Source organism: Anas acuta, chromosome 12 (assembly GCF_963932015.1).
Source record: "Anas acuta chromosome 12, bAnaAcu1.1, whole genome shotgun sequence".
NCBI classification, from domain to species: domain Eukaryota; kingdom Metazoa; phylum Chordata; class Aves; order Anseriformes; family Anatidae; genus Anas; species Anas acuta.
Window position 1 is genome coordinate 8,354,699 of NC_088990.1, and position 136,970 is coordinate 8,491,668.

At 50.8% G+C, this 136,970-nt stretch overlaps 8 protein-coding genes across 12 annotated transcripts in view; 4 read left to right on the plus strand and 4 right to left on the minus strand.

The window, feature by feature from the left end:
* Window positions 1-15,889: 15,889 nt before the first annotated feature.
* RHCG (Rh family C glycoprotein) lies at window positions 15,890-24,197 on the minus strand. Its single transcript, XM_068696057.1, has 10 exons — window positions 23,751-24,197; window positions 20,285-20,471; window positions 19,897-20,047; window positions 19,619-19,766; window positions 19,053-19,219; window positions 18,243-18,380; window positions 17,751-17,887; window positions 17,067-17,191; window positions 16,254-16,327; window positions 15,890-16,148 (listed from the first exon to the last, which is right to left on the minus strand). Exons 1-10 carry the CDS (start codon window positions 23,959-23,961, stop codon window positions 16,083-16,085), a joined length of 1,404 nt encoding a protein of 467 aa, XP_068552158.1. The 5' UTR covers window positions 23,962-24,197; the 3' UTR covers window positions 15,890-16,082.
* Window positions 24,198-27,579: 3,382 nt separating this feature from the next.
* TICRR (TOPBP1 interacting checkpoint and replication regulator) lies at window positions 27,580-44,894 on the plus strand. Its single transcript, XM_068696399.1, has 22 exons — window positions 27,580-28,539; window positions 29,872-30,157; window positions 30,702-30,943; window positions 31,192-31,435; window positions 31,881-32,013; window positions 32,785-32,927; window positions 33,644-33,856; window positions 34,391-34,539; window positions 35,032-35,126; window positions 35,512-35,605; window positions 35,779-35,858; window positions 36,160-36,402; window positions 36,996-37,092; window positions 37,263-37,332; window positions 38,052-38,192; window positions 38,691-38,781; window positions 39,247-39,308; window positions 40,136-40,291; window positions 40,999-41,156; window positions 41,340-43,626; window positions 44,012-44,122; window positions 44,462-44,894. The coding sequence occupies exons 1-22, from the start codon at window positions 27,880-27,882 to the stop codon at window positions 44,578-44,580; spliced, it is 5,874 nt and encodes a 1,957-aa protein (XP_068552500.1). The 5' UTR covers window positions 27,580-27,879; the 3' UTR covers window positions 44,581-44,894.
* An 833-nt stretch (window positions 44,895-45,727) lies between these two features.
* On the minus strand, window positions 45,728-54,830 carry KIF7 (kinesin family member 7). The gene is made up of 18 exons (XM_068696400.1): window positions 54,479-54,830; window positions 53,818-54,018; window positions 53,266-53,683; window positions 51,952-52,483; window positions 51,474-51,611; window positions 51,108-51,335; window positions 50,534-50,730; window positions 50,183-50,292; window positions 49,770-49,904; window positions 49,194-49,396; window positions 48,898-49,095; window positions 48,521-48,646; window positions 47,914-48,090; window positions 47,431-47,646; window positions 47,035-47,241; window positions 46,726-46,924; window positions 46,494-46,643; window positions 45,728-46,405 (listed from the first exon to the last, which is right to left on the minus strand). Exons 1-18 carry the CDS (start codon window positions 54,780-54,782, stop codon window positions 46,059-46,061), a joined length of 4,086 nt encoding a protein of 1,361 aa, XP_068552501.1. The 5' UTR covers window positions 54,783-54,830; the 3' UTR covers window positions 45,728-46,058.
* Window positions 54,831-56,033: 1,203 nt separating this feature from the next.
* Window positions 56,034-59,029, plus strand: LOC137862989 (ras-related and estrogen-regulated growth inhibitor-like protein). Of its 2 annotated transcripts, XM_068695702.1 has the most exons (4): window positions 56,034-56,438; window positions 56,903-56,956; window positions 57,408-57,484; window positions 57,995-59,029. In XM_068695702.1, the coding sequence occupies exons 1-4, from the start codon at window positions 56,306-56,308 to the stop codon at window positions 58,418-58,420; spliced, it is 690 nt and encodes a 229-aa protein (XP_068551803.1). In that variant the 5' UTR covers window positions 56,034-56,305; the 3' UTR covers window positions 58,421-59,029. The 2 variants fall into 2 exon arrangements, with proteins under 2 accessions (XP_068551803.1, XP_068551804.1); XM_068695703.1 differs by lacking the exons at window positions 56,034-56,438; window positions 56,903-56,956; window positions 57,408-57,484 and adding an exon at window positions 57,520-57,751.
* Window positions 59,030-59,314: 285 nt separating this feature from the next.
* On the minus strand, window positions 59,315-66,502 carry PLIN1 (perilipin 1). 2 transcript variants are annotated; one of them, XM_068695699.1, is made up of 9 exons: window positions 66,485-66,502; window positions 64,211-64,265; window positions 63,450-63,648; window positions 63,219-63,301; window positions 62,624-62,876; window positions 62,164-62,408; window positions 61,524-61,676; window positions 60,713-60,946; window positions 59,315-60,269 (listed from the first exon to the last, which is right to left on the minus strand). In XM_068695699.1, exons 2-9 carry the CDS (start codon window positions 64,253-64,255, stop codon window positions 59,895-59,897), a joined length of 1,587 nt encoding a protein of 528 aa, XP_068551800.1. In that variant the 5' UTR covers window positions 64,256-64,265; window positions 66,485-66,502; the 3' UTR covers window positions 59,315-59,894. The 2 variants fall into 2 exon arrangements, with proteins under 2 accessions (XP_068551800.1, XP_068551799.1); XM_068695698.1 differs by lacking the exon at window positions 66,485-66,502 and adding an exon at window positions 64,932-65,937.
* Window positions 66,503-67,302: 800 nt separating this feature from the next.
* PEX11A (peroxisomal biogenesis factor 11 alpha) lies at window positions 67,303-72,356 on the minus strand. The gene is made up of 3 exons (XM_068695701.1): window positions 72,192-72,356; window positions 71,999-72,114; window positions 67,303-70,551 (listed from the first exon to the last, which is right to left on the minus strand). Exons 1-3 carry the CDS (start codon window positions 72,245-72,247, stop codon window positions 69,986-69,988), a joined length of 738 nt encoding a protein of 245 aa, XP_068551802.1. The 5' UTR covers window positions 72,248-72,356; the 3' UTR covers window positions 67,303-69,985.
* Window positions 72,357-72,724: 368 nt separating this feature from the next.
* Window positions 72,725-83,898, plus strand: WDR93 (WD repeat domain 93). Its single transcript, XM_068696266.1, has 15 exons — window positions 72,725-73,091; window positions 73,706-73,901; window positions 74,539-74,603; window positions 75,197-75,279; window positions 76,189-76,312; window positions 77,397-77,484; window positions 78,086-78,269; window positions 78,457-78,527; window positions 78,934-79,020; window positions 79,323-79,448; window positions 79,967-80,183; window positions 80,878-80,938; window positions 81,698-81,854; window positions 82,077-82,254; window positions 83,341-83,898. Exons 1-15 carry the CDS (start codon window positions 72,828-72,830, stop codon window positions 83,456-83,458), a joined length of 2,019 nt encoding a protein of 672 aa, XP_068552367.1. The 5' UTR covers window positions 72,725-72,827; the 3' UTR covers window positions 83,459-83,898.
* An 11,241-nt stretch (window positions 83,899-95,139) lies between these two features.
* Window positions 95,140-136,970, plus strand: part of MINAR1 (membrane integral NOTCH2 associated receptor 1) — a 62,619-nt gene continuing 20,788 nt past the window's right edge. Inside the window, exon 1 of one of the 3 annotated variants that reach the window (XM_068695817.1) lies at window positions 95,140-95,225. The gene's annotated coding sequence lies outside the window, so the exon portion shown is untranslated. The remainder of the gene's footprint in view (window positions 95,226-136,970) is intronic. The other 2 variants (XM_068695814.1, XM_068695816.1) reach the window with 2 other exon arrangements.

The following is a 136,970-nucleotide window of genomic DNA, read 5'->3' on the forward strand; positions in this document are numbered from 1 at the left end:
GAGGATGGGCAGAGATATCAGCGGCACACACGCGCGTCCCGGGAGAGGGCGCAGGCCGGCGGGCACCGCGCCGCAGCACGAGCGGGTGCAGGAAGGCTCTGCCTGGGGTATCTGCAGGAAAAGAAACCCCAAACCCTCTTTGGAAGCTGGGGTGCACCCCCTGAAGCCCCCACCCCACCGGGCACCGCCGGGGTGCCAGCAGCAGAAAATCTCCCCCGACCGCCGTGGGGGCTGTCGCCAGAGCTTCGGCCACCCAGCGCATCCAAAAAAAGAGATGTGGAAGAAGAGAAATGGGATCAAGGACTGGGGGGCTTGGTGCAGGGATGCTCCCCCCCTGTGGGCCCTCTCTGCTGTGCCTGTTGTCACTATGCACGGTTGCTCCAGCACTTAGGAGCAGAGGCCTGCAGGTTGTATGTATGAAACAAAAACAACCTGGGCTTGAATGAGAGAGGAAAACCTATTTCTGGAACACCTCCAGGTTCAAGCCAGGGCACCAGGCAGGTGTTTCTAGGGAGGGATTGGGCTTGACACGGATTGCAGGGATAGGCAGGGTTTAAACGGTTGGTGCTGAAGTTTTGGGAGGGATGGACTTGGGTCTGGGCTCCTCTTGAGATCCCTGGGTGAGGAGGGGGCGCGGGAAGGCTGCGGCTGCCTGCAAAGCCTGCCCCTACAAGCTGCATCCTTCTTTCCCCAAATGTGCATTTCTAGACCTCAGAAAATGTGAGGAAGAGAGGGGATGAGGAGCAGGCCCTCCCCAGGCATTAACCAAGGCCGTGGCTGTGTGACTTTGCCCCAGGACTTCCCAGATGTCAGCCACCTCCCGGAAAAACCATCAGGGCAGAAAGGGGAAATAAAACCCTGTGCGAGCAGTGCAGGACAAGCCCCCAGTTTGCCGTGTTCCTGCTATCTCTGAAGGCTCGTCTGACCCCCTTTCGGGGACTCCTGCTATGAACCCCAAATACAAAGCAAACACCATGTGGGGGCCCTCATTTCTCCTGCAGACCAGGGCACCCCCAGCCCCTGTTTCCACAGCAGCAGGAGCAATGGATGCAGACCCCTGTGGGACCCCCTGGACACCCCATCACAGCCCCTGGTCATGGTGAGAGGGGGGGCACCAGGAGCAAGAGGTGTCCCAGCCCTTCCCTGGGGTGACCACGCCAATCCCACACCCTCCCTTGTCCCATCGGGCTGTCTTTGGGCTCGTGGCCCCCCTCCGCCCCCGAGCTCAGCGCCCCTTTCTGCTGTTAACACCCTCTGGCTCTCCGCACACCTGCAGACAATCGGGTCCCCAGCCACCTCCACCTTCCCCCCGCCTCAAAAGCTCCCCTCAGCTGTCTTTAAGCCGTATCTGAAATATGCGGTATGTAGGAGGAGAAATTCAGTCTGACAGCAGTTTAAAACACTGCACTACTTGGCAGATTTAAATGCTATTTTAAATATAAGCTATGACACAACGGACAAAAATAGCATTGAAAATACCCTGTCATGTTCCATATTGCGAGGAGTAGAGAAGCAGACCAGGCTAGAAAGGAGCAGAGAAAGAGGCCAGATGGAGAGGAGAGGTTATTTTGTTTGTTTTAAAGAAACGGGATAAATGTATTTTGTATGTGACTGGGTAAATGTGTTTTATGGAGCATGGAGCCAAAAAAATAAAAAATAAATAAACCTTCGCATGAAAATCTACGTGTGGTGTTCCATGTGGGATCTGCCAAGCAGGTTTGCTGGTAAATAATTGGGGCGAGGATGTATTTATTACAGGGCTGTGTTGGTAATACCCAACACCAGCAGCCGCCGGGCTGCTATCGGATTGCACTTGGTCACCTCTGAGCCTTTTCTCCCTCTTTATTTACCCACGATTTAATAGGAATTTGATCTGCCCAGGAAAAAAGGCACCCTGAAATAGCTGGAAGTGAGTTAACTTGCAGCCCAGCAGCCGGGCACTGTGGGGCATGGGGCTGTCCCCCCTGGTGCTCCCCCAAATGCAGGCAGGGAGGTGAGCCCTGGCCATCTCCTGGGGTCAGGATCCTGCTCACACGAGGGGAAGGACGGAGGCAAGGAGCAGGGAGCTGATTTATCACCCTGCTAGGCCGGGGGTGCTGCCGTGGGGCTGCTGCATGTCTGCGTGGCTCTTGCCCAGTGTGGGTGCAAAATGGCCCGGCCACCTGGGCCCCCAGGGCATGGAGCTGCAGGAGGAGGCTTCTCCTTCAGTGCCCCTTCCAAACCAAAATGCTGTCCTTCTCTCCCAGCACCTTATCGCCATGCATGCAGAATTACAGGGCGGGAGGTGTAACATCCGCCCCTCTTTGGTCTTCTGCTGGAGGGGCAGAGTTTGGCCAAGCGAAAGCCCCTGGTGCGGTCGCTCCATCCCCAGGGCCAAAGCAGAGGCAGGGCAGGGCCGGCACCCTCCGAAAATCAGCCTGCAGGAGGGGCTTTTTGGGGCAGCACGGCGTGGCTCAGCCTCAGGAACAGCATCGCTGCTCCCAGCACCAGGCAGGGAGCGAGAGGGAAGAAAGCTGGCTAAGCTCCCAGAGCATTACCGTGACCTTCACCAGCTCAAGGCTAAGGCAACTGTCAGGGAAGGGCAGCCACGCCGCTGCATCTTAATAAAGATTTCGGAGACCTCCCAGTCGCCTCAGAAGCCCCCTGGAGCTGGGATTTGGCCCTGGGGCTCCCCAGGCCTCAGCACGACGGCCAGGGCACCGCAGCCACGCGGGTGGAAAGGGCAGCAGAGGTGCTGAGCGGGGATGGGACGTGTCACCGTGCCCTGCGTGGCCACCCTGCTGCCAAAAATGTCCCCCCCAGTGCACTGTGAGCCCTGAGCACGCGGCGTTGATGGTGCCCAGGCGTGGGGCAGGTAGTAAAGGGGCTGGGAGCTGCGTGCCGGAGCGGTGGCCGGTGGCATCGCCATCCTGCCTCCTCCTGCCGCCCTGCCCAGCTGCAGCGACAGCTCCGCTCCCTCCCTCGCTCTTTGTTAAGCGCTGAATTCATCTGACAACTCAAAGAGGGGAGAGACCTCGCGGCCGCAGCGGCCGCAGCGGTTCCCCGGCTCCCCCTCTGCCCTCATTTGCAATGCTTGAGTGGGGATTTCTCTATTTACTAAGCTAACAATGTGGGTTCCCAGGGCCGGGGCTGATGATGACATCCCGGCGCTGGTGGGTGGTGGGGCCGGGGGGGGATTGCATAATGCCGAGGCAGGCGTGGGAAACCCAAGCATCTGCGAGAAAAGTCGCTGCCAGCCGCTTTGAGCGGGGCTCAAAGGGCTCCCGGGGACCCGGTGCCGAGGGCCTGGCGTGGGAGAGGCTGGGGGCTGCCGCCCCGCGCCCCGGCCCCGCTGCCACCGCCACCACCGGCTCCGTCCCCGGAAGGGTTAAGGCGGGCGGCGGGGTCTGCTCATTACAGGGCGAAGGGGGGAGATGGCACTTGCAAATCCCTCAATTACCCGGGCCAGAAGGCTGCTCAGGAAGAGCTTTATTAACGGTCGCCGTCTTCATTAACCGCTTCTCCACAGCTGCCTAATTACGGTCCGCCATTAGACTTGGCGGGGTCTCCCCCAGCACCGCCCTGACCCCCCGGCCCCCTGATTAACCTTAATTACCCCTCCTTGGCCGGGCGCTCACCTGAGCGGGGCCGAGGCCGGGGCGCCGGGGGCTGCCTAATTGCGGGCGTCCCCCCAGCGGGGGCGCGGGGAGGGGGCCGGAGGCGGCCGCCCGCCCGCTGCACGCCAGATGTTCGCGGCTGAAAAGCGGAGGGCTGCCCTCGCACTGAGCTAAGAGGCGGCAATGAGATCGCTAGCAGGGCATTGAGGGAGGCGGTGAAAGGGTTTCCCACCTGAGCCGATTGGGGCCGAGCGGGGTTTGCCGGCGAGGGAAGGCCGGGGACGAGGGACGCGGGGCTGGTGGTTGTCCCCGCTCGGCATTGGGACATCGTGGGGCCTCCTCCTCGCTCCTCTCCTCCAGGGAGCAGGGTTTGGGGATGTCACCCGGGTCTGAAGGGACATCCAGCCCTGGAGGTGGCCTTATGGTGTGTGCCCACGTTATGTATTTCAGGCTGTCCCTTGCTGCAAGGCCACAGGCACGGCGGAGGTCGCAGCAGGGTGAGCCCTGTGCCCTGCAGCTCTCCCACCCATGGGTGCAGCCACCCCCTCCCCGGAGGAGCCCTGAGCACCCCAGCCGAACCTCAGCACACCCCAATCCTCTCGTGGTGGCCTGTTCACCATCCCCATGCCCGGGTGGCTCCTGGGGACCCGGCGTGACCTGGTGCAGCGATGCTGCTCGTGGCCACCAAACCAGCAGGGACGGCACTGGGGGAGCCCAGGAGGGTGGGGATGGCTCACCCCGAGGGTCCCACGCCCCCCATTGCCCCTGCCCGCTGGGGCCTCCTCCCCGAGGAGCCACCACAAAGCTGCTGCCATCGCTTTTCTTCTCTCCCTCGCCGAACGTGGTGAAGCTCGGCTCCTTGGATGCAGGGAAAATGGAGCCTCTTTCTCCATCTCCCGCGTGCCCCCACCACCTTCTTCTGCCACCCCCCCCCCCCCCCCCCCAGCCCCCAACACACACCTCCCTTTTGGGAGCAAAAAAAAAAAAAAAATAGATAATAAAGTTCTTATTTCCACCACATTTGCCATTTCCTGGTCTAAGTAAAGAGTGTCATAAGAGTGACAAGCTAAAAGCCACTGATTACTGTGGATTCATGGCATTTATTCTCCTCGTGAAAAGAGCAAACATCAGAAATAATGTGGTCCGGCCTGCCTCAGAGCCTAACCCTGCAATTAATCAGCATTCATGTGCAGAAGGTGCACGAGCATCTGATATGCAGAGAGGGAGTAATTAAAGGCAGATGCAATCTCTGCTTCCCGCGGGCCTGGGGAGGGCAGCGCAGCCCCCGCCCGGTGCAGCGCCCCAAACTCGTCCCCCTCTCCCCTGCTGCTCCTGCTCACCCCTCCGCTGCCTCGGCCGGAGGCTTTGGGGACGAGCTCTCCTCCCTTGCAGGAGCAGGAGCAGAGCCCCCCAGCCCACGCCGTGTCCGTGGCAGCGCTGCGTGCAGCTCTCCAGCCGAGTGCTGCCTCCCTGCTCCCTCCCATCTTTTACAAATGACGTGGCCATGGCCCGAAACCCCCGAGGGGCGCGGGGCCGCTGGCCTAGCAAAGCGAGCGGGAGGATTTGGGGAAGCCGGTATTTAGCTGAGCTTCCGATGCCTTGAACCCTGACACGGCTCGGTGACACCGTGAGGAGGGGGTGAGGTCCCCGGGGATTGCTCCGGGCTGGGGCTTGCCCGGGACTATCAGTGGCCTCCTCCCGCCGGGGTCTGCACCGCTGCTCCCGCTGATCCTGTCGAGACCTTTAATCCGTGGGGGATCAGCAAATTAATCCACTAAAGCATGAAGGGCCTGAGCTGTGTTTAATCGCTCCCTTTTGTGTCAGGGGACGGCTAAATGACCATACAAGAGAAAAACCCACAGAAGGGTCAGAGGGGAGGCGGTGGGCGATTAACCCCCGTCACCTCCCCGCCGGCTGCGGCGCGGGGCGAGCCGGGACTGACCCCGTGCGCAGCCCGCTCCCCGTGTCCCCGGGATGCTGGCGGTGGGTGCCCCGTGCTCCGCAGCCCCCAGCGGCACGGCCACGAGCTGCCCAGCCCCGGGTGAGACGAGCTGCGAGAGGTCTCAGCCCAGCTCCCAGCGGACCAGCTCTTATCACGCCAATTACCCCGCAACGCGCCCTCAGGGAGCTATTTCGGCCGAGGGGTCAGCGGCAGCGGTGACGGGGGCCGCATCCTCCCCGTGCCCCCGGGGAGGAGGAGCTGCGGCGAGCAGAAGCCCTGCTGGATCGTGCCAGCGCGTGGTTGAGCGCAGCAAACGCTCACAGCCAGCACCCTTCAAAAATATCGCTCGGGGAACAAGTGACACCGCCTCCCCCTCGGCGTCCTCGCATCCCAACGCCCTCGCCCCAGCAGGGGCGGCCACGCCAGCCTGGGCGCTGCACCCCCCTTCCCCACCGGTCCTCCTCCCCCCCACCCCCCCAACCCCAATTCGCTTCAAAAGGAGAATAACCTGCAATATATATATATTTTTTTTTCCTTTCTGGAAACTAATGGACTCCTTAAATAGCAAAAATTGCACCCTGTAATTAAGATCTTGCTTTTTAAATGATTAATCATTCTAACCCCTTCCAGCGGCATCCCACTTACTGCTGCTCTCATATTGAAATGCAGATCTGAGAGGGAGGGAGCCGAGCAGGTCTGCGGAGAGGAGCAATTAAATCTTCCAGCTGTCGCTGGCCCACCCCGTCCTCCTGCTTTTCGGGAAGCCCTGGGTGTTGTCCATGGGGCTCACTTGGCGCCCCACTCCGCATCCCCCCCTGCTTTTGGCCCTTTGCTCTCTTCTCCCCACGTCCACCCCTTCTTTTTCCGTTGTCTCCTGCTTGCTGGGCTGAGTGGTGCTTCCCCAGCCCAAGGCCTGGCCTTTTTTTCCTGTGGAAATTCTGGTGGTTCCCCCAAAATCCACCCGTCCTCCTCTTCCCAGGTGAATGGGGAAGGAGGACATCAGGGCCATGGAGAACTGGTGACGCCTGCACCAGGGTTTGCAGGTCCCCAGGTCTCACCTCCTGCCCTTCTCTTGGTCTCCCTCTGACCAGCACCTGGTCATAAAAAAATAAAATCCCACAAAAACCACTCAGGAATATGGGCCACCCCCCTGCGTGGGCTTCCCTGCAGCCCTGGCGCATCGCCTCCCTCATCCACGCTTCGCTGGGACAAGCCATGTTTTTTTTGTGAGCAAACTGCTCAGCTGTGCAGAAACCATGACCAAAAGAAGCTCGAATCCCCCCTGCAGGTTCTCCTCAGGCTGGAGTGAGCCCTTCAGGGGGTTTCTGTGAGCACGCAGGTGGTTTTTCAGCCCCGTTGTGGTGGATATATGAGTTATGACAGTCAACCATGTTTCTTGGCCTGCTGTCCCCTCTGCACCAGGCTGCCACCAGCCACAGGGGAAGGACCTGGGGTGTGCATTTTGGTTGTAATGTTCTCCAGCAAATCCCCCTTCCTGTCCTCCCCTCAAGCCGTGGTATCTGAAGGGGAGAGGAGAGGGTGTGGAAGGCAGTGCCGTGGTGAGGCCTAGTGTGGGTACAGCCCTGCGCCCTCGTCCTCCTGCCGTGGAGGTATCCCAGAGGGACCAGGTCCCTCGCTGCCTGGGCACCTTTCTCCACACAGATCTCTTTTTGTGGTCACCAGGATGGCTTGTAAGGGTGTGAGCAGCACTGATCTGGGGCTTCCTTCCCCACAGCTGGAGCTTGGAGGCCTTGTCACCACGACAAGATGGGGATCAGAGCAGCAGAACACACGGCAGGCGGTGTGGAGCCGTGACTGCCCTCCCACCGGCCGCTCTGGGTGCCCCAAATCACCCCCTGATCCCCCAAATCACCCACTGATCCCGAGGGATTTGAAGGCATTCAATGCCCACTTTGCTGGTATTCCGGCCTTGGTCCTGCTGGGAAAAACCTTAAGCGGCCTGGCATGGAAATACCCCTTACAGCCCCTGCAGGAGAGTGGGGAAAATCCACCAAGCTCCCTATTTACGGGTCCCCGCTCCTCCGCACGGCCCCTTTCTTCCTCGCCTTTGCTTTCCCCTTTTTACTCCCTGCCCCGAGCTCCAAGGCTCAGGACCCCGTCCCATCCCCGAGCCCCCGTCATTTGCATTTTCACCAGCCTTGATTAATGCCGGGGCCTGTTTATAGAGTTACAATCTCCAAATTAGGTTGCCGAAGGCATCCCGGGCCAGCCCTGGAAAAATCTCGGTGGCTGAAAGGAGCCATAACTAAGCCTTAAGCAGACGTCTTTATTCAGCTGTAATTGACGTTTAACAGACGTCTGTAACTTCGTCTGGACTTATAAAAAAAAAAAATAAAAAAAATCAAAAAAAAAAAAAAAAAGTTCTCCCCTCTCTTTATGTTCCCCCCTTTTATCCAGCAGTCAAAAGTGTAAGAAACCACCACACAGCCCCACTCGGTCAGCGTGCAGCAGGGGCCGTGACAATAGTGGGGCTGAGACAAAGCCGCAGCCCACGCTGCACACACTGGCGCCTTGTATGTCTATTTACCTCCTAGAGTGGTTTATGCTAATTTATTGGCGAGCGGCGACCACTCCTGCATACTGATTCGCCTCCCCGTCCTCCTGAGCCGGGGGCCCTCGTCTGCAGGGGGGCAGTGGGGTGACCCCCTCCCGGCGGCGCCCCAAAAAGGATGCTGCAGCGCCCGTGGGTCCCAGCCCTGCCAAACCCCGGCTTCCATCATGTGGTGGCTCCTTATTTCGGGTTTTTGGTGACGGAAAAAATGGGGTGCTGGCCCTGTCCCCTTGTGCAGGGACCTTCCAGCTGCTCGAGCCGCAGCGAGGGGAACCAAACCTTAGGCTGGAGCCCTGGGCACAGCCAGCAATGCTATAGATAGCTGCGGAGACAGCAGGATCTTCATATAAATATCTCGCTGCTGTGTGCCTGTTCTGCTGCCATGTGTGAGCATGGGAGGGTGCTCACAAGTCAGGAAGACACTAGAAATCAGGATAAAATTATTTTCTTCTCTGCTGAGTGCTTACATTGTGTACTATTCTTTGCCGCACAATGGTTTCTTTCGGCGCTGAGACGTGGATTCTCAGGTCGGCTCTTAGAGACTGCTCCTTGAAGGCAAAATTTCCTTCCTCCCTTGAGAAGGTGTGGTGCTGGGGAAGAGCCCCTGTGCTGCCCGTGGGTGTTCCTCCAGGCAGGAGGACAGGCAGACCCCTCACAGACCGCTGCCTTCCCAGCTGAGGGTTTTACAGGGCATTTCTGCATTTCTGCTACTTGGAGTGGGAGAGTAAATCCGTCCTGTTGGTTCAGGATTCCCAGGAGCAAAGCCGAGCAAAGCCAAGATTTGGGGGCAAAGCCAGGAGAAACGACCGAGGCAAAAGAAACGAAGCCAGGAGCAATTCCTTTGATGCTGGGGACTTGCCGTATGCAGCACGGGGAGGTCCCCAATACCTGGCCACTGCTGCGAGGATGTGAAGGCTGGGGACAGCCAGGGCTGGGGCTTTGCGCCCACAGAGGGAATACTGGGTGAGGGTTTTGCAGATGGTACAGGGAGCCTGTCCAAGAGGAAGGGTGTAAGGAAGAGCAGGCCAGAAAGATGTATGAAGTACATCAGACAGCCTTCGGCCTCCTCAGGGGAAGATGAAGGGCTGTGGGCTGCAGCCCCCCGGCTCTCCCAGCCCTGACAGGCAATTCCTGGCTGCACAGCGGGGCAGGAAACCTGCCCACGCAGTGGGATGGCACACACCGCCATCCCATGCCGGAGGAGAGCCCATCTTGCCAGAAAAGTCATTTTTTTTCATCTGCTTTGTGTCGCTCAAGCTCCGGAAAGGGGCTGCGTCGCAGGCACGGATCCGGCCTTTTGTGTTCCAACCCCCAGGGCCGGGGATTTCTTTCCTTTTTGTGCTGCTCGGAGCAGCAATGACTTTCTCAGTCCTTCTGGCATCTGGTTAGGCTCACGGAGAGCTCCCCGCTCCCCCCAGCCCCCTGCCCGTGAGGCAGGGCCCTGGGAAGGTGCCAGCCCCGAGCCTGGCAGCCGCAGCCCTGCCTGCACCGCTGCGTGCAGGAGGAGGGAGATGGATGCGAGCACCATGTCTTAGGCGAGGGCACCTCATGGTGGCAGCTGCAGAAATCGCCTGGGAAGCCTTTGTTTTAGCCATTTCCCTTTTTTTTCTCGCAGGGCAGTTTGCCCTGGCTGCGGCTGGCAAGGGGGAGAGGGTGCTCAGGAGCAGCGTGAGCCTGCAGGGACCAAAAAGCTGGCCCTGGCCTGCAGATCCTCCTCCTGGCTCCTCTGCCACATGTCCCCTTCTCGAACCCGTGCGCAGAGGCACCGATGTGTGAAGCCAAGCCCGGGTCTTGCTTGGCTGCCCGTGGAGCATCCCCTGAGGCCATATCCCCACGGCCCCTTTGCACCCCAACCCAATGGGATATGGGGGCTGTGAGGGTGCATGGGGCCAGGCTGGGGACAGCCACAAGTGTGGCAGCAAACCACAGCCATTTAGGGCTGAGCCCCCCATCCTGACACCCCAAGGAGCCCTGCAGAGGCTTCTGCAATCTTCCCTTCCCCTGGGGCTCGCGGCACAGCGGGAGCATCCCTGGGGCTCGCCGGCGAGCTGTTATCTGCCAGTCAAAGGCGTGCGAGGAGAGAACCCCCCCCCCAAAAAAAAACCAAGATGTCTGGTGTGAATCTCCTGATCCCGCTAACCCGTGCAAGCGTGCAAGCAGCAGCCCCGGGTCTCGCTTAGCAACAGGGCACGGAGCAGCCCGCGGCTCGCGGGAGAAAAAAGGGCCCTTTCTTGTCGGTGAAAGATTCATCGTCGGGCTGCAAGTGGCCCCTCCCCTCTTTCAAATACTTGTCAGCGGGGAGAATACAGCTTAGATACTGGGCTGATCAGATCATGGCTAATCTGTTATTCCTGCCCGCTAAAACTGCCGGAAGACTTTCAAACAACTTCACTGGGAGCGTGTGCGGCGGGAGGGAGCGGGCGGAGGAGCCGAGCCGCAGGCAGCCCCACGCTGCAGCCCCTGGGCACCTCCTGAGCCTGGGGAGGGTCCCCTGGGGATGGGGGCGATGGGCTGGCCGAAGTGTCCCCCGCGGTGTGAAGCGGGTCCTCCTGGCTGCGTGGCTTTCTCCCCAGTCCAGCCGTTTTGGAGACATTTGTTGTTGTGGAAAGGTGTGTGCCCGGGAGCCTCGGCGATGCAGAGAGTGCCAAAAGGTGGCCAGCTCGGAGGAAGGTGCTTTCCTGGTTGTTCCCTCCCTCCAGGCTGACGTATTTGTAAAGGAAAAAAAAATAGACCAGACAAATCAAACAACTCATATTCAGTGGTTTGCAGGAATTTCACGTGGTGGCCCGCATTCTGCTCTCCCACACGCGGGGGTAAAGCAAGGGGATGCTCTTAGCAGGGGAGGAGGCAGCGCACTCACACACCCCCCCTACAAGCACTCCTGCGCCCAGCAACTGGGCCAGGATGTGCAGCCAGCCCAGGGGACAGAGGGACGTGCAGCCAGTGTCCCCCAGCTCCGCTCAGCCGTGTCCTCGCCGCTCCTTTTCTCCGTGCTCATTAGCTCAAGCCACTGTCATGCCAGGGCCCCGAAGTCCCAGCCAGCAGCCCGGCTGGAGCGGGGAAGGACAGCGGGAAGGCAATGCCTTTGGCTGGGAATTGAGAACCAAAGCACTTTGGCCAAAGACATGGATTTTGCAATCTTTTATTTAAAAAGTAGAATTTTAAAATTATAATTACAATCACACGCTGCTCTGCCTCTCCCTAAACGCTCTGTGTGCCCACACGTCTTGCTGATGCGTCTTGCCCTGCTCCCTACATCTCTTGCTGCCTTGCTCTGCTGCACAGCCCTGCCAGCCCAGAACTACGCCTGGATTTAGCCCAAATCTGCTTCTTTTGGGCTCTGCACTAACCGTGGTTATTGTGCAGAACCTGCCATGGAAACGGACCCTCGGTGGGACAGCTCTACGTGAGACAGAAAGGAAAACTCCCCTGAAGTGGCCAGAGCTCATGGGAGCCCATGGGAGGGGGACGGGGTGCTCAGCGAGCCTGGGGACAGGGTCACACCCCAGCAAGCTCCTCTTAGTCAGGAATAATTAATTACCTTCTCGAGGATCTTAGCTTCAGCCCTTCCCTGCTCATGCACCAGCCCAGGAGAGGAGGGAGGGAGGAGACGGCAGCGAAGAGGGTAGAGAATTAATTGGACATTGTGTTGGGAATCGCCTCCTGGTTGCTGTCAATCTTGGGAGTGAACAGCCTCTTGTCTCACTCAATAGGAACTTTATATGCTCCTTTAATCCTTCAGTCCGTATTGTCAGGGCTTCCCCCCTCCTCCTGTCTCTCCTTCCCACCGCAGGACTTTTGATGACCCCAGCTGTCTGAGGCAATACAAAGAAGCCCCTTAACTAACACCCTGTGATCTATACAGGCAATAAAGAGGCTCCCCTTGACAAGGATTTGCGGGCAGAATATATGCAAATGCTGGGATGTGGGTGGGTGGGGAGGTGTGTCGCAGAAGCCACTGCGTGCTTTGGCACGGCTCCCGGCCCTGGGACGGGGTGAAGGGGAGATGTGGTGCAGGTGAGGGAAGGTGGCACTCAGGAGACCCCCAGGCTGCAGGTGGAGGCATGCAGAGGGGACACCCAGTGCCACTTTGCTCCCTGCTGTCCCAGGCAGGGTGGGGATGGATGCTGTGGGGCAGCGAGGAGATGGGGAGTCCTGCACGCGGCTGTTACAGCAGCATCTCTCCAGCTTTTGGATGCTTGCATCCAAGCAGCGTGGGTTCCTCCTGCAGCGTGGGCTCCTCTCTTTGTCACCCTTTCCTCCCTGTCCCTGCAGGCTCAGGACACCTGGCAGTGGCAGCAGGCAGCTCAGTGTGTGCGTGACCAGGCTCCTTGCCTGCTCACAAGGACATCCGTGCAGGCAGCATCCCCCCGACCACGGATGGGTGGTGCCACCTCTCCTCCCCTTTGTTCACCACCTCTCCTCGCACGCCTGGAGTTTTTCCTCTCTTTCCCAAGCCAGAAGGCTGAATCCCCTGGCACGGCAGCCCCGTGGTGAGGAATGAAACCCAAGGAGCACCAACACCACGTCTTCACGTCCACAAGCACGTGGAGGCCAGAAGTCCTCGTCGAGCTCCACGGCCGGGGCATGGGGTGTCCCCGGCAGCCCGGGGACACGGGGCCGGGTGCGGGCACCGCGTGCTGCTCCTCGAGAGGCCACGGCCACCTCCTGAAGTCAGGAGGCCATGCTCCTTCCCACATTAGCACATGAATGGGGCTGGGGGGGGGGGGAGGCGGGAAGGGGGGCAAGCCCCCACTGTCCACTCAAGCAAACAATTTGGCTAGCAAATTGACATAATTACAAGGGACAGAGAGAAAAGAAAGGCGAGCCCCCTCCCCTGCGCTCCAGAGGGCCCGACCCCTGCCGAGTTACTTAGACCCTTTGTGAGACTCAATGCTAGGTACTGATTAGGGAACGTATGCCCTTTTCAAGGGCCCTAAGTGATTGGCTGCCTTAATCTGATTACAATTTACAGCACTCCTGAAGAAGGGGCTGGAGAGCCTTTCACACAGGCGTGGACGCGCCAGGTCTGCCACGCACGCACTCGCACCAGCACAAAGGTGCGCAGAGGTGCAGAGCCGTGCCGCGGCCGGGCGGCTGGCACGCGTCCCTGCGGGCGTGAGGAGGGGCACACGCGCGTGCAACGCACCCGCAGATGTGCCAATGCCACCGGGCACACGGCGGGTGTGCTGCTGTGGCATTCAGGGAGCCCGGTTGTATGTTTGGAAAGGGTTTGGGTGTGTGCATGTGAAGCAACACCCGCATGGCTGCAGCGTGTGCACAGGGACAGGGGGCTTGGCACACGCTGGCACCCCAAAACTGGGACAGCCACCGAGGCTTTGGGCGTGCAGGGAGCCCACGCCAGCCCCAATCTGGGGTTACACCACACAGCTAACCCCGCACTGGCACACCCACGGGCACAGACACAAGCTCGTGCCCCCGTGCCACAGATGGGGATCCTGTGCAGGGGTGCAGGGGTCCCCGCCAGTCCGTGCGGCCATTCTCCAAAATCTCTGCAGCAGCTTGCAGGAGCGGGAGTGTGATCTAAGCCCACCACCTGCCTATTAAAAGCAGGATTAAATGGTGCTGTTCCCCCCTCCCCACCCCCTTCCCGCTCTCTCTAACATCATCCCCTTGGGGAAACCACCATCTTTACATGAGATTTTCTTTCTTTTTTTTTTTTCTTCTTTTTTTTTTAACCTCTTTTCTGCTTCGTGCTCCATAGCTCCCAGGGGATTAGCAGCCAGGCTGGCCCTTCCAGCCTACTTGAAGGCGGGTTGTTTCAGCCAGCCCCCCCATGGGAACCTGCCCCAGGACAGCTTTGGTCAATGCCTCCGGTGCTTCCCAGCCAATTTGTACCACCTAATCCCTGAGGGTATCAACAGCTCCTTTCTCACACATCCTCCTGCCTGCCAGAGCAGGCCAATCCTCTGCTCCCCGTTGAGAAACCCTCCGTCCACTGCTGGGGCCGTGACCGCACTTCAAACACGCTGGCCCGACCCCAGCATTGTTTGTCAGGGAATTAAAACTGCAAGGCCGGCCCCAGAGAGTGATTTAGGTACTGAGACCAGACTGAGCCCTGCGAGAGCACAAGCAATAAAACGCTTCACTGCCCAGGAGTCTGGGCAATTCAGGTGTCTTCCCACGAGGAGGAGGCAGAGCCCAGAGGACAGGGAGTGGGGTTGGGGCTCCTTCTGCCCGCACGTGCATGTGGAGCGGGACCATCTCCTGCTGCTCACAGACCTGTCCTGATGGAGATGTGTGCTGGCAGCCTTGTTAAAACAATAAGGGCTGCTCAGTTTTTTTTTTTTGGTTACTGAGCTCCATGGCTCTTTGCAGGCTGCTGGGAAGAGAGACCAGAGGCTGTAGGAGCTGGATGCAACCTCCCCACAGTGGGACACTGCCTCCCCACCCTGCATGGGGCTGGCATGGCTGGACACATGGCTAATGGCCAAAGCCCCTCTTTTTCCCATCCCTGTACTGGTTCGGGTTGGAGGGGGCTAACTTGGGTGAGCCACCTGGACAATCCAGGGCAGGAGCAAAATTGTCCTGGCCAAAGCCTCTTGAGTTACAGCCAGCAATGTCAGTGCCTGGCATGAGATGGGGGGATCTGCTATTTAGGGATGCTGAACTGGTAAATTGAGGGACACCCCAAGCTCATCCCAAGGGGAGAACTAGCCCAGGAACCAGGAATGCTGCATTTTAACAGCGATTTAGCTGAATTTCCCCTTAGACAACAAAGCCCTTTCCCTGAGTCCCACGCCACTGCTGTGCTCAAGACAATTACTGCGGAGGATTTTAGGCCTTTTCTTTTTTTTTGCTGCTCCTTTTATCAACAGCAAGGTTGTCTCAGGCCAAGCAGAGACAACCCTGGTTCAGAACAGAGCATCTCCTGCGCCTGGCTGTCCCCGTCCCCTCGCCATGGCGGGGGAACACAGTGTTTCGGCGCCTCCTCCTCTGTCACAATGTTTTTCAGCTCCACCAAGCAAAGTGTCCAATTAGAGCAGAGCCTCTTGCTTCCATCTTTGCCGACATTTAATTAACATGCTGCTGCTGGCAGCCGCTGACAAATTCCAGAAACATGTTGTAAAGGGTTTTTGTCTTTACCCAGCATGGAAAATGAGGGTGTCATATCCCAAGGGGATGTGAATAGCTACTTTTGACTCCCCCCCTCAGGTGTGAGAATTACAGCTAGATGCGGTGAAGAGACCTATCAGCCCTCCCACCTCCTTTTTTTATTTTTTTTCCCCCTTTTTTTCTCCTGCTCCTCACACATCACCCTGGAAAACACACAGGTTTTAGGCCTGATTTTCACTCCTGTCTCCCTATAACTCTGGCTGAAGCCTGATAGCCTTGCTGGCTGGCTGGAAGTGGGGTTAAGAGATGGGGTTGTGCTCTCTGCCTTTGGGTTCTTCCCACTAGAATAGCACAGTGAAGTGGGAGGAATGGTTTGATGAAAATGGAAGAAATGGATGAAACTGAAAAGGAGGAAAGGGCCTTCACAGCCATTCAGTACAAGCAAACAAGGCCCCCAAAGAGCCGATGGAGGCCTCAGCTGAGTGATCAAGAGGAGATGGCAGTGGGAAGCACACAAATATGTTGCCAGGCTCGAAAGCAGGCTTTGGGCAGCAGTGTGAGCACAGGGACAGCCCCTGCACCCCAGCACCATGTCCCCAAAAGCACCAGCCTGTGCTCCCCACAGACCTTCAGCCTTTGCCAAGGACAACCTGGCTGCCGTGCCTCTGCCTTTTATCAAGGAGATACACTATGAGAGAGCCATTAGAACAACACGTGCTTATTTTATTCACAGGAACTAATTACAAAACTGAACCAGCGGGGCAGGGTTGCCGGGGACAGGGCGATTTCTCCAGCCACCTGCTGTCTCCACAGGGGCAGGGTGGCGACCGCCATCTTCCTGCCGCCGGGGTATCCCCGCCACCCTGCTGAGGTGGCAGCCCCAAAAGCCGGCGGCTCATGGCGAGGCAGGCTTGTCAGGGTTGTGCATGTGGTACACGTCGCTCTCCTCGTCCTCAGGCACCTGCGGAGCCATGCAGCCCCCTCAGCTCCGCCGCAGGCCCTCATGCGACGGGCGGCAGCGCCATCTTGTGCCTCCCAGCCCACCCGCCACCACCCCAGGCCTCACCTCCCAGTAGATATCATCCTCGAAGCAGTTCTCATCCGCCGCGTCGCCCCAAATGGGCAGCTTCAGGATGGCCCCTGCAAGAAGCCGGGGAAGATGGTGGGATGGTCAAGGGGCACCCTGAGCGCGTCCCTGGGACGCATCGCTCAGGGCTATCCCCGCCGATCAGGGCTGATTTTGGGGCGCTGCCTTGCTCGTGCAAAAAGATGCCCAAGTGATGGTGGAATTTGTGTGGGAAAGGGGTGCTCCCCAGTTCCTGGCTCTGAACCCCGGTGCATAGCCCCGATGTTGGGCCCTGACCCTGCTGCTCATGGCCCTGGGTGATGCTAGAAGAAACCGCACTGGTCAGGAGATGGGGAAGAAAATGGGATTTCTGCTGCGCTCCCGCTGCCCACGGAGTGGCAGCAAGGATATGTTGGATGGAGACAAGGTCCAGGTGGCCAGAGTCCATCTTTCCTAGCAGCAGAGGGAATGAGCCAAGCCCTGATGTGGTGCTCAGTGCTATACCAACACAACCTCCCACTCCATCCCCCTGAGAGGAGATGAGGCTGTGGTCTGACCCACATCACAGTGAAACCCCCATTCCTCTATTTGACCTTGCTGGGATACAGTCTTCCCTCTTCACTGCCCAGTATGAGCTTTTGGGGTAGTCCTGTCCACAAGGAGTCAATGTGAGCAAGCCTGGGGCTGCCCTTTCTGCACAGCGGGTGCAACCCTTGCAACACAAGTAGGAAGGACTCGTCCAGCCAAGGGAGTCTCCATTTCAGTTACAGGATGGACCCAACCCTCACCTCTCCGTGTTCTCCTCCTGCTTACCTACAAGGGCCCCCCCAGCGAAAGCCATCAGCAGAGACACGAAAATGCCAGCTGCCTGGAACCCTCCTTGGACACTGGGTGTCCGCGTCTTGTAGCTGCCAGTGAAGTCAAATGCCTTGATAAACCTGCAGAGGATGGAAATGGTGAGGATTGCTTCTGGCAGAGATCTACCCTGGTGGAGAAAGGTTGTGCAGAGCCAAGGTAGAGGAGCTTTGTTGCCCTTCTCCCTTGAGGGCTCCTCCCTAGCCCCATCCCTCTTTGACAATGGACCAGGAGAGTGTTGCAATGACACAAAACACTGTTCACTTCCTTCTGTTCTGCCCCCCGGCAAAACTTTACCTAGGAGGAGTCCAAAATGTAAACATTTCTTTTGTTTCAGAACTTCAGCCTTACTGGAATCCCAAAACAATGCACAGGTAGAGGAAGGAACATCTCCCCACCCACTGTGCCCCAGAGTAATGCCAAGGAGTGGGGTTGATTCACTTTTTGAGGATGCCAGAAGTCAGCTACAAAAGATTAGTCTTTCATACTCGAGTAAGCCCGACATAGTCATTGCACCCCATGTTTTTGAGTGGAAAAGGGACAACTCTGGACACAGAGCAAAAGCTATTAATTGCTCCTCTCTTCCAGCCCATGAACCCTAGGTAAGATCTATTCTCATGGATGAGTTTCAAGCTTTCTTACCCTTCCTTTCCATATACATCCTCTGTGGCTGCAGCTGCAGTGATGGCTCCCACAATGCCCCCAATAAGGCCTGGCATGCCGTGGAGGTTGTGGATGCCACACGTGTCCTGGATGTGCAACCTGGACTCCAAAACAGGCTGAAGGGAAGGGAGGCAAAGAGATTAGAGACATGAGCATAGCCCTGGAAAGGATTAGTTCCTTCCACAGAGGACTGGGATAAGCAGAGAAAGAAGATTGGTATTATGTGTCCCATTCAAGAGTTAAGAGTTTGTAGACAAAGATGTGAGTGAAGATGAGGGTAAAATAAGAATTTATCCTCCAAACACTCTCCTGTTTGGAGACTGAGCCTTCCTGAGTGTTTTGAGGCAGTTAATGGAGTAAGAAGTGCATCTCCCTAAGGGACAGCGGAAAGCAGGGTCACTCAAGGGGAAGTGAATCCGTTCCTGGTCTCCTTGGCAGGACCAGGCTGCAGACCCCCAGAGCAGCACTCACCGTGAGGTAGACATACCCCACCGTGGACACGATGCCACAGATGAACCCGACAATGAGGGAGCCGTATGGGGTCAGCATCATCTCCGCGCTGGTGCCCACAGCCACACCGCCAGCCAGCGTTGCGTTCTGGATGTGGACCTGCAGAAATAACCGCCCCAGCTTGGCATCTCAGGGAGATCCCGATTGTTCAGGGAACGGTGCAAATGGTAGAGCAGGAGAAACAGCTCTGAAAGTGCTTCCATAGGAAATATCAGGGCCCACTTTCCTGCTCGTTGGTGAAAAACAAGAGGAGAAGAACAGGCAGCCTCTGTCGGTAGCACAGGCACACACAGACTCCCACTCCCCGTACCACACACGTTCTTTGCATCCACCAATCTGGGTGGGGAGTTGTGATGAGATGGAAATTGTCTCACCCATGTGTCATGCCAGCTCTGCTGTCACACAGCTGTACGCCCCCACACAGAACACGTACAAGTCAGCCCCCCAATTGCTCACAAGCTGCTGCACAGACCCCGCTCAGCTTGCTGGGGAGCGCTGCCAAACCTGGCTCTGCATCGTGCCCATCAGCAGCTCTCCTGGGAGAGCTGTGCCTGAGCTTCACCACGTGCAGGGCACCAGCCTGCAGCTCATGACCACCAGGGCTCACTTCCCACCTGCTTTTTCAGTGCACCCTTTGGCTGGAGGCTGGTTGCACCACCACGTCCCAAAACCCCAGTTCAGCAAAGGACAAGTGTCGCTCTCTTCCTGGGCCCTTGGTCAACCTCGTTATAAGTCTCCTTGGGAGCGCAGGGCTCTCGGCTCCCTGCTTACCATGTCCAGCTTGCCTTTCTTCTGCAGCATGCTGGAGAAGGCCATTGTGGTGAGGACACAGGCAGCCAGCGAGCAGTAGGTGTTGATGGCAGCGCGGTGCTGGGCATCCCCGTGCTCAGAAATGGCCGAGTTAAAACTGGGCCAGTACATCCACAGATAGAGGGTACCTGGTGGGGTGGGGAGGAGGGGGCAGAGAAGAGAAAGGGAAAAGAAAGAATACAGGAATTGAAAAAAAAAACTCTAAAGGAAGATCTTTTCATGCAGAGGGAAGTTAAATCCCTGAGTCCTGCTGCCCCAGAGCTGCGATCCCATATTGGGACCAGCACCAAGTGGGGCTGGCAGAGGAGGGGAGCCAAAGCACTGCCTTGTTTTCCCAGACACCACCTGATCTCTGGCACCGATGAGGGGAGCTGAGCAGTCCCAAGGTGCTGAGAACTGGAACAGAGTGCTTCTCAGCCCCTGGTCCTGGTTTTGCTCTGTTTTTTCCAGTGACACGAGGAGGAACCAGCTCTCTGCAGCTGAGCGGCACGCACATATCAGCGAAGCCGAGGCTGCTGCTGACTCACCGATCATGGCGAAGAGGTCAGAGTGGTACACAGAGCCCTGCTTGTCCTTGCTCTGCTCCAGGTTGGGTCTGTACAGGACACGTGTCACGGTGAGGCCAAAGTAGGCTCCGAAGGTGTGAATGGTCATGGAGCCACCTGCGTCCTTAACCTGCAGCCGAGGGAAAGCAGAGGTTCAGTTCTGGAATTGCCACTCGTACTGGAGGTGAGATGTGGTCTGCCCATCTGTTTTTCCAACCTGCATTCGGCCATGGGGAGAGGGGGACTGCCGAAAGCCTTACGTGAAGCAGGTTGAGGAGGATGTACTCATTCACCGCGAAGAGTGTGACTTGAAACAAGGTCATGACGAGGAGCTGTATGGGGCTGGTTTTGCCCAGGATGGCCCCAAAGGCAACGCACACAGAACCCACGCAGAAATCGGCATTGATTAGGCTGGAAAACGGGAAGAGAAAATGTGGTTTAGTAAGGAAATACTCTTTGTAGCTCACCCATACCCAGCTCTAGAGATCCCACCCTGAGACACGGAGGTGGTTAGGAGCCAGCTCTGGGATTCCCACTGACCTTCCTCCCAGCCTGACATACTGTCCAGGTAGGGAGCTTCCCCCAAAACTGTTTCCCATGGAACAGTACGATGGGAGGTGGCACCCCAGAGCCCGTATCTCTCCTTACTTCTCCACTCCAATGAGGATCTTCCCGTTCTGGAAAGAGTGGAACCAGCCCTGCATCAGGAGAGCCCACTGGATCCCAAAGGCAGCAAGGAGGAAATTGAAACCCACGGCTCCGAATCCGTAACGCTTGAGGAATGTCATGAGGAAGCCAAAGCCCACAAAGATCATCACGTGGACGTCCTGGAAAGCTGTGCACAGGGAAGGAATCGTCAGCTCTGAGAGGATGGCAAGGCTGCGAGTGCTGCTTGAATTTGGTGGGGGAAGAAAACACATCATGGCAGTGGGGAGGAAATTCAAGGGAAAATGTGTGTGTCTGTCCCATGTCCCCCCATTTCCAAGCCTGAATGTGTCTCAGCTTTTGGAAACTGGATTTTCGGTTAAAAGGTTCAGTCCTGAAAGCCAAAAATGTTTATTAAAAGCTGTAAGCAAGGGAAGACTGGAGACTAATGGGGCGTGCAAAGGAAAACATTTTTCTATTCAAGTTGTTTTCTTCCCCTTTAAACAAACAAACAAACAAACAAAAAATCAGCAAACATCGTGTGAAATGAACAGGGTCTGCCAAATATTGTTAAACCCACACAAATGGTCATTTTGGGTAGGTCCATACAACGTAGGGGTACTGGTGATGGCTTGGAGCAAGTGTTTAGGGAAAAACACAAGAACAGGGAGCTTACAAATACATTTTTAATTGCCACTGAAATCAGCGGCAAAATACCTCCCACCTTGTGAGATTTTGAGTGCTTAAACCAGAGAGACCCAGTTCTTCCAACAAGTGCTCATACCTGCGAACTGGAGCCCCTCAGATGCCCTTCCCCGGGGGAAACCATACCTGCGTGAGCCTCTTGAGAGAAATACTCGGTGCAATAAACCCGCTGTACTTTTTAATGCTAAACGTTTCTTTCAGATAAGCATCACTTTGCAATTAAGTGAGCTGAAACGCTGCGTAATTACGAGTTGAACCATGCAGACCCTCACACTGGAGGCCACTCCAGTGAAAAAAAAGCAGGGCACGTAAGAAGCTCAGGGCAGAAGAAATTCAGCGATTGAGGACCTGCTCTGCCCCTGATCCTCTGCTGGCCCTTTGGCATCCAGCAGCCCTGGATGTGCTCCTTGGGGATGGTGGAGCTGTAGCCACTGCCTCCACTATGGGCTGGGTGAGGACTTGGCTGTGTGCAACTGCAGAAGTCTTGGCTTCCATCCTCTGGAGCTTTACAAGATCTTGCAACTTGAGTGAAGACGAGAATTTGGACAGGCGCCAGTGGTGTATCGTCAGGTTGTGGAAACAGGTTAATTCCCTTGGTTTCAAAAATGCCCCCACCTATGATGCTACTTGTGAACGATGGAGAAGATGGGACCTGCAGCTGACCCTGCTCAGCAGAGGTCACCCCAAGCAGCCTTCTCCCCATGTCCTAAGAAGCCGTCTTTGTAACTCTGGTTTAACCGTGCAGTCACACACGCTCTCCCTCCGCAGCTATATTTATTCTCTCCATCATTTTTTTTTTCTCAAGCGTAAGCAGCACAATACACAGCTAGAATTATCCTCAGCCATTTGCATCAAATACTCCTAATTTCATCCTGTAAGCAGAAACACACGGGTCAGTTAGGGCTGCGGGCTGCAGGCCCTTGGAAAATACAGAGGATCCCTGCTGCGTTAGACCCTGCAGACAACCGGGAGGAAAAGCAGGTCTTTCTTCAAACTGCACGCAGTCTAAAGCCGTTTTCTAAACCTTGCCTTTGTTTTCCCTTGAGGAGAATGACACTTGTGTTACCCGGCAGGGCCGTGCCCTACAGGTTTTGTGACCCTTCTTTTGTGGGAGGGCAATTGGTGTCGCTCTCCAGAGGAGGTGTTTGGGCTTTGGGAATACAACCTGTGCCGAAGGATCTGCTTTCTCTTCCCTAGGGAGCAGATCATTCATTACGGAGTATCAACGCGTGACACAAAATGAGAAGACAGCGTTGTGCTGCCTGGAGTCGATGGCACCAGTGACAGGACTGCACGAACGCATCCTGCATTTGCTACTCACTTCAGGTCGTCACTGCTCGCCCACTGCGACAGCTTTGGACAGGTCCTGCGGGCAGCAGCAGTCACAGGCGTGTTAATACAAAAGACCCTTGGGTGTTTAACCATCGAGCTCTCTTCTAAACAGAGCTGCGTGGACAGATCGAAATGCTCGGGTTCTGCCCTCTTGCTGTGTTGGTCTATTGCAGAGAGAGAGGATTTCTCTGATTAGGTACTGGTGGAAAAAAAAAAAAAAAGCTGTTCTTTGGGCACATGAGCCCTTCCTCAGGTCTGGGACAGAAACAGAACTCAAAGCTAAGCTGAGCTAAGCAGCCGCTTGTAGGTTGATCAAGTTTTGGGAATCCACTCGGCCAGTTGAGGGGATACCTGGTGCTGCAGAGCGGAGGTGGGCGGTGAGGACGGTAGGGCTGCAATGCTCTGAGCTCCTACAAGCTCGTTCTTGGCCCCCCAGCCCTTCAGCCACACGGGTTTCTGAGCAGAGGCTTTCTGCAAGCAGCTCCTTTCTGAACCAGCTAATCCTCAGCAGCCACAGGTTTCTATAGCTCCTTTGATTTAGCAGGTGTTTTTTAATGGAAATGTTCTAAATAGATGCATGACTCAGGCCCGTTGCTTCCTTGGAAACAATTGCCTGCAGAAGCAGCCTGTTCCCCACGGCTCACAAAGGAGGTGACCAGCCCTGGAGACCAAAGCCAGCCCCGGGGCACTGCCTGGCCAGAAGGGCTTCAGCCACCTGGGCAATCCCCATGGCAATCGGGCACCCCGAGAGATCGGCCCCGGGAAGCTGGCAGGGTACGAGGACTCCGGCATCAAAATGGCAGCATCTAAAGGGTAATTTGCTCGTGAGGGGGAGGACGTAGGAAGGGGAGGAAGATGTCACAGGATCTCAGCAGCCGTTCCTCCGTATGTACGGGGAAGCTTGCTCTCATCCGGAGCCGAGGGAGGGGGCAGCAAGCCGAAACTTGCAGGGTGCTGGGAACACGTCAGCCCTATTTCTGGGGAAAAGACGTCATGTACTGGTGGCACAAAACCCTGCCAACAGACCCCCAGAGAACTGGAGGGCCACAAGGCTTTTCTCACACCCTTGGGTGTGCCCCAGAGCAGTGTCAGGGCAAAGCCCAGCTCTCCGTGTGGAGACACCACCTCTGAGAGGCTCTGTCCCAAGTCTGATATAATGGGGGAAGACAGAATAAGCACTTGGGAAAGGAATATCCTACTGAAACATCCCCTTTACCTTCTCCCCAAACACTTGGGGCAACAAAAACATCTTCTGGGTGGTGTGTGTGTGCTGAGCTCATTGTAACGGAGATGTTGGAGCATGGGATGTTGGGATGGGATGGGATGGGATGGGATGGGATGGGATGGGATGGGATGGGATGGGATGGGATGGGATGGGATGGGATGGGATGGTGGCCAACCAGCACTGGGACTGGGCTTCCTGAATACTCACACGGGTATCGGAAGTAGAAATCGTTCTCGATGTCGCTGGTCAGGTTCATCTGGTGCTTCTCTTCCTCCCAGTGGGCATCAGCTTCGGGGCCGAAGCGCACGAAGACGCCGAAGAGGACGATCATGGCCACCTCCCAGAGGAGGCAGACGAGCGGGAGCCGCCAGCGCATGCAGGTGTTCTTTGCCATCCCCTGGTGCCTCGGCCGCTCCATCCGCAGCTATGCCCGGCGCCCCGGCACGCTGTCAGCCCGCCGCCCCCTGCCTGCCCGTCGCGGGCCACATATATACGTCGGGGAACGCGAGGTGGGGCCCAGGGAGGTGCCTGCAGCAGGATCACATTTCAGACACGGAGACTCGCAGATGTGCTCTCTGCTCTCGCCCTCCTTCCTCCCTGGGAGGAGAGCCGGGGCTCCAGCACCTCTTCTCCCAGCAGCTCCCGGCTGCAGTGAGCCCTGCCTCCCCGGGGGACTCGTAGCCGTGGAGCTGGGTGTCCTGCCCCCTGCTCTGCCCTGCCCCACAGCCCTCCCCATCCCCTTCTCTGACCCTGCCACCCCAGCAGCCTCCCTGCCCGCACCGTGTCCCGTTGCCCTTGCCCCTCGTTCGGCTCTGTGCATGCCCTTCCCCACTGCTGAGGATGCCAGGGCAGCCTGAGTCACCGGGCACGGCTCCATGAAGGTCCGTGGGACAGTCCCAGGAGGAAGAGGAAGGTAGATGCTTCCATCCAAAGGCCAAGGTCATGCACAGGCATGCTGTGGCACTGCCAAGGCTGCCGGGTATCTGTAGGGTTACCCAGCCTGTCCTCCTGGCAAGACGAGCTGGGCTGGGGCTGCAGGAGCCGGGTGCCAGAGATGGAACCAGAGAGCTCAGCGCTGCAGCCCTCAGCTGCAGGCTAAATAAACGTCCCCTTCTCCAGCACGGGGCTTCCTTTGGTGTTACACTAAACACAACTCTTCCTTTTTCCACCGTTCTGAACCAGGTGCTGTGCCCTCAAAGAGCCAGGCAAGTCCTTCAAGAGGAGCCCAGCTCCTTCCTCTGCCTGCGGATCCCGGAGATGCCTGTCAGTCTTCCAGAGATGAAAGACTGCAGCCCAGGCAAGCTGCCCAAATTTGCTGATGGCATCTAATTGTGGCCTGCAGGCTGAGCAAGCAGCGCTGATTTCTGTGTTGATTAGGCAATAATTTGAGTTTATTATTATTTCTTGCTTGCTTTCTTCGCAAACTGACAGATGGCAGAAAAATGCTGGGGATGGTCTTGAAGAGACTGATGGCTGCACAAAATCCTTCTCCAATCCCATTTGGGCTCCAGGCAGGGCAGAGGCAGCTTTGGCAAGAAGCTGGTAAAGGCAGCTCGGGAGCGAGGAACACGTTTCTGTGGCACAGCAGCCAGTGAGAGATGCACCACGGAGGGTCACCTGGGAGCAGGGTAGCACGTAACCCGGCTGAGAAATCCTCTGGGTGTCCAACTATGGGGCAGCTGCAGCCGTAGACACCAAGAGGAGATCTCCAGCCAGAAAAAAGCCGAACCCCTGAGCAACACCCGAGCCCTAACTGCCAGAAGCTCTGTTGACAGTTGTGTGTCCTCCTGTCTGCTACGTGGCGGGACCAGTCCTCAGCCCTGCCCCGGAGCAGCTCTTGGAAACCTTGAGAAAGGAGACACGGGGGCACAAAGGAGCATTTCACAACATAAGGGGACCTGCTGGAGGCTGGTAGCCCGGCCCCAGCAGCTGTGCTCTATGTGGGGACTCCTCTTTAGCAGAAGAAAGCAAACTGCAGAACTTTCCAGCTTGGGGGCTCACTGAATTGGTGGTGTCCCCCAAAAAGCAGCACCACAGCCATGTCCCTGCAGAGCCCGGGAGGTCCCACAGGGGCTTTTCTGTGGCAGCTCTGTCCCCTGCCTCCCTCCTCAGCACGTGCAGGCAGGGCACGAGGGATAACAGCTTTTCTATCAGCCCGATAGTCTTACCTTGCTGCACCGCCTCACGCTGCCCCTTCCTTATCGCCCTGCCGATCAGCACGGCGCCCCTGCCAGCCCGGCGGAGCCTGCACGCTCTGCTGGCTGCTGTACACGGGGCTCAGCCCTCATTTGCTCTCACCCAGCCGTGCCCTGGGAGCCTCTTCCAGGAGCACAGCTCCCCAGGCAGCTTTGCAGGGCGATACTGGGATTTCCACACGCCAGGGTGAGCCACCAAATCCCCGTGAGCGTGCAGTTATCTGTAAAGCTACCCCCAGTCCCCCTGCCCAAGGTTTGCTGAGGAAATCAGCAGGGTTGTGCAGGGGCTCGGGGCAGCTCCGTTTGTCCTTCTGCTCCGGGACGTGGAACTGGGCTGGCAGCGGGCAGGTCCCGGTTGCCTTGGGAAGGCTCTGGGTGAGGGTTGTACCGGACTGGTCCCAGCTGGGTCTCTCCCAGTTCCTCACTTTTAATGAGCACTAAAAATATTTCAGAGACGCAAAAACAAAATCTGAAGCGTGCACAAATCCCTCCCTCTTGCCCGGAGGCCTCTGGGCAGCTTCGCCCAGGAGAGGAGGGCACGGGGACTCCTTGGTTCACTGCGAGCTGTCCCAGCAGATCTTATCGCTGCTCGCACAGGGGCACTGGCACCGGGCTGGTCCCAGAGGTGACCGCAGCAGGTTTGTGCTGTGCATCCTGCTCCTCGGGAGGGGGCACAACGGGACACGTCCCGCTCCACACTGGAATGACACCGGAGAACATGCCAGTGAGCAGATGGGCTTTAATATCCCAGAAGCCCCCGAACCTTCCTGCAGCTCTCGCTGTTGTCAGATTGCTGCCCAGAGACACATGGGGCAGCAATGCCCAGCCCTGCTCGCTGCTCCAAAATCAGGGCAAAGCAGCAGCAGGCAGCACCCGTAGCACTGGGCACACAGGACGGGCAGGGCACTGATGGGACACGATGTGGGGAAGCTCCGAAGCTTTCACGCAGCACAGGAGAGTCTCTGGGCATCAGCCAGCATCTCAGGTGACTTGTTGTGTGCGGGTCTTTGAGGAGTGTCCTGAAAGCAAAGCACCCGAAGCAATCCAAAACAAAGCTTTGTGCCTGGCTCAGCGGAATGAAAAACAAGGTGGCCACTGGGGCTGAACAAAGTGTTGGAATGGTGGGAGAACAAACCTTGCATTTAGGTCTGGGACTTCTCAGCCCCTATCTGAAGTGAGACCTCGCCATTAAATATTGCTCTGGGAGAAATGTCGGAAAAAGGTCAAAAGAGAGCACGACTTTTTTAAGTTCAGAATAGCACTTTTTGGATCAAAGTGCCAACCAAACATGAGCCTAACCTACAAAGGATTTTTCTAGCGGCCTTCCCTTCCCCTTCCTCCCACAAAACCATGTTTATCAGCAAGTAAATGATTGTCCAGCGAGAGCCCAGTGGCTTTATTGGAAAGAGGAAAAGTCGGTGGTGTCCTTGGGGAGCGGGCGGAGAGGACAAACCTCTCAGCGAGCAGCGCAAGCTCACAGCGAGGGAGGAGGAGGAGAGGTGTGCGGCCGTCCCCAGGGTGGTGCCGCCACACTGTCCCCGCACCCTGCACACATTTCTGGTCCCAGGCGGTCCCTGGTAGGGCCGGTTTGGGTCACACTCCGCTAGGTGCCCTCTTTGAGCTGCGCACCCCCCGCACGTGGTCCCCGCGAACTCCCGCCGGCGCGCCCCCGCCACGCTGACGCCCCCGCCCCGGCAGCCAATGAGAGGCCGCCCAGGCGCTGACGTCACCGCCGCGCCCTCCCCTCCCGCCTTTAAATTTGAAACCGGCGGCAGCCGCCAATCAGCTGGCCCCTCGCGCTTGGCCACGCCCCCTCGGGCTCCTCGCCGCCGCCAGCCAATCGGGCGCACCCAACCGCGGCCAATCAGCACCGCTCCCAGACGGAGCGCGGGCCGGCGCAGCGCGCGTGCGCGGCCACCCGCGGCGAGCCAATGGGAGGCTCCGGATGGGGAAGGCGGGCTGGCGGCGGCAGCCAATGAGGGAGCGCGAGGCTGAGGCGCGAGCAGACGAGCGCGTAATGGCGGCGGCGGCCTGAGGGGGAGAGGGGCCGCCGGGCCGGGGGGCGCAGGGAGGGGCCGGGAGGGGGCCGCGGGGCCGGGAGGAGGCCGGGAGGGGGCCCTGAGGGGGCCGCCGCCGCCGCCATGTCGGTGCCGTGCTCGCCCAGCGCCGTGTTCCTGCTGGACACCTCCAGCCCGTGCCGGCGGGCGCGGCTGCGGCGGGGCGCCCTGCGCCTCCTCAACCACCTGTGCTGCCGCTTCGGGCCGCCCCGCCTGCGCTGGGCCTTCCGCTTCTTCGACTCGCTGGGCGGCCGCGGCGGGGCCTCGCGGGGCGGAGGCTTTCGGCAGCCGGGGCCCGGCGCTTGGGCTCGCTTCGAGGAGGAGCTGGCCGAGCGCATGGGGGCCGCCCGGAGCGGCCTGCCCGGCCCCGCGCCCCGCGCCGCCCTCACGCACGGCGGGCTGAAGGAGACGCTGCTGGGCTTCCAGTGGGAGCGGCCCGAGATCGCCTCCCCCACCAAGCCCCTCCGTGCCAGCCGCAGGTCAGCGCCCGGGCCGGCGAGGGGAGAGGTCCCCGAGAACCTGGCGGCCCCCGAGGGCTTCGCCAACGCCGTGTTCCTCTTCTCGCCTTGTCCCCACTCCGGCCGGGAGCTGCGGCAGTTTGTGTCCGGCAGTGCTGCTGCTGCCCCCCTCGAGCCACCCACGGCCCAGGAGGTGGCGGAGAAACTCCTGCCCAGGGGCGTCCAGGAGCTGCTGGTGGACCAGAAGGTCACGCTGTACTGGGTGGACACCGCCGAGTGGTCACAGGTAGGGAGCAAAGGCTCTGCTGGGCCGTCTCTATACCAAGTTTCTGTACAAGAAGGAAGGGGATCCTGTTCTGTGTGGTGAGCTCTGGGTGGGAAGGAGGTCTGCAGCCACTGCCACGTAGCCCTGGTCACTAAGACGCTGACAGCTGGGATCGTAGAACTATAGAATATCCTGGGTTGGAAGGGACCCACAAGGATCATCAAATCTACCTCCTGGCACCACACAGGTCTACTCAAGAATTCAGACTGTGTGACTAAGTGCACAGTAGAAATGCTTCTTAAACACCAACAGCCAGGGTTGCTCTGTCCCAGGTGCAGGACCCGGCACTTGCTCTTGTTAAACTCGATGCGGTTGGTGATCGTCCAGGTCTCTCTGCTAGGCCTTTCCACCCTCAGCTGAGTCCACAACCCCTCCAGGTTTGGTGTCATCATCAAACTTGCTCAAAACACCTTCTAGTCCTACATCCAGATCGTTTATAAAACATTGAAGATGACTGGCCCTAAAATGGAGCCTTGAGGGACCCCACCAGTGACCATCTGCCAGCCAGATGTGGCCCCATTAACCACAACCCTTTGAGCCCTGCCTGTCAGCCAGTTGCTCACCCATCGGATGACATTTTTGTTCAGCTGTATGCTGGACATTTTGCCCAGTAGGATCCTAAGGGAAACTGTGTCAAAAGCCTTGCCGAAGTCCAAAAAGATCACATCAGCTGGTTTCCCTTGGTCGACTAGATGGGTGGTCTTATCATAAAAGGAAACCAAATTTGTCAAACAGGATGCCATCCAGACCCATGGGCTTGTCTGGATCCAGGTGGAGCAGCAAATCCTGCACACGGTCAGGGTCGGTTGGGAGTTTCATTCCCACCGTCATGGTCCTCCTGCTCAGGGCAAGCTGGGTCCTGAAGCCTAGCATCAGCGTTGGACACAGAGGCAAAGAAGGCGTTAAATGTCCCTGCTTTGCCTATGTCCTTGTCATGGAAGTTCTCCTTTTGACTGAGACATGTCAGTGATTTACTAACTCCAGGGTTTATCAATGGGCTGTCTTGTCCTTGGAGTTAGGTAGCAGTGTGGCAGTTCAGGTGTCTAGATACTAAACTCAAAAACACATCCTTGAAAATACTGGCTACGTCTTAGTTCATTTGGAGTAGTCTTTTCTCTGTTGGGTGCCCCTGGAAGTTGGCAGAGTCTATGAAAACACTTGGGAAGAACTGAGATGTTCTGTGTGTGTGCTTGTTACGCCACTTGTAAAAGTGTGCAGTCTTTATTTGTTGTTTGTCAGTGAGACAATCTCTACCCAATGTGAACTGGAGCCCCCTCTGTTACTTCATTTCAGGTGATCGAATCCCCGGATCATGTTGGCTACTGGACAATGCTTGAGCTGCTCCAGCAGATAGGAGGCACCATTCTGCCGTCTGAAACCTTAGTGCAGTGTCTGAGCCACCACAGGGTGCACCTTGGGCACGGCTTTCTTGGAGACCCGAGTTCCCCCGTGCCGCAAACACTGCCATGGACGTCGCTTCTGCCGCTGGACTCAACCTTGACCTGCTTGTTTTCGAAGCCCTCCATATTTCAAGCAGCATTCCCCAAGCAGGAAGGGACATTGTTTCTCAGCATGCCTGGTAATTTTCTTTAAAGGCATAACAAGTCTGTTAGCCAGGGTTCTTGATCAGTTTCCCTCGTGTACAACATGAGTGGGAGTTACTTTAGATTTTTAAAAGTCTATGTTTCTTATTATCATACGTGTTTTAAATCTTCAAGTGCTCTTGTTCCTCTGGTATGAGAGTGATTGGCCTATATTCCTGTTCAGAATACTCTTCCATGCTTTCCAGAAGTTTGGGTGCATGAGGAGCTCATTGCTGGTCCCGTACTACGTAGACGTGCGGCCTTCTACATGCTTTAGCTCAGTTTCTTCAGTCTGGCTAAACCAAGAAGATGCATAAAAAGGCCCTTCAAAAGAAAACTCAGCCTTAAAGCAGCACGCAGTGGGCGTTTTCTTTCTTTAGAGGTCCCTTCATGCACTTAGCTCCTTCATGAGATCTTAGTGAAGAGCTGTTCCCTGTTTAATCCTGATATTTGTTTTTCTTGCATTGAAGCTGTTTCAATCCAGATAAAAGAATCTATTACACAGTTTAGGGCTTCTGTTTTTATTTTGTCCTTGCGCAGGAGGAAAGAAGCAGGAAAAGTGTGCCGTGATTTTGGAACCTCTAGCCATGAGCCAACAACAACTGTGTTGTCCAGTTGATATCTTCCTGAAAGGCAGCTTGACGGGCTGGAACTGGATGCAGGCTGGCAGCTTTCTCACAGAGAGCTGGGTACTGCACATTTCCGAGGCTGACTGCGCAGAACATAACCGGGTGGTGTTTCATCAACTGCTGAGGAGTCTGGTGGCTGAAGAACTGCACATGGTAAATCTTTCTTTGCCTTCAACTAGTGCCTGTTTTGAAACAAGTCGTGGCAAAAAGGGTGACAGTGACGTGTTATGAAAACAATAATGCTGGTATTTGTTACGCTGCAAATTGCTCATTTGGAGCTAATTTTGGAACATTTTTTTAGAAGATCATGCATGTCTACAACCAGTTTGTAAAATGTTCATGCTCATTAAGTCTTTGTATATTTCCAGAAAATGTAAACGTGTATTATTTTTTTGATGTAGGTGGCTGAAGTGTCTCTGTCTAAGACGTGGAGCCCCTGCACTGCGGTTCTGTCCCCGCTTTCTGAGAGTGCTGCAGTTCTCACCCTCCTGCGTGCTGAGCAGACCACAGAAGCTCAGCAGCAAGACCTTGGAGGAGCTGTGGTGGAGGACTCTTCCCAAGATCCTGCTCTGCATCTCCCGGATATTGTGCATAGCGTGTTGAGTAACATTGACATGTCAACGGAGGATTCTCTAGCTAGCCCAGGTAGGCGTTAGGAAATGCAAAGCTGTATTTTGATCCACTCTAGCTTCAGAGCCTTCCACTCCAAATCAGACCTAAGGATTTCCTCAGTGAGGAGTCTCATTTTTGTCTTGATTTCTGTGGCTCAGGCCTTTCAGTTCTATTGACAGCATTAGTTTCTGTTGCCTGGTAGGTAAAGCACAGCTGCACGTGCTTGGGGACAAGTTTTTAAAAAGTGTTATGTGGGCTATCTCTGTAAAACCTTTGCATGTGGCTGCATGGAGACTACTTTTGGCTCACCTCTTATGTTAATGCGAATCTTACGGGTCTCCCAGCCTGATGTTTGGCTAGTAAATTGTCCCTCCATGAGCTGAATTTGGAAACCTCTGTCTTAGAGCCTCTGTGGAGGCCAAAGCCTTCTGCCATTTCATTTAGCTTCCTTCTAATATCTTTATTTTTGTCTGTTCAGAAGAATTTCCTGTGCCAGAGTGGGTCCAGCGGGAGTTGTCTGATACAGGGAGCTGGCATCCTTCAGTGCTTGAAGCATGGTACCATTCATCAAACATTTGTGGAGCAAGCTCAGACCTGATGGAGTCATTCAGGTACTTCTTATGAAACCAGTCTGAGTAGTACTCAAGAATTTCTGCTCCCTTTTAAGGGAGCACGGCTGAATTGTTGTTCAAAGTGCTAGAATGAAATGCTCGTCTTAGTAAACTGAGCACAGAAACAGAAGCATTATATGCTTTTGCTTCAATATGCCTTGGTGTGTGAGACAAAAGGGAGCAGGAACAGGATATTTGGGTAGCAGTCAGCTTGCATTAAGGTCTTGACAGCTTCAGGAGTGAGATGGATGGTTTAAATGACCAAAGCTATTCAGATCTGCCAGGTGGCAGATTGCACCTCTTCTGCTTCAGTAAGATTCACTGCAAAGTGCTGGTGGTTTTGTTACCACCATTGGTGTTTACTGAGAACGTATTAATCTGCATGCTTTAAAGATCTTCCTGAATGTAACATAAAAAATGCATAACGTAGGACAGCCTCAGTAGCATGAAGCTGCCTGTGTGTGCTTTTGACATGGATCAGTGGCATTTGTCGTACATCAGGCAACTCCTGCCTCCTGCTGTGCTTGTTTCCAGTTCGGTGTGATTCTTTTAAGCTGGAGGATTGGGTGGATTTATTGCTTCTGTAAGGTTGATAGGGAGCAGGCTTTAGAAGAGTACCAGCCTGTGTTACTTGCACTGTAGAATTGTGCTTCCCTAAGGCTTGCAGGAAGAAAGGCTCGCGCGTAGAAGCAGGTTCATATGCAGTAAGAACAAGAGGTGTGCCTCCCCCTCTCTTTTTTGATACCTGTGTTGAATTGCTCTTTTATGTAGGCTCCTGCAGGCTCCTTGTGCTAACGAGAAGGATGGTGCAGACCAATCTGAAGTGGAACTCTCAGAAAGTCTGTCTGAGCTGTACCAAAGAAAATTCAGTGAAATATCTGCCACAGCTGGACCAGGAAATAACAGAAAAAGACGTATGTATGATTTGAGATTATATGTGCATGTTACCAATTAAAGATGATAGAGATTTCTCAGCAGGCCTCCTTATTGTATAAACCCTAAAGATCCATCCTCTCCTGAGTAGTGGCATGCTTTAGATTTTTTTCTCTATTTAAAGACAGCATAACTTAAATATTAATATTGTCCTTTAGTAGAGCCCAGATAACTCCTAAATTCAAGGCTACACAGTGACTGACGATTAAAAAGCAGCATGCAGAGCTCTGCAGTTTCACTAGTTATTGGAACAGGGACTGCTACAACTTCTGCTAAATATTGGAACCTCTTTATTTTTTCCTAATTTGGAGAAATGGAGCACTTTGTTTTCCAGAAGAGTTTCATTGTTACATTTTAGTATTTTAAGCAGTGGTGCAGGTATCTTCATGATATATCCTTAACTGTCAGATGTTTCCATTTCTGTGACACAAAATTGCTTCAGGCGTATGCAACTTCTGATTCTACTTGTAATGTACCTGGAGTGAAAATTTTCCCTCACTTCTGACCTGGAGAACTTGCTACCTCCTCTGCTGCCTGCACATTTCACGAAGAGATACAAACCTTTTACAGCCTATTTATTTTCAACTAAAAGCTACTAATCTTGCCTGATAGCAGCACATAACTCTAAGTTATGTTCTCCCTTGGTGTTGTTCCTGGTTAGTTTGGTGGAACTAACTTGCTTTCTGTTGTGTTGCAGGTGGGATTCCCCGAACTCCAGTCAGGCAGAAGATGAAGACCATGCCCAGGTCCCTGCAGATGCTTAATGTTGCAAGGCTCAATGTAAAAGCACAGAAGTTTCAACCTGATGCTGTGCCACCAACAGTGAGTGAGAAGGTTCCGCAGAAGCTTTCAGCGAAAAGGTTGGATGAAAAATGGGAAGAAAAGGAAAAGGCTCTTAAAATATCAGTAGGCGAGTATTGACTTACCAGTTCTGATACCAGTCCTTATATTTGTAGGCGGTTATCTTGGATTTTTGGGGAAAGGCGAAAGAAAGAAAATAATGGAGTGGAGTACCAGTAGGTAGGGAGCAAATTGTTTGGGTTTCTGTATCTGTGTTGTCATACACTGGTTATTACTTCTAATTTTTCACCTTTCTCCCAGTTGGTTTATGTAAAGGTTTGCATCATAACGTTATAACATCATAGTGTTATAACCTCTGGGATTAGTTTCCTGCCCCATCTGAAAAGAACAATAAGGAACTGTGGTGTCCTTTGTTGTAGTTCTGTACCAAAAGAAGTAAAGCAAAGTACCCCTTGGTGATGTTTGAATCATTTGTGCTGGACCTAGGGCCGCTTCTGTTATTGTTCTGTGGTCTGCGTATGTCTTTGTTGGAGAAAAATCTTGTTAATGGCCTCCTGTAATCCTTTCTTCAGTTGGAATGGGGTTTTAATCAGTAAGGAGTGGTAAATTTCTGTCTAGTTGACTTCGATCGCTTCCCTTGCAGACTTCAAAACTGAAGAGGAACTGCAGGCCCATTTAATTACAAGCTATCAGAAGGCTGTTGCTGAGGAAGTTATTTCATCTGTGTGTGCCCAGAACATGATCATGGCTGTTAAAAGGTTCTTGAAAGTACAAAATGCCAAAGAGAAAGAGGTAGGTAAGAATATGTAAGCAGGGTTGTTAGTGATCTAGAAATTAGATTTTTTGCTATTTGAGGCTACTTTTTTCCTTCAATTTACCTTATTTTTTATGTTTGCACTTGGTTAAAACCACTAACTCTTATCTGTCCTGAATCAGTTGTAGAAATCTGTAGGTAATTGTAAGGAATGTCAGAAAATCCATTTCAGTTATCAGTTCACACCACTGGTAAAAGATTACAGCGGATCATTTTTCCTTTACATTGACCTCATTTTGAATTTTAATTTTGCCTGAAGACAAAAAAAAAAAAAATATCAAATTAAAAAAAAAATAAAATCTAACAAACCGTATCTTAAAAAGTTGTCTTCTGTTTTTGCTTTTAATGATTAATCTTTGGTAAGTCACTGAAATCAAAGCAATTCCTTCCTTGAAGGACAAATAAAAATCAAGCCATTCCCAAGATAGTGGCACAAAATTACAAACTTTGTTGTAATTGTGTCTTTACAGGTGGCCTGCATGGAACAAGTCAGAAACCATCTCCTGAAGACAAGCAAAGCGCTCAGACAACAGCATAGCGCAGAGAAAGAAACCAAAGTCAGAGAGTATGAGACTCTTTATTTGCTTCAACTTCAGAGATGCTGTAGAGTTAGTTAGCAATTCTTGATGGTGGCTTTTTTTGTGCAAGTGGAAAGGTATTTACATGGGTAAATGTTCCAAAGAATCTTGGCACACTTCAAAAAACATTTCAAAGAATCAATGGTAAAAACATTTCATTAAATGCAAATATATATTATATGACAAGTATTGCAGCCAAAATCTGAAATAAGACATTTTCCATGCCACCAAAAGGAAGTGTTAACTGATTTAGGTTGTCAAAAGGAGCCACTTCCCCTATAATATTTACTGTTTTTTTAAAGTAAATGTTTTGAAGTAAATATCCAGTTTGCTCCAGATAAAGGGGCAGTAAATGACTGCTTGTTTTCTTAGGTGTCAACTTCAGGTATTCTTGCGCCTTGAGTTGTGTCTTCAGTGCCCTTCACTACAAAGCAATGCTGATGAAATGGAGCAGCTGTTAGAAGAGGTAAGTAGACTATAGACCAGGTTGTGGTTTTAAATGGCATGAGGAATGTAGACCTGGACCTTTATAGTTTTCCCCTGATTCTACTGTAACATTCTGTATTCCTTGCTAAAAATCTGGTGTTAACGATTATCATGGCTTAATCCATTTTTTCACCTGATTTTCTTCTCTTCCAGATGACAGATATGCTGCGCATTTTATGTCTGACTGAAGACCCAGCTTATCTCACAAAGTTTCTAGAGGAAATACTGGATTTGTAAGTTCTTTGGGGTAACTCGATTCTTACTGGGGACTGTGACTTTGGTTGTGTGCTCTCTCTGAGTAAACAGAAATCTACAGCTTTGATTTACTGCATTCTTGTAATTCTAAGAAGTTTAGACCATTCTGCTTGCTACACTTTTAATTAACAGAAATGTAGCTGATAAGCATGTAAACCAGTGGCAAAAAAAAAAGCTTTTTTTTTAATTGATACCTAAAGATTCAGTTTAAACCTGGGGATTGTAATGGAGTTGGTTTTGTGGGGGACTTTATTTGATGTGGGTTCTCTGATGTTCTAGGTATATGAATTCTATACCGAAGACCCTTGGAGATCTGTACTACAGTCTGGGTACACAAATACCACCGAAGCTGGCATCTGTTCTGCCTTCAGACTTCTTCAGTGATGATTCAGTGACTCTGGATAGCAAATCTCCAGGCCTTCCAGAGTCTTTATCATCTGCCCTAACTCCCAGTGCTGTTTGCCTACGCAGTGAGGGTGATCAGCTGGAGGAACTGCGCACCCGATCTGCCAAAAAGAGAAGGTAATAATCCCAAATGAGGGAGGCAGCTTGGTGCAGCCTGGCCTGTGACTGTGGTGCTAACTAAACTATAGCTCTATTGTTTTGGCTTCTGTTGCTGGATGGCTAGTTGGGGCAAACTCATATGTGCTGAGAGCTCTGCAAGCCTGATGGGAAATATAAATGTCTCCCAGTTTTCATTTTAACTTCCTATTATTTTATTATATGAAAGTGTAATCCTGATTTGATTCTGTATGCCTGCTCTATGCACAAGCAGAGTTTGTGGGTCTCTTCTGAGAGAAGTTCTGCTATGCAGTTAGGTGACCCTGTATCACTAAAGTTAAAACTGAGATTTACTGGAGCCCTCTGTGGTGAGGATTGTGTACGTTTCTGCAAACTGTGAAGTGAGTTTAATACCAATCTTAAAGTTAATTACAGTAGTTATATTGCAAATCATCTTTCAATATTGTAACAAATGATGTACTAACTAATAATTTGCAGTCTGAATTTAGATAAAGGCTTTATATCTCAAGAGTCAAACCCATGTTTAATTGTCATTAGGTTGATAACTACACTTCTGATCTTATTTTAACTTCATCTTTGTATGACTTCTAAAGGAATAATATATTAGCCAGACACAGGAGCATGACAGAAGCATCACAGAACTTGCGTCAAATTGAGATTCCCAAGACAGCCAAGACTCCCCTCAGAAAGGTAAAACTCTTACAGAAGGGTTGTGTGTGGGTTGCTCATGCAGGGGTGCAGCAACATTGTGAAGTGACACTTGAGTGGGGAAAAAAGGAATCTTGCTTTGTATTAACTCAGTAGGTGTGCCTTGTATCAAAACTTCCAGTGAGTCTGATTTCTTTTTTTGTTTGTTTTAGGAGAGCTTACGTTCTCACCTTGCCACTGAGAAATCCCAACAAATGCCTCTGCAGAAAGAAGCAGTGCAAGGTATATTGACTTCTAGCTTTTCCATGGAAAGGTGCGTCTTCAGCACATGCTATCCCTGTAAATTTCAGTGAGCTCATGAAATCATGCTGAAGCATCCTGGAAATCTGAAGGAAACTGCTGAATTCTGGAAAAAAAAAACTTTGAGGAGAAAAATAGTTGTTTTCTGTGTGCTCACGTACATAAAACTTGCATCATATATCCTGAAAAAAAAAAAAAACCTTTCAGTTCTTCCTTGGCTGTTGCAATTATTTCCATCTGCTCTGAAAAAGAGTGAGGGCAGGAGAAAACTCTTACATCTGGAAATAGGATGTTTCTTCTCAAAAATACGTAATAGGATTTAAATCCCACATCTGTTCCCTGAACCCACATATACTTCAGTTGCGACTTTGTAGCTTACTCAGTGTTGCTCCATCTGGGATGCTGGCTGGCTGCTTTTTCTACTATGGCACCTGCTAGCAGCTTATTGCTGGAAAGTATGGAGAATACAAATTTAATACAAGTTCAGGATGGATTTAGAGAATGACATAGTTCAGTAACAACTCTCCCCCCCCCTCCCCCAGTCTTAATAATCATACACCACCACCCTTCCCCCCCAAAAAAAAAAATAAAACAAACAACAAACCATGCCATTTTTCAGTGTGTTCTGGCCTCTAAAATACTTCTGACTTGCTACTTTTTCCTTTTAATCTGATCGTTTCTTGCTTTGTCTTTCCTCACAGAGGTTACAAAGGTAAGGAGAAACCTCTTCAATGAAGGGATACGTTCACCATCCAAAAGGTCTATGAAAAAGATGCCTAGAAGCCAGTCAGTATCTGCTGTGGAAGGCCTAAAATACAAATGCTCTGATGAAGGCGCTAAGGGTAGGTCATAACTTGCATGTGTAGGATAGCTATGGGAGAGCTTCTGAAACTAATGCTTCTGAAACTAAAACTGTGTGGTGTTTTCAAATCAGGTGAAAGCATTTTGAATCATTGCTGTGATTGTTTGTATAGAAAACAGGATGGCATTGGAACTGAAACCTGTTTTTTGCTGAATTCCACACACCTCACAAAGAAATCAAATGTTAAAAATGCTTGGTTACTAAAAGATCTGTGAATGAAGGTTAAGAAATGAAAGCAATCTTACGTGTGTCACATTAAAGTTAGTGCTATTAATAAATTGAGGGAATAAAAAGAAGTGAAGGCACTAGACTCTTAAATACATAGAATGATTTGAGTGCTGGGAGGCTGATCCCTAGTTGTTCCATATTGGCAGTCATTCATAAGCTGAAACCCGTGTGAAATTAATTCTTTCTCCTAACTGCTTTCTAATTGTATGGTGTTATATCCATTCATTGCTTGAATTTCCTTATTTTTCAGATCATCACAAGTTACTGACCAAGAGAGTTGCAGAAACGCCACTACATAAACAGGTCTCTAGGAGACTACTGCATAGGCAGATCAAAGGCCGGTGAGTAAGCTCTTTCTGAATTTCGTCAGTAAGTGCTGGATGTTTGATGGCTGAGCACAAGAACCAGATGTCTTTGTTTTCAAAGTGTCACCTTCACCTAAGGTAGCAAAGAGAACAGAGAATCAGTGGAGGCTAAGTTTCATTGTGTAAGTAAAAGTACTTTAATTCCTGCAGCAGAGTGCTGTTCAGGTTTAGCTGCTGCGCTGAGAATTTCTGAAGTGCAATCCAGGCTTAGACTTAGCAGTTTCATGTGGAAGCAAATGCTATCTATTCTACAGCTAGAAAGATGCTTATACTCAGTCATGTCTTAATAGGAGGCAGAGTGCTTACTGGCTGCTCAGAGTAGCCCCCAAAGCAGTGTATTGTTGTAGAATATAGTACTGCTTGTAAGTTTTATTTTTGTAAATGAGAATGTAAACTTGAATGTAATTTGAGTATGTAAAGTCTAAACTGTTTTTTTTAAAGGTCTTCTGATCCAGGCTGTGACACTAGCGTTGTAGAAGAGTCTCCAGAGAAGGCCATAATTGGTGAGCAGGAAGGTTTTTTTTGATTAAAGCTATTTTTGCTGTTGTAGTCCTTAAGATGAGTGTGCTTCAATGTAGGTAACTCACAAATAAGTGACACAGAAGTATTCTACAATTGTTGGTGGAGCACAGCCTCCTCTGATGGAACTATTTGCAGCTTGCTGCTTTGGTTACCCTTTGACTACCCTCTGTATTTTCACTTGGAAAAGTTACTCTTCACCTGAAGTGGGAGATATTTGAAGGACTTCATGGGTCAACAAGACCTTGAGCTGCTGTAATTATGGTCAAACCAGCACGCGTTGTTTTTAATGTAATGTGTTAGTGTTGGGACCCTAAAACTACTCTGGCTTCTACTGTCACAGACAAGTGTTCTGCAGAGCCAGGTGGTGATGTCATGTTGGCTACTGCTGTTTCTCTCCTCTAGGAAGGAGGAAGAAAAGAGCATGGCTGGGCAAGTAGGAAGGTAAAACTCAGCAAAAAGAGGAGAGTTAACTAATGGAGAGTGAACTAACGTAATCTGGATGTAACTTGGACTGAATATGGATTTTTCTAGTATTCCTTCTCATGCAATTGCTGGAGAGGAAGGAAAGTGATCATGACTTAGAGGACAGGAGACTATGATTTGGAAAGAGACTTGTGTGCAATAATATTCCGAACACCCCAGGAAAGCAGAAGCGTTTTTCTTCACATACTTGCCTTTGTATGTGAGATAATATTACTGTGTGGAAGTTTCTTCTTAGTGTGTTCTTTTCCATTGTGATCTGTTCCTGAAGATGTCACTATTGTTGAGGGAGAAAGAAGGTTCAGTCTCCCATATCATTACCTTTCAGAAGCAGGTTTAAGAAGAAGTCCACGCATCAAACAACTATCGTTGAATAGGACCCACTCTGGTGTTTTCTATTCTGCTGCGCAGCCCAGCTCACAGAATTCACAGGGAGTCCGCCAAGGACGAGAAGAGGAGAGCTGCGCTCAGCAGGATGTAGCAGGTACTGAATGGAACCTGAGCAGGCTGGTATTGCTGATCTGAAAAGCTGGTGTGGATAGCTCGAAGTTTGATTGGTTCTCTAAAAGACTGTAAGGAGTGAATAACTATCATGTAATGTCTTCTGTAGAGAGAAACTCAGCCCCACTAATTCTTGAACTGAGAATCTCCATCTGTAGGATGGAGAGGCAGCTATTTCTGTGATGAGTACACTGCCAACTTCAACTAGTCAGGCCCATCTAACAGAATATCACTGATTGCCATTCTGCATCCCTTAAATGCAGTGAAACCCTGTCAAATTTGGGACAGAAATCCTAAAGCTGCTTTGTCTCCTGGCTGCATAAAGGCATAAAGCAGTGACTGATGGGGTCTTGTTTGCTGGCTTTCTCACTAGGATTATCAGTTGCAACGGTTTCACTTATTTCTTTATATTTTACCTACTGGAATCCTTAGTCTTGAACTAGAACTTTCTGATGCTATGAGCTGTAAATAGGAGGCTGAGCTTTTTTTTCTAGAGCACTGTTTCTATGGATGGATATCAGTTTTAGTTTGGGAAATAATAATTCTACTGAATCTTAACATCAGGCTAGAAAAAAAACTGCTAGGGCAGGCAGCTTTGTATGCTACCTGTCCGTACATCTGAAGTGATTGAGATGATTGTTCGTGGCAGGTTTCTTGGTGTTAGTTGAATTGTACTATTCCACTTCACAGGCATTAAGCTGCACTCCAAGAGCCCCACAGTCCAGACTCCCAAGAGACTCTTTTTTGGTGCAGTCATTGATACGTGTAGCCCTGCAGAGAAGCATTCATCTGGAAGGAGGAGAACAAGAAAGGATTCTTTAAACTTGGAGGAGCTGACGGCCTGTCAGGTAAAAACACTTGCCCTTCTCTTCCTTCAATCCCCTTACTCTGTTTAGTGAGACCAATACATCTTAAATTTAGTGTTTAAGTCTAATCAAACAGTTTGCTTTAAACCTCGAAGTAAATACTAAGAAGGATGGGTAATACTGTTGGAATAGAACAAGGCTGATTCCTTTTTTTCCCCCCTGCAGACTCCTAGAAAAACACCTCATAAATCTACGCAGAAGCTACTGAATTCTGCCAGTAAACTACCAAGGAGATCACCTCGCATTCTCCACAGGACCCCCCCAAAACTGGAGAAGACTCCCAGCAAAAGCCCAGCTGCTAAGCAGAGTGCAGCCAAGTGTTTGGGAAAGTACTTTTCTCATCCTGTACAAGGGGCCAAGTCCCCGTCTCTGTTAAGGGAAAGTAAAAGGGTTCACTTACTGCAAGTAACATCTGAGGATTGTACTCTACGAGAGAAACTTTCCCCTCCTTACAAAGAAGCTGCCTTACAAATGCCAGAGCATAACGAGGCATCGAACACTGTGAACTCCTCACTACCTCACAACAACTCAAATCCACTTGGTTCTTCCCCATCTGCCCTCCAGGAAAGTTTTCTTACAGAACTGCGAACTCCAAGGTGTTCCTTGAGATCCCTCTCAAAATTATCCTCTCCAGCTGGTACTCAGAGGCTCATCTTTCCAAGTGAAATTCGGGTGCAGCCGGAAGCAGTATCTCAAGCAATGGAAAGTACTCCCAGGAAGCTTGATGATTCAGGTTCAAAGTTACCTGCCTTACCTGCCAGCCCCCTGACAGCAGAAATGTCTGAGCTCACTGTGAAGCGGCAGTCTCCCTTCAGTTCTCCTCTCTGTGCCGCAGCCATCAGCTCTCCTTCCCATGTGCAGGCTGGGGAGTCTCACTGGGAACTTACTGTGCCTAAAACATCTCTCCTGAAATCTCCAGGTATCGCTGGCTCTTTGCCAAAGTCCCCAGTTAACGCCTCCAAGCAAGGTGGGTGCGAGCCAGATTCTGGAGGAGAGGACCTCACACCACGTGCATGTGAAACACCTTCCAGAAATAAGGACAGCCATCGTGATAACGGTGATAGCTCTTGTGAAGAAAGCCTGCAGCTCTCTAAGTCCCAAATTCCTGAAAATACCCCTGTGTCAGAGAAAAACAAACCAGTGGGTGTAATGGCTCAAAACTCTTCTCCAGGAAAGGACCTGGAAAACGTGGATGAGCATTCCTCTCCGAAGCTGCCTGCTGGAGAATGTGCGCTGAGTGCTGAGATGGAGTGTGAGCAGGTGGTTAAGGAGGGAAACTCCAGTGCAAGCACCTGTGAGTCCTTCTTAAGCAGTTCTCAAACAAGCAGCGATGAGTTGGAGCCAAGAAGCCTCCTGAGGGAAGAATACACAAGGACAAAGGCTCCGTCTCTCCGGAGACACTCCAGGTGTGCCCTGAGTACTTCACCTCCTCTACCAAAGTCTGCTCCTGCCTACTCCTTACGCTGCACCGCAGACAGGAGGCAGCGGGAGGCCGCAGCACGGATGGGAAACCCTGAGCTTCCAGCCAGGTTCTCCACCCCTAAAAGCCATTGCAAAGTGCCTTCTGCCAGCCCACCCACTTACGAGGTCGAACTTGAAATGCAAGCTTCAGGCTTACCCAAGCTTCGCATTAAGAAAATCAACTCTTGCTCAGCGCTGGAGGTTCAGCCTGAGGCAAGTGCCAGCAAACCCAAGGGAGGAGAAAGCCCCTTCGGTGATCTTGCTACGGCCTCGTGTAGCAAACACCCAGGGAAGCTGGCAGCTGCCTGCGTCTCACCCTCCTGCTTCCGCGCTTTCCACAGTACGCCTGGGAAAGGTGGGGGGCAGACCTACATCTGCCAGTCGTGCACCCCAACGAGCTGTGCTTCCAACGCCACCTCCCCGTCTCCCCTGGAAGCAGAAGTTCCCCAGACGCCTTCTCCAAAGCTGAAGGGGAAGAGCACCCCTGATGCTATCAAGGACTGGCCTCGGAGGAGGAGAGCAGCAGGCAGCACTGCTAACACTGGCTCTGGTCGAAATGAGAAAAATGCGGATGAAAGAAGGATGTCAGCAGGCAGAGAAGGAGAAGTGAAGGTCTTGGAGCGCTGCAGCAGCAAAGTAATAAGTATGCTCGGAGAGTTTGAACTGGAAGGGATTTGCAGGCTGCAGGATCAGGCATCTCCTCCTGATTCTGATCCCAGAGCTGAAGAGAGCTTTGTTGTGGGAACTTTTGGCTTAAAATCACGGAAGCGGACCTTTACATCTCTATCTCCAGAGAAGGAGGAGAATCACGAGGCTAAGAGAACTTGCAGTGACAAGCACAACTCGGATCCCTGTGTCTTTTCCCCAGATGAGGGCAACAGAAGCAAATCAAGGACAGACTCGGTGCTTTCTGAGAAACCCAGAGCGTGTTCACTCCTAACTCCTGTGCAGCCCAGTTGCATGGGGGACGATGATGTCTTCCTTTTATCAGGTAATTCAGTGGCTCTCTTGAAATTCAGAGATGGCTGAAAGTGTGGGGTAGGGGAGAGAAAAGGCACAACTATTTTCTGTCTGTCTTAGGGAGACTGAGATGGAGAGGGAAAGTGGGTTGCAAGTGACCAGGAAGCTAATTATGTGGGGAGGCAGATCAGCTGTGAGGATTTCAGCTAGTGGGATTGTTTGTGAGCGTTTCATCAGTGGAGTAATAATGATGCAAAAGGGTAATAAATGTGAAAGAGCAGGAGGCTGGAAAAATTAAGAATTGCATCCAATTCTTCCCTGTAGAAGCACATAGTGGAAAAAGGTTCGGTAAGGTAACTACAGCATGCAGGATGGAATACAAACCATGTCTTGAGCGTGTCACTGTGCTTCTCCAGGTACGACTCCACCACTGAAGAGTGCTCTGTCAGCGAGCAGCCTCCTGGCACTGACTCAGTCTCCACTGCTGTGTAAGGGGCAGACGCCGCCGGATCGGAAGCGTGCTCGAGGTAACTCCTTGTGCTGTAGGGGAAGGCTGGGCTCCAGCAGGCTGCCCAGCATGCTCCCCTTGCCTGCAGTTAAATGAGAGCACAAGCATGCCGGGGCTTGGGCTTGGTGCAGAAAGCCTGTATGTGTATTGGCCACTTCTGTGCTCCGTGTCTGTCTCTCACACTTCCTAAAAATTTGGTGTGAACTGGGACGTTTGGAAGGTGGGGTGGTAGCAGTGAAGAAAAGAGTAGCAGAACAGGAAGTTCAGCGTACTGCTCCTGGTGATACTGGGTTTCTTGGAGTCACCAGGAAGTAAATTTTGAGCAAATTGTGGCTTTAATTTTTTTCATCTCTTGTAGAAGGAGAATCGGATGACCTTGAAGTTATGACCAACCAGGAGCTGTCTCCATTCCACAGTGTGGCTTCCAGGAAGCGGCCCCTCAGCAGGACTTACTCACGGAAAAGGCTGCTCAGCTGAATTTGGAGCCAGAACAACACGGGAAACTGTTATCTGAGCTGTACCATGGGGATTTTAACAAGGAACTTTTAATTGGTGCTGTCCTGGAGCTGTCTGTATTGGTGGGAGATGGGATGGAGGAATAGGGCAGTGGAAATAAGGACCGTCTAAATGTTTTAACCTCAATTATGTCAGCTCTCCGCCCTGTCTGACGCTTCTCCTGTGTGTAGTAGCTGAGTTGTGCAGTTAAGGCTCAATCCTGCTCAGCAAAGAGGGAGAATTGCCCACCTTTGACAGCTTTCTTGTAAAATAAACTGATCTGAATTTTCACTACATCACTTGGTCAGAAGTCTGTCTCTACCCCATGTTGTGGGCAAGAGGTGGTGACTGCATGAAGGAAGCTGGAGGTGAATGTACAGAAAACAGGCTGCGTGCTCCTCATTTTATCTTCTACTAACTGGGGCCCTCTGTTAGCTGCATCCACTACGCCACAGACAGGGACATTTCTTTGAGTGGTAAAACTTGAAGTGGAGTAATTGGAAATGAGATCAGGTGATTTGTACTTCCCCTTCCCGGCTTTTAATTCAGTTTATGTTATACCTCAAGATTTGAAATGGTAATTGTGGTAGGGGTGCTCACAACTTCAACTGAAGTGGGGGCTTGCTTCTGGTCAGGAGTCCCCCATGGTTAAAGCAGGTACCCAGGCCTTCATGTGAATGGGGTCAGTGCCAAGGCACAGGACTGTATTTAACCTCCCCTACAGCTGGGAGGGAACACTGCTTTATTTAAAGCCCTTTATAGGCAGGAATGGAAAATGATGTTGACCCAGGGCTGCTTTTATCCTGGATGCTTCCATTACACTGCTGTCTGGAGCTGCTTTTCCTACTTCATGTAGGAAGCCTACCAGCTCAGGCTCTGTGGGCAGAGGAAATGCTGAACTCCTGACTGGAAAGCAGTGTTGTGAACAGGTATTTGTCACGGTTATTCCGAGCGCTTATAGAAGCAGGTACGCTAGATCCCATGCAGTGAGCGGTAAATAAACTCCTTTCCTGCATACCTCGAGTAAATGACCACTGCAGCCTTTGGCAACTGCTTCATAAAACTCGCTCTGCTTTATTAGAAAAGTTACAAAAAGTTCCTACAAAAACCTATTTACAAATTCCCCAAAACTGCTGAGCAAGCCCTGCGGCAAGGGCTTCCAAACTGTAAACAAGTTCTTAGTGTCAGAGGCCAGGGCAGGAGCCATTTCCCCTGTCCTGGTGTTCAAGCTGCAGCGGGTGCAGGAGGAAAGGCATCGGGTCAGTGCTGTCCTGCGTGGCAGCACCATGGAGTGTGAGCTGTCCTGCACCTTGCACGCTTGTTTCCCTTACAGAAGTCCTGTCTTTTTCTTCCTTGGGTATCTGAAATGTAACAGCATTGTAGCCAGGCTGGTGTAGGGGGCAGAAAGGCTCCTGTCAGCAGTACCCACTCCTTCCTGCAGGGTAGCATGAAGCCTATGCCTAGAGCGGGTTTTTCCTGACATCGATCATGGCTGGATGGTGCGGCATGGGGCTCACGTTCAGGCTGGCTCGGCGGGGCTCCCAGCGGGGCTTGGCGGGAGGGAGGCCCCGGGGCAGCTGCACCTCGTGGGGCTGCCCAGCCCTGAGTGAGTGCTCCGTGTCCCTCCGGGGGTCCCCGGGGCTGTCGCTGGGCAGGGAGGAACGGCGCCAGGTGGATGGCAACGGGGCGTGCACCAGGTCCCTGCTCTCATCCCGCAGGCGGTGGCTTTCTTCAGCGGCAGCCAGAGGCACGGGCAGCTCCCCAGGGCTGGGCTCCTCGCAGGGCCCGTGCGCGTTTCTCTCCATGCCTGCAGGGAAAGAGATGAGCATCAGGATCACCACTGAAAGCCCTGCCTTGAGCGTGGTAGGGAAGGCAAATCCCAAACCTCCTCTCACCTTTGGGCCCTCCCGGCTGGAGACTCAAGCTGCTCAGCCTCTGGCTCAGCTCCTGGTTTGCCCGCAGGTAGCGGCTCAGCTCCTTTTCCAGCAGCTGGATCCTCCCCTCGTACTGCAGCTTGCTGCTGGCCAGCCCCTCGTCCATGTGCTCTGTGAAGGGAAACCGAGGCCGCTGCCAGCTCTGAAGCACGCGAGCGGCGTCGCTGCCGCCTGCAGGGAGCTGGGCGGTTACCGCGGCTCTGCTGGAGCAGCAGCTGCACGCTCTGCTCGTGCTCCTTCTGCTGCAGCGTCAGCTGCCGGTCCGTCTCCAGGCGCTGCCGCTCCAAGGCCACCTCCAGCCAGTGCACCAGCTGCTGCTGCTCCTCCAGCTGCATCTCCAGCTCCGAGAAGGCGATGTGCTGCCGGTGCTGCTCCTCCCGCAGCGTCACCACCTGCCGGAGGAACAGCTCAGCTCCTGCCTCGCCCCGCTGTGCCTCCTCCAGTTTCCTCGAGGAAAACAAGAGGTTGGTCAGCCCCTATGGCTCCCCCCCGGCGCTCCCACCTTGTCGAAGTACTTGCAGAGCAGAGCCCGGGTCTCGGAGGAGGAGAGGTAGCTGAGCTTGGCCATGAGGTTCATCTCGCACTGGGACAGCAGGCTGGCCGAGGCCCGCAGGACTCGCTGCCTGCACGTGATGGACTCGTTCTTGTACTCGATGGCTGCGTCCAGCGCCTCGATGGCCTCGTCCAGCTGGAACAAGATCCGTTCCTCCTGTCGGGGCAGAGCTGCAGTTACCAGAGAGCAAAGGGTTTGCTGCCTAACCCCTGCCCTTGAGCTTTTTCATATCCTTGCCAAGACAACGCTGATGGGAGGTTGGGATCTGCCTGGTTTGGGGATGCAGAGGAGCATCTGCTGCTGGCCCCGTGCTCAGATCTTTACCTCCAGCCCAAGAAGAGGTACCTCTGGGGACAGCAGGGTGCCCTGGCGCAGCTTGTTGTCGAGCTCCAGCCTCTGCTTGAGCAGCTGGTCCTTCTCCTGCCGCAGGCTGTTGATCTCCTGGCGGATCTGCTGCTGGTCCTGGGCGCTGCCGTGCCGCAGTTGCCCGCTCTTCTCAGTCAGCTCCTTTTCCAGGTGCTCCAGGCGGCTGGACACACGCACGATGTCGTCCGTCAGTGCCTGCAGCAGAAGATACTCGATGGAGCTGCTCCAAAGAAAAGCCCTCAGCCCCTTTCCACTCCCTTCATAAGTCAAGTGACCCCCACGCACACATAAGCCCAGGATTTCCAAAACAATGAAGTCAGAGGCCCAGCACAAACAGGCTCTCTGTCAGGGGCAGATTTTCCACCTGTTTTCCAACACCATCACCAAGCCTGGTTCTGCCAGACCCAGGACAGCACTGCTGGAAATGGAGCGAGGGGCAGGGGTGTCACATTCTTGTCCTACCTGGCTGGAGCGCAGTCTCTTGCTCTCCAGGCCGTTCTTCTCCTGCAGCAGGGCTTCCTTCTTGGCCACGATAGCTTCACGCTTCCTCAGCTCATCCTCCAGCTCGTCTAGGGCCCGGCGCTGCTCGAGAACTTTATCCATCTCCATGTCCAGCCACTTCTTCTGCTCCTCAATTTTCTGAGGGAAGGAGGCAAAAAGCACGTGCATGTGTACAGACAGCAGCAGCACCAGGACTGCTAGCCTGATGAGCAGGGAGGTTGACTCCATCTCTGCTAACCCAAACGGCCCAGACTTCACTGTTTTTATTCTCCTAGCTTGCCAAAACACAGAGCTGAGCCAAATCCCCAGCTGCCCAGGAGCCCCTGGGGGGCTACATCTCCCACCACCACCCTTCTGCAAGCAAACACGACTTCACGGCTTCTTCACTGATACTTCAGGAGAGATCCTGGCCCTGGAGATAAGACATGATTTAAGTCTTCTGCTACCAGATGCAAGTGCATTTACTGCATTAGACTGTCCTCCTTAAGGGGAGGATGGATTCATAACCAAGTGCTCTAGGTCTCGAGCTGAGGCACCAACGGAGGAGGCAGGCTCGCTGTGCCCATACCTGCTGCTGCTCCAGGCTGATCACCGAGCCGTTGCTGCCGCTCCGCCGCTTCCTCTGGAAAGCTGCGATTTCCTCTGTTTTGATGCGCAGGATTTTCTGGTGCTGCTCGTGCTTCAGTTCCAGTTCCTGCATGGGAAGGGGCAACCGCTAGCCTCGAGGGGTGCACGCTGCTTGGGAACCGAGCACTGCGGGTTGCTGGACGGGTTATGCTCCCAGCCAGCTCTCTGGGAGCTCTTAAAAAAGAAATGCAGCACCCGCCACCCTCTCTCCAGCCTGATGCTGAGGATCACAGGCAGCATCAACTACCTGCCCCTGCCCAGCCCATCCATCACCTTCACAAATGCAGCAGTCGCACAGCTGCTCCTGCCAGCTCCTACCTTGACGCGGTGCTGCCTCTTATTCATCTCGGCCTCCAGCCGCCGCTTCTGCTCGCTCTCCTCCCGCAGCCGCCGCTGCAGCTGGCCCTGCTGCCGCCGCATCAGCTGGATGTTCCTCTCCAGCTCCTGCACCCGCTTCTCGCTCTGCGCCGAAAGCGACACCAGCCTCTCTGTCGCCTGCTTCTTCTTGCACAGGACCTGCCCAGGGGTGAAACTGCTTGGTGGTCCCCGAGCCCTTGGCAGAGCGTCCCCAGCTCCCCCGGGGACAGAGCCAGGCGCCCTCCGTTCGCACCCACCTGTGCCTTGCTCTGCGCAGCTGCCACGCGCGTGCGGTACTCCTGCAGCTTGCGCTTCTCCCCGGGGTCCCAGGGCTCTTTGCCCTCCAGCTCCTGGAGCTGCTTCTGGCTGTCGCTCAGCTCGGCCCGCACCTGCTCTGCCTCCTGCTCCAGCTCGCTGATCTTCTGGCAGTACTGCTTGTTCAGGGCCTGCGCGTCCTTGCCTGCAAGGCAGCCCCTCCGCAATGACCTCCAGCTCCCCTTCCCTCCCAGCCGGGCCAGACCTTTCCCCTCTGTCCAAATATTTTTGGCAGGTGGCTACAGACTGAGTGCAGGGACTTCCAGCCCTCCTCCTCCAGCTCCCTTCAGCAATTCTAGGCACGGGAATTTGGGCAGAAACCAAGGGGAAAGGTCTCAGGCAGCAGGAGGCAGAGAGAAGCAGTGCCCTGCTGCCAGCAGAAGGGATGGGGCACACGACAAGGAAAAGGAAGGATGGAAGCAGGGACCAAGCATCCCACCGAGGAGGAGATTTCACAGGGGATGTGTGCACATTCCCCAACCGCCCCCTGCTTATCTGCCCCTCCAGCAGCTCTGCACCTGTCTTAATGAGCTCCGTGATCAGCTCCTCCTTCATGCGGATGTTGATGGCCAGCTCTCGGATCTTCTGCTGTGCTTGCACCAGCCTCCACTCCGAGTCCTTCCCTGGAAGGTGCTCCCGCCTCCGGCAGGCTTCTGCAACACAGATTCCCAGATAAGGACTCTCCCATCCTAGCCAGGGGACAGAGGGACAGTTAGACCTCAGAGCTGTAGCCAAGAACCGCCCCAAGTCACCTGCTGCGTGCACCAGAGCAGACAGCTCGTCCCACATCCCAGCAGGCCAAACCTCTCCCCAACACAAGCAGTGAGAACGTTACCTGCTCTGCTTTGTCCCCCATGTTCAGCCCGGTGGGACGCAGTGCCCTCCTATCAGAAGGAAACCCCCAGTCCCATCACCTACGGTTGCCACTTGCCTTTTAGCAGCTCCAGCTGCTCCTCCTGCATCAGGCGGGGACTGCCTCCGCCCAGCTCCTCGCCCAGCTTGCTGCACACCTCCCTCTTGCTCCAGCTCTGAATCCCATTTCTGGAAAGAGCAGCACGTTAATCAGCTGGGGCTGCTCCCAGCAAGGACCCTGAGATCCACAAGAGTCAGAACAGACGCTGGTGAGCTCCCCAGAGAGCTGACAGCTGTCTCAGCAGCACCACTGACCCCACAAGCAGCATTTGCTTCTACACCCTATGCAGAGGAGGCTGAGCTCCCTGCTGCAGCACAGGCTCCCACAGCTCCCAGGGCAATGTAGGGTGCTGGGACAGCCTCAACTCACCGGCGCTGGCACAGGGACTGTTTCTGTTCCCACTCTTCCTCCTCTTCTGAGGAGAGCTCTGCCAGCTTCTCTGAGTCCTGGCTGAGCTCTCTCCTCAGCACCGTGTCTTTGACCTCTGCGCTGCTGGGCAGACGCTGCGTGTGATTCGGGTGACAGCCTGCCAGGTCCTCGTCCTGGAAGGAGGGATTGCTGTCAAGCTGTTGGGGCAGAGAATCGGAGAGGAAATGTGCCACAGGAGAGCCAGTGATGGCAAAAGCAGCTGAGTCTCAGCTGGGAATCACTATTAGGCATGCAGGAAAGCCACAAAACAGTGTTTGCAGGAGAACTGAGTTTTGCTAGAGGCAGACAGCTGCTGCTTAGAAGCTGAGCAAAGTCTGCAACCTGCCACTAACATCAAGGTAAAAGCCTCAGTTTGGAAGCTTGAGCTTTTCTCGAGACAAGAATCCTTCCTGGTGTGCATGCTGAGTGCAGCTTTGACCAGATTCATGCTCAGGGGTGGGAATAGCAGTTCCTATGCCAAAGGGAATCAGAGCAAAAAGGCAGCAGCTCCTCAGGGGCAGACCTGTGCTCTCACCTTCCTACAGAGAACCCTTCCACTCTGCTCGGCAGGAAGGAGCCCCGAGGGAACCCCGCAGAGGCCATGGGACTGCGCAGCAGCCAGAGGGGCCGTGTGAGGTCTCTGGGCGGCAGTGACCAGGTGAAGGTCTTCCAGCAGTTCTGGCACACACAGGTTTGGCATGGCCATCTCCAGGCGCACGTGCAGCTCGGAGATCGTATCCTGCTGTTCCTGCAGTTTGTCACTCTGAAAGCAACAAGAAAAATGTCATTACATACATGTGGATCCCACACCTGCTGCACAGGAGCCCAAAGGCCGGGTTGTACCTGCCCTAATGCCTGGAGTGGGGCAGGCCCAATTTAAGAAAGCAGAGCCCAGAAATACCTGCAGTTTGTACTGCTCCATGGCATCCTCCAGGGCAGCCAGGAAGTCACGGTTCTCCTCCTCCAGGCGCTCCACTTGTCTCTGCAGCTTGGCCACATGCTCGTCTTTGATGGACTCACAGCCCTTCTCTGTGTTCACCTGTCCCCAAAATACAAGAGAGGCAATGTCAGCGTTCACCCTTGTCCACCCCTCCCTGTGCTGGTTTCCTTAAGGGCTCTGCAGGCACAGCTTTGCAGAGGTTTTGCTTGTGAAATCAGTCTCTCAGCTGCAGCTGAGACCAAGCTGTTGCTGTCTGCAACACGCTCTGGGAGCACCATGGCTTCCTTCCCCCCCTGCAGCCTCTTGGCCACGTTGCTTTTCCTCCACTCCCTCTCCTGCTCTTTCCACCACGTGGCTGCTGCTCTCCGCAGCAGCGGTGGGACAGGGGAACACCACCTCCTCCCCACCTCGGCGCTGAAACACCTCGAAGCCTCATCACCTGGCCTTTTGCCAGCTTGGAGCCTCGTGCGTCGAGGCCCTGCTCTTCCGCGGAGGTGCTCTCGATGCCGCTATCCAGCCCGGCCGAGGTCAGCTCGCTCCTCTCGCTCTCCACCGCGCACAGCCACTCCTTCACCCGCAGAATCTGCTCCACTGTCAGGTTGCTGTCCTCCTGCAGCTCCGTCAGCAGCCGGTACGCGGCGTCCGTGCAGGTCCTGTAGTGCGCACACTCAGCCAGCAGCCGAGCCGTGGGGTCTGGGGCGCTGCGTTTGGTGGTGTCGGAGCGGTTGATGATGCGGGTCTCCGAGCGGTGCCGCTGCTCCAGAGCCTTCTGCAGGTTCTTTATCTGCCGGTGAAGCTCCTCCACGTGCTCCGTCTCCTTGCGGCAGTTCACCACTGCCTTGTTCTGGATGTTCTGAGCTCGGCTGGCGTAGTTCAGCGTGTTGAGGCTCTCGTCGAAGTCGGAGGAGGAAGGGCTGACGCAGGCTATCATCACAGTCTGGGCATTCCCTCCCAGGGAGTCTTTCAGGATCCTGGGGGAAGCACAGACACAGGTGACTAAACTAGCTGAAATGCAAAATAACGCAGGAACCCAAAGGTTTCCAGCCCTTTTCAAAGGTTTTCAGACCCAAGGAGAATGATGTTCTGGCTCTGCCGCCAGCTCAGCACTCTTGCAGTGAGCAGTGATTAAGCAGAGGACTCACAGCTTGCACCACGGCAAGTTTCCATCTGCGTAACGCCTGAAGCTGCGTGCTACCCAACTCTGCGTTCCTTGCTACGTGTGTGCTGCGAGGGAACGTGCTGGAGATTGCAAAGGGCACCTGCTCAAGCTGAAAACTAACTGCAGGGCAGCTCGTCACAGGCAAACCACCAAGCAAACCGAACAGAAGCATCTTTAGTCACTGCCAGGCAGGAATGGCCAGAACACCCCACTGCAGATTCAGTATCATGACTTAAGCAAGCCTCAAGCCTCCTCTCCTGCAGCACCACAACGAGCTGGCCTGAAATTGGTAGCCTGGCCTCACTGTTCTTCAGCTTTCCCCACATGAAACCTCCCCCACAGGGCAGGCTCATGAAATGCCAAACCAGCAGAGCTCTCACAACCAAGCAGTCACACCGAGAGCCCTGACGTGCGAGCAGAAGGGGTGACTCGCCCTGCAAGCCCCTCTCAGTTAGCCTGGGGTCTCTGCCACCAAACCTGGCAGGCTGGGCATGGGAAAAGCCATCAGCTGGCCAGAAAGCCACAGAGAAGCATCACATCCCTCCTGCTGGGCCACCAGCCATGAGATTGTGGGGTCCTGGTCCCGATCTGTACCTGGTGATTTTGGAATCCCTGTAGGGGATGTGGCTGCTCTTCCTCCGAGGGTCCCCCAGGGCGCTGATGACGTTGCCCAAGGCCAGCAGCCCGCAGTTGATCTGGATGCTCTCCTTCAGCCTCTCCCCCGTGTTTCCAGTCTTCACAATCCGCTCTGAGCCCGCCAGGTCCACGAAGTGGAACTTGGAAACCAGGACCTGGCCCGAGGCGGGGACCGAGGGGTGGTTGTGGAGGGCGAGGCGGGTGAGGCGGCCGGCCCCGCGCCGCTGCTCCATCGTCACCGTGAAGATGGTGTGCGAGCGGCTCGACTGCGCGTTGATGTGGGTGGCTCCCGTGTGCTTGGCTGTGTTGCCCATCTCCAGCAGGCTCAGCACCTCGTCCAGCCCCTCCACCTCCGACTCCTTCACGCCGCTGAGCACTGCAACGGCAAACGGAGCCCTGGCCGTAAGGGATGGGCTGCCCGAGGAAGGCCTGGCCCTGCTTTCAGGTGCCTAACCCCAAAACGGCCTTGGGAACGGGGAGAAAAGGGAGCCCGAGAGCAGCCACACGTACCGACGTTCCCCTTGTCATCCTCGCGGATCTGGATGTCTTTGCTGGCCGTATCCACCTGCAGCAAGTCCCGAAACTCCTCCTTGTACACCTCCAGGTAGGACACCCGCACCGTGTAGTCAATCAGGTCGTTCTCGTCGATGAGCCTGAAGGTCTCGGCCATGGCTCGCGGGATGATGCCCTGCTCATCCTCGTTGATGGCAGCTGGCAGAGAGACACGGACACGGTTACAGGATGCAAATCCTACCCCAATTCTGTCCTGCCTAGCAGTGGCAGATCCGAGCACACACTTCTTCCTGAGGTGCGTTACTGAGCCAGCACCGTGTCTGAGGCCGCAGTGTGCTGCCCTGTGACACCAGCATTACTGCACGAACCTTCCTAGCCCAGAGAAGTTTGTGGTTTGTGCTCGGAGACTGCTTTTATCTGCCCCACTCGAGTTTTAAACCATTCTGCTTTTGCCTGAGGCAGCTCCCTAAACCGACAGAGCCCCCAGAGCGGCTGGGGAGCCGAAGGCAGCCTGGGGACGGGGACGAAACGCAGCGGGTGCGAGGCACGGAGACCACCGAGCATCCCGGGGGAGGGCTCCGTGAGGGGACCAGGGGCCAGCAGCCCCCCTCTGCCCCCTCAGAGCCCCCCCCCGGCCCCGGGGCAGCCCGGTACCCACCGACGCTGGCCTCGCCGATGGTGTACGTCTTGCCGGAGCCGGTCTGGCCGTAGGCGAAGACGGTGGCGTTGAAGCCCTGGAAGAAGGCTCTGAGCAGGGGCCGCACACAGGCGCTGTACACGGCCTCCTGCCCCGCCGCCTCGGGCAGCACGGCGGCGAAGCGAAAGCGGCGCCGGTGGCCCAGGGCCACCTCCCCCGTGGCGGCGTCGCCCCGCAGGCAGGGCCGGTGGCCCCGCAGCACCTCCTTGGGCAGCAGCGGCCGCACCCGCACCGCCACCCGCACCGCGGCCCCCTCCGGGGCCATGGCCGGGCCCGGCGCCGCTCCGCTCGGCTCCGCTCGGCTGGGCGCGGGGAGATGGCGTCAGGAGGAACCGCCCCGCACCGACACGGGGAGAGGGGACGGGATGGGATGGGGCCGGGATGGGGCCGGGACGGGGGGGATGTGGGAGGGAGGCTGCGAGGGGAGGGGGGGGTGTGTGCCCCATCGGTCGTGAGATGCCCCAGCAGTCGTGATATATACCCCATCGGTCGTGAGATGCCCTGTCAGTCGTGAGATGCCCCATCACTTGTGAGATGCCCCATCTATCGTGATATATACCCCATCAGTCGTGAGATGCCCCACCAGTCGTGATATACCCCATCTATCACAATATACCCCACCAGCTGTGAGATGCCCCATCAGTCATGAGATACCCTGTTGGTTGTGGTATATCCTGTCAGTTGTGAGATGCCCCACCACTTGTGAGATGCCCCATCTATCGTGATATACCCCACCAGTCATGATATATCCCACCAGTCATGAGATGCCCCATCAGTTGTGAGACGCCCTGCCAGTCGTGATATGCACCATCAGTTGGGTCGTGAGATGCCCTGTCAGTTGTGAGATGCCCCATCTATTGTGATACACCCCACCAGTCATGATATATCCCACCAGTCATGAGATGCCCCATCAGTTGAGAGATGCCCCATCTATCACGATATACCCCACCAGTTGTGAGATGCCCCATCAGTCATGCAATGCCCCATCAGTTGTGAGATGTCCTGCCGGTTCTGATATACCCCATGAGTCATGAAATACCCCACCAGTCATGAGATGCCCCATCAGTCGTGATATACCCCATCGGTTGTGAGATGCCCTGCCAGTCATGATATATCCCATCTATCGTGATATACCCCACCAGTCATGAGATGCCCCTTCAGTTGTGAGATGCCCCGTCACTCGTGAGATGCCCCATCTATCACGATACACCCCACCAGCTGTGAGATGCCCCATCAGTCATGAGATGCCACATCAGTCACGATATACCCCCTCGGTCGTGAGATGCCCTGTCAGTTGTGAGATACTCCATCCATCACGACATGCCCCATCTGTCACGATATACCCCCTCGATCACGAGATGCCCCATCACTTATACAGTCTGCGAGGCACCCCCTCAGCCCCAAGCCCCTCCGCCAGTCGTGATACTCCCGTCACGAGCCGCTCCGCTGCTCCCCACAAGCCCCGTCGAGTCGGCGGGGAGGTGTTGGGGGACACCGGGGTGCCCGGCGGGCAGGCGTGGGCAGGCTGCTGGGCCGCGTGCGGCAGCGCTGCTGCGGGCAGCCCGCCACGCTGCGGGATGACGGGGCCAGCCCGGCGCTGACGTGTGCCGGGATGAGCCGATCGACGGATTACAAAGTTTGGAATCCCTCCGGCTGCAGCCCCGGCCGCAGCTCCCCGGCGGCTGCCGGGAGCGGGGTGGTCCCCGTGGGTCCCCTGGGTGCCGTGGGATTTGCCGACCCCCTCGGACACGCTGCCGGGACCGCCGGCAGGGTACAGCCACACTCGGCATGGGGCTCCGGCTGCGCAGGAGTGCCAGCTTCACCCCCGACCACCCTGCCCTGCTGGAGGTGCCCAGCCCCGCCACCCTGAAAGCAGAAACGAACGTGCTCGTGATGGGAGCCGACAGCGTGGGGAAATCAGGTAGGAAACGACCATGAGCAGAAAGCTGAAACTTTGCAGGCACAGAGACCCCCTGCTACCGCAAAAAAAAAGACGGAGAGCTGCAGCAGATTTTGGGGATTAAGCTGCGGAGAGCAACCCCGCTGTGCTCCGGGACAGAGGGGGGGGACAGGGCTGTGCTTTCGGGTACCAGGGATGGGAAGCTGAGCGCGACCTTGCAGGCAGCAGGGGAGGGATGGGGAGGGATGGGGAAGGTGTTTTCCCCCGAGCTGCAGTCTGCTGGTGTGCCGCTTCGTGCCGTGCCTCTCCGCTGGTTGCAGCCCCGTGAAGGGAGGGAGGGAATCCGAGATCGGTCCCTGTAGCGGGAGGTTATGGGGGGATCGCTGCCTGAGCGTGATCGGGGGCTGTGCTGACCTTGGTCTGGGTTTAAGCATGAATCCGGGAGGTTTAGGATTGTTTTGTGACTCTTATTCTCCCCTCTGCAGCCCTGACTGTGCGTTTCCTCACCAGGCGCTTTATCGGGGAGTACGGAGACATGGGTGAGTGCTGGGGCAGGGCTGGTCCCGCTAAACGCCCGCTGGGGACTGGGAGGTCAGAAAGTGAGCCCGATCCCCATCCTGCTGCAGGGTTCGGTTCCCTCCCACCCTCTCCTGTGCTTCCCTAGAGCCTCTGCCTGCTCCCGGGACACTTGAAGGTCGTGTCTGTTCAGTGAGCCCTTTTTTCACTTCGGGACCATTTCTTTGGGGTGCTAAAGGCTCAGGTGGCAAAAGTGTGCATGGGCTGAGTGTGGGGTACTTGTGGCAGAGGCAAATCTGCCCCGCAGCCCCCGCTGCTGCTGTACAGAGAGCCTGAGGGCTGTGCCTCGGGGCTTGCAGTCTCCCAGGGTGAACACTAAAGGCTTTTGGGGGAGAAGACCTGGAGCAAGGGAACTGTCTCTGGGGTCTGTGTGGGCAAACGTCTTTGTTCTCTCTTTTTTTTTTTTTTTGTCAGAATTCATCTACAGCCACACCCTGACCGTGGACGGTCGGGAGATTCTCTTCCACATCTGGGACGTCCCCAACTCCCAGGTGAGAGGGCTGCACTCCTCACTCATCTTCACCCCCAGGACGAAAACCCAGCCTTTGCTAAAAGCAGCCCCCATGGGCTGGGAGCCCCAGCTACACAAAGCTCTCGCTTCAGGCTCGCTCAGCAGATGGTTTGTAGGATCTGAGTCCTTTTTGCCTGCTGAGTACAGGGCAGCTGTGCTGTTCGTGGAAATAGTCATCGCAGCACGCAGTTTTCTGACCGGGGAGGACAGCGAGGCGCTGATATCATGCCTCTGGACTGAGCACAAGGTATTAATACAGTGGGAGTGCCCCACGGAGGACCCCACGCTGTTATTACCTGTGCCAATTCCCGTCTGTATGGGAAGGGGAGGGCAGTGGCTCTGACTCCAGTGTCCCTGTCTGGTCACCTCCGTACTGCTCGCTGCCATTCCTGATGGGTCAGGATCTCCGCACCCTGCGCTAGCAGGCTGGCATGGAGACAGGGAGCTGGGTAAAGAAACCTTCAGAAACCCTCCTTTTATCCTTCCCCAGGACCAGGCAGATGATGGCTCCTCGGAGGAGAAGCGAATCCAGTGGGCAGACAGCTTCGTCCTGGTCTACAGCATCTGCGACCGCGCCAGCTTCGACATCCTGCCCCCCAAAATCCAGTTCATCAAGGCGGCCAAGGAGGGGCAGAGCCAGGAGAAGGTGCCCATCGTCATCGTGGGCAACAAGCGGGACCTGCACCACCAACGGGAGGTGTCCAGCGAGGAGGGACGGCTCCTGGCCCTCTCCCTGGACTGTGGGTTCTACGAGGTCTCTGCGGCCGAGGCGTATCACGGGGCCCTCATGGTCTTCCACGGACTGGCCGAGCGCATCCCCGACACCAAACTGGCCCTGAAAAAGGGGACGGGCATCCGGGGCATCGTCAAGACCATGTCAGCGGTGTTTGCCCGCAAGCGAACGGACTCCCTCTGAGCCGTGGCCTGGGTGTTGCTTCTCCCCATGCTGCCCGGCTGGACGGAGCCTCCTCAGGGTGCCCGTGGAGATGGGGCACGTTTCCACCAGCACGGTGGTTTCCTGCAGTAACACACAGCTCCGTCTTTGGGAAGCTGCCCCGGTGAGCAGGGAAGACACGCCACCTCCGCCCCGCTCCGTGTCCCCACGCTGTCACCTTGGCATCCTGCTGCTGACCCTGCAGGACATCAGGCCGGGTCCTTGTCCCTCCCGTCCCACCCTCCTTCTCTCCGTGACTCCAGGCGGAGCCGTGCTGGTGACCTGCTCCTCCCGCCCGCAGCCCTTTGGTGGCTGTGGACATTTCCCTTGTGCGAGTGGTGCGCGGGCTGTGCATGGGAAAGTCAGGCGCCGGGCTCGTTCCCAGGATGTGGGACTGCACCGTGCGTCTCGTAAAGCCAGACCTCTGTGAGCCTGCGGGTCCCCGGGGAGGAAGGGAGGTGGGGAGGAGGGCTCGGAGGCTTTTCCCCTTCCCTGGTGTGCCTGGGAAAGCAGCGTGTAGGAAGGGGGTGGTGTGTGCGGTACAGACAGTGAGTTCTCCGCTCTGTTCTCCTCTAAACGGAATAAATCTTCTTTGGCAGGAAGCCCCTGGCTCCTCGTGGCTGTGAATTTGTACTCCAGGCATGGGAAGAGGCACGTCTGGTGCTGGGCACTGCCTGAGCACGATGAAAGGCAGAGGCCCTCCTTCCCATGGTGTTCCCAGCCCTTTGTGGCTCACCGCATAGACCCAGCTAGCGCAGCCTCTGCAGGCACCCTCGGGATCCCCTTGTCCCTTCTTGGGTGCCCAGGGGCTGAGTTTCCCCTTCCTCAACCCATCCTGCTGCTGGGCTAGCTCTGGGAAAGCAAACCGCGCCGGGGGCAGGTAGGGAAGGTTTATTACAGCAGCAGATACAACCACAAGTAGCGGGAAGTGGGGCAGAACCGCAGGAGAAGGGGGTCCAGGCACTCCCCCCGCTGTCACCGGCCTCATTTCCGACCCTCAACAAGGACCAGGGTGGCCCAGAGCTGGTCCCTTTCTTCTTCTTGTCTTCTCCGGTCCCCTCTGGTCTCTCCTCCACCTATTTCTCCCTCCAACAGCAGCATTTTGGCTGCCTTCGCTCTCCCCCTCCTGGCCCCAGCGCACTCCCCAGGGAAGAGCCACCCCCGGGGCAGAGCGAGGACCCTCCTGTGTCTGCGGGGGGTGTGCGTGGCGGGGACAACCACAGGGCAAAGCACCCACGGGTTCCCTATGATCTGCTTGGGCTCCAGCTTGGGGACAGAGGGTGGCACCCCATTGGGACACAACCATGGATGCAACCCATGAGCATGGAGACACCCCCTGGGTGGGGGGGATGTCCCTGCTCGCTGTCACACCGATGTCTGTGTCCGTGTGGGGACGCGGGTAGTGGCGGGGCGAAGCGTGCTGTGGGGTGCCGAGCCGTGTGCCCCCCCAACCTCCTCAGTCCTTCTTGAAGGCCGGGCTGTAGAGGTTGGCGTAGTAGGCCCGGCTGTACATGGCCTCGGGCCCGAAGCGGTAGGAGCCCTCGCTCACGCGCCGGTTGTAGGGGGCGAAGGCGGATTTCCGCGGCAGGGGGCACTCGGGCTCGAAGGCCGGGCTGCGGTAGAGGTTGTGGCGCATGAAGAGGGGGTCCTCCAGGCCCAGGAAGGACAGCGGGTGGTGGCCGCGGTACAGCCGCCAGTCGCCCCTCAGCTGGGACTTCTCCTCAGCGGGGGCGGCAGCAGGCTTGCCGTCCTCCTCCTCCTTCTGCTCCGGCTCAGGGCTGGCCTTGCTGCCCCCCGCCGCCGCCTCGTCCTTCACCGACTGCCTGCGGAGCTGAGAGCTGGCGTGAGCGGCGGCCCCAAGGGAGACCTCGTGGGGCAGAGAGCTCAGGACAGGACATTTTATCCCCACGGGTGTCCCCAGAGGAGGAGGGAGTGGGCGGCCGCAGGACACAAGGCCCCTGGGGAGGGAAGGGAGGCGGAGGAGCAGGGGGGGGGGATGCGGGCTCGGCCTGAATTTTCGCCTCCCCAGGAATTTGCAGTCCCGTCCTGGAGCACACGCAGGGTGAATGGCGTCCCGACAGGGACAGGAGGGCACGTGTGGAGTGGTGGCTTCAGGGCTTGGTGTCACTGGGGTGTGCCCTGCCTGGGGGGTGTCACGGGGACTCCCCATCACAGGTTTTGGTGACTCTCTGTCCATGGGGGTATTCATGGGGAGAGCTTGGACCTAAAAGGCTTTGCAGGAGGTGGACGGGACCTGATCCGTGATAAACTCACCGGCACGTAGCTGTACAGGGTGCCCAGCAGATGCTTGGGGGCGCTGACGAGGGTCCCCCCCAGCGCATCCACCGTCTCCATGGCCCTGGACAGCCTGCGGGGGGTGAACAGGATCAAGCCCTCGGCCGCGTCCCAGGCCACAGCAGGGACCTTCTTCACGCTGGAGATGCCGGAGGCGCAGGCGCTCTGCAGGTTGTGGGCTACGCTGCCCACCAGCCCGGGACCATCCCCTGCCTGGAGAGAGAAGACACCACAGCCACTCGTGCTGGCCACCACTATTTCCCCCCCCCAGACCCTCACAGCCCCCTGGGACCCCACATTTCCGCTGCAGGCAGAGGCAAAGGGCACCGACCCCGACCTGCAGCTTCCCGTCCGCATGTCCCAGCAGAGCTGCTGCCAGCGGGGAAAGTTCCCAGCCCCGGCTCTCTGTGCTGGCAGCAGGGCCTCCCCAAACCTCAATCCCCCCCCACCCAGGGTCCTCCTGCCCTTTTTTCACTGCTGGGACCGTGCAGCGGGGGGAGACTCAGTGCCGAGACCCCAAAGCAACAACTGGGAGCTTGGTGCTGGGTTGGGGAATTGGGGCACCTGCATCGTGCCTGGCACATAGCTGTCGGATTTGGGGGGTTCAGGATTTTTTTCCCCAAGGAATAAGCCAGGGAAAGTCAGTCCTCTGGCTTGTGCCCAGCCCCTGAGAAGGTGTCAGAAAAGGAGGGCATTTATTTATCTTTTTGGAGAGGAGAGTGAGGACGTGTTGGGGCCAGGAGGATGCTTTGGGATGACCCCATCTCGCCGCCCTCTTGTTTCTCCGTACCTCACCGGCGTGGCTGTCCTCCTTCTTCCCTGCTTTCTCCTGCTTCTGCTCCGGCACCTTGCTCTGCCGCCGGCTCAGCCAGCCGCCCGCAGTGCCCTGCCCCTCACTGTGGCTTTGTGGTGCTTGGGGTGCGCTCGGCTTGGCCAGGCTGCCCTGTGGGGACAAAAAACAGAGCTCGGGGCAGCCCTGGAGCTTTGGGATCGGCTGGGAAGGGGCTCTCACCGCAGCACGGGGTGGGAGAGGTGAGGCACCCCCTGTCCTGATGGTATCTGGTCCTCCCACGGGGCGTTTGGTGTGGGGAGGATGTTATGGCAAGGCCATAAATCAGCCATCTAGATTGGGAGGCAGCTGGAAATAACTCATCCTGCTAACGTGCTGCAGGCTGTGTGAATGTGCTGATGGCACGGAGACCGCTGGCCCCAGCTCCCACTGCTGAGCAGGGGAAAGCTGGCAGCGACTGCCCCCGCTGCCTATTGTGCTCTCTGGGAACATGGGAAAAGGGCTCTCGGGTTTTACCATGGGAAAAGGCGACGGAAATCCCAGCCCAGCCTTCGGTAGGAATCCCAACATTTCAGGTCTGGCCTCATTCCCGTAGCCCCCATTTTGCTGGGGGTCTCTGGGGGGGGTTTGGGGCACTCACCACGATGGGGATCCAGGTGACCAGCTCCTGCCCCTTGGTTTTGGCGCGCTGGAGGCTCTGGGTGGTTTGCTGGTAAGCGCGGTGGGAGACGGTGCTGACCAGGGCTCCGATCCGGCCCAGGGTGCTGGGGGCACTGGGAGCGCTGGGAGCACTGGGAGCACTGGGAGCGCTGGGAGCTCTGGGAGCGCTGGGCTTCCTCTGGGAGATCTTTGCTGCTGGCCCACGAGTCTCTTTGGGCTTCTTATCTAAAAGCAGAGCAGCCCAGGGCTGGGTGGGGGACCCGCACCAGAAGCCTCCGGTGGCCAAGTGCCAAACGTCCTCCCTCCACCTGCACCCCATAAGCGAGGTGCCACCTCTTATAGGGCCAGGATCAGGGGGTCTCCTCCTTCCCAGCCACACCATGCCCTGCAGGGACGCCCCTCTGCACACCCCTTGGTGATGATTTGTGCATCGGGACTACCTGCTTCCTCGTCCTCTTCTGGCAGCAGGTACTCCATCAGCTTCTCCAGCCCGCCCAGCGCCGTGTCGACGCCAGCGGCCGCCATCTGGCTCACCGAGTTGCTCCTCGTGTACCTGGCCGTGGTCTCCACGGTGCTCTTGGTTGCCTCGTAGCCCTCCGCTGCCAGCCCCAGGATCTTGTCCACGGAGTTGCCAATGGTGCTTTTGGCGCTTTGGAGCGGGGTGGAGATGGTGTCCTTCAGTTCGGAGGCGAGCTGCGGGTGGAGAGATGCAGAAGAGCCCTGCTGGCCTGCTCCAGGTGGCAGGGGACAGCCAGAGGGACAACGGAGACCCCAGCCGTGGCCGCACCCAGGAGGGGAATGACAATTTCCTACAGCCTGGGCTGGAGGCAGCTGGTGAGGATGGCACACGGGACACTACTGACATATGTCTGGGAGCTACCCAACCCTTGTGGCCAAGTCCTTGCTTTGGGGTGCCCCGGAGCAGCCCCTCACCTCCAGCAGTGACCAGAGGCAGCGTGCCCCATAGAGGAAGCCCTGTGGGTTCCACAGAGGGGCTGTAGGGTCCCAGAGGCTGCTGTCCCACCCGTGACCTACCTTCTCGACAGGGTACTGCAGGGCAGGGATCTTCTCCTCCAGGTGGTCCAAGCCCCGGCAGGCCAAGTTGTTGGCTACAGTGACTGCCTCGGGCAAAAACACGAGAGCGGGCTGGTGAGGAAGGCTGGGGGCTGCGCTGGGGGTGCTGTGTGCCCGTGCCAGCACCACGGGAGGCTTCCCCTGCCGTGTCCCCCCCCGTCCCCTCCCCACGGGCAGCGTTGGAGGACTCACACTGGGGCTCCAGCCTGCGCACCACGGGCTCCACGCTCCACAAGGCCAAGGCGCCGGCGCCCTGCACGCCCCGCTCGTAGACCTCGCACACGGAGGCCATGAGCGGGTGGGCCTCCTTGGTGCTGGCGTAGGTCCGCTGCAGGCTTTCACAGGTCGAGCTGACCACCGGCAGGTGCAGGACCCGCTGCAGCACGTTCTCCTGAGCATCACACAGGGATGGTTAGGGGCCAGCCAGCTCCCCAAAAACGTCCCGTCACCTACGGGCATCGGGCACATTGCTGTGCCCACCCGGGAGCTCAGCTCCCACTGGAGGAGGAGATATCCCCCAGTCCTGTTTCCCTGCTTTCCAGTGGCAGCTCAGCAAGCAGCTGCTCAGGAAGCTGAGGGCCAGGAGGTGGCACAAGTGAGAGTCTCCCGGCCTCCTTTCCTGTGGCTCAGCTGTGCAAAACCAGGCTGGCTGCTGCTGCCGGAGGAGCAGCGATCCCATAAAACGACCCCACAAATACCATTGGAGCACTGATGGTCCCCACCTGCCCCAGCTCCCAAGCATGACTGTTCTCCTTCCAGCTCGGGGTTAACTCCTGATTCCCAACTTGATAACTTCAAGCACACCAAACGTTATCCTTTGCTCTGTTTTATTCCAGGTAAGGATAACCCACGGGGCAGCACAAGGTGCGACCCACATCCACCTGGTGCAGCCCGTATGAGATGCCTGGCGCTATTCACGCTCTGCCCTTTCCTCTCCCTCTTCCCACACTCACCTTGGCACTTCCATCCTGCAGGGTCTGATTCTTCTTGGCCGTCATCACAACACGTCTGCGGGCAAAGCGAAGTTCAGAGCTGCAGGCGGTGCTGTGCTGCCCGTGGGCTCCCTGCTCACCCCACAGCTTGGAGTGGGATGGGAGGGAGCTGGGCTGGGACACGCACCTCCCCTGGGTGCCACGGGACGTGCCATTGCCTAAGGCTTGACTTTTTACCACTTAAACCCTACAGCCAAGGGCTGGCTCCACGAGCTCCTCCCCTGCTAGCGAGCCTCAACACCCCAGGGTGTGAAGAATGGGCTGAGAGGCTGAGAGGTTGGGAGGAGCGGGGTACAAGCAGGATGAAATGGGTTAGGGCTGGAAAGCAAGCGGAGGGTAGGCAGGCTGGGGGTAGGTGCAGAGAGGAGCTGCTGGCAGGATGAGGGAGGCTGAGCGGTGATGCTCGGGATGTGGGGTTGTGATGGGGACCGTGAGACCCCCCTGTGCACCACCCCATGGCTCAGCACCATCATCCCTGTCCCCATGCACCCGGCTGGGCTGCAAAGCACCACAAAACCCCCGCCTGCGCTGCTCCTGGCTTGGTGACACCCCCAGGCACAGCTCCACTCCCTTTTCCCAGCAGCAAGCTGAATGCAGGAGATTGAAGGAAGGCAGGCAATCCCTGCCCTCACCCCGACCAGTCCCGCTGAAGCTGTCCCCCCTTTGGGGACCGGGGACTCACCCGGGGTCTGCCTGTGCAGAGCAGGAGCCGGTGGCAGCGCCGTCCCTGCGTGCGGGGCCTGTGCCGGGGTGCGCGGTGCCCTGGGCACTACCACCCCCAGGCCCCACCTCCCAGCTGGGTTCAGAGCCACGGGTTGCTGTGGAAACCGGGCAAACAGCACCCCGAGGCCACCCAAATTTGGGGCAGAAGGCTGCGAAAATGGCCCCGCTCAAAGCAGGGCAGGCTGCCTGAGGTCAGTCAAGCCTTGCAAGGCCAAAATCCCAATCTCCCCGGGCCCCAGATGCAGTGCTAAGCCACACTCATGACAAATGCCTGTTCCCTTATTTCCAGGGGGATCTCTCTCTGTTACAGCACGTGCCTGCCACCTCTTTTCCTTGCTCTGGGCACCTCGGAGCAGTTTGTGCTCCAGCTGGCACGGCACGTGCTGCAGACCCCTACATGTCCTAACCCCTCAGCGGTGCTGGACTCCTCTGACCCTCAGGATCTCTGTTGGGCTGGTGGGGCCAAAACAGGACGCAGTCCCACGAATGTGGCCTCCAAGCAGTGCAGCAGCTCGGCCGCTGTCCCTCAACCCCCGTGCAGGACACGGAGGTGTGCGCCCAAGCCTGTGTGGCTCCGGGCTCCTGGAAGCAATTCTCGGTCCTCCTTTCCTTCCAGAGAGCCTGGATTTGCTCCCAGCCCTGCAAAACTCACAGAGCTGCCTTGCCTGCTGGGCTCACCCCCCAAACAGAGGCACACCAGTGCCCTGGAACAGGCACACCAGTGTCCTGGATGGGCTCCAGCGCAGCAGCGGGGTGAGTCACTGCTCTCCAGACAGCAGGACAAAGGGCAGCAGCCTGCTCATAAGTTTGCTGTCTTGGCACCGAGGCTTCTCCCAGCTCTGCTGGCCGGGTAGGGGCAGTGCCAGCCTTCTCCCTGCCTTGGCATGAGCTGGGATCAACAGACAGCGCAGCCTTTGCCCTGCTGTGGCCTTTCCCCTTCCCCTCGCTGCGGGGCAGAGGCTCTGCCAGCCCCGTGACATACACTTTCTGCAGGCAGCATTTAGAGCCCAGATCAGCCGGGTGCAGGGCAGCAGAAGTTTACACCCTTGTCTCCGCAGTCTCCTCCATTCCTGTTAATGTACCATGGTTGGGGGTGAGCTAGAGCCCTAAAGACACATGAGGCATCTTTAAGCTTAGGTCTGCAGGGGGCTGGAGTAGTTAATTTATTTCCATGCCCAACAGCAGGATCACCATCCCCAAATCACTGCTGGCAAGTGTCTGCCCAGTTTCTTTTTAAATAATGTCTTCCCTGGCAATCTATTTAATGTTTTGTTTTACTTCAGTTCAAAATAAAATCACCTGTGTGATTTAATTCTCCTATGTGGCAATATAAACGTACCTCTTGGATGGAGTTAGAGACTAATTTACTGCCTTCCTCTTGGCAGAAAGCCTTTTAGACACATGAATACCCTTCACACCCTCTCTCTGTCACCTTTCCTCTACAAAACCAGTTCACCTGATCCCTCCCCAGAGCTGTTGGGTTTTAGACCTTTGATCACTCTTGCTGCTCACCTGGGACTCTCCAATGGCTCACACGTTTCTTGAAATACCGTGCCAAGCAGGGTACAAATGCTAGGAAAGCCTTGTCTGTGAGTAGATCCCTTATCTCACGTACCATTCTCCTGTTAATTGCTACCATTATGAAATATATATGAGACCAGTAATTCAGAGGGAAATTTGTGCTAAATTGTTGCCAAACGCAATGCTTTGTGCATTACTCAAGAAGTGACATTTCGGAGCTTTTAAATTTGCAAAGCTCTTACTGCAGGGGACAGGAGTAAACAGCGAGCTACCAGCAGGAGCTCAGTTTTAATGGCTATCCCTTCCCCATCCCTCCCCATCTCAACTGGAGATGTTATCCTTCACTCTCTGCCCTGAACAGGTGTTCATTATTAAACAACCACAGCAATTTGCCCCACAACACAAAGAGCCATCCAAAGGAAAGGCTGTTTATAAGATATTTCAGTGCAGGTGTAGACATTCTTTTCACCTACCTGTACCTGTGCTGGGCTGAGGGCTCCAGCACCAACTGCTTGTACTCAAGGGCAGCCGATGGCAATTCCCCAAATGTCATTTTTCAGGTGATTTCATGTGCACTTTTACCAGGTGCTCACATGTTTACTTCTTAATGTTTTCACATCTGAAATTGGGGTTGTAAATGAGCCTGTCAAATCTGGCTGCCACCCTGCTCCTGTGAAAGGAAAGCTCCATAACCCAAGAGCAAACACAGGCAGTATCTCTTCAACAGTTTTGCCCAATTCGGAGATATGAAAGAGGATTCCTTCTCCAGCATCTCTTCTCCACCCTCTAAATCACACACAGACACGGTGTCATTCTTAGATAAGTTTATTGCTTGTGTTCAAACAGCTGTTCTTATTCCAACTGCTGTATTAGAAACATACAAAGAAAAGGCACTAAAAGGATCTTCTCCACTTGATCGTGATTCTATGGCTTCAGTCACATCACATTAAAATACATTAAATTACTAGCCTCCAGCTGGGGAGCAGAAAGGCAAGTGTTAGTGCTTAACATCCAGTAAAGTTACTCCTGTATGCTCCATCCTGTTCTATACAGAATGGGGCAGGTAAGGCTGAGAAAGGCTGAAAATTCATTGCCCTGTCTCCCAGGTTAAGTCTGTACTTGTTAATCCACCCCAGTCCCTCCAGGAGAAACATCAAGAACTGGCTTGTGGCTTTGCATAGTGTTTGCTTGGCACAAGGGCAAAAATCCCACACTCCTCCCTCTGCAGAGGGCACAGCGAGGTATATCTGGCCAGGGGCCACATCAGCAAGTTAATCTATTTCCCTTTACCTATGAACTACAAGGGAAAAAGAGGAATAGGCTTGCAAAACAGTGGAAGATCTATTTTGTATCCAAGAGGTCCCCTGAGAGGAATTCGTAATGCAGTTTCTTGAAAGAAGACAAAATTCTGTAGGCAAAGGGTAGCCAGACCTCCACTGCCAGGTCATGGAGATTCTTCTCCTTTCCTTAGGAGAGGAGTTAGGAGGGTGTAGGGGTTGCTGCACGTTGGGATAATGATCAATCTGACCAAGGGAGGGATGGCTCACACATTGCCAGCATCTCACTCAAAGGCAAAAGGAGTAAAGGAACAAAACAACCCCATTGTTAAAAAGGGTATCAGGAGGAAGCCCTGGAAGGCAACATATCCATTATGGTCTGAACTGCCAGTACGCTCTGCTTTTAATGGTGTTCATTTCCATATTAAAAAGAAGAGCTGCTGCAGGCCATGTTTGGTCTTCAGACACACTTAATTATCCTGCTCAGCAACCTCTTTTTTCAAACCCTTCATTGGCAGCCTAAGACTTCAGATTCAAAGTGGAAGTGATTCCAGGCGTGACCACAACGACTTAGAGTAAGCTGGGGCCCTGCATTACCATGCCTACTCAATTCCACAGCCCTCTCCTTTTAATAAAGGAGACCAGCGCCTTTTAATTCCTGTTTACAGACAGTATCAGAAGTAATAAGAGAGTACCTTGGTCCTGGTTAGAGTAATCTCTGTTCACATCTCCTGACAGATGAAACAAGGAGTCCTTGCATCTGAAAGCAACAGAACACACAGGCCGAGCTCTGATGAAGAAAAGCGATAATTTTGTCTCCTATATATATGATGTGCAAATTTTTCTCAGACAGCGTACTCTGCAAAGTCAGGAGCAACAAAGACTGCATGTCACATAACTGTGAGGCAGCTGGACACAGTATTTCTCCTTTAACCTAGATCAGTGCCAGGCAGTCATTCCCAGCTAGGTAACCGAAGAGCAATTCCGCTGTCACAGGGTAAATACAAGGCACTTTCAAATGGTAGAACCAGCGAGGGAATGCAAAAGAAATCTTGTGGTTGTGATGGGAGGATAATGAGGATCAAGAAGGAAAATGTGAAACGTGAATGCCCAAATCCAGGTAATAAGCTTCTCTTCTCAAGGAGATTCTGATACGATCAAGTCCAACTCCATTCCCTTCCCTCCAGGAGCTTACGCAACTGGAAACACTCCCTTGCAGTTTGACTCAACAAGCTCCAAGACAGCCTTCTGTCCTTAAATACAGGTTCCAAAGCACATTATTACGCTGGATGTTTTCAAGTAAAATTAGAAGAACAAGCTGCTTATCACACTGTGATTAATGTAAAATGGTTGAATTTAGAATCACGGAGGCTTGGGAGTTAAGGTGCATGTGCAATGGGAAATGTAGTGCTCAGGAGAGGTTCCAGATTCACAGCTTTGGAAAGTCAGTTCCCTACAAATCACAGCATTATCGGCAATGAGACCAGCTTTTCCCAGGCACTGTTCTTCACCAAAATCCTCAGCTGCAGAAGTCAGAGTAAGTGGCCAGCAGTCCTTGGCTCACATTAACAAAGGAGAAGAAGAAGGTGCTGATGCCCTGGGACAAAGTTGGCACTCACCAGACCATAGGTCTAGCGTCAACAGTGCGTGCTCGTGTAACGCGGAGATCACTGGAAGGTCAGGAAACACCACTCCTGTTACCATCAAACCACTGCCCACAGACGTCAGGATGCAGGAATCCAGTCCCATCACAACACTCAGGCATTACTTCAGGCCATTTAAGCAGAGCTCCTAACTTGACTGAACACGCTGTAGAAAATTTGACTGCAGGAACCTTTGATTGGTGAATTCTAGCTTTCCAGTGTAAACACGATTAATTATGAGTCCTATTACCTATTGCAGTAGTTGAGGCAGCTATTTCGTAACCCTGTATTAAAATATAAAATCAGTATTTCCTTATCTGGCAGCCACGTTCCAAGTCCTGTTTCTGTCTGTGCAATATTATTTTGTTTTTCCCATTTTCACTCCATTGGGCACCAAACTCATCTGCAAAGAGAGAGGGAAGGAGCAAGGGTGGAGTTCATTTATTCAGAGGACAAAACTCATCTTGAGGTTACTGTGAGATATCTTCATTTGTAAAGTGCCATAGGGAGAATCAAAACCTGTCAGAGGTTCAAAGCCGTCGGCTCACCACATGCCGTGCAGTTTCTCTCTGTCACTGTTTCAGCTTCAGATGAGGGCTTGCTAATGTGAGGATCCCCACCAGAGAGGAGAGGAGGCCACAGAAACCAATCACTCCTGGATTGGTCTTGTAGATCCCCAGTGTATCCAAAGGACCCGTGAGATCACAGAGATTCTTCACCATGTCGAGCACCAGAGGAGGATGATTTTTAAGTATCTGAAACAGTAGGAGGAAAAAACCGTGCATGCCATCACATTTCAAACCATTTAGTTCGTGATTTCGTTTGTCCCAGGAAGAATTCTCCTTCATCTTTCCTTCCTGTACAGCTTGCTCCAGCCTCCACGAGACCTCATACCAATCCCTGGCCAGGTTCATCAGCAGTGAAAAGTAGTAGCACTTGGTGGCCCAGTTCCGCCACTTCGGCACGTCAATGTCAGGCTGGAGTCCAACGCTCTTCAACCACAGGACTGTGTCGCAGACGAAGTACAGGGCACGGGTCAGGTTGGAAGCCGTAAGGCAAACGCGAGGAACCACGTCTGGCAGCTGCGTAGTTCTCCTGGCTGCTACCAAGGCGTGCACCGTGTTGCCCAGTCTGAACACTGCAAGAGACACCACGAAGGTTAGTGTGGCAGCTGCAGAGACACAGCTCTAGGCAGGGCGACTCGGCACGTCACTGCCCACAATTCATAAACTTAACAGGCTTCGGGCATTTGTATGCTTAAACATCTTCTCCACTCTTAAGGGAATTGTGAGTTCGCAGTGTGAGAGGCTAGTATTAGGGAGGGAAGGGGCGTAAATCCCTCAGTGCTACTGTCCTGAACACAATTTTGTCAATAGCCAGGAATCACCAGCTTTTCCTGCTGCTCCATTTTCAGTGCTTGGGTGTGCTCCGGACCCATAGCACTCTGAACAGGGCAGTGACACAAACAGAGCCTCCAGTGTCAGTGGTACTCTGCTGTGACACTGACATTTAACACTGGACAGGAGGTGATGTTACTGCATAAACCCCGTTGCCACCACGAGCTGCACCTTCCCTAAGCTTCTGCAGAAGCTGGGGGTTTACACGCTGAGCACGCTGACACCCAAGTCCCTCCTCAGCCATGAATTTGTCAGAGGTGCACATCGCTCCCTGCAAACAGGAGCAGTATATTCCACTTCCAGCTATAACACATAGCAAACCCTATTTCATGCCCTGCACAGTTTAGGTTTCACCTCATGAATGTTAATACAATACCACACAAAATACTTTTAATAACCTGCTGCACTGTAACAGTGACAGATGTTGGCTGTACCCATGTTTAGTGGAGCTGCAAGCGCCCTGAATTTCGGCCTGAAGCCTACCGGAGGTTTGTTTAGCACAGACAAGAGAATTATGGCTGTGCTGATAAACCAGCTGGCCTCTCTCCTGGAAATTACCATACTCCAGAGCTAATTGGCATAATAAAACAAATCTATGGTAACACATTAAATCAGCGTCCTTGCCGCACATGTTGAAACTGCTCCAGAATTGAGTAATTGATAAGTAGGTGTAAGATCAAGCCGAAAGCACACAGGACAACAAATGGCACAACCCTGACAGGGTGACATGGAACAAAGTGATGCATACAGTTAGAGCACAAGAAAAGGAGGGACGGGGAAAAAAATTAGTAGAGTGTAAGTGCTAAAGAAAAGTCGTGTGAAGTAAAATGTAAGGAGCCACGTTGAAGGATGGTTCTTCAGAGGTGCTTTTCAGGGGATGGGGATCTTTAGTATTAAGCCACCTTGCTGGGAGGACTGACAGGAGTGCAGTGAGGCAGCGGTGTGCCAAAACTCCTCGTTCTGTCCCAAAACAGGGCTGACAACTTCAACTCCTGCCTGTTAACTCACTGCTCCAGCTCTCCCTGCAGCAACGCATGGGAGAGGAGGCTGGAGGAGCAACAAATGCCACTGTAGCCGTGCAGATCCTGCCAAGCCAGGGCAGGGTAAGGATGCTGACAGCTCCGTGAGTGCACCAGAAGGGTTTTGTGTCCCCAGGAGGAGCTCGCCCCCGGGGACACCGGCACTTACTCTTCCGTCCCGAGCTCATGCTGGCTTCCAGCTGCTTCAGCTTCAGCACCAGCTCCTCCTTCTCGGCCTGGCGCTGCAGCACATAGCCCAGCAGCATGCAGGTGTACTGCGTGGCTCTGCAAAACACCACAGACACACGGGCTGAGAGCACGGCGGGCACCCGGGGACCCCGGCACAAGGGCCGAGCACTCACCGTAGGAGCCGTTCGCGGCCCTGGCTGCGCTCGGTGAAGTCCACGAAGCGCTGCATGGCGCCGGGGCAGCCCCGCCGGCACCGGCACCGGCACCGGCACCACAACGGCGGCCGCTCCCGCTCCGCCCCGCTCCGCCCCGCTCCGCCGCCGGAACCCCCCCGCTCCGGGCTCTGCTTGCCCGGCCGGGCCGCGGCGCTGCCGGCCCGTTGCCATGGCGACCGGCAACAGCGGGGCAGGTGCGGGGCGGTGTCACAGCGAAAAGCTTCCCCCCCCTCCCCTCCTCCCAGGTTGTTTTTTTTTTCTTTTAATGCTTTTTCATAAATCTTATCCACCTCACTCCTAAACTTTGACTTTATTTATTTATTTTTTAATGTAAAATATCAGTGTCTTTGCCTCCGATATTCGCAGAGCGGAACAAAAACTAAGTAAGAGAGGGGATGCAACAAGTAGAAATAAACAATACGGAGCAACTTTGCTCTGCCCATACCCAAAGGAACTCCCGTCCCTTTACCATTAACCATATTTTCTTTTTTTCCCTTTACCTCATGAAAGTAGATATCGTGCGATTCTTCGTTCTCCTGCACCTGCTGTGGTTACTGCACCGGTGCTGTGCTCTGCACTGCGAGAGGCAGCACGATGCCCGCGCGTGTCCGGAAGCATTCCCTGGAGATTCCTCCGCCATCTGAAGAGGACTGGCTGAAGGATGATGAGGAAGACTTCTTCCAGCAGGATCCCGAGCGAATACGCGATGCGTTGCCTCAGCCCTTCAGGATGGCCAACAAACTGGTGATGCTGGTTTTTGAAAATGCTATGGAAATCATCGAAAGAAGGGAGACGCTCCAAGAAGCACAAAAACTGAAGGGCCAGCCCACAAAATGCTTTCCTACAGCTGAATTCCAGGTACAGAGCCCCTTACACCAGGGACAGCAGCAATTACCTTGCCAGTTTCTCTAGTGAATATCCATTCAGCTGGCTTTACATCCTTCTGTTCATCACCTTCCTCAGAATCCACCACCATCTCCCCGATTCATTTCAAAAGGGCTGCAGTTTCTCAGCTTGTCCAACAGGTTCTGCTTGCCACCCATCTATCACATCTCTCTGAAAAGAAAGAAGCAGGTATTAAAGAGCATTAAATTCACCTTCTGCTTCCTTGGCTTGCTCCACCCTTGTTGAGCCCAGAAGGTAATTAGTCAGTAGCATACAAATGAGCAAGCTCAGCTTTGTGTAATAGTGAATATGCTGTGAGAGGTGGGAGCAGGTTTTTCTTTTTATTTTATTGTTATTTTTATTTCTGAGAGAAATAAACTCTCTAATTCCTGACCAAGCAATCTCTGTGACAGAGATGTGACCTTCTTCCCCTGCTCTTCTGATGAAAGCTCATGCAAAAACTTCTCCCTTGTAGAATAAATCAGCCTTTGCTACTGGTGAAAGGTTAGGAGATTATTGCTGGTGTGGCTGATGTATCCCCCTCATCTGTAGTGGTGGGGTGCACACATCTTTTCCTCTCTTGGTAGGTAACTGGAACAGCCAATTGCCTGTCAGTGTCTGGAAAATTCATCTTTGTTGGTCTGTCCGTGGGTCTGGCTGCCTTCAGGATGTACGACTGTAAGCAGGTCTGTGTTTGGGATGCAGTCAAGACAGAGATTTGTGTCATCCGCTCCTCGGACTTGGGGAACGAGCACCATGTCCTGCTCACTGTGGATGAAATGGGTAGGTGTGACGTGGGTTTCCCTGACCTGGCTGGTGGATGGCTGGGCTCTGGAGCTGAAGAGTTGGTAGCTGCTTTATGGAAGAGTGCTAAATCAGGACGAATGTGAGCGTGGCTGTTGTATTTCCTAGAAAGCCCCGCAAAGAGTGTTAGGTAACGGGTTGTAGGGTGATAGAGTGGCCCTAGGGCCTTGGGATTAGGAAAGGGTGTGGGTTTGGTGTCCTTGCTGGAACAGCAGAGGCAGATGCAGGGCTGAGGCTGAAGTGCAGTAAGTTTTAGACCAGATGGAAAGAAGCATTGCTAGGTGTGACCTCCTGCTTGTGCTTTGTTTCAGCACCTGTAATTGTACAGCCCTGTGGTGAATAAGTTTGTTTGTTGATTCATCTGAAAGCTGTCATTTCTGGCGGAGGTGCTTTTCAGACTGTCTTATCCATCTCTGTGTACAATCAAGTGTTTGCTGGTAATGACATAAGGAAGCCAATGAAAGTTTATTGCTGGAAGCAGTGGGATATTCTTCCTTGAGCCCAGGAAAAACAAAACAAAAACAGTCCTGTCCACTCTCCTGCAGATATTGTAACAGCCCTCTCCCAAGAGCATGGCTACCATCTGTTCACTTTCCTCCTCCTACTTCTATTCCAGGGCTTGTCTCGCTCTTCTGCTTTCACAGGGAAAGCTTCCTACTCATTAAGATCTTAAATGAGGTGGTAAGTACTGATTTAATTGCATAGACACTGCGTAAGGACTAGTAAATAATCAATCATGAAGAGTACTAATTGCTCTCAGGAAATTATGTCATGGGCAGCCACATGCTGACACCAGAGCTCATTCACTGAGCCAGGAGCATGCAGGTTGGCTGGTGATGTGACATATGCTCTCTGAGTGCCAAAGTCATCCCATGCCAACATCCCAGAGATGTGTCTGCAACAAAAGTAGCTGCTGGAAGTCCCTGACACCATCCTATATGAACCAGAGGAATAATTCTTCATTTAGACTAGTCTCAGGGAAGTGTTTTTCAGAACTAATGGCTTACATACACCTCGGAAGGACAGCCTGATGCAAGGTGCAAACTAAACATCTCTGAGGTGCTTAGACAGAGCATGCAAGAGCATCATTAAGGGCCACCAGACCTTCCTGCCAACCCAGAGGAAACCTGAGAAACAAAACTCTAGGCACAAGATATTTTACTGGGAAAGAATATTCAGTTCTGTTCTTCCAGCACTATTGAGAACTGTGAAAGGCCGTGGAGCTCTGTGACTCAGTGATCTTGCTTTGACGCCAGCCTGCTTTTCTTTGGCAGGAAGATATTAGCAAGCGAAGTACTTGTGTGGAGGTGGTGCTGTCCTCAGGAGGTGATTATGCAGGAGTCCTGCTGCAAGGCAAGTGGAAGAACATGGTGTGTTTGATGACGTCTGTTGTGTTCTAGCACAGGGGCCATCAGCAATGCTTTTGAAATGTTCCAAGCATTCTGGGTTCCCAGGGATCTTGTTCCTAATCTTCCCAGTCCCTCTTCCAGCTTAGAGACGTGCTCCTGCCGCTCCCTTTCCTCCCAAAAGGCCTGGTATGGATCAGCACTGATCCCAAAAGTTGGCTGATTGGAACTGGTCAGTGCAGTTCCCAGCTCCCATTAGGCTCAACGAAGCAGAGGCTCAGTGAAGGCTCTTCTTCTCCCCAGAATTATTTACCTCAGTTCTTTCTCTGATTCACCATGGCTCACTTTTATGCTGCAAGTATGTAGGCCTGAAGAACTTTCTCTGCTGACGTAAGCCGGACAGCACAGAGACAGTTTCTAAAAACACTACAACCAACTCTCCTTGCTATACCGTTCTGTTGTTTCATGGCAGCTGCCTCTGCCAACTCATTTGCTGCTAGCATGTTTTCTGGACCCCTTTTGTGGAACCTGCCTGGAGATGTGCTGAGAATGATTTATATAAGATTGATTTAAATACATATCTCAACCATTTGTAGAGAGCCAATGTGTGAAACCACGTCTCACTTCCTGCTTTACTTCAGAGGTTTCATGTCAAATTCTTTGACTGCGTGGCTTCATGGAATTTATTTGGTGGTTGTGGGACTTTGAGGGGCTGAACTACAGGCTGTGATGTCAGTCTTAGTCAAGTATGTGAAGCCCTAAGTGGGAGGAGAGGTGGGATACATGGAGTTCACCGGGATTTTATATTTCAAAAACTCTCCACATTTTGTTTTAATGATTTAAGATAACAGAGGGTGCTTGGTTGAAAGACCTTTACTCCTTGTTTCCAGTTGCTCAACAAAGTTTCCCAATGCAGGCAGCTCAGAAGTTTGGCTGGAAGTCTACCGATTGCCCAAGGATTCCTGGCTGAAGGAGACAGAGAAGAGCTCAGGAGCTGCAGCAGGGCTGGCTTTCAGGGAGAAGAGGTCAAGCTGGACATCTGTGGTACAAAACAGTTCCACCCCTCTCCGTGCTATTTTTTTCTTATACCCTTTTGCCTACAGGTCTTTCCCCAAACCTTGCTCTTGCAGACAGCGACAGCAAGATACAGGCTGAACAAGTCTGTCAGCCCAGGGGGATGGAGCATGTGTCTCTACAGCTGCCCGTCCCACATTTCACAAGGCCTTTGTGTTATTGGGACATGTTTACTCTCCCAAGACAGGCTTTCCAATGAGGTTCCTTTGGTCCCAGGGCTAGCATTCCTGCTGCTCCTCCCTGAAACCGTCAGCTCCTTTCCCAGCAGTATTGCCCCATCTGATGAGGCCCTGTGCAAGGATATTCCCACAGGGTTTCTCCCTCATGTTATTAGGGGAAGGTGGAGGAGCACAGTGGGAATCAGGCCTGAGATCTCCACTCAGAAGTCTGGTCCTGCAAGGGCCTATGACTTAGGTTCCTGTTTTAGACTGCCTGTGAGAGGGATCTGGGGGGCTCATAGCTGAATCCACCTGAGCAAGACAATGTCTCCGCCCTTCCTCAGTTAGTTTGTTTGAACTAACCAATGCAATCACCAGTTCTTTGGCAAAAAAAAAGTCTGGAGCTGCATGGAGACTGTTCTACAGAGATAGGAACTGGCCTCAGTGAGTGTCCTGGGCTGTTGCAGGAAATCTTAAAAGCTGAGTCAGTGCTTAACCCTCTCCTACATCACTTTCACCCTTCTAGATTTCACCTTTCCACACATAGACACCTTCTGCCCAGAACCTCCAGCTAACCCTCTGTAATACCTGCCTCATACCTCTTGCTTCTCCTTCAGCAGAGACTTTTCTGGGCATTTAAGAGCGAACTCCTCCATACTTTGTAATGGTGTTAAGGAACTAGTGACCTCCCTTAGGTTTCTGTGTTTTGGCCTGAAGAATGAGCCTAAAATGAGTATCTCAATATTGGAGGCAATGAGAGCTTTGTGTATGCTTCCTTCAGGAAGCATTCAATTCCTATAAACTTCTGACAGGTGAAAACTTAGCAGCATTGAACACAGCACAGCTCCAGGGAAGCCACTTTTTCCGTTTTTCTGTTTGACATTTTTCTGTTGCAGGAGTCTTTTGTGTCTGCAAACAAAGCTGAGGCAAAGCTGAGTCTCCCAGTGCTGGTGCTGAAAGTGAAGCCACCCAAACCCATTACAGGTCAGGGACTGTTTATATGCTTAGAACATGCTGTCTTCTTCAGGTGGCAAAGGATTCGTGGCCCTTAAGTCTACAGAACAGTCAGAAAACTTCAGTAATGTGTTCCTCAGTCCCTTCCTGGCCTATATGTATTAGCACAAAACACTTCAGTGTGTCTGAAAGTGGTTGTCATATACCCTTGGCTTCATTGTCACCAGAGAGGGAGGAGACTGCTCCTAGATTCTGGCAACCTGACAGCACCATTACTTTTGTCACTCTGAGTCCTGGATTCAGGGACATACTGAAGCTTTACAGAGAGGATGGGGAGGGAGCAGACATTGTGCTGGGATGATGTCAGGGAGAATGCCACAGAAAGGCAAGGTGAGCTCTGACTTGCTCGAATCCCTGCCTCCAAATACTGGAAAATGGGTTAGTGATATGGAGAGTCTCAGAGAATATATTAATGTTGAAATACTTGTACCAGGAAAATGCAGTGTGGTCCTCTTCAAGACAATGCTACCCTGAAGGTGGAATGGTAAAAGTGCATCTGGGGCTCTCCCACATCTTCATGGTGCCTACTCCTCCCAGGGCTATGCCTCTTTACTTTATGTTTGCAACCTAGGAACTAATTTTAAAAGCCCTTTGGATGCCTTGAAGAAAGTGGATGATGGCAGCATGCTTGGCTTGGGGCACAATCACCTGATCAAGGACTCTCAGTGGGAACAACATGAGGCAATCTTCCGCAGCATTTATCGGGAGTTTCTGGAGGCTGAGGGTGAGAGTGAGAGCAAGGATGAGGTTCCCAGGTGAGTGAAAGTCCCAGCCAGCATTTCATTCCATGAGTCTTCAACATGGGACACTTCAAGTGCAGACGGAAACCTCTTTCTTAGCTCTGTTCCCCAGGGTGTCAGGGCAGGGGGCTAGAGCAACTCCAGAACCTGTTGCATCACTATCTACTTATCAAGGCCTTTCTTTACTTGACTCCTTTTTCAGGCGTGCAACTTTTCATTTTCTCCTGCCCAGCTGGATCCTACAGGGGGGAACTGACATAAAAGTACAGCCAGGTAACTCAACTGAGCAAAAAGATGTGGAGTATGTCATTGCATGACATTGAGTTCAAGTTAAAACTCAGTGACTCAGGGTTGGGTAGGCTCTATAAATTCCATCTTCAAAAGCATAAGTCTGGGTAAAACTGTCAGCCCTAAGACTGTTAAGTCAGTCACCGGCATGAAGTCAAAAAAACTTGGCTCCTTGGTTTAAAATAACTAAATGAGGGGGACACATAAGCAAGGAAAAAAAAAAAAAAGACAAGGGAGTGTTTGTTGTGTTCTAGTTTGTGGGAGCAGAGTTTCTATAAGTCTTGTAAGCCTAGATAACAGCTTTCTAATTGGGGTTTTGGTGTCCTGGATTGTTCCTTTCTTTGTCCCTTGATATCCTTCTCTATTTTTATTGTCCCCTTCTCCATTCTAGATGTTCCAGCTAGCATCAGTGTGTACTGGGACGGAAGCCACAATCTCTGTTTCTATTTACTTAACCGTCCACTCAAGGAGAGAGTGGGTAAGGAAGTCTTACAGAGCACTTTGGGGAGTGAGACTATTCAGTGGCCAGTAGTTGTCCCTCAGCCAGATCTTCCGTTATTCAGGGAAATGAGGAATGGGGAGGAGAGCTACACCATATCTTGTGTGTTAGGCTGCCATTTGGATTGCAGGGCTCTGTGTTGTACAGGTTGACAGAATCCTGTCAAGAGACTGCAGAATGGTTCGTGTTTTATCGGGAAACTGGAAGCTGGTACCATGAGAGAGAATGTTCTGCACTTTCTTACAGTTATCCATCTTCCATCTTCCTGTCCTTCTGTTTAGATGCTGATCTGAAACCTGATGTTGTGTGGCCATGTGCAGCTCCAATTGCATGCTCCGCTGTCAGTTCCTGGTACCTGGCAGTGGCATGTGAAGATTCAGCAATAACTATTTGGGATAAACACCTAGGTGAGCTTGCCTTTTGGTACTGTGCACTGGGATCACAATGGATAGATATTTCCCTTCTTTAGGAGTGTGAGGCTCTGGCTTGGTGTGAGCAGGGAGCTGTCAGTGAATTTACAAGCAAATCTGAAATTAATTTGGACTTGCTTGTTCATGGGATGCTCTGCCAGAAGTTGCCAAAGCAGCCTGACTCCATAGCCCTGACAGAACCATTCCCATGAACAGCAATGCAGGGGCTGTGAACTGCTGCAGCGAGGACTGACTCCTCTCTCATCCTGCGACTGTGGGACAGTCACTTCTTTGCCACTGCATCCTCAGGCTACCTTTGAGGTTGTTGTGGCATCATAGTCCAGGATGCCCTCAGTGGAACTATCATTCTGCCATGATGCATGGTTCTTCTGGCAGAAGAATCTTCTTCTGCCATCAAGGCTATTCTGGTAGCTTTTTTTTTTTTTTTTTTTTCTTCTTAAACTGCTGCCTATTTATTTATTTATTTGATTAATTTTTATTTAATGCCTCTCCAGGATATCCACTGTCTGTGACTGTCATGCCAGAGAAACGTCCCATACGTAGCATCCACTTCCTGCAGAGTGCTGCAGCTGCCAGCAGTGAGGCACCTTGCCCTGGTACAGGTCCTCCCTCTCCAGCCGTGGAGCTTTTAGTGCTGTGTACAGATGGGTCTTTGTATTTGTTGAGAGCATCCAGGGCCAAGAAGCCCAGCATCACGCTCCTGGCAGACAGGTGAGGTAGTCTCTGATAGATCTCACTCCAGACAAGGGAGCTGGGTTATAGTGCTCAGGTCCATCAGGGAGGCCCAGACCTCAGTGGGACAGAGGATACAGAGGACTTTCTACTTCCTTCACCCAGATAGCTCTGCCACGTTGCTGTCAGCAGCAAAGATGGCTTTGCTAGAAGTCAGTCCCAGTCCTAAAATCCAATGGTTGTTCCAGAATGATGGCTATTCCTGGGCTCTGTGCACTAGAACACAGGGCCTTGTAGCACTGCTCTAGGGCTGATGTTCAGCTAGCTGGGTCTCTGCCAGGTACCCAGGGCCCTTCTCTCTTCTGTCCTTGCCGTAGTAACGTCCACTTGGAAGTCAAAATAAGCATTTCCTGACATATTTCTATCAACTTGACTTTCACTTATCCCCTTGGTTTGAGGAGAAGAGAGGCTGCTGCTGCTCTGGGAGCTGTGGTTTCCTGCCTCCATGTCAGGCAGGGGACTTGAATCTCCAATGTAGTTCTTGTGCAGCTATGCACAAGACAGGCCTTGGGGGTTCCTGCCCAGGAGGAAGCGGCTTTGTTTGTGTAGGGAAGGGACTTGGCTGGAACCTCATGCCAGCCCCTGTAGCTTATATCGCCGTTGCCATTCTTACAGCCTCTCAGTACATGTGATATGCATGAAACAGTGCCATAACCCTGAGTCTGTTTCACAGGCCTGAAGATCCGAATCTTGCTGTCACTGCAGTGGTGCCTGTCCTGGCATTCCCCAGTGCTGTGAGTATTGCTGCCAGGTTCTTTAAGAACTGGGTAAGAGCACAGGTCCATCTGGCCTAGCACCCTCTTTGCAGTGATGGCTGTAACTGGGTGCTTGGAAGAATAAGAACAGCGCAAGCAGATGTTGCTGTCCTCACATTCTTTCCCAGCCTCCAGCTATTTTCAGCTCAAGGACTTCCTGCACTAGTTACAGTTCTGCATGTACCTTCTAACTCTCAAATGATTTCTCTTCCTTTATCTTACTTGGTATCCCCTTGTAGCTTTCTCTTGTTATCTAATGACCACTGAGGTGGGAGGCACTGGAGGCCTGCACATGGGAGGGTCCATCTGCAAAAATGAGAGGGTCTGGCTGTGAAGCTTCCAGGATCAGGGTCAATAGAGGAGGGCATCACAGTGGGAAGTTGTAAGCACAAGTCCAGACAGACCTTTCAAGTAGCCTCCAAGTTTTCAGGTTTGGGGAGAAAAGGACTAAAAGCCTTTCACCAGAGCCAGCCGTGTAGAAGACTGCATCTACTTAATTTCTGACTTGTTCTGCTGCCCCTTCCCAATCCCAACCAAGCAATTCTGGTCCAAGTTCCCTGCACAGCCTGTTCTTGGCTTGCTGTGGTCCTATGACTACTGGGCAAGCAAAGAAAGCAGCATCATAGTTGGGGATGTCAAATCCTGAGTGTCAAGTCCTGAATGACATTCCCTGCCCTTTCCAGGAAATGCTTTTCACCTCTCTTAGATCCACCTTTAAGTCTCAACTTGCTGTTTCAGGCCCTGGTTTTCTCCTGGGATGGCACGGTGTCCTTGATGAACACTGCCACATCGCGAATGGTTTGCTGCTTCAATAGTCCACCTTCTCATGCTGTAGCATCCCCCTGGCAGCCAGTGTTCACGTTGGACACTGTGAATTGGTGCCTGCTTCTTCGAGGTGGGTATCAAGATGCAAAATGTGACTGTGCAGTGATGTGGCAGCGAGAGGGCAAAGGACACTGCTGGGCTGTGTTTCTTGGCAGACAAATGTCTGGGGAGGGCACAAATTCTCACAGCGTGACCTCATGAGTTAGTCTACAAGAATTGCTCAGACCTGACTAGCTCTTGTATAGTGGTACATCTCTGCTAAGAGACCTCCACTGTTCTTGTCTCTGTCTAGGAGACGAGCAGCAGTCAGATGCATTGGCACAGAGCAGAGCCAGTCACAGCACCATCTTCCTCTTTTACTTCAACTCCTACCCACTGGAGGAGGCTTTCCCAAAGAAACCAGATTTGCCTTTCAAGTCCTTACAGAACCTGTCATTGTTTGAGAGATGTAACATGTTCTTGCGTGATAGGTAAGAGTCTCCTTCTGCCTGATAGGTAAGTGCATTGATGTTAGCTGTGGCATTGCTGAGGTCCAAGCAGGGTCTCACCTTGGAGCCTCTGGGTTCTTCTGTGTAGTGTGATACAGACTTGTGTCTGGATAAAGTTGATGTTCAGCTAGTTGGATCCCTGCCAGCCACCAAAAACACGTGCCCCTTCCTCCTCTCCCTTCTGTCATCCACAGAATAACTTGCAACTGTATGTCAGGATGCCTGGGGCAGGCCTCTCCTTCCAAGAGGACTTGCTAGTTCTAGGTTGTTTTTGTGCAACACAGAATGTGCAAGGTTGTCAGATAATCTGATTCTTGCTTAACTGTTGTCCTCTTCCTTTTGACCCCATAGACAGGCAGAACTGGGATCTCTTTGTATGTTGCTGCTCACCTCCATTCCTGGGTTAATTTGTTGCTTAAGTAGATTTATGGTGTAGGTTTCTTGGTTTGGGAATGTCCCTGGCACCCTCATGACAAGGTTGCAGCCAGAGCTTAGCTGATGTGCTGAATTCATGCTGTCACTAGATGGCAATGTGACATCTCTTATTGGATGACTTTTTCCTTGAATTCTTACCTGGAGCCAGTTCCATGTCAGTGACATTCTGTTCATTCTTATCACTATGCTTTAGTTCTCCAATTTGAAGTGGAACAGGTGGGTACAGGTATGACCTTACAGGACTTATTACCTGGTAGTCTTTTCTGATTCCTTGTCTCCAGGGTGAATCCTGTGGTGTCTTCTGATTAGTTACAGATAGAAAAGTAAAAGTTTCATCCTATGCCACCGGTTCTGTCCCCACTTCTTAAAAAGATGGAGAGCGGACTCTTGTCTGCCTCATGCCAGAAACACTGGGGAGACATCACCTCCCCTCTGGGCACTGAGAGCTCAGGCCAGAGCAGACCAGATATGATGGCAGTGAGACCTGTGTCTATAGACTGTCAGGCAAAGAGAAATACAGAGGCTCCTGCTATGAAGAGCAGCCCCAGGGACCCTTGGGGAGCCAGGCTAGGGTTGCGTGAGCATTGGGAGAATGGCAGCGACTGTTCTAACTCCCTCTTCTTCCTCTGCTAGTCAGCAGCGCCTGGTAGGACTCGAGGAGCAGTTGCCTGAGTACTGGAGTCGGCTGCAGGCACGAGCAGCTGCCATGGACAAGGAGAGTCAGAAAATAAAGGGACAGAAGAAGCAATAGTCAGCCATGCATCCTGAGGACCAGGTTCTGCGCTATCCTAATCCTACAGACCTGTGATCCAGCACTGATATTTTAACAGCATCTCTGTTCAAATCTATCCTGCTGCTTTCCAGCCTGGGGCAACTTGTTATCTGAACTATCTGCTTGTCTGCCACAGCCACAAGGATCTGCTCGCGACTCTCTGCTTATCTAACCTTCAGCCTGTTCCAGCAGGGTTCAGCTCTTCCTCATTGGAGATCAACACAGCTGATGGAAGAGTCTTCAAATAGGAAAGAACTCTTACCAAGGTGGTAGGTGAAACAACTGTGTGCTTCAGCTAAGGGTTTGTGCTGGATCTCTGAGTCCTCTCAGAGACCTGGAACATCAGAGCAATACGGTATGTTACAATGTCCCTCTTTAACAAAGCCTTTCCTCCAATAAATGTCTCTCACACTTCACAAGACTGGCTTTTTTAGCAGACTCTGATTTTCTGTCCTTCTGTTTTTGAGGCTCACCAGCATGTGTCATCTTCTGTTCTAACCCAGATGGGCAGGCAGCAGCATCCTTGTGCTCAGCAAGGGATCTGGTCTTTTCAAACTAGGCAGCAAATCAGCCATGAAAGTGGGCATCCCCCAGAGCATACAGGGTTGCAGGGCTAAGCCACAGTGACCCTGCAGAGTGCTTCAGGTCTGACCTGGGCTGCTCCTTAGTCAAGTTGTTTCTTTTGACTTCAAAGAAGGAAGATTTGAGATAATACTACTTAGGATTTGCAGTCTGGAAATGTTCACACGAGATCACTGGGTTAAATTCAAGCTAGGATTGGTGTTTGAGCCAAGTATTGATGTCACTGAGGAGCAGGACAGAAGCTGGGGAGTTCAGAGAAGTCAGCGCTGCGCTGAGCCAAAGACAGGCCAGCAGCATAGCCAAGCACACAGGTCAAAGGCCATAGAGAGCTGAAGCATCCCTTCAGCAGCACAGGACAAGGAAGTTCTAGGGGCAATGCAGGCATCCATGCATATGTTTCTTGATCCAGAAGTTCTGCATTAAGTAAGTAGCTTGCCTTTTATAAGCAAAAACCTGTGCAGGCTCCCTGATCAGTCTTTCATGGTCAGTGTTTTCAGTCCTGTGGCAGTATCTAGATGTTGGTTTCAGAGTTTGATTCCTCTGTCAGGGGGTAACTGCATTTTTGCACTGGGTGTCTTTGCTCAGGGCAGTCAAGGGTCTTCTGGAACTTGAGGGGATTTAAGAGAGATCACTTAAAATGTGCTTTCTTGAGCATCAACAAAATATCTCTGCCTGGCTCCTGGCACTGTGTAGAAGCTGTGCTGTTACAGCTGCCACCTCAGGAGGGGTTGTGTTAGTGCATGTAGTAAAGGTTTATATAAAATCATGAGAAAGCCTTGGTCTTTTTACAAGCAATCATGCTTCCAGGGTTACTGTCTAATCCACAAAGAATCTTACAAAGCTGCCAGCAACCTTTCCTGTGTGCAAGGATGGGCTGTATTTTTTCCAGGTCTCCATCTAGTGATTCCCCCAAAGGTTCAGCAAAGCATCAATACAAAGAGCCAGGGATTCAGCACAGATTGAGCAATGTAGGCACTCCCATGCCAAAGTCCCACTTCAGTTTTTCATAGCAAATTGTCTTATTTTGAATTGAGTTTCGATGAGAGGTCTCAGCTCTTCTTCTGGAAATAAAAGCAACCAGTCTGTTGAGATAGGAAACAGGAGAAGCACTCCATTTGTTTCACAAGTTTCAGATGCCTGGTTTTGCTCTGGAGAAGTGCAAATTATTTGAATTGAAACCTTCCAATTTTCTACCTTTGTGAAGGGTTTTGAGGGCCACAGTAAAGTCCTTTGTGCTGTCATTTTCCGTCTGCCACAGACTACAGCTCCACAGCTCATCTGATTGTTATGGATATTGATACTGGGTTGTGTGAGCACTTGCCATCTGCTTCAGCGCAAAGTCAAGCTGGTTAGCTCAAGCTACCTTCAATGCCTATTTAAACTGAGCCACCTGGTTTAGCAATAAAGCGATCAAGGAACAATCCTTGATCTTTTCCTCTGTTCTTGCTGTGGTGGCAGTAACAGCTAAATTATTTGGTTTCTATAGTAGTTTAAGAAACAATGGACCTTCTGCCATATCTGGGCACAGGGGATTACTCTGAGCAGGAAATCCTAGTTCTGCATTGCTTCCCGTTCCGCAGAGAGCCAACACAACTACTGCGTGTCTGCTTGAGCAGCACTAGATCTAATTCTTACTATTTGTGCAAACGTAAACGGTTTGGGGATCTGTTCCTTCTAATCTTACCCATCCTGCTGTCTGCTCAGAAGTGGAACAGGGCTTGCCTAGCATCCATAGAAGAGGCAGGACATGATCTGCTAAACAGTTAGATGTACTGTGCACCCACCAGTTTGTGTGTATTCATCTCAAGATGTGCTTGTTTGTTTGCAGTTTGAGTTTACTCTAAAACCCTAATCATGTGCTTGGCCAAGATAACCAGGAGCTGGCAGGCTCCACAGAGAAAGGAAAACAACAAGCAGCTGCGGGAGGCTGATGAAGAGCCTTTGTTTTTCCTCATGACTTCAGCAGGGGACCATTTGTTTGCTGCTTCTTGAAGGGATACAAAAAAAATTGGTATGATCAGTGTGTTGACATGCGTGTTGGTGATGGAGCTGTGTGCTGAGCTCCACAGCATGTTCTGGAGAGGATCAGTGGCTCCTGATTGCTTATTCCAAAGATGATGCCCTTGCCAGCTTTTTTTTTTTTCATTCCTAGTCACTCTGTGAGCCTTAGACAGCTGTAGATCTGAGCCGTTTTGAGCTGTTTTGATGCTGGAAATTATAGAAAGGTCTTTATGATAGAGATACACAGGTGAAAATCAAAAGATGAAACTGCTAGAGTTTTGGCTGGGCCAAGTCCTCACTCAGTTTGGTGAACTCTGAGTTGCTTCCTGAGTATAACAGGAGCAAGGGGGCTCTGTATTTTAAAAGGAAAAAGATATCATTTGGATTGAGAAAGACTGTGTGCAGGAGGAAGAGGAGCCCAGATCCACAGAGAGGCGCTCGAGCAGCATCGTTCCTGCTGAGCCAGGTTGCTGCCCAGCCATGCAGAGATGGTTTCTGTGGGAGAAGAGGCTGTTCTTTAATCTCTCTAAATTATCTGCTGTTCTCTGCAAGAAGCCAAATGTCATCTTATTTCTTCGCATGCTTGCTTGTGCTGTGGAAGCAGAGGAAATCAGAGGCTGATCTGATAACATTCTGCTGCTCCTGAGAGCCAGCAGAGGTTCGGGCTGTTTGGGTGAGCCATGTCTGTGGGGCTGTAAGGAGTGTGGTCCTACAACAGGAGTACTGTGTGCTCTGGCAGCTGTGTTCCTTGCGCCCGTGTTGCCAGCCTTGATTCAACAACTCCTGTATCCCCTACTGCCTCACCACATACAACTTGAAGCCATCCCAAGGAGGAATCTGCAGCAATCTCTGTGTGCTGTGTGGGGCAGGTAATGTCATTGCAAGGCACTGAGGGACGGTACCAGCCCCAGCAAGTGCTGGTTTTCTGTTTACTCTGGAAGCAGGGGCATAAGCGGGTGTAGAGGCAGCCCTACGATGCTGGGCCTAGACACAGGGAACCAGGCACTGCATCCCATTCCTAATTGCTCAGTGCCCAAACCAGTGTCACCTCATTCCCTGCAATGCCAGTTCTTTGTACCAGGCCACAGTTTCTCTTCGAGTCCAGGCTATAGCTGGGGATGTGCTGCTGAGCCAAGCTACAGGGATTATGCTAATAATCTCTAATGCTTTGTGTCAGGCATCTCAGTCTAGTTTAATTTTGGGTTTCTGCCCAAATTAATTTGGGGTTTCAACCCCTTCCCAGGTTGTCTGTGTTTCTGTCCCAGCTGGTGATTATCTGGTGTTTCTGGTGGTGCTCTAGGACCTGGTACAGAATTTCATGTGCACTCATGGGCCACGGGCAGCCTGGCTCTGCTGTCTTTTATATGTGCTTTACCAAGAGCATGGTCTGTGGCTTGGATGAGAAATCAGCTGCGTTCCTGAAGCCAAAACACAGGAGGAAGTTGGCTGAGCCTGTCTGAGGGCGTTAGAAGGAAGAGATTTGCATGATTACTAGGGTGATGCTGGGTTCTGGCTGTAACCCCGTGGATTTACAGGCACTTCACATCGACAAAGACAGACAAGGCCTTGCTGTCAAGAGCTTCCCTCTATGTAGGCCAACAGAGCAGCAGAGCGGCAGCAGAGGATTTGTCATCACAGGAGCCTTCACATGGCACACCTCTGTGCAGTGACTGCTGCCTCGGCCCCAGGACAGGCCATGGTGGACAACATCTGTGTGGCAAACCGGCCCAGGCTGCCATGTCTGAAGTGCTTCTCCTGCCCCCAGCTCCTCAGACTGAACAGCCGTGGGGTTAGGAGCTCGGTGCCAGCCCAACGGAGCAAAGGGCAGTTCTTCTTCAGACACAGGGCTGGGTCATTGTTGTTCAAGGGTCAGGGGATTGGGGAGTAAGTGTGTGATGTGAGGAGGTGTGCACAGGAAATGGGGCTCTGTAGGGGGAGAAAAACAAGTCCCGCGCTGAGCTATGAGGAAGAAACACTAATTAGGCAAGGAGGAGGAACCTGCCAAGCTGCAATCCTGACTAAACAATCAAATAAGTGTATAATATAGATCCATAACGCAGAGTAAACACGGTGTAGAGGATGCTTCCGAATTAATTCCAGTTTGAAACAGCGATCATTTAAAAACATCCGGCACCCTAATTTTAAATCGCATGTCACAGGCTCCATCACAGCCTGTGGTAAATCGTCCCAGTTGTTGATCTACCTGTGTTATTCAAAACTACACCCAGTTTTTCATCTGAGTAGGTCACGTTCCAGCCTCCAGTCCTTGGACCTTGCTGGATCTTCATCTGGCAGCTGAAAAGCCCACCAGCAATAGGTGTGCCTCATGTTTGGGGACTTACAAGCCACGTGCAAAGCTGGAGTGGGGATGCTAAATGCTTCTCACTGTCAGTTCCATGGCAGTCTCCTGGCAGATCCTGCAGCCGTGATGGCCAATGTGACAAGGCTAAACATCTGCCACGTTGCACCTTCCTGCCATTTCAGCAGCCCTTAACCTACCCAGCGCTACTTTGCAGTGAGAAGGCAGCGGATGCTATGTTTTTGCCATCTCTCTCTCTCTCTTTTTCCCTCTTCTTGTGTTATTTCTGTGGAATTTTATATTTTAGCAGTCCATATTCCTAAAAATATTTCTGCTCAAAGCCTCGCTAGAAGGTACCTTGCACTGGTACATGTTTGCAAAGGCTGGATTGTGTTGATCAGGTTTGTGGACAAGCATCCTTCCTGCAGATTAAATCAGAGCCAGTGCTGCTGAGTGGAGTAACAAGAGGTAAAGCAGGTATAAGTGATAAAAGGAGGAAGCCCACAGTTATTTTGCTTTGTTGTGATCACTTTAATCAGCAGTTTTCAGGAACAAGTTGTATTTTTCTTCAGTGCACATTACCAGTGTTGTAAATCAACATTCCTCTGGGATCAGAAGGGCTGAGGTTATTTTCTTGTGGGAACCAGAGTGAAGAGATAGACTTGCACGTTTCCTTTATAAAATTAATCGGAATCAAAAGCCTTCCTCTGTAAATTCTCCACCTCTTGAGGGAAAGCCTGAAATCCAGATCTGGATTTTACACCTGCATCCCTCTCTGACTACACTGATCTTAATCTTCCAGATCTGGGAAGAAAATACAGAGCCTATCTCTGTCAGTTAGGCTACCTGTTTTGCATGTGCACTTTCATTTAAGACTGTCTTAACAGTTTCTCTTACTGAATACATTAGGATAGTCTCATTATAACATAATTATTTTGCTGAAACACATGCGTCTTGTTGCCTCATTTCAGAGCTTCCTGAGGAAAAGCGCTAATGCAGTTTCATTATCATCGTAGTGACAACTGTTTTCCCATCCAACTTTGAATTTACTTTCATTCTTTGGGAACAGGGCAACTGCTGGAGCCCCTCTCCCTTTTTCAAAGATGACATCCTGCAGTTAGGAAGTATTAACAAGGCACTGGGGTAACAGAACAGCTGCACAAAAGGCACATAATCAAATATAATGAATTGTTGGTGAAAAGATCAGCCAATTAATGCTTTCAGCTGCTGCAGCTCAAAAAAAAAAAAAGAAAAAAAAAAGGCATATTTCTTCCCCCAAAGGTAGATCGAGCACTGTTATGAATTCCTAAAAGCCTCTTTAGAGAATTTAAATGCACCATCCAGCTTGAAGCTGTGGACTCACGTAGCATTCCAGCAATAATATTTTCCCAGGGATGAACTGTTCCTGAACAGAACAGCCACTGAAGTGCATTTCATATGGGAGGGATTTCAAGTTAGCAGGGGCTTATAGTTATATAAGTAAGGTAAGTATAATCTATCGGAAAGCGAAGCGTTTTGCCGAGAAGCTTGAAAAAATCCTGTGAAAATGTTTTCAGATTTTGAGTACAAACCCAGTATTTTTCACTTGCTTTTATTATCTAGTTAGAGGTGCAGCGTGAAGGAAGAATAAGACATTGAAGGAAGTAAGTTGTATTTTTTTTTTTTTTTTGGCTCAAAGGAGAAGTATTGCCATGTTTTGTTTCATTCATGTAAAAAAATAAAACCAACCTTTTTGACTGAAATGGCCTTCTGAGCAAAATCTCATTTCACTTAGCTCCGTGCACATGTTCAGTGTTTTGGGAAAGAATAGAGGCATGGTTTTCAAGATGAGCCATGATCTTGGATGCCTTTATGTTATAACGTTCAACTAGAGCTCCTTCAAATGGACTGTGGTTTCCTTGCTGTCCCCAGAAAGCCTCCTTTTAGGATTTTTCGTTTGAGTATAAGATATTTGACTAGAAAATACACTGAAGATTTGTCTGTTATTCCCTAATAATGAGGAAACAACAAAAATTTCCATTGCTCCATTATGCAACAAAATTGCAGTGGGCTGAAATTGTGACCACCTCTGTGATTGTAGTGCCTGCAGCCTTCCTGCCAGAGGTGTGAGCTGGTGACAAACAGCTCAGGTAAATAGGATGGGCCGGAAGAAAAGATGCAGAGACCTGGAAGTTGCCTCCTTCTGGCGGCATGTTGCCAAAAAAGTAAGGGGGAACATTTGAACTAAAGCTGCTGGAGACTCAGAGACCTTCTGGGCAGGATGCTAAGGAGGGCAGGGAGCTGCAGGACTTTTTCTTTTTGGGAGCAAATGCCTTTTATGCAATCCTTTCAGACCCCCTCTTGGCTTCAGTGCTCTCCCCATCACAGTGCGGCTGATTATTTGTGCTAATGTCCTCACCTCTGGTGAACAATATTGCCGCTATATTTAATACAAGTGAGGGTTATTACAGTATTATCTGGAAGGAGCCATGCCCATTATAGGTTGCTGTGTATCTCAAAGCTAGTTTTAATTAAAGCTGCCAATAACTTTTGAGGTCTTCTGGAGTGGAAGCAGAGGACCAAGGTGCTCAGGTGGTTTCACATGATTGTACAACTAATTATTAGAAGGGAGGAACTGGGTTCACTGGCAGCTAAGCCCTGCAGTTCCTATGCTGGCTGTGAGTCCATCAGAGCCTGGCCAGGCTGGGCTTCCCAACACATGGGTGTTTTTGGGACCAGGACACTATCGTCCACAGAAGATGTTCCTCCACTCCACATCCTCATCTTGATCTCATTATGAGCCAAAAATATCTGTGTTTGGTCAAACATCCTGTGAGTCAGAAAAAAAGAACTGGCTTTTCAGCAGTTGCTCTCTCTGGATTAAACACAGGGTTTTCCTTCTCTGAGCAGTGCAGGGTGTGTCTCCAACACCTGTGTGGTGTTGGTGTGAAGGACGCGATGGGGAGAGCCCAGCATGGCCCCGAGCTCCAGGAGATGGGGACATCACATCTGCTCTGCCACCGAATGTGGCAAAACAGGGTTGTACCTCCCCTTACCTGCAGAGAATAGAAAAGAGCCTCACAAGTGCAATATTAAAAGACTGAAATGAACATGCAATTAGAGATCAGAGAAGCCTTCTTACAGGAAAGTGCTAATTAATCCAATCAGAAGTGCCTGCGTCTGTCTTTTCCTGTGCACATCAGAGTTCAGGCTTTTGATAGTCACAGTGAACTTTGAAAATCCATTTTTACCCAGTACCTGATGGTTGGTATAAGCCATGTGTTTGATCTCACAATGGGTTTTCTCTATTCACCTTCGCCTCCCAGGCACCAGTACACTTAATATTGTAATCACTACCTGCAGGAGAAAATCATCCCAGATTTACTCTCGTGGGAGATTTAGTCTCGGATTTGCAGCCTGTCCCTTTTCTCAGAGTGTATAGGCAGTCCTGCAGTATTGTGTGATGTGAATAGGCTGGAACAACACCAAGTCATCCATCCCATTGCTGCAATGATATGATTAGAGGCCTCTGTAAGCAGCTCTGTGTATACTTTGGCTTTATTTTGATACCTAATCAGTTCACATTGAATCAGAATTAGCACCATAATACAAGGGAAAAGACAGCATATTTGTCTGGGAAAATACAAGCAGGCAATGATGGTATGTGTGAGTGATATTCCTTCTTAATGGTGCCATGAAACCATTTTTTCTCAGTCTGGAACTTCAGTCTTGTTTTCCTTAATAGCCAGTTCTTTCACTCTGTTCTCCTTCTTCAGCCTTAAAGTTATTTACAAGGTACTTCTAAAAGTGGGTGATTTAGGCTGCTCTAATGCTTGGTTTGTTTTTGTCTCATCAAATTGCCTGCTGACCTGCAAGCAGCGGCCAAATCAGACTGAAATTAAAAAGGTGGTGGAATATGCCCCAGTCTCTCCTCAATCAATACCAGCCTAAATTACTGCAAACCTGGAGCCATGGTGCATGTAATACATCATTTTGTAACCCCATAAATTGCTTTTAGCCAGTCTCTTCTGATTTCTTTTTAATGGCCTTTCAGCTAAGATCAAGTGTAGCATCAGTTTCGCATCAGCTGTGTGCCCTACCCAGGGACTGCCTTGTGTTGGCACTGGGATGATCTCAGCCAAATTGTTGTGACTCCTCGATGCTAGTCATTTCTGAGCCGCCCCGAGATGCCTCCCCGTGGTGAACTGCACTCAAAGAGGCCACAGCTGCCTGCAAATCCTGCCCTTGTTTATCTCCTTTTAAAATAAGAAGGAAGAGAGGTGGAGAGGAGATGGCTGCGGCCTCCAGCGAGCGCAGTGGGGCTGCAGGGCCCTGAGCAGGGCCTTGCTCCTGGGCCATCCCTTTGCTTGCACGGAGCTATATGAGATGTGGAGAGCAGGGGCTGAGCCTGTCCTCCTCCTGAGGTGGCCCAAGTCTTGTGTGGGGATGGAAGGTCCTCATCATCTGCTCGCTGGGCTGCTCTGATCCCAAAACCTGCTGCAAACGTGGCCCCAACCCGCCTTCAGAGCAGGTGGCTCTGCAGCTCAGCCACAGCCATGGTGGGCACTGGGAGAGTGACTCGACCCCCTCCACTGATCCTCCACGTAGGATGCCAAGTCTTCTGTAGAATAAAGTGTATTTCACCCAGATTGGTTTCATGGGAGTTATCAAGGGCCCACAGAATAAGAAATTGCATCGCCTTCATGTTGTGCAAGTCTGACTGTGGTAGGCCTTTTGGGTCATGGCTGGCTGGGAAGAGAAATCAGCTGGAAGCCTGCTACTCCCCCTGTCCAAACATTAATTGAAAAAAAAAAAAATGTTTTCCTCTAATTTAAGAGACATTTCTCTCAGACTTAACCTGAGGGCTGGAGGTCAGATTTCCATATCAGAAATATCAAACACCCTCTCCTTCTGCCAAAATACAGCCCCTTTAAAAAATACTTAATTGGAAAAACGTGCCTGTTATCAGAGGACAGAAATGCAAATGCCCTATTTCAAGCTGGCATTTTAGAATGAATTTTTCTGTTTTGGTTTGTTTCTAGTTTTCCCATGGGAAATGCCAACATTTTTCTACTGGAACCGAGGGCTCCTTTGAAATGATTTTAGTTAGGAAGTAAATTAATTTTCCTCTTGGGACAGTCACAGCATCAATCTCAAAGGAAAGAAAATGCTTCTGATGCTCCAGGAGAAAGCACTGTGTTTTCCCTTGCGTGGCAATGCCCCCTTTACTGCTCAGCCCCTGAACCAGCTGCTCGTGCCCTTGCACATAAAATAAAAGTGCACAGGGCAGCGGGTGGTTTTGGGGACACATGTGGGAGCTGTGGCAGAGCAGTTCTGGGTTGCTCTTTGCCCTCTCCACCACCATCTCCAGCCACTTGTGGTTATACCTGGGCACCCACAGAGGTCCCAGGAATGAACTTTTGCAAATGACCATGTTGTGGAGAGCCATGAAGGTTTTGTACATCAGCTTCATGAACTAACACTGGGCTATAGGACTGAGAACTGAGGCACTGGAGACACCCAGCCCTTGATGTTGCTCTGAATCAATGAACCCACTAAGCTGCTCTTCTCTTACGGACAGATGCTGCTTCCCTGATCCCTGTGGAATAGCATTTGCTTCATGAAGAGCAGCCTGGACACCAGCAGGACTACCTGGAGAATAACTGCTCTCCTGGTCTTTATTTTAAAGAGAAAATCAGATGGTACCACAGGGCATCCCAAAGGCTTGGAAAGCAGCACAGCAACTTGCTGGGGCCACAGGGAGGCATCCCACAGGGTTTCTGGGATGGAGCCAGGGGTCTGGGTAGGGTGTACTCACTCTGGATGAGAGAGCTGCCTAAATGCTTTGCAGCTCCACAGACTCTCAACAGGGAGCCTTAAAGCTGCTCAGATCTTCTGTAATGAAATAACGTGCACATCCAGCTGCAAAACCTGTGCTGTAGGTAGGCAATCCCCAATTATGTGAGACTGCAGTGTTTTAAACTTTCTGTTAATAATAATAAAAAAACCCCTCTTAATTAATAGAGTCTGTAATAGTGACACTGGCATAACAGACCAAAATTTGACAAGAGGAATTACCTCAGCAGAATCGTAATAATGAACTTTTGTGCAGATCACAATACTGATAGGCATAATGTACTGCATCTGGTTTCAATTTGCTTTTTTGACCTTTTGTTGAAAATGAATTTTAATAGGCAATTGACTTAAATAATTGGTATGTGTTCAAATCAATCCTGGAACGTGATGGCTAAGTGGTTAAAATAATTGAGGTGTATGAAAGGGTTTTTAAAGATTTTTAGATTCATATCAGAATGATGGTGTTACAGAGCTCGGCTCCATGGCTGCAATATGACTAAAACACTGTCTTTGTCCATCCCTTGGGCATTACTACCATTTTACCTCCCAAAGTTTTCCCAGCAGTGTTGCAGGGTGGGTGTTTCTTCTCTTTGCCAGCTCTGGGAGTCTGAATTAAAGATCTTTAACTCCTTGGAAATTACTGTATGTTGTTGCACACCTCAGTTATTACCAATCCATCCTATCTGCAGCAAGGTCTGTTCTCCTTTTCACACAGCTCAAAGGAGCTGTGACAAGAGCTACATTTTGTGAAAGCACCTGAGCTGTCAGGCTGACCACTCCTGCAAAGCACAGAGATCAAAGTCTGCTTGTGGAACACCTGTAGGAGGCTGGGGTAGGACCTTCCAGGTGGGGATGAGGAGCTTTTCGTGGTGCATTGAATCCAGACCACCTGGAAATCATTTAGGGCCATGAGTTTATAAAAGGCTCTTCCCCAGCTCAAAGTGAGGCTGTTGGTCTGCAGGATGAAGAGTTTCTGTAGAGGAGAGGGTGGTTGGAGGGGAAGAGGAGCTGCTCAGAGCATGGTTTAAGGTCAGTGGGTATCTACTCTGCTTTTTTTTCTTGAACAGCAGCTTTGCTTTGGGGTTCGGTCTCAGTGTGGGATGCTGAGGAGCAGGAAAGGACTTATATTTTGGCAAACCAAGTAAGAAAACAGAGCTATTGGAGTATGCTGTAGCAATCTGCTTCTTTAGGGTGCTCAGTTGGGTGCAAGCTCTTGCAGTTCAGGCAGCTTTTAGCAGAGCTGCTCCGGCTGGTGCCAGAGAAGTCCACTGTTGACCTGGGTTTGCAGTAAACACCCAGGAGGCACTTAAAGATGTGAAATGCAATTTTGGTTCCACTAGAATGTGGCAATGTACTTTGTGTCCTGGCACAATTTCTCTTCTGATATGTGCTCGCCCTAGGGACAGAGGAGGCTGAGCTGGTTAAGCTGCCCTGCTCGTTAGGGTGAGCAGAAAGGGAAGGGCAATGGTCTTTAGTCATTGTGCTCCGAAAAATACCTGCTCCTTTTCTTTCTCTGGCTGCAGAGAGATGGCACTGAAATGTATGAGAATGTGTTTTAACTGATCAGGAAAATTAAAAAAAAAAGGTAGCAACCACATAATGTCTTGAGCTGTTGGTTAAGGCTAGGCAATTAAGCCACCCCAAGACCTCCTGGTCAGATGGGCTGGCTGCCCTGGTACAGGGGTGGCCAAGAGAAGGGTCAGGGTGTTACTGGGGACCCCAGGCTTTGCAGTGAGTGATGCTGATGTGCTCAAGATCAGCATGGAGAAACCCTGTGCTCCCCAAGTACATCCTCTGGTGAGGAGTGGAGCCTTCCTGGCCAAGGAGGCACCTTGCAGTGCTTTGCTCCATGCAGACCAGCATCATTCAAGCATGGTTTTGCTGTGTGGTGTTCAGCTAAATTTAAGATCTGTTTAGGAAGAGTTGCCCCTATTTTTAGCCCAGCTCAGTTCCTCAATCTGCTTTTCTGTGCAGCTGCACATGCAGCTGTACTGGGGTGATGGAGGGAGCAGCACAGGGCTGAGGAGCAGGGATGGATCAGGAGGGTATCCTGTGCCTAATTCACCCCTGGGTGGGGGCTCTGAGCTCCCTGGGGTTTGAAGTGGGGGAAAAGGGTAAGAAACTTGGGCTCCGTTCTTGGCACGGCCCTGGGAAGGAGGTAGCTGCAGTGGTCATGCTCTGCCATGTCTGACACCAGCATCATGGCTCAGCTCGGGCTGGGTAAGGCTCAGTTCCACCCTGAAATCCTGGGAAACCAGTGCTTTGAGTGCAGGATGATGCCATGGTGCTCTCATCCAGCTCCCCTACAAGGAGGTGTAAACCTGGAGCACAGCTCCTGCCTTGGCTGAACGTGCAGCAAGCTGAATTTGGGTGGCATCTGGCTCCAAACATGACTTCCCTCTTCTCACCTGCTCCTAGCCTCAGAGCTGCACTCCCAAAAGTAGATTGAGCAATGACATCAACATCCTTGCCTGTATTTTAGCAAATACTTCATGCTTTTAAGGCTTTTTACCTTATTAAACCAGGCAGGCAGGAGCTGAAGGGCTGTTGAGGAGAAACCGGTTTTGTACAGGTTTTTTGAAAGTTGCAAATTCCATAGGTTAGAAAACATTTTTTGCTATATTTGCTCTCAGAATGGAGTGGCTGCCAGCTCAAACATTTTTGCGGTGCTTCTGTAAATAAGGCTCACAGGTAAGACTGATACAGCAATCTATCATCATGCCAAGTGGCCGCTCCACTCTGTGCCTGCAATTTGATCCCAGTGCTGAGTAACTTCTCCAATGTGTAGGGTTGAGTAGTCACAGCTTGTTTTCCTAGGGTATCCCTTCTCTAGAAAGGTAACCCAAATCTTTCAATCAAAGCATATTTCTGCTTAATTACTGCGTGCCACGAGCTTTTCGGTGGCCACATTGCCCAGATGTGACAAAGATGAGTCTGGCAGTGGGCAGCAGGTGGATCTGACACTGATAGAAAGGCATGTGGGAAACAAATTTACTCTTTTTTCTCTAAGTAAGTAGGCATCCTCAGCGGTGTATCTGTCATAGACTATCACAGCAGCACTATCTTCAATAGTCTGAAATCTGTTAGGGTTTGGGGGTGGTGGGGTGGAAAAAGGAAAAATATCTTGGCACTGTTGAGCAGGCTGGGAGACCTCGTCCTGGGGTGGCATTGGCAGCGTGGGGGAGCCAGCTCCTGTGGGCATCAGAAAGCAGCCACTGCACTTATACAGACATTGTGATGGTCAGGTGAGTGTTGGCCACCTACTGGGAGCTGCAGCTTTCAGGCCTTTTTCTCCAGGCAGAATTGGTTGAACTGCTGTGTCAAGGTAATTTTTATAAAACGCTTTCTGCAGCTATACATTATGTACTCAAACCGTTCCCCAGCGCTCAAGCAGTGCCTGGAGGAACAGTGCCTTCTGGAGACATCATTTCATTCCAATGTCTTCTGGAAAGTTCATTGCTGCCTTGACAAAATTCAGTTTTTATTAAAAATGATTAATGTCTAGAAATTTAATCAATGTGTATTCACGCGGCAGCAGCTTTACTATAATAGTTTGATTTTAAACAGCTTGTGTCCTGATGCGTGAGGTGCATTATATTATTTGACAGCGGTGACATTTATATTTGTAATTACTAAATGGTGACAATCCACTGGAAAGCCTGCCCCACTTGAGGGAGCAAAATGGATGTGAACGCGCGGCACCAAGAAGCACAAAAGTCACAATACATCAGCGGATCCTGAGATTAAAAAGCAGGGAATGACAGTCTCCTCCCAACAAAAGCACATGCGCCTTCCCAAATAAATTGCTGAGTTCTAATTATTTCTTTTGTATTTGTGAAATATTCTCCTCCTGCTTGTTGCCTGACACCGTTACCTCTGTCCTAACACAGGAGGACCCTGAAAGCAGAAATGTAGCATGCAGGAGTCATGGGCCTCTTGGGGTTTCGTTACTGAATGCTGAAAAATTGGGTGAGTCAAGCTGGGATAGAGATCCCAAATTTGATATAAATCTTGAATTGGTCAGGGAAGATGTTTGGAGCTGCTGTTTTTAAAGCACTGAGATGTAGGATAAACTTATCAGCTGGTGCAAGCTATTTTGGAAGCGGCTTTAGCCTATTAACACTTTGCAGATACAATCCCTTCCCTGCCAGAGGAAGCTCAGTATTTATCCAAGTGCCTGAAAAACTGGGGTAGTAGGGAAAGGAGATATCCCCAGGCCTGCTGGTAATTAATAGGGCTTATCTCCTAGTTAAGAAAGAGCTGTGGGATGAGAGTTGCTACCCAGATTGTGCAGATACAGTAATCACACGGAGTTTTAAATGAAATTCATAACTTGGATGTCTTACGTCATCTGCTCAGGTGCCTGGTGACACTGGGCTGAGTTTGTCCTTGATGTCTGTCTCCTTCTTGCATCTGTAAGATCTCTCAGGGCACTTTCCACGTTCTGGCTGGGGCTCTGGCTTGTCCACACTGCAACCAAGGGGAGGAGAAGACCTTGTGGGGTGTGCTCAATGAGCAGAAAACCCATGAAGAACTGCTCCTGTAGAAAACCTAATATTTATTTCCTTTCTCTTTAGCCCTCCAGCCGCTCCTGAGGTGGTGCCCAGCTGTGGGGTTGAGCACCTGGCTTTGGGGCAAGGGGCACACACAGGAATGGGTTTTGTCAGATGTGCAGCAGTGTCTTGGCCAGGCTCTTCCATGTCAGACATTAGTTACTAGGGTGAGGCACAAGTACTGGTATTATCCTCATGTCACTGTGGGGTCTGACAGGGTGGTCTTCAGAGCTGGTGGGGGTCAGCTGTGAGAAATTGGGATATGGACAGCCTGTCTCCTGGCTAGAGCAAGCCCAGGGTCTAAAGATAGAAGGTATCTGGGATGCTGAGGTCCTACATAGACAGAGCACTGGGACTAGGGATTAGTGTGCCCCCCAGCCTCTGGGACTCAGGCACAGCTAGGTCAGAGGCTTTATTCTTAATTAAATCTTTCATTACGTTAATCCAACAATGGCAAAAGCAGCACAAGGCTTATGATATCCTGCTTCGTTTAAATAAAAATGCCATCAAAAATGTGACCTATTTTTTATCCTGCCTTGGGTTCTTCAGAGGAGAGCAGAAGCCATCTTTTAGATGAGACCGAAGTTTTCCTCCCCAAGAGTTTTCCTAGTTTTTTAATCAAACTTTGCTTTCAGGAATGATCTATAAACTCCACAAGTATTTATGTAAAAAGAGGTTCATAATTCAAAATGAAGAAATGAAATATTTAGGTAAGATTAATCCTGAAGACATCAGTGCTTCAGCTGTGTAATCATTCATCTTATGTCATGGGCATATTTGTTTGGCTACTAACTTTTCTTTTGAAAAGTCTTGTTCCAGGGCAGCTTAAAATATTAAAGCGGGTGCAATGGGAACAAGTTTTGGATAGAAAAGGATAACAGTATGGGGATGGAAGCTGATAGCCTTTAATCCAAAGGTAAACTGGCATAATCTGGCACAGGAACAAAAATAATTAAAATTGCCCTGTTTTGAGAGCCAGTCTCTGACCATATGTGCCTACTCCGTGCAGCTCTATGGGTTGCTGTCTGAGATGTCCCTGGGGAGGCAGCAGGATGCTGCAGTCACATCACCCTGCCTGGGGGAGATGCTCAGGTGGTTCCTTTCATCCTGGGGTAGACAAAAGCTGCTGGGGCTAGAAATGCCCAAATGGCTCCTTTGCTGCAAAGAAAATACTGCTCTGGGGGCAGTGTGGTGGAAGAAACACAAATACTTTCTGTATGACCCCAGACAGGTGTCCTGACTTAGAGCTAAATGTCCCCTGGCTGCATATGCCTCAGGACCAGTTGGTCCAGAAGCTGCTCCAGGTGAAGTTCATCTTGACTTACCATTAAGGCAAACACTGGCTTTCTACTGCATGTGGTCCCCCCAAAGCTGAAAACCTAACTACAAGACAGCTGCTTCTGGTGCAATTTGGGGAAAACCCACCTCAAAAACAAGGGGTGTGGGGTCTGCTTTAGATGCAGTGCTGCTGACTTGCTCCATGCCTTCCCTTCATTGCCTGGTGGGTCCCTCCATCCCAGGGGTGGCCCCATGCTCTTTGGGTTTGGGGCCACCACGAAGCCCTCCTTGCTGTGTGGCTGCTAACACCAGCAAAGCATTGTCGTGCACTTCTGCCTATGATGCTGTTGTGCCACGGTGAATTGCGGCCAGCTTCGTTAAATGAAATTGAATCTCGAATGTCCCGAGGCTGGGAGATATTTTGCTTACTTGTCTATAGTATTTCCAGACCTTAAGCCTGATTGCTGTTGTGGCAACCTTGAACTTTTGCTGTTTCTCATCTCGCAGCTAAAATGATTCAGTCTGGCAGGAGGCTGGTGAGGCACTGAGCTGCTTACGAATGCATAGCTTGTATCAATAAGGAAAATTAAATAATTCCTCAAAACCACACAACATGTCAGTTTTGCCACAACGTAGTGTGCTGTTCGCTTTTTGGTTGACTTTTTGTAGCTGAAGTTTTCTTAAGATGCATTGTGGAAGTGATACCCTGCCCCATTTGGGGGTTATGACACATGGGCTGAGCAGGGAGGCTGGCAGGGATTAGTCCTCCAAGAGAGAGGTCCCGTGAATCCTGCTGGCAGGCTGATAAGGAGTAGAAAAGGTTTAGTGAGAAACTTGGTGTGAAACCTGTGTGTCAGGCAGGTGGAGCCACATGGATCTCCCAGGTGTTGATTCCCACCTTGGGGCAATCATAACTCAAGGCAGGGCTTCAAAAGAACAGGGACATGGGGCTCACAGGGATCAGCTGCAGCACTGAGCTCAGAAACTGTTCAATAAATCTCTACTCCAGAAGATGCGCAGAGCATCCATCATGTCCCTGTGGGCTTGTGGAGTAAAGTACAGAAGGTCTTGGTCATGCAAGCTGTAGCACGAGCTGTCCTGTCTGCGTGGGTCAGCTGTGCTGCTTGAAAGTCTGCGAGCTTCTCAAGAATCAACTTTTGCATTTGAGCAGGGGAGAGGACCAAAACATTTGTCGTTGTGCTATTGATCACTTGCCACGGTCCTGCGGTGAATTGGAGAGGGCTGGGAATACAACGGTAACATCAGATATCCCGTTTCTTCTCCAGACAAAAAGTGTGCTCTAGTTTGTGACATGGGAATGTTCCCCTTGCTGTTTGTAGTCTGGCTAATGCTAGTTAAGACTAGCAAAAAAAAAAAAAAAAGGCAGAACAGGAAGCCTGGCAAGTGCTTGTTACACATCCCAGCCCTTTCCCAGGCCCTTTGGGATGAGGAAGCTGGGTAGATCCCAAGGATGCTGGCTTCCCTCACCTAAACACCCTGTAGTGCTTGTGCAGTTGGCTGTAGTCTATGTGAGGTCCTCTAAATGCAGGTAGGATTAATTGTGACTATTTCAGTTTGATTTGTCTTTATTCTGTGATTGCTACTGCCACAGAAAATGTGAGCTTCGTGACTTGAATTTACACATATTTACAGGTATCTGCCCCAGGGTCTTCTTAAGTTTTAGCCTTTGGGATTATGGCAGGTGTGGTGCCACCTCCTGCTTCCCCAGAAGCCTGGACGTGAGGTGTAAATAGCTGGGCTTTGATGTATTCAGAGAAACCTAGAAGGAAAGCAGAGGTCCTGTGAAATAGCAGAGCTGTTACTGCTGTTGGGATCTGTCAGGGCAACCTGTGGTGATGGGGCTGCTGCCTGATGGTGATGAAGTTGTTTGAGGGTGGCTGGGTGGTTTTGTGCCCACTCAAACACTGAAGTTGCTCAGAGCATGAAAGCAAACGAGCTCTCAGGTGCTGTGCTTCTGATTTATCATTAGCAAAGAGCATCCCGGTGTCAGTCCCACAGGGGAGGTGGCTGAGACCAGTTGGCCGTATTTACAGCCTGTGCCGCTCTGCAGCGAGCCTGACCTCTGCTCTGTAGCGAAACCTTCTTGTGATTCAGGGTTGTGCTGGAGTGGAGATAAATTAAAGGCCTGAGGGTTTTATCAGACTAAGTATGAATGATAAAATTGCGCTGGCATTCCTGCAGTTGTATAATTTAACATAAGGTTCATTTAGTTTGATCATGCCCCTGAATTTTTAATTTTTCAATGATAGATTTATTTCCCTCCTTCCTTTTCTTGAAAAACTTGTAACTGTTTCATGGAGATATTCTGGGAAGGAACCCCAGCCCTGCTCAGGGGACTTGCAAGCAAGGTGCTGCTGCTGGGGTATGCTCAGACCACCTCTGGGGAAAGGTGGGCATCAGAGGAGCAGTGAGATGATGTTACTGAAGCAGGAGCAAATTAGGTGCAGAGCAGGCAGCTACTGGCTGTGCATTACTAACTCTGCAAGATTTGTCCCTCTCCTCCCATAGGAAAGCTCTTCCAGCCTTGCTTCTTCTAAGGCTTAAGCACTTAACTGACCAAAGAGTTTGCTCAGGAAATCATATGCAAAGTTCCCCTGGTGCCTAAATGTTTTATTGTCTTATGTTGCCGGAGGAGACAGGGATCACTTCAGATCTTGGGACTCAATGCAAAACCAGGCAGGGCCAGATGTTAATCTCCCTGACCTAGTCACAGACAACTTGAACCCCAGTCTTTCATTTACAAACCCAAGTGAGGTATTTTAATCTCCTGTTGAGAGATTAGCCAAACATCCATGCATTTTTGTACCTGTTCTGTCTTGAATTTGGGATGCCTGGCCCTGTTCTGATTTTTCAGGTTCCCTACTGCTGTCTGAGCAGTGACACTAATCTCCAGCTTCTCCTGGGCAGATCTTCTGTAATAATTACAGAAACTCATTAGCTTCTCTAGTGGCCCGTCACATCATCGGCTTGTTCTCCTATCAACAAACACACAAAGGTTGTTGTTTTCCTGGGGGCTATCTGCTAGACTCTTGTCAACTATAAATCACAGGAAAAAATTTCTATCTCCTCCTGTCCGTGGTGCTTTCCCTGAAATGAAGGCATACTGGTTTCAGGATCTTTGTAACTTACAGAAAGTGTCTCTGGTTGGGGTAGCATGGTTGTAGTTGTAGGAACTGCATGGAGCTGCCTGTGTGTGTGATCCAGTTTGCCCCTCTGCACTTCAAGCTGTCACAGCTTAAAGCTCTTTAAACACCGGCAATTGGTTCTCCAGTCAAGCCAAATGAAAAGCAAATATGTTGTACGGTTACTGTTAGCCAACTGCAGTAGCTAGTGATTTCTGAAGGGTCAGGTCAGGCTGTCTTGGCCACTTAAAAGTGGCCTCGCAGAGCAAGCCACAGCTGGGCTTTCCTTGCTCTGGGTGAAGCAATGCACAGGGCATCATCTCTAATCATCAGGTCAATTCCTGTGAAAGAAAATCTGATCAAACCCTTAATTTATCTTCAATTGATTAGATAGCAACAGCATGTTGAGAAGACACTTATAAAGACCACTTCAACCTTAATAAATCCCAGAGCAAAAGACAGCTCTTAATTTTCCAGTTGGCTACGTAGAATTTGTTAAAGCCATATTCTGTGGAAATTGGTTCACCCTAGAGAGCTTCCAGTCGATCATGATGTGCCTTAACAAAAGGCCTCAGTGAAGCAGCAGATGAGCACTGAGGTCCTGAATGGGTAAGCATGGTAGGTGGCCTAAATATTACTTATTAAAGGAATTATTAGTGCCTATGTGAGTGATACAGCTGCTCTAGGGCATTCGGTGGTCTCTGGAAAGGAGACCTTGGTACCACACCAGGAAACATTAATTGATTCAGCCAAGATGGATGTGCTCTGAATCTGCAAGTTTCTCTAACTTTCTAGGTTTATTCAGGAGTTTAAAATACATTTATTACTTTTTTCCTCTACCAGCATCTTGCTGCCCAAAGTGCAAATGGGGCTGTGTGAAGTGCCTGGTCCTCCCCACTCACATGAAGACCTGCCAGCATCTGAGCCTGTTCACAGCTTCCCAAAAGCCAATTCATGTGAGATGAAGCTGCTCAGGGCACAAAAAAATATATTTTTTTAAATTTCTGTTGTCTGTCATTGACAAATAAAGTCCATTTTCACTGACATCAGCAAATTGTCTCATTCCTTAGTGGAGCAATTACTAGGAATGTGAATGTTCAAGTTCTTCGTGACTTTTTTTTGTGGATGTCTTGCTATAAGTCTGCTTTTTGCTGCTGTTAACTGTGTAGTGACCCTTACCAAGGGGCATACCACAGAGTGAGGGCAGGTGCTGTGGAAGAAGAGGGGTGCTTTATGCATAAGTATGATGCAGCCACCTTCCAGCTGCTGTTCTCAATCCCAGCGCCACGCAGGGCCGCAGTATTTGTAGAGCAATCCTTTCAATATTTGTTAAAGCTATCTATCGTATTGGGTAGGGCTTCCTTTTGTGTTGAAATAGTTACTGAATGTATGCACAGAGATGTTTCCAGTAGGATTATTGTATAAAGCAGAAAGTAAACTGAAGAGCTGCCCAGCTTGGAAAACAGGATGGATTTTTCTTTAATTCCTAAAGCATACAAAAATTAAGGCTATTCTTAGTGGAAAACTTCTTTCCTTGCAGGGGTCAGTTCTGGTCTTCAGGTTCATTTTTCACTGATTTCAAGGGACATTGGGTCCTAACTTGTAACCACAAACTTTCTGCTATATAAATTGCGAAGTAATTAAAATCTAGACTGCTTATTTCTGGGTGGACACTATGGACTTGAGATACTGTAACTGCTGGGGGGAACATCTTTTAATCGGCTGTAGCTTAGCTTTGTTCCTGTTTAGGACTAGGGCTACTACCAGCCTCCTACTTTCCTGATCAATTTTGCTAAATCCAAGTGGAGAAGTGAAGGTAGTGCATGTTCCTCCTGATCTGGTGATTGAAAAGATGCAGAGTGCAGGTGAGCACCCATGATAAGAAACTTAATCCCAATAAAATCTTTAGGTGAACTGTGGCATGGCCTCACTTCTGTCTTCAAAAGGTCTGCGGGGGGGAAAAAAATGATGGGATGGAGCCAGGACAGGGGAGTTCTGGCCAGGTCCTGGCCTGTCATCCTTCCCCATGGTGAGCTGGGTGTTCTCAAAGGCAAGCTGGGAGCACCAGAGCAGCTTGCCTGTACTGCAAGTATCACCGTAATGAGAGTGCCGATTGTCCTGGAGTTATGCATAGATATGAATTAAACTTTTTTTCATTAAGAATAAATACATTTCTAGCTCTTGTTGTGAGAAACCTTGAGCTAAGTATAGCCTACAGCATTTAAGCAGACGGCGGATGAAAATAATGCAATGGATGAAGCTTTTTAATAATGATTCTTAGGGCTTAATTCATGACTTTAAAGCTCTTGGGGTTGGAAGTCGGAGGACTCCTGGAGTCTGAGGCACATCAATAACAATAATGGCCTCTCTATGGATTGATGAGCTCAACAGAAAGGAAAGAAACCAGCTGTGCTTGGTAATGGTGGCAGATAAGTCACAACTTCTGAGCCAGGAGGGTTTTACAGGGTATCCTGACCTGGTGCAGGTGGGCTGTGATTCTCAGCCAGGCTGAAGACCTCCACATCTCCAGTAAGCATGCATGTCCTTAAGGAAGGCAGGTGTGAGGGATGGTGTCCAGGCCCTTCGCAGTGCCCCCAGCTTGTGCTGTGGTCCTGGTTTGTGCTCTTCAAACTCCACGTGCCAGAGTCATTGCCCAGGGGTTGTCTATTGAATTCAAAGGTCTGTGTTGGAGATGCGTGGAAGTCAAATCTCCGGGCCTAAATGATTAATGGTAGGGGCTGCAGATGCAAATCTGTGAATCTTGTTCTGAGAAAAGTAGTAAGGCAATATATCCTGGCTGTCAGGACAGTGGCAATTCAGGCAGGGCTGCTATTGCTGGGCTGGAAAGCTGTTCCTTTCCAGCAACCAGCCGTATGAATCCTTACTCCCTCCTCATCTGAATGGAAGAAAAAAAAAAAAGGCACCAACCACCCTGTTTAGCAGGCAAGTCAGCTTTCCTGCAGCCTGATAAATACTCCAGGCTTGATAGTCTTTCTTCCTCCACAGAAATGCTAGTAGCCATTTGCCAGCTGTTTGCTCTGACCCACAGTCATCGGTGTCCATCAACACGCTTTTTCAGAGGTGACAACACAAGATCTGGCGGCAATCAAGTAATCTGCAGCACTGCCCCAAGATCTATTAGACACACCGAGCGAGGCAGGAGCCAGGGCTGGAAATTGCCTTATGCTCCAAACCTTAACTGCAAGAGGTATTAAATAAAAAGGGCTGAAGTCAGATAAAACAACAGGGGTAAGCTAGACTGCCTAGACACAGCTTCTACAGGAGCATTCAGGCTAATGTTGATTGGATTTAAATGAAAATATAGGAGGGACACGGAGCCCTAAGTGGGCTGTTATGTACCTTGCAATAGGATCAGAACAACCACGCGTTATTCCAGCTCTTTTTCTCTGGTCAGGTTGGTTTGGTGAAGGGTTTGCATGCTGGATGAGGCAGTGCTGTTGCTGGGGGCTGCGTGCATGCAGCCGAGTACTTCTTGTGCAGCTCCTGCTCTGTCCAAAGCCTCTGGGCAGTTCTGCTCCCATGCACAGGGCTGAGCTGGCCCCTGGGTGGGCAGCGGGGGTGTTGGTTTTTGGGATCTGTGCACGTACCATCAGGGCTTGGTCCAGACAAAACTTCTGGTTGGTAAAAGACCTGTCCGGGGAAAGGAGTTTGAGCTGTGCTGAATGCACAGAATTTTTCTGCACATCCCGTAAATATTCTGCAGCAAATAGCAGTGGCTATAAAACAAATGTATATGATTTTGTTATCAGCAAAACACTTGTGCTGTCACTTGAATCCTCCTCAATCAGAAACTTTGCCAAAGCAGCAATTTTTTTTATTGTTGCAGCCGACAAAGTTTCTTGGAAACAAAATCACACTCCAGAATTAATAAACGCTGATCTGGAAGTTCCCGTTCAAGGGGATGATTTGCTGGGCAGGAATTCAAATTCTCAGCATTGTCAGAGGCAGCTTGTTCTCTCCTGAAGCACGAAGAGCATCCCTGTGCTGCTGCGAGGCAGCACCTGTGCCACGAGCTGCCCCCAGGAGCAGGGTGGAACAGGGTCAGCTCTGCAGAGCGGCCGGAGGCCCTGCTGCTGGGCATGGCTCGTTTGTTCAGCATCTCCTGCAGGAGGGAGGCTCAGCTTCTTTCTTCCTTTGCCAGCAGCTTTGGTACAACCTAGGAAAGCGGCTTGTTCCTCCAGCTTTCTGCAAGCTTTCTTCAGGTGGCAGGTTTTGGGATCAGTCTCTGTGGATACACATGAGCAGGACGGCAGCACAAACAATGCATTTTGCTGCAATCTATATCAAGTTTTATTTTTTTTTTCAATGACTGTAACCAATTCTCACTACAGAAGCCTAGGGTGTTCCTGGTGCTCAGTGCACTTCCAAACCCATTTTTTTCCTGCCCATCTCAAAGCTCTTTGTGCTGTCCCCATTAACGCTGCCTTTAGGAGCTGGCTGGCATGAAGGCAGTGGCCCTTCAGCTGCCACGAGCTTAAGGCTGAAATAGCTGTTTTCTGTCTGAATGTGGAGCTGGTGCACAAGGCAGGGTGACGTGGCAGGAGCAGGGTGTCTCCTGCTTCTGTGTGGCAAGAGATGCCTTTAACAAGGGCCCTCTCTGCTTTTAAAAAATTTTGGTAGCCAAAAAAATAGGTAAAATGAGACTACCCAAAAGCCATAGTTCTAAGGGGAAAGTGGTGGGTTTTTATTGAAGCTATTGGCTGTTCTGTGTTAGACCCTTAATGAACTTGAGTCTAATTGTCTCTGTATTTAAGCCAGCCAGGTATCTCCACCTGTAATTAGGTGGTCTCAGGCACAATTACTTTCTCAGCTTTCTTCAGCCCTTTGCTCTGTATGGTCCCAGGGATGCCTGGTTAGGCCAGAAGCCCCTGCAGACCAACACGGTTTGACTTGAGCTGTCTGCTGGTTTGGGTCTTGGACTGTCCTTTGGTTGCAAATAGGAGCTCCCTACTGTAATGCCAAACCTGTCTGCCTCAGAGTGGTCTTTTAACCCTTCCTGCTCCCTCTACCAGCTCACCGGGTGTTTTTTGCAGCAGATCTTCATCCTGGCCAGTGTGGACAAGCTGGCTGAGCCTCCTGGTTCATCAGCTGCAGGTGCTGACTGCCAGCTACTGTCACTTGGATCGTGGCAGAAATTAGTTTGCATTGGTAAGGTACAAAACGAGACCAGGCAGTGTTGCTGTCCCCTGGACACCCACCCCCACCCCATGCCTTCCCATCTCCCAGGTAGTTGGAAGGTGATGGCAAGCAGCTGGGCTGGCCCAAAGGTGTGAGCCTGCCCCCTTGCAAGGCATTAACCTCAGCATGGTGAGATGTGGCAGGGAGGGGAGGTCAGAACTGCTCAGCTGGTCTCTAACAGCACTGAGCTACCAGAGCTTGTTCAACAGCCATGGGAGGTTTCTTTGGCTTACACTTGCTTCACAACTCATTTTCTGGAGTATCTGCTGGAGAGCTCTTGAGGTTATGGACTTACCTCAGTAATTCTGCTCTGAACTGCAGAGGACGCATCTTTGATTTCCTGTTTTCGCCGATGTCTCTTGTTTCCTTCTTGCTCTCCCTTATAGCAGGACTGCCTGAACGTAGGCTGGAAGGATCGAAGTAAGCTCCTGACAGGCCTGCTCACCTCAAGAGGCTGGTGTGCTCCATGCACCACGAAGGTGCTTCACCTTGTGGCTCTCCTTTCAGTGCTTGAGGTTGCTGAGCCAAACTCACAGCAGGATCGGTGAGGAACTGCACTGGTGGCATCACCTCTCTGAGCTCCTACACCTGACAGCAATAATAACATCCTTGGTGGAAGCACCAAGGTCCCACCTCCAGGATGGAGACCAAGGAAGCTGAGCTTGCACAAAGAACTTTGCAGATGGGGCCATCATGTGCGCAGGGAACTGTGCTGGCAGGAGAGGCACCGTGTCTCGCAGTCACACCCTTATCTTGTGCCTGTCACAGCTCCTGTGTTCTGCAGAAGCACTCAGCGGTTCTCAAAATATTTGCCCTCCAACAGCTATATATCAAATAATCCTCGGTAGCATGTAGAACAAACACATCCTTGTAGAGCAAATGAATCCTGGCTAAATTGCCTCGTTTCATGGAGTGGTACAGCAACAGACACCAAACTGAACAGCCATTGCTGCTTAATTCTTGGCTGACGAATGAGCCAGCAGGTTGTTTTTTGGGTTATCCTCATTTTTATCCTTTCCGTTGTATTGCTTCTAGACCCATAGCCTACAGCAGTAGGTTAAGGAAAAAGCTCTTTCGAGATGCAGCAGAGCCTCTGGAAGGCACAGCACGTGCAAACAGCGAGCTGATGTCTGTATTTTGCAGAGTAATCTGTACCTAGTGCTTTGGGAGTGCTCTTGGCACTGGCTGTTTGTGTTAATTGGGCATCACTGCTGGAGCCCTAAAAATGCCTCGAAGACACAATTCCGCCTCACAGCTTTTCTCTGTTCCTGTCTCATCTCCCTGACTTAAATGGCAGGAGCCTGTAATGGTGTCGTGATGTCTTCCTGAGTTGCAAAGCCTTTAGCAGTGCCTGTCAAGTCATCGGCACTGAATGAGGGCCTGTCCTCGGGGGGTGAAGCAGGTATCCTCCACCTCCCTGCCCAGCAAACCCACTGCTGAAATTTGGGCAAAGCAGCTGGGGGATGCAGGGGTTTGGACGGCTTCCTATGGCTTCTGCTGCTGCCTGGGACCACTTTTTCTGCTGCTGCAGATTCTTCCTTCCTGTAGGCAAGGCAAAAGGACAGATGAGGCGAAGTGACTATTGATTTGAGTCTTGTTAGCTCTTCTCTGCCTTTCTCTGGGGCTGTTCAGTGGCCCTCGCTAGGATGGTATTGCCCTGTTTGAAGACCTGTTCCAGTTGATGGCATCTCGCCTTGACTCCTTGTCCAGCTTTAATGACTTGGGCAAGCTTACACCAGGCTAAGGCTTCACACGGCTGACAGACTGCCCTTGTCCTTTGTGTGCTGCTACTGACTGCTAATGCAGTCTGTGCAAAGGATTTTTCTTTAGAAAAGGTATCAGGATGCTTTCAAGTGTTTGTGTAAACAGGGGACATGCCGTGGTCACCAGCCATCCAGCTCTGTACTGCAACTCAACCAGTGGTCGTGTAATGTGCACAGAGGAGACAGATTTATCAGAAAGACATCGATTTGGTCAGTTGGTGGCTGTGTGGGGAGCTCTGTCCCATAGCAGGGTGGAGAGGGGAACCCAAGAACCTGCGTGTGCTCAGCAGCAATCCCTGATAAGCTTGGGGACAGGACAGGCAGCAAGGGGAAGCCCTCTGGGTAGAAAGGAAGAAAGATGAACCCCGGCCCTCTGCACATACACCTTATTATCCATCCCTTATTTTAAGAGCTCTTTGGAGCGGTAGTGTTGCTCAGGAGCTGCTCTCACTAATGTTGGCATTAATTTGAAGGAAATGCTAGATTACATCTCCCAGCAGCGGGTTTTAATTTTAAGAAATATTGTACTTCAACCTATCAGAAGTGCTGTTTGCATACAAAACAAAAATTAAGTCCAGTGAAACTTACTGAATAAGCACTAATTACTTCAAGTTCATTACGTGTGATATAGGTTATTTTCAAGAGAGCCTTAACTGAAGAAGGAGCTGGAGACTTTTAACTGCTTATCTGCCAGTCCTGGCCAATTACTGGCTGGAGATAGAGTTGAAAAGGGTTAGGTTAAATATCTTTTCACTGAAAAAATGAACATGCAGAATATGGAGAGCCTTGGAATATCCTTGCTTCAGCTTTCAGAGAAGATTCTGATCTGGTAAATAGAGTAGGAGATACTCCTGGAGTATGATTGCCTCATCCAAAGCCTTTGAAATCAGCAGGGCAGGGGTGGGTAAGCTGGGAGAGCACCCAAAAAGTACTGCCATGATCCATTTCAACTCATTTGCCTGAGCACCAGAGTCAGGATTTTATCAAGGAAGAGTTTTGTCTTGTGCAGAACCTCTCCTCCGACACTGAGCACCTCTGCACCTCCCTACAAGGGGTGCTGAACACAGAAGGCACCTCACTGCTCTTGGGCTGAGCCTGGGAAACTGGTTGGACTTGAAGGCATCCAGCAATAATGCCTTCTTCCAACTTAATCTCCAACATTTCCAAATGCACTTGTGCTCTTCAAACGCTTTAAACGTGCTTAAGAAATGTGAAGCGTCTTAAGGACAAACTTTTTATTTTCCAATATTACAGGGGTTTAAATCTCCCTCATTCCTCATGTTGTATTTTCTGCAAAGCAGTTATCAGCCTTTGCTAACTTACTAGTATTTAACATTTCTGTGGCTTGTATTCTTGTTTTAAGTAGATCTTACATTCACCTGACTGGTCAACACTTGTAATTTTTAAACTCTGGTCCTGTTTAGCACTCAGAGCATGCCTGTGCTGCCTTGGTCCCTGATTTGGCACCGGGGATGAACCGCTGGCACCTCTGTCGCACTGGTAGCTGAGCTGTTCTGTAAGGCCATGAGTACCCAGCCCTCAGCAGACCACGGGCTTTTGTCAGGGCTCAGAACAGCTCTCGGTGGTGCTCAGGGTGAGTGGTGAGGCTTGCTGGGGGCACCCGACCTGCTGTTGCGCAGGAGTTCGCGCTGCTCCTGCTCTCTGAGCCGACTCCGCAAGAAATGTTTTGCCTGCCGTCACCAGGCTCCTCATCAGCATGATGTGCTGAGTAAGAAAAATGTAATTCGCCATATATTAGGAAGAATAAGCAATTATCCCTTGTCAATTAAGCCTTCAATCAGTGCATATAAACAGCTGGTGATGCAGAACAGTCTTCATTTAAAATTAGCGAACCTTTTTGGAGAGCTTGTTAATTTCCATATATTTACCAAATTCCCTTCCTATAAAAATACTGTGTCTTCTTTAAAAATCTGTGACTTAATCCTCTTGGTCTCCGGGGCAAGCGAGGTATTTTTAGGAGTGACTAATTAGCGAACATGTGGAAATGGGGAGAGGGGGGATTTTAAAGCCTCTCTGAAAAGAGCACTGTCACTTGAAATGGTCGGGTGACGGCTGCTGGTTATTATGCATTGCCAGCTGTTCCTAGCTCGGACAGATGAAGTTGGGCTTCATCTTGCTGAGAGCTGCCCCATGTGCTGGGACAACCCACGGGCAGACCCCGAGAGGCAGCAGAGGTGGCATTGGGTGCAGGGGGGTGCTCCTCAGTGAGGGCTGCTGATAAGCTACTATTAAGGCAAGGCATAACGTGCATGGCAGTTCATTTTGGCTTTAATTTTATTTAATAGTTCATAACATTTAATCTCGGTGTTTAACTAGCTTAAATAGAATGAACATCTTGTGCGCTTTTTATGTTAATTGGCAATATTTTGCTGCTGACTGCTCCTGTGCTCTCGGTCCTGCTAAAGCTTTCCCTTGACCTTAATTGATGCTCTCCAGGCCTTCTGCTGTGCTGTGACACAACAGAAACAGGTTGTTTCTTTTCTTTCTTTCTTTCTTTTTTTTTTTTTTCATTACTTCTGATGCAGAATGCTCGCCAAATAGTGGAAAAACTTGGATTTCCAAACATAACTGCTTCAGATCACCCGAGGTAGTGTACAGGCTGCAGAGCCGAGGGGAGGGGGAATACTGCAGATCTTTTCCAGGACTAATGTGCTCTATCTACCCAAAGAAGTTAAATTTATTTTGCTTTGCTAAATTGCCGCTGTTTTAGGCCAAAATGGACTTTACCAAGGAGTGGAACAAATGATACCATTTTGAGGGTACGTGCATTGGATAGCTTGGGAAATGGTTGGCTTTGGGGAAGACACAAAATTGAATAAACTGAGGCAGCTATCGGAGTCTGTTTTGTAGGGAAAATGCCCTCGACCCTCGCCACAGCACAGCAGTAATTCTCCTCTTCCAGTGCAGGTGATTGAGAATTATTTTTCTCATCTTGAGGGATGATGGGTGGAACAGCAGCAAAAATCCTGTGCATTGTCTGCTGTCTGATTGAATTTTAGTCAGAGAACTTTCCCCTGTCCGCAGCCCCTCTTGCCTGGTGCTAATAAAATGAATGGAGCACAGTAATTCACCCTGTCTGTGCTCCCCTTAATAGACTACATCATATTAGAGGGTCTAATAGGTACTGGGAGCTCTTCTGTGTAACTCATCAGTATGCTTATGGAGTGCGTTTTCCCCTCACCTTTCTCCAGGGTATCTGTAAAAGTACAATGCGCAGTCTGTGCTCATCATTAAACCAGAGGTAGTAGGTATTATTGCTTCTCCGGGGACTGCAGAAGTACTGGCTGTGTAAACTCATTTGCACCAGCCAGGGGTTAGAGGCCTAGATCTGAACTTCAGCCCATCGCCAGAGCTAATGTCTGGCGATAGATGCTGATGGCAGGATGATTGATTGACTGAGCTTAATTTCTGCGGTGGCTGAAGGATAAGGGTAGAGAAAGGAACGTGCCCGTCTCACAAATTGCGTGTTATTATATGGATATAGATATATAGATATATGGATCACCTGCTGCTGCTCAGCTTATCGGAGAAATAGAAATGTGAACCCATGTCAAACAAAACCAGAATTATTCGTGCCCCTGTCTCTGTTTCTTCTTGCTCTGGATGTGAGAGGCCATGCCTGGGGTGGGACACGTCTCCTCTGTGAAACCTGGTGCCCCCAGAGCTGCTCCCTTCTGCTCTCGGTGTAGGGTCTCCTCGCCTGCTCTGCCCTTGCCCTGCTCCTGCATCGTCCATCCCTCTGTTCTGGGTGTTTAGGGGCCCCTCTTCAGCTTTCCTCTCCTTCCAGGGGAAACTCGTGAATGCTGAGGCATTTGTTCCTGTGAAATTAGTGTTTCTCATCAGCCAAGTTCTGTGCAGCACGTGGCTGAGTAATGCCCAGGCACTTGTCTGAAGCTCCAACAATGCTACTACTGAAACCCCAAGCATGCGTTTTGCTTGGCTCCACCTTTCAGATAGGGAAACTGGGCAAACCTCTCACTCCTCATAATCTTTAGAGCAGGGACATCCGTGCCCCGTGGCAGCAGGGAGGTGTTGGTGGCACCTCCTCCTCCTGCTCTTCCCTCCACGTTTCCATCTGAATAGAAATGCTTAAAGCAATGTACTAACTTGCAGAGTAAAACAATTAATTGCTGCTTCCTCGCCCATGAGTGAGCCCTAAGGGAGCAGTGCCACGATCTTCCATCCAGAGGTGCAGCTTGGGGGAGCTTAGGAGGTCTGATCTGTGGTGTTGGAGCTCAGCTGGATGGGAGAAGCACACAGCACGCCAGCCCATGTTATTTATTCTCCACGGGAAGCCGTGTTAACAGAAATGGAATTTATAGACCCCTCTGTGTTTATTTAAGCACATATCAGCCTCTCCCCATTTCTGCCTCTCTTGTGGTTTGATGAGGTCCCAGTTCTGCTTGGACTCTGGGGCAACCAGCTGGCTGCTCCATCCGTAATGTCTCAGGAGCAATAACGGGAGCAACTGCAGTTTAGCAAGTGTTAACCATGCTCTTTATTGAATTTCGTTATAGCTGCGCAATTAAGCTTGGAATAGTAAGTTACGGTTAATGTGTTTATTAGGAAATCTAGTGAACCAAAGCAAACATATCCATATCTGATCTGACAAAGTTATTTTCCACCAAAGTTAATTAAAGAAGAGAATTCCTCCTGACTTATTATTTTTGCCTTGCACCTTAAAAGCAGGTAATTTCAAACTGATTGGATTGTTAACCATTCTCAACAGAGAGCAATTCTTTCTGCAGGGGTTTCCCTGCCACACTGGGACGTAGCTGGGGTTTGTATCTCAGGGGCATTGTGCAGCTAAGCAGGACCGAGCCTGGTGCCAGGCAGCAGGACAGGGGATGTTTTGATGTACAGGGCACACAGAGAGGAAGGGGCTTGTTCTCTGAAGCCAGGAGAAAAGCAAGTGCTGTAGGAGCACTTGTGGCGAGATGAAGCCAGTTTGCAGACTTCTTAAATGTGCATCTGCCTAGAGACGGAGGTTTGCAATATCTGTGTTAAGGTAAAAAGCAGTGAAGAAGGCTTCTAGGCACGTATGTTGGTTCCCATTTTCCTTTTTCTTTCTTTTTCCTAACGATATCACTGTTACAATAAAATATACCTTTTCTGGAAACCTTCTGTCTCCCTTATGCTCATGGACCAAGGAGATTTGTTTATTTATTTCCAGAAGGGGCAGAAGTACCCCAAAAAGTGATGGGTAGAGGCAACTTTGACACCCACCACCTGAGCTGCTGCAGCTGCATGGGTGCTGCTCAGCTCGGTGGGATGGATGTGGGACAAGCCAGGGCTGCATGCTGAGGGGGCTCCAACAGCTGGCAAGGGTGAAATGCCCCAAGGCAGGCCGTTTGGTGCTGCCCTTTTGCTTGGTGTTTGGGGTGAAATAGTAAGAGACTGGTATCAGTTTTCTTGTCTCCTTTTGAAATATGTGACTTTCAGCAAATAAAAATTGCCTTCCATGCGTTTCTGAGCCTCTACAAGCAGAGCTGATCTTTCCCAGTGAGCTTCCGAGATGCTGTAAGACTGAAACATTTGCAAGCAAACTTTGTTTTCTGGAGACCGGTGCAGAGATACTGTCAGCTCTGTCATACTGTCCAGCTTAATACTGCAATCTCTTTAAAAGCTGTCATTGCATCTGCCGCCTGTTAAGCAAGAGTGATATTTTTTAATAGTGAGAAAACTGATTACTTATTGTTTGAATGTCATCTAAGATTAAAAACTTTATTCAATTACCTTCTGAATGGTATCTCGGTATGATCTGATATACGTGTAGTAACGTGAGCTGATTTGATTTTCCCTGGCTGAAATATTCATCACAGGAGGTGAAAAAACCAAAATATTCTTCAGCAGTAAATTAGTATTCTTCCCCTTCTCATAAAAGATCAAATGCTTGTGGTATTCACATATTTCAAGCTGGCTAGGATTCAAATTGTGGATGGTCTTGTGAAGTTTTCTGTTGCCCTTTTTAAGGAATGGCTGTTTATTCATTATTTCTGTAATGAAAAGCGAGCTCTGGCTCATCGACATTGATTTCCGTTCCACAGTGTCTGAACCTCTGGTCTCAGGGAGGCAGAGCCGTGAGTCAGTGCATGTCTGAGCTGCTTTAAAATGGTTAAACAATTATAAATTACATCAGGACTGGACCTCCTTCTGTCTCCTGTTGGCAAGTCAACTCCTGATGGCCAGTGGGGTTGTTTTTTGCAGGTGCGTGCCGGGTGGGTTGAGCACCTTCCTCTTCCCCATGTTTCTCATCATACCAAGAGGTTGCAGGACACCACAGAAAGCACAAATAAACGAAATTATCATTTTCATCGTCAACTGATGCCCTGGCAAGCCTGCTTGCTGCAGGACCCAGCTCTTCTGCAATCTCCCTGGTCGCTCTATTTCCCAAATAGGCACCTTTGCAGCATTGCCACATTATGGCCTGAAGATGGGAAAATTATGCACTGGCTTTCTTGGGAATTTTCATGATTTTTTTTTTTTTTTGTTGTTGTGTATTTGAGTCGCTTTTTCATCATCTGCCTTGCGGTAGGTAGAGTGGAGGTCTGTACTAGTGCAGCCCTATTTGAATTTTATAGCAGTTTAGCACCACTCGGTGTGTGCAGCCTCTCCTGATGTTATTTCTTTAATAGCCATACAGATGCTTTCATGCTGCCAAACTCTTAACAAGGGGGAAATTGTGCCTTCTAGGCACCAGCCTGTGGGGCTGAATAGCCACTGTGGCAAGGAGAGTTCAGGGTGGGATCACGCTTCTGCGAGCCAAAGGGAAGATGCCTTTGTGGAAAGGCCCCCCAGGTACAGCGACCAATGTCATTCCTGTATGGTACCAGGTTTGCACTGCATGGATAAGGAAAAGCAAAGGAAATTTACACCATGTTCACTGTCTACTTCAAGGGACAGAAAATCACCGTGTTCCTTGAAACAAGCTCATTTTGCACGTAGGTTCATAAAATATCAGCAACGTGAAAATTGAGTTTCATCGACCATAAAAACACAGCAGGGGCCTTAATCCTTGGAGGTTAATCTAAGATAAGAGATGAGAGGGCAAGAATATGACATGGAGAAAGTGTTGTGTTGGAAACTGGTCTGTGCCGGGCAGGATGTGGCATGGGCAGCTGGTGAGTGCTGGGCTGGGACTTGTGCGTGTCAAAAGAGTCTGGTGGCTCTTTCTTTTCAGCCAAATGCAAGCTGAGTTATTTTTCATAAGAACAATATTACTCACCTCTAGGTGGTGTCTTTGTAACCATGGCTGGAAAGTCATCCTGTGTTATGTATCTGAGTGATGGGTGGCATTTCAGCTTTACAAAATAAGAACAATAAAACTGTGCGCATCCTTAAGGGACAACTTGCTGCTCTTTTCTGTAACATCATGCAGGAATTTTGGGAAACTTCTAGCAGAAAGCCCCAACCTGATATATTTTAGGATTGAATTTTTTGTTTTCATGGCTATCTCATGTTTGGTGGCTCATGTCTGCTGGGGTTCCTGTCTTCTGTTTCCAAAGGTGTGATCTTTTGGTCTGAGTTCAGACCAAAAATGCTCATTAGTACATGGCTGTGAATTTAGAAATGAGATTATTTTTATTATTATTATTATTTTTAATGCTACTGTTTTAATTCAGCCCTGGAAGGTCGCTGTGCAGTCAAGCCCAGCTGTGTCAGAGCTGGTGTCTCCCACCCAGCTCTCCACTGGTTTGTGGTTGCCCTTCCTGGGCCAGTGCCGTCACTAAAATTGCCAGGCAAGATTGGTGCCAGGATGAGTGCTGGAGAGCTGAACCCTCCAGGACCAATATCCCCCCTGGTCACCTCCTTAGTGAGTTCCTCACCCCCTGCCAGTTCTTGTAGCAGGCTCTCTCTTTTCCACTCCCAACTAGCAATTTCCCATGCAATTTTATTACCAACTTCTTTACAGATGTCCAAACAGATTAGACCTACTGTATTTCCCCTGTTGAAAACCAGTTATCTTTGTAAAGAAAGATATTGGATTCATGAGCTTCCCTTTGTAAATCCGTGCTACTTTTTATACCACTTTCCATTAACTACCATATCTTTTAATTATTGCTCCCTTCATAACTTGTTCAGGAAATCTTGCACACTATTGCAGTCAGATTAATGGGCTTCTCTTACACACTGTTTTACATTTGCTGCTCCCTAGCACACAGTGCCATCTCTGCCTTGATAGATTTACTTTTTTAATTATCACTATCCTCAGGAATTACCCAGCTCCCCAGACTTGAGTGTGCTAAGCTCCGAGTTTTACTTCTCCTTCAGATGGGGGTGATTTCCATTTCTATTAACTCATTCGTATTACTCATCCTATTTGCATCCCAGAGCTCGAAATCTGCCTCTTTGAGCACAAATTGAAGCTAAGTGCTCATTTAGTTTTGGGACCATACCAAGTCATGGTTATTTCTGACTGTTCCTACCATGCAGGAGGCCCCCATGGTGGATGCTGCATTAAAGACTTTGGTCTGAGGTGGTGGCTAGAGGAGGTTGTGCAGGGAGGAGCACAAGGGAAGCAGAACGTGCACTGGATTTTCCCTGGTAGTTTTCCAGTCTTTAGTCTAGAAGTCTTCACTGCAGCCACAGTGAGCCTGGAGCCTTTTTTGCCCTCTGCTTTATACAGTCAGCAGCCTCTCGGGGATCACTCTTGTTTGTTTTGGTAGAGGCATTTCTCTTACCCTGGTGCCAGCTTCAGGTTCAGCCAAAGTTTTTTAAATTCTCAGGGCTCTTGCTCTCAGCATCTTTGTACTGTAAGGCACTTTCCTTTGTTGTTTCTTGCTGGCTGGACTCAATTGCCTTGTGAGCTGGACCTTCATTACCTCCATCTTCTCCTTGAACATGCTTCCTGAGCATCACTGGGGTTCTTCTTTAGTTCCCCTCCCTGCATTCAGGAACCCAAGCCCTGCTTTGAACGAGGAAAACACCACCACAGGAACCCACTTCTCCTTGAAAGAGGATGTCTGAGATGCAGGGAATACCCAGGTCCTCTCTGACACTGCTATCACTTTACATCTTGCATTTCTTTTCTCCCTTGTGTCTCTGTCTTGGTGGCCCTTGCAAGGCACTTGAAACCTCTGCAAGCAACACCCTCTACCCATTTCCTCTGAGTAGACCAAGTGGATAAGTGTAGTAAAATGTATTTTTTTTTTTTTATTTTGAGCAGTTTTCAACATTTCCTTTAGGTCCTTCTGCCACATGCCCATATAGCATGCTTTAAATCCATGCCTATCCTGGGGAAGGAAAGGGGGGGTTCAGGCTGGCTTAGCTTCATGGCAGTGCACTGGGTGTCTCCAAAGTGAGATGCACCAAGGCAGAGACCACAAAACCAGGATATGTGGAGAGAAAAAAGCAGGAAAAGCCTCTTGGTTCTCTCGTTAGGGAATTGGCTGCCAGCAGCAAGGTGCCCCTTCTCATCCCCTGCCCTACAAATATAACCCAAACGATGAAGTGAGAGGTGCTGGAGGGGAGCAACACGCTCAGGAGAGGAAGAGGATGGCAGTGCCTGGGAGGAAGGCTGGTAAATGGGTGTGCTCAGGGAAGGAGAGCTCTGTCTGAGCTGGGGGGGAGACAGAGCCATGTCCACCCCTCTTGGCAGGACCAGGACTCTCTGTGGGGATGGGGAGGTGCTGTCATGGGAGCTAAAGGAGCTCAGAGAAGCCGAGCACCCACTGGAGCACGGGGTGCACGACACTTTCCAATTGCCAGTTTCCCAGTCCTCACACTTGGCCAGAAAACAAGCTTCTGCTCAAATAGACGCTGGCACCGTGCCTTGGAGCTAAGCAAGAAATGCCTCCGGGGTTTCACCAGAGAGAACAAGAGGAAGAAAAAAGCCATCCCTCCCGATCTGATATGCAGTGCAGTGTGTGCTGGGTTTCTTACCGCACTTTGGGAGACGCCGTTCCCTCTGCGATGCTGTTATTTGCTTTATAGTTATCGCTTATTTTTATTTATGGGATCTAAACTGCTCCTGCCCTGGGTGCAAGTACAAGACATGCTTCTGGAAGGGAGGAGGATGATCTAAAGTGTCTGAGCATTTCTGAGCAGGGAACGACCTGGAGGTGACAGCCTGTGGGCAGGATAGATGCTGGGTCTGGCTGCAGGGCAGATCTGGAGGCAGGAGCCAAGCTGTGGTGGGCACCAGGGCTGCAGCCACCTCCTGCCCTGTTCTTTGGGTGTTTTGGGGCTGGCCTGGCAGGATCTGAAGACCCTGAGCTGATGTGAGCTCAGCACTGATGCCCCACAGGGTGAATACTGAGCAGGGAGGGCAAGAACTTACCTGCTGACTGCAGGTGACACCGAGATTTGTTTGGGAGGGGGAAGCTCAGCAGCCAGCTAACGATGCAATCGCCTAGTAAGGTGCTGGGCCTTGGGATAACACCTCCAAAGCTTGGCCACAGCTGAGAAAAAGCCAAAATTTACCTTCAGGTGCATCTGAATCACTTTTGAAAGGGCTGGGTCTGGGGATAGAACTGAGCTCTTTCTTTTTTTTTTTTTTTTTCTCCTTAAAAAACCTTCTTGAAATTCTCCAGGGATGGTTTGTTCTGCAGCTCCTCCAGGTAAGATGTGTTCTCCTGCAAAGTAAAGCTTTGCTGTTGCCACGTGTCTCTGTTTCAATGGTTTTAGTGGATACTTCTCAGGCCCAGTCTAGATGCAGGATTCTGTTTACTAGAAAAAAAAAAAAGAAATACCACCACCACCACAAAAAAAAACTATTTTTCTTAACAGCAGTTTAAAAAATGGCCCTGGTTAATGCAGTTTGCTGTTTGCTGTGGCAAGGAGTGCAGTGTTATTTAAAGAAGAAAAAAAAAAAACATTCAATTTGGTATAAAGCTGAAATCTGCCCTGAAAGAAATGTGTTTGCAATTTCTTTTTGTATTTTTCTCCTTTCATATGAGAAAACATGAGTATGCAGCCTGAAAGATGTCTAAGTCTCATTGTGCTCACAGGCTTTTTCTGTGATCAAAAGCAAGCCCTTTCAGCTCCCCATCAGCTCTGTATCTAAGCCCAATTTGCATTGATGTGGCTGTGCAGTGCCCCAAAATACGCTTTTATTGGTATTTGCAAATAATTAATTGAGGGGTTTGTTGATGTTATTGCACACGCTAAAGCCTTATAGGTTAAAGGAGAGCATCCAGCCTTGTAGCAGTGTTAATTAGGAGAGGAAAGAAAGCCACAACAAGTGGAAGCTCACTCTAGCAGCCTGGGGGGGGATGGATCTGTTCTCCCAGCCACAGCAGCAGCCGTGTGGGGCTCTGGGATGTCTGAAGAGCAGAAATAACCAGGACCAGAGGTGTCTCTGTGCTCCAGAGAATAATAGCAAAAGGTCTAATTGTGAGACTCTAGTTTGAAGCTGCTTGTAGTTATTTGTTAATGATGGTTTTTCTGTATGTGGAGGGGTTTTCCTATTCTAGATGGGGGTTGTGATGAAAAGATACAAGTTTTTCTAAAAGAAATTAAAAAAAAACAAAAGGAAAAAAGAAAAAGTGGCTTTGTTCCAGCTCAGAGTTTGTTTGTGCAAGGGGAAAAAAAAATAAATTAAAATCTCCCCTTGCTGGATCTGCTGAATTTAGGATGCTGAGGAAGTTGTGCACAAGGAGGTCAGGCATACAAATGGCCTTGATGAGACTGTTTGGACAGAATAACATTGAAACTAGTCCCTGAACAAAATATTACTTAGAAACATGTAAACAAAAACTGCAGAGGGTTGAAAGCTGAATAGTACCCTGTGATGTTAGCACACTGCTAGAATAACTTGGTGCGGGTTGTAATTCTTCCTGGGTGCTCCTCTCTGGACACACCTTTTTGGAAACACTGCTCTCCTTTACTGCTGTAAGTGCAGGGGTAATTCATCAGTGTGTTTTTCTTTTTCTTTTTTTAAACATCGCTAACCCTGCAAATTAAAAAGAGACCCATGAGTAATTAGGCTTTTCTTTTTCCTTTGTTAAGTGCATAAGCGATGGTGACAGCTGAAAAATGCACATGTTTTTCTCGCTCCGATTCTGCAGACCTTGGAGGTCCCTGAGAGCAGGAAAAAAATGTTCTGAGATACAGATTTTCTTGGATTCCCCGCAGAATATTTTCCTCCGTCTTTTCAATTGTCTCTGTCTACACAGGTTATAAATCTAGTTCAGCAGAAGCAAGACAATTTTTAATGGAATTTTTTTTGTTAAAACTAATTAAACATCTGTCTCCCTCATCACCACAAATGGACAGAAGATTAACTACAAAATAATGGCCAACTTGGAACTTGAACAAGAAGTTTGGAAGACTTAATAACTTGCATTCACCTTCTGCTTCGTAGGTTACTGTGTTTTCTGGATGTTACAGGAAATCACTGGCAGCTCGGGTGTCTGTGGTCACTTGAAATGCCCCGTAGAGCAGAGTTACTATTGGCAAACGTTCAAGAAATAGAAACTAATTGATTAAGACCACCATCTCCAAGAGTGATTTTTATTCCCTTAATCACGTCTTCATCATCTGCAGTTTGCAGACAAGTCCTGACTTCATGCATCACGGTTCTGTCAAAAATCACACCGTCTGTTATGGAAATGCTGGGAGGCTCCTGACAAATTTGGAGCAGACACCTTTATTTCACTCTGACATTTTGTTGTAGGCAAGGCTTAATTAGGTTTCAGGAGTGATGGCCTTTCCTGCGGATGGTGTTTTTGCAAATGTTTAACGTCTTCCCGCAAGAGATGGTCACAAAGCACTCTCCCCTGAGCACTGGATATGAACCCACCTGCATTTACTGGTTTTAATTCCCTGCTTAGCACCACGCCTGTCCCTTCCCCTGGTTTTAGGCAGCTGCAGAAGATGCCAGTTCCCCAGAGCCTGGCACATGGGGGTTATGGTGTGTGTTTTAATGCAGGCAAGCACCAACAGCCCTCTCTCTACATCTGCTGAGCTCCTGGAGGACTGTCCCTCCGACTTATTGCACATTTTGGGTTGACCTTCATTTGTTGGCCTTGCTCAGAAAGAAGCAGCACGTGCTCCCTGTCAGGATGACAGCAGCAAGGGGTGCAAGGGGAGGTCGGTGGTTCCCAGGGGGTGCCCTGCCCAGGCACAGAGACCCCATACTCATATTGCCCAACCAGGGAAGGGTGACCCCAGTGCCTGAGAAGCCCCGGGGATAACAGGAATGCCTTGGGATCACATAAGTTTCTTCAGTCAGCGTTTCTCTTCACCTTATGTTTTTAATTGTTCAGCACATTCATTTAATATTTTCAGCCCTTTTATTCTCTCCTGTTTTCAGATATGAAAGTCTTTCAAGCGATTTTGGCAAGAAATCCATGAGTGCGTTGGCTCGATATTCCTCCCTGTTTCATATTTTGATGTAGCTCTTTTATTCCTTTTTCCTTCTTTCTTTTTCTCTTTTGGCACCTCAGCCTTCATTTGTTAAGGAAAGAAACCTTCAAAACCAAAGCGTTTCTTGTTTATAATATCATGAATAAATGAATGCGAGCTCTGTGATTAATGTGCCTTCACACAGAGCATCGTCATGGTGTCGGGGGGCAGGGAATGCTCTGTACTCACTTTCTAGGGAGCATGCGGGGAGCTGGAGACAGTGCCCAGCACTCTGGGAGAAGGTAACAGTAATAAAAGTGTGAGGATGCTCTGAATGCAGAGGTTTGTTACAAAAAGCCATTGACGGGCTTTAACACGATGAGACTAGGGCTTGTGCAGGGCAGAGATATTTCACTCTTTAGCTCGGGAGAGCTCTCATCTTCAACCTGAAGCTGTAGTTATAAGCCAGGACAGTGGAGCTGTAACTTCTGCTGCTTCACCATCACCACCAGCAGTGGCTGGTGCCACAGTGCCAGTAGGCAGCACCCTATGGCTGTGCTGTCCTTGGTGATTTTGGTACAGAAGCAAGGCAATGAATCCATGAGGAATTCACTGTCCCCTCCAGCTGGCATCCCGGTGTCCCCCAGAAGCACGGGGAAGAGGAGGATGTCCTGGAGGAATTTGGGGCATCTCCTCCCATGGTGATTTGCCCACCCCAAGTACTTGGGCTGGCATTTGCCCTGCAAAGGGCTGAGCTCTGTGAGCAAGCAAGAACAAAACAAAAAGTGGCACTTTGACACTAATAGAAACCAATAATGTGGTGCCAAAGCAGAGTAGATCCAAACCCTATAAAAACAAAGGTTGGAGCCAAGATCAATGCCTTTGACATTCAGCTGCTTTTAGCACGGAAATCACATAAGATATTCACTTAGCAGGAGAAAACGAGGTTAAAATGGTTAGCTGAGAGAATAATTAGGCAATGTCCATGATTTTTTTTTTTTTTTTTCTAAAAGCAAATTCAATTTATCTGACTGTGAAGGCTCTTTTCCATTGTTTGTGTCTGACCGAGGGCATGGGATCAAATCTCTCTGCTTTGGAGCAGATCCAGAATAGAACAGGGGCAGGCAGGTGCCCACCCTTTGCCTGTAGGGTCTGTGTTAACCATGTCCAGGCTGTTGGGGGCTGGTGGTACTCTTGCACCAAGCTCCCTCTTTGGAGGGTGGGGTGGAAGTGTAATCCAAAAACCATAATGTAATGTTAAACCTAAGCCATTATGGCATTTCAAATGACTTTTAAATAAGTGCAGCATCAGTTTTACATCATACCATTCACTTGTTATCCTGAGGGATGGCGTGTGCTCATCGTGGCTTTTGTGCTCATTTCCTTGGTGTTGCCTGTGATGGATATAGCTGCCTTCATCTCAGTGAGGTCTTTGAATCTCACAGGCCTTGACATCTAGTGCAATTTGAATAATCAACAGAAGCAGATAATGAAATGCCAGTGTCGAGAGGAAAATTCCCACAGCTTAATGTCCCAGTGCAGAGCATGATGAGATGTACCAAGAGTTTCGTACCCTACTAAATTAACAGTGGAGCCGACTGAGCCATGCATGTGAAGTATCTTCTGGTGTGCCTGGAAATTAACCTTTAACAGCAGGTGGATTCTGTCCTGAGGCCTGGGGCTCGAAGCTGTCAGATTTTCTGTAGGATATGAGGGTTTTGGATTCCTTATCCAACACAGAGCTGGATGAATTTTTGGGTTGGGTTGCAGGAGAAGACTCAAAGTCTGTGAGTCTTCGTCTCCCGTTGTCTGTACCAATGAACGTTTGAGATATCAGCACCGCATGGCAAGAGGTGCATCCCTGTGCTAATAAAATCCCTTTGTTGTGCCTAACAGCACTTCACATAACTTCAAGGGAAGATCACCTGGTTATCCAGCTCCTCAGTTCTCTGATAACTTCAGAGAAACAACAAAAAGCCTTTTAGAAGAGCAGTAAAATAGTTCTGGTCCTTTGGGGGTAAGCAACATTAAAACTTGGCAATCGGGTGACGTTGTGGTGTAAATAGGAAGGACTGGGGGAAGTACAAGAGGAGGAAACAGCTTCATCCAGGTGGCATATTTTGGGTGTGTTGCAATAAGCGGTATCTGAGATGGGGAGGAGGGACCTGTCTTCCCCACCTTCATGTAAATCTCCAAGAATAAGTGGTTTTGCATGTTTTTTGGGGAAAAATATACATGGGGAAAAAACTAGCAAGGACAGCCTTTCAACATCTCTCCTTCTCAGCTTGGAGAAAGCAAGGGCATGAGACGGAAATCCAGGGTATGTTGTGCGCTGCTTGCTGTGCCAAAGGTCTTAGCAGCTGCCTTGCTCTGGCCTCATCCTGCTGTGAGTGTGCAACGTGTAACGGGATTTGCATTCGCTTCTTGCAGTCATGGAGCCAGAGCTGGCTCGGTCTGAACGTTTTCAGGGTTTTCCAGATGTTCGCAATCCTGATGTGAACTCCCACGCTGCTTTTACAGGCTTCACATGAAGGACAGAAGAAGCAAATCTCCTCTGAACAGGCTGAGGGCAGGTGAATGAACTGATTTCATCATGCTTTTGTGCATTTCTTTAGTCCATTAGAGTTTTTAATGCATTTAAATTAATGCGTGGCAGCATTAACGAGGGTAATGTTGATCACTGACCTGTGTGATAACCACTAATACAGTCTCCAATTGTTTTTTCAGTATTTTGTTTTGCTGTGCTATTTTATTGGCAACTAACCTCTCTTGTACTGGATATAAAAGCATTCTTCCTCAAAATAACATGTTTCTTTTTGGAGGGATTTTGAGAACAGAATAGCTCCAGTGACTTATTGCATGCCCAAAAGAATTCTCCAGCGCCACTTCCATACTACATCTGTTCTCTCTCTTTAGCAGCTGAATTCTCATATTTGTGAAATCTTTGCCTGTGAAAGGCTCTGGTGTAACCTGCTTGCCACAGACATGATTTCTGGATGCTGGGTGCCCACGTGCCCAGTGATGTGTCCTACTGGCACGAGCAGAGTGGGAACGATGCCTGCTGGGACCAGGGTGCTGCTGGCTGCAGGGGATGTGGGCTTGGGGAAAAGAGCCCTGCTGCTGCTACTTAGGTTAGGGGAAAACGGGTGAGACTGCAATAAAAATAAGCTTAATCACATTGATAAAAGTGGTAATCGGTAACCTATTTTTGGGCAAGCTTGGGGCTGCTGTTCAGTCTTTTCTAGAGTCACCAGAAATGAAAGGAAGGATGGGGGAGAGCAAAACAGATGTCCCAGATACAGCTGGCATTTCTGATAAGCTGACTCCGAAAATAATCTTGCTTTGTAAAAATTGATTTTTTTTTTTTTTTAAACAAAGAACAATAGAGAGCGAGTTCTTGCTTCCACAAATCCTCTCTGAAGGCGCAGTACTATATAAATCAAACTCTGGTTCGGAGGGGTTATTTATTTATTTATTTTATCTTTAATATTTAATTTAAACCATCAGTTGGGACTGACCTGTATTCACTTCAAAAGGGCATCCCATTTTTTTCTTTAAGGAACTGATATTTCCCCTTTTAATGGAACCTTTATATCTTGCAAAGGGAAGAGAAGAAGGCCTGTATTTCCCTAAACAGCATAGTGCTCCCACAACCTTGTTTTCTCTGCCATGGATTCAAATTAAAATCAGGTCCTTTATGTTCCTCCTTTTCTAAAGAACAGGCCCATTAGGAGGATTTACAACATACCAGGACAAAAAAAAAGAGGTTTGGGGTGTGTGAGGCTGAGACTGCCCTTACTGCTCTTCTTGCCCAGGTCCCCTGCAACCAGAGCTGCTTATGGACCATTGCACCAGTGGGAGCCAAAAGTGAGCCCCCCCCAGGGGGCCTCTGGGTTGATGCTTGGAAATGGGGGGGCTACACGGGTCCTAGGAGCACCCCTGAACCACCTGCCACTTCTGCAACCCCAGCATCTGTACAAGCTGCCCAGCTGTTTTAGGCACATCACGTTACAGAGAGCAAGTTCCCAGGGCCTGCAGAGCTTTGGAGCAAATACTAGATTCATTTTTTTTTTTTCTTAAAAGTGTTCTTTATGTAGGGGAAAACATATTTTAAAATCCAGCAGTAGGCATTAAAATGAATGTGTTTCTCTTCCAGGAGTTTGTTCAATGTGCAAATAAAATCTGCCTTCACGCACAGAAAATCTGGAAGGTTTCAATTTAAAATTCATTGGCCTTCCTAGAACAGTGTATAATTTTTTTGTGTGTGCGTAGAAATGTATTGAGAGGGCTCATCTCATCTGCATAAACCAGCAGAGAGTAAATGCCTGTTACAGATTCATAGACCTACAAAAATATACATTACTCTTGATTTATCCTTCTGATAAGATTTATAAAGAACGGCGATAGTCTCTGTTAAAGGGAATGACTCCAGCTGGCATAAATAAAAATAAAGTTAATGGCACAAGTGATGATATCAGCCCAGGATGTGATCTGAGCAGTAAGAAGCAACACGAATTAGTAGCTGATGTCCGGAGTAGAGGATTGCATTTCCTATTTGCACTAGCGGGGTGTGAGAGCTCATTTGGGTCTGCAGGAGAGTCCTCATGCGTGACTCGAAGCAAGAGCAATGAGAATTATGTTGCTATTGCCCCGCTCGTCGAAACAGCAGTATGCACTTAAGTCTCTGCTGCTGAATTTGACTCGTTTATTGCTAGATCATTTGACACTTTCCAGCGTGATGTGCAGGGACTTAAAATGCACACATCTCAGGAGCCCTCTATCTAATGTCATTGCAGGCTGCAACAAAATGTAAACGCGGAGCCCCACATTAGCTGTGTGCCATCAAATCAGCTCTGCTGCAATAATGTAAAAATACTCAAGAAAATTATGTATTTGCCCTGAGAAAAAAAAAAACAACTGCTTGGGGAGGATGCTAGAATATATTGTCTGATGGGGAGAGAGCATCCAAACTGAGAGTGAGTGCGCTGCACTGAGAGATTCAGTGTGACAAAATGAGTTCCTGGTTGTTGTGCTTCTTCATGGGAAGGAAAGGCATGGCTGTGGCTCAAGCAAGGCACCACGGAGCTGGGAAAAACCACTCCTGACCTCTGTGCTGGCTTGCTTTCTGACCTGGGCAGCAGTTATTGTAGGTACTTGCATAGCTAGAGCGTAATTAAACCTGGAAGGGATGATTCGAGGTAGTGACAAGATGTGGTGTTGAGTTTCTGTGCCTCAGTTTCCCAGATATTGTTAGTGTCACAGTATGTTAACTATGATTATGCTTGGTATTTTGGCAGTCATAATAATACGGTTGTATATAGGTATGCATAACATTTTTTTTTACATGGTTTACAGTCCCACTGCATCACGACTATAAGGATTGAGTCCAGTATTACGGTTTCTGATTCCCCTAATTATCCCATAATTCACAAATCTCTGGAAAGCTGGATGCCAACGCTAATATTTCAACTAATATCGACAAGACCTTTTTCTCTCTCTTTTTTTTTTTTTCCTTTTTTCTTTTTTTTCTTCTTTTTCTTCTCCCATTTGCATGAACCTGTCTCGCTAAGCCTTGCTGCCTTTTGGTGCCCTCCTCTATCAGATAGCGGGATTAGACCTGGATAGCTGCGGGGATGTCAGCAGCTCTCTTGGGAACCCCAAAAAGCAGGATGAAGGTGAGGAAGAGCTGGCTCTGTTGGTCCCTTCTGGGTTTTCCAGGAAGGGGCAGCACCGGAGGGGTGCTGTGTACAGCAGTCCTGCTGCCTCTTCCTCTGCATGTAGGAGAGATTTGGAAAGGAGGCGATGATGCTCATGTCCCTGCTGTGGTCCTACAGTGTAACTGAGCTGGTCTGAGCGCTCCCTGCCCCAGTGCAGGATCTGACAAGCATCAATGAGCTCAGCAAGGCATGCCTGGCTGGAGGGCTGGGACCTTTGCTTGGTGGTGCCAACCTTGTTACTGTGATTCCTGTTGCCTGCCTGGCGCTCCTTTCATGCAGCACCTGGACTCAGAGATGAAATAAGGGAGAAATGCATTGCCTGTTACCAAGGCTGGTGCTTGCATTGCTTTAAAGCAGCCACTGGCCCACGAGCAGGAAATCACAGCCTTGGTGGAAAACCTTTTTTAAGAGAAAGCAGGAACCTCTTGGAAGCTTTGCAGAGGGTATGAGTCGAATGGAGGCTTGGAGAGCTCCAGGATTTCAGAGGTATCAGTCAATAGGTCTTGTGTCTGCTAGGTGTGAGAGTCTAGACCTGGGAGGATGGCTGGGCAGCAGCTTGCTGTCCTCACACTCAGACTTGCCATGTCTGAGGCTGGGGGAGAGAGGAGAAGTGTATTCTCCCTCAGTGTGGCTTTTCCAGAGACCCATTTCTATGAAAAATTGTTTTCTAATCCCTAGTCTAAATTCATTTTTCATCAATTTACATCTATTTGTTCTTGTGCCAATATTCTTCCTTAGCTTAAATATCTCTTCTCTCTCCCTCGTGTTTACTCCCTTGATGTATTTATGGGAAATAACTCGGTCCCTCTCAGACTTGGTTTTGCAAGGCTAAATGAGGTAGCTTGTGCAGTCTCCTCTTACAATGTGAGCTCTTCTTGGTTACTTTTTTCCTTGCTCTAAGTGGGACTTTGCTGATCACAAGGGACCACATGGGGCAGGTTGTTCCCAGTGAGGCTGTGCCTGCTCTTCCCAGCAAGGCACACCCCATTCTGTGCCCTATAGATGCACCAACATCTCACCACTGTGCATAAAGCCACTGAAGGCGTTAGTGCCTTTGTGCTCTGTCCAGGAGTAATGAAAATATTAATGAGAGGGGTCCCAGGCCTGGAGGAATTCCTCTAGTGACCCCCACCCAGCCTACAAATCCTCTTTTTGAGATGTCAGCATCTCTCCTGCAGGAGGGTGGCAAACTACCCAGCAGTCTTGAGTTCATCCAAATCATTTTCAATAAACTTAATTTTTCTGTCAGCTGCTTTGCTGAAGCCCAGTTAGGTCATATGTGCTACTTTAAAAAATGGGGATTTTTATCAGAGGGAGATAACGGCGTAGCTGGGTGTGATTTATCTTCGTGCATTTTTTCCTGCCGCCATTTGCTTTCGGAGCCCTTTCCTTCAGCGTGTATTAAAAAGTCTCACTTGTGAATTCAGCCTGAAGAGCCCATAGCTGTCCAGATTACTTGTCTACACTTCCAAAAAAAATTGTAATATCATATTTTCTTATTCTATCTGATTGCACAGATTTATTAAATAAATCCTTGCCTTGTAGCTATCTTATATCCAGATTTCCATGTCGGTGCAGGGAGGGCGCTGGTTCCTTCTGTGATGAAATCTATTGAAAAAGACCAGCAAATGAATCCCAGTCCCCATGCCTGTAAAAACAAATGCAGGCAAATAAAACATCCCTGGGCACCCTCATTTTTCAGGCTGTGTTTAAGCAGCACGGCTTCAGGTTGCAGCACTGTCTCAGTGTATTTAACCACCGTGCCTTCTGCAGGAACAAGCAGTTCGGATAGGATACAAAGCACTTGGCAAAGAATGGCTGCAGGAAGGTTTGCAAGGAGCTCTGTGCCACAGAGGTTTGTCGTTGAAGCAGAATATCCTGTATGTACACTCCAGCTTCTATCACTCTCCAAAAAACTGCACGCTAACGTGGTCTTAGCTGAGCTAGTATGATAGATGGCTGTGTTATAATTGAATTAGTTGGGAAGCATTGACCTTTTTGATATATAATGTCTCTGAATGTGAACAACAAATACAAACTAATGCTTTTATGAGTTTGCTGGGCGAGTTTGGTCATCAATTGACTCGTGATAAATAAGATGTTGTACGCTCCAGTCAATGGAAAACATGTTTGCAGGTCCTCTGCTTGTACTTGTGCGCTTTGTGAAATCAGCTCTGCAGGCACATCATACTCAGGTGCGGCTTTTATATTATGAACTGGACTCAGATGCGGACTCGAGTCCTCAGAGGACCTCGTACTTCCTGGGTAATGATGAGCCCAGCAGCCGTGCTTGGTGTTAATTGTTTGCTCCCTCCCTGCGCGGCCAGATTAGCTGACAACGACCTGATGAGATTTCTGCTGTTTCTGCAGCACCTCTCCTGGTCAAAATAGTTATAGATCAATAGCTGTTACCTCCAGAAGTTGTACTGAAAGAGAAGGAAGAGGGGAAATGCAATTAGAGGAGAAGAAGCTATTTGCAAAGAATCCGCGTTGTTTGTTTTTGTGGTGTTGCTGCAGCCTGCTCCTTCCAGCTTCAGAGCAGTAAAGGAAACTTTGCTGTTTGTCTTTTATTTGGTTTGGATTGGACAGAAAAGTCCCCATTTCTCTAACACATGACAATTTATTAGTGCTTATTTGGCCCTGATAAACTCACAGTGCTGCTTGTACTGGAGCCAAAATTACTGATCCCCAGGTGAAGGAGGTGCTGGGGGAGCTGGCTGCTGTCTGATCTGCCTCTGCCCATCCAGCCTGGGCCAGGAGAGCTTGTCCTGCAAGGCATCCGCTTGCTGGCTCATGTGCAATGAGCTGATGGGTCTCAGCCTGTGTGTGGACAATTGCACACCTTCAAAAAGCCTGTGCTGGGAGCAGGAAGGTTGTCTGCTAACCCTTGTGCCTGTTTGCAAGCGTAGATAATTCCTGGTGGCTTCTTTGGGTTTTCTGCACCGTTCATATGCAGTTTGCAGGTGCTTTCTTATGCACGGGATCTGCCAAACCCCTCTCCAGATCTGAGAGTCACCAAAAGTCCAGCAAAGAGCCCCACAGCCACAGCAGCTTCTTGCAGGCAGTATTGATTTAGGTAAAAGCATAAGCATTGCATTCTTCCAGTTTGAGTCTCTGTCTCTGGCCTCAGGCTCTTCCTTTTCCTCTGCGGGATCAATTACCTCCTTCTGCTTTGATGCAGAACCTGGCATGCCCTTTTGGAGCAGAGGAGTGGGGGCACTGCTGGAGCAGATCGGATCAGACGGATCTCTCTGCTGCAGGATCCTGTTGCCAGGAGGGCCAGCAGTGGGAATTTTAGGGAGCACGGCAGAAATGCATTGTCATGGCTTTTTTTTCACCTGAAGAAAAAAAAAAAACAAATGCATCAAAGTACCTCCAAAGTGAAGTCGGTGTAAGCCATGAAAGAGCAAAACCAGACCAACCAATCAGCTACTGAAAGAGATTAAATTATCACTGTCGCTTTTGGACATCTCTCACCCGTCCTCCCCTTTCACCCCCCATCTTTGAACACCTCACAAAACCCTCCTGTGTTTTTAATGTTTATTGCTCTAATCCTAGGTAGCTTCACTGTTCATAAAATAGTTAAAAATATATAAAGTCACCTCAAAAAAAAATCCCAAGGGCAGCCCAGCCAAGGAGGAGATGAGAGCGCAGCACCAGCCCTGTGCCCTCCCTGCACAGAGAACTGGGTGCCCGCAGCTGCACCTAGGGGTTGGACTCGATCCTTGTGGGTCCCTTCCAACTTGGGATATTCTGTGATGCTGGGATAACATTTTCTCAGGCCAGTCGGGGCAGTGTGAAACTGAAAGCAGTGTGACAGCAGCACTGCCTGTGAGGAGCAGCAGCCTTTTGCTCTGCACAGCACCTACAGCCCTGGCCCTGAAACACATTGTGCAAAAGTCGCTGTCGGGAGTTGTACTCGACTGGTTCTTGGGATCATCGTGCTCCTGGGCAATCCTGCTCAGCTCCCTGTCTCCTGGTGAGACTTTCCTGAGTCCTCCTGTGTTTGATGTGCTAAAGCAGGTCAGATATGACATGCCTCACGGCTCCTCCCTGGTACAGAGCAGAAAAGCAATCCCTTTAAGTATTACACCATTCCCATATGCTAAACCCATCGTGTCAAAACCACCATGTAAGATGTGGTTCTATGTGGTCCCCACTGATAAAGCAATTATGGAAGAACTAGACTTCGACACTCGTATAATCCCCCCAGAAACTGCAGGGGAAGTCTAAGGACTTAGAATAACTCACCCAGGGAGCAAACCTTGCAAACCTAATTAAATTCAATAAAGAGATATAGAAAGAAGAGAGATTCTTTTTCTCTCTGACCTGCTCATAGTCAATGGGAGAAAAGATTAAATGCTAGAAAGGTTTCAATCTATTTATTGTGGTTAAAGAGCCTCGTGCAGGATGTGTCACAAGCAGTTCACTGTCTAGGTAATGTAATTTAAGTTATTGTGATCCATGTGGGTCATTTGTCTTTCTTCTACTATTTTTCCCAGCATGGGGAAGCCTGATTTCCTGGCTAATAAAGGCGAGTTGTTATCATGCATCTTATTATGTCCTGCGGTACTTCATGTGAATGATCCAGTGACCCATCACAGGGCGGTTATAAGGGGAAGGAACATGAGAGAACGGGAATACCTGAAGATGTAATTCCCTTGTTTTCTGATGGCAGCCAGGTGGAGAAATCCCAGGGCTGGAGAAATCAATAGCATAGTTTATTTTTTTATTTACTGCCAGCTATTTGAAATGAAGTGAGTGATTTAACCCCAGCCAAGCCCTAAGACAAAACCCAGTGTGTGTTGCTGCCTGGATATTTGGATTGCAACCAGCAACCTTTGTGCCAGATCAAGGTAAAGGTGGCCTGAAGAAACCAACGAGGAATGGGCTCGGCCATAGCAAAGTTCTGACCTGCTCTGCGCTCCGGACATCACCTGTGGCTAGGAGCACAAAACCATGCGTAACTTCAAGGGATGGTAAGGAAGACAAATGCAGCTCAAAGGAACAGATCCTAGCAGCAGTGAACAGTGCAGAGACTTGGGACAAAATATAAGACAGCTCCATCAGTCACCCTGCACAAGCCTGGTGTGTGGGAGGTCAGGAGAAAATCCTCTCCCAGGGAAGCTGACCTTGACCCCACACAGCCATTGCCTTCTGCCTTCCCATTTGGCTCTCCCCTTTCTGTGGACCTTGCCAGGACATATTGCTTAATCTGTGAAAGCCATGGAGCATCTGGTTGATACATGATCCGTATTCCCATGGCGAGGATGCAGGAAACAGATACAAACAAAAGCAATGTCAAAGGAGCCCAAGGTTATATAGAGGTGTGTCCCTGCCCATCATCAGACTTGAACAATCTTGGTCCTAGGACTGCTCCCAGAACAAGACACTGCTTCCTGGAGCAAAGCTGACGGAGGAGAGCTTAAAACAAGTGAGAAAATAATGCCGAGAGCAAAAGGCAAATAGATGCAACTTTTGATCTGCTAGCAAGAGTCAGAATTAATCCTCTCTGTTGCAGTGATGGCTGCTTTCCCTGAGCCCTTGGGGCCACCTTGAAAACGAGAGCTTCTTGTCCTTTCACTCACCCATGATTTGCAAAGGCTTTTCGTTCATTTTCCAAATCACAAGGCTGAAATTAGGAGGAAGGGCTCCATCCCGTAGGACAGTGCCAGGCATTTCTCTGCAAGGGAAGCCGTGATGCAAACATGAGGATGCTGAGTGTGGATGGGGGCTTCAGATGTTGGTGCTCCCCAGCTGAGCATCCAGAAGTATTCAAATCTGTGGGGAAATTTTGCAGTAAATGTGTTTCACTTTTAAAGTCAAGAGGGATCAAGCACTAGACAACCACAGAAGACAATGATAGCTTCTTCATTTCTTGACGTCTTTGGTGGAGACTGCAGGCCTTCCTGGAAGATATTTTTTAATCAAATACTTACTGCTGAGCTAAACACAGTGGTTATTGAGTGAAATGCTATGGGATACGTTATTCTGCAGACCGATGAGCTAATAGCCTCTGCTGGCCTTAAAACCTGGATGGGCATTTTAAGAGGATTCTATAAAAAGGCCCTCCCGATAAATAATTACTCAGGGCGGTAAAAGCTAAGCATTTGTGAATTCCTCAGCGACCACGAGAGATTTAAAGACTGTTTAACATATTACCCAACCACCAGCGAGTGCAGTCTGATGTCCGTCGGTGCAACTAGAAGCTCTCCCCTGGTTTCTGTGGGCACTCGGAGAAGCGGTGGCAGGGCTAAAGGCGGGCAGGGCAGTGCCAGCCTCAGAGTGCTGCTGGAGGTGAAATGCCTGCCTCCAGCTTTTAGCTCTCCTGGGAAGGTTATTCTGATTTTCCTCTAGAAAACCTTGATGGGTAAGACTTGGGGACAAGCCAGTAACCGACGGAGAGACAGATTGCATAGGCAATCCACCTGAACGTGCAAGGAATCGGCACGTACTTCGCACAGCTTGGAAACGCCATCTCCTCTCCAGTACTCGGTATGGGAGGTAACACCTTCCTCAGAGCTCCCACGGCACAAATACCCCTCCAGCCCTGACCCGAGGTCCTACGCAGCCTGTTGTTGAGCTGTGGTCATGGAAGTCTTGCAAAGAGGACAGGTGGTGACCTGTCACACTCGCTGCTGTCGGATGAAGAGGGACCGGTACCTAAGCAGGCAGAGCAAGGGCTGAGCACAGATAAATGTGAGCCACGCTGACTCCATCTGCACAGCCCTCCAGCACCCTGCAAGGTGCTCCTTCCCTCCTAGAGGCTGTGTTTGAAAAGCAGCCCTTGATTATCTCCCCTTCGACACACACGCTTTCCACCTAAAAATCAGTTGCATCTGTGCTTCTGTGCATGTTCACTCGAGAAAGAGAGCTTGAAGGTGCTGCTACCTGGGAAGTGTCTGAATCTTTTGCTCGTGGTTAACTACGCATTCTGAAAGACCCCAAAGAAAGAGCCAAGGTGAAGGCTCATTTATAAAAATATTGCTCATGAATATAAATACTTGAGTCGTTGTGGGTCTGCTTCACTTGGCCAAACAAGCTTAAATATAAAGTTTCTTCTCTTAGATGGATTAGCCTGCGACCACTTTAGTCATTTGTGTTTTTGTACAAGGTCTTAAAAAATCATTTTACAAATGGTTGAACATGTATCATTGGGCTGCTGGTGGTGTTTATTTCTGATGGGCATTTACGCCAGCAAAAGCCAGTTGTTTCCACGCCCACTGGAAAGGAATTCAGCATAGCAGAGGGAAAGTCATTAAAACATTTAAAGCAATATGAAAAAATAAAATAAAATTATCCATCGCACTCCAGATTTACTTTTCTCTTTGTTTGTAAATATACTGGGGGAAAAAAATCACTTCTGCTTCGGTCTGGTGTCAAGTGTGCTGCTTTGAAGGATTTGGCATATTCTCCACTCAGCACATCTGGTATGGGCGGATGCTGTTCAATAGACATTTTATTTATTTTTTGTCATTGTTGTTATATTTCAAGTGATCCCAAGCCAAAAAACGTTTAGCTGAACAAGAAGTTTGCCCATTATCAATCACTCTCAGATAACCAGTGCCAAGCTGAAGGCGCATCTTTCCAGGCATGCTGGCCACAGAAGCCAACTTAAGCAATATTGATACCCCACTGAGATACCCGAGGAAGTGCAAACATGGAGTGCTTGATAAAAATAGCAAACTGCAGGCTGCGTATTGCTAAGTGCTATTTAATGATGCAGGAAGTTTTGGTATCTGTCCTACCCTCCGAAAGAATCAGATGCTTCACCCAGGCTGTGACAGGGAAGAAGAAAGCGGCTGGGTCGTGT

Excerpts from the sequence above, each read along its gene's own strand:
- PLIN1 (XM_068695699.1), bottom strand. The coding sequence starts at position 64,255 with ATGACGGCCAAGAAGAATCAGACCCTGCAGGATGGAAGTGCCAAG. Across the intron at positions 62,409-62,623 it reads AGAAGAGGACGAGGAAGCAG|ATAAGAAGCCCAAAGAGACT; the intron begins GTAGTCCCGATG and ends CTCTGCTTTTAG. Across the intron at positions 60,947-61,523 it reads AGGACAGCCACGCCGGTGAG|GCAGGGGATGGTCCCGGGCT; the intron begins GTACGGAGAAAC and ends TTCTCTCTCCAG.
- LOC137862989 (XM_068695702.1), top strand. The coding sequence starts at position 56,306 with ATGGGGCTCCGGCTGCGCAGGAGTGCCAGCTTCACCCCCGACCACCCT. Across the intron at positions 56,439-56,902 it reads CGACAGCGTGGGGAAATCAG|CCCTGACTGTGCGTTTCCTC; the intron begins GTAGGAAACGAC and ends TCCCCTCTGCAG. Across the intron at positions 56,957-57,407 it reads CGGGGAGTACGGAGACATGG|AATTCATCTACAGCCACACC; the intron begins GTGAGTGCTGGG and ends TTTTTTTGTCAG.
- RHCG (XM_068696057.1), bottom strand. The coding sequence starts at position 23,961 with ATGGAGCGGCCGAGGCACCAGGGGATGGCAAAGAACACCTGCATGCGC. Across the intron at positions 17,192-17,750 it reads GATGTATATGGAAAGGAAGG|GTTTATCAAGGCATTTGACT; the intron begins GTAAGAAAGCTT and ends CATCCTCTGCAG. Across the intron at positions 16,149-16,253 it reads AGGATGATATCTACTGGGAG|GTGCCTGAGGACGAGGAGAG; the intron begins GTGAGGCCTGGG and ends ATGGCTCCGCAG.
- PEX11A (XM_068695701.1), bottom strand. The coding sequence starts at position 72,247 with ATGCAGCGCTTCGTGGACTTCACCGAGCGCAGCCAGGGCCGCGAACGG. Across the intron at positions 72,115-72,191 it reads GGCCGCGAACGGCTCCTACG|AGCCACGCAGTACACCTGCA; the intron begins GTGAGTGCTCGG and ends GGTGTTTTGCAG. Across the intron at positions 70,552-71,998 it reads CATGAGCTCGGGACGGAAGA|TGTTCAGACTGGGCAACACG; the intron begins GTAAGTGCCGGT and ends TGTCTCTTGCAG.
- TICRR (XM_068696399.1), top strand. The coding sequence starts at position 27,880 with ATGTCGGTGCCGTGCTCGCCCAGCGCCGTGTTCCTGCTGGACACCTCC. Across the intron at positions 36,403-36,995 it reads CGATCTGCCAAAAAGAGAAG|GAATAATATATTAGCCAGAC; the intron begins GTAATAATCCCA and ends TGACTTCTAAAG. Across the intron at positions 37,333-38,051 it reads GCAGAAAGAAGCAGTGCAAG|AGGTTACAAAGGTAAGGAGA; the intron begins GTATATTGACTT and ends CTTTCCTCACAG.
- KIF7 (XM_068696400.1), bottom strand. The coding sequence starts at position 54,782 with ATGGCCCCGGAGGGGGCCGCGGTGCGGGTGGCGGTGCGGGTGCGGCCG. Across the intron at positions 54,019-54,478 it reads CATCGGCGAGGCCAGCGTCG|CTGCCATCAACGAGGATGAG; the intron begins GTGGGTACCGGG and ends TCTCTCTGCCAG. Across the intron at positions 50,293-50,533 it reads CAGTCCCTGTGCCAGCGCCG|AAATGGGATTCAGAGCTGGA; the intron begins GTGAGTTGAGGC and ends TGCTCTTTCCAG.
- WDR93 (XM_068696266.1), top strand. The coding sequence starts at position 72,828 with ATGCCCGCGCGTGTCCGGAAGCATTCCCTGGAGATTCCTCCGCCATCT. Across the intron at positions 75,280-76,188 it reads GGAGTCCTGCTGCAAGGCAA|CTCAGAAGTTTGGCTGGAAG; the intron begins GTGGAAGAACAT and ends CAATGCAGGCAG. Across the intron at positions 82,255-83,340 it reads AACATGTTCTTGCGTGATAG|TCAGCAGCGCCTGGTAGGAC; the intron begins GTAAGAGTCTCC and ends TTCCTCTGCTAG.